This window comes from Cinclus cinclus, chromosome 21 (genome assembly GCF_963662255.1).
Source record: "Cinclus cinclus chromosome 21, bCinCin1.1, whole genome shotgun sequence".
NCBI classification, from domain to species: domain Eukaryota; kingdom Metazoa; phylum Chordata; class Aves; order Passeriformes; family Cinclidae; genus Cinclus; species Cinclus cinclus.
Window position 1 is genome coordinate 4,670,958 of NC_085066.1, and position 144,179 is coordinate 4,815,136.

General features: G+C 39.6%; 2 protein-coding genes across 3 annotated transcripts; both read left to right on the forward strand.

The window, feature by feature from the left end:
* Nucleotides 1-9,031: 9,031 nt before the first annotated feature.
* On the forward strand, nucleotides 9,032-69,144 carry NCKAP1 (NCK associated protein 1). Of its 2 annotated transcripts, XM_062506678.1 has the most exons (32): nucleotides 9,032-9,151; nucleotides 19,821-19,838; nucleotides 20,963-21,073; nucleotides 30,679-30,771; nucleotides 30,970-31,026; nucleotides 32,001-32,143; nucleotides 32,230-32,320; nucleotides 34,370-34,507; nucleotides 35,175-35,223; nucleotides 35,695-35,851; nucleotides 36,418-36,474; nucleotides 37,004-37,100; nucleotides 37,328-37,434; nucleotides 38,527-38,659; nucleotides 39,928-40,009; nucleotides 40,406-40,464; nucleotides 41,090-41,235; nucleotides 41,790-41,922; nucleotides 43,565-43,684; nucleotides 43,941-44,080; nucleotides 45,245-45,376; nucleotides 47,678-47,896; nucleotides 48,245-48,375; nucleotides 48,784-48,881; nucleotides 53,080-53,173; nucleotides 54,377-54,459; nucleotides 54,939-55,019; nucleotides 58,557-58,650; nucleotides 60,179-60,295; nucleotides 64,040-64,149; nucleotides 67,034-67,123; nucleotides 67,610-69,144. In XM_062506678.1, the coding sequence occupies exons 1-32, from the start codon at nucleotides 9,044-9,046 to the stop codon at nucleotides 67,724-67,726; spliced, it is 3,405 nt and encodes a 1,134-aa protein (XP_062362662.1). In that variant the 5' UTR covers nucleotides 9,032-9,043; the 3' UTR covers nucleotides 67,727-69,144. The 2 variants fall into 2 exon arrangements, with proteins under 2 accessions (XP_062362662.1, XP_062362661.1); XM_062506677.1 differs by lacking the exon at nucleotides 19,821-19,838.
* A 12,736-nt stretch (nucleotides 69,145-81,880) lies between these two features.
* FRZB (frizzled related protein) lies at nucleotides 81,881-100,644 on the forward strand. The gene is made up of 6 exons (XM_062506670.1): nucleotides 81,881-82,472; nucleotides 91,187-91,234; nucleotides 95,606-95,671; nucleotides 97,876-98,080; nucleotides 98,317-98,380; nucleotides 99,672-100,644. Exons 1-6 carry the CDS (start codon nucleotides 82,013-82,015, stop codon nucleotides 99,771-99,773), a joined length of 945 nt encoding a protein of 314 aa, XP_062362654.1. The 5' UTR covers nucleotides 81,881-82,012; the 3' UTR covers nucleotides 99,774-100,644.
* Nucleotides 100,645-144,179: the final 43,535 nt, after the last annotated feature.

Here is a 144,179-nt window from a genome sequence, read left to right on the forward strand (position 1 = left end):
AGTTAACAAGAGACTATTTTTGACATGAACACTATTAAGGGAAAATATTTTTGTAGAATAGACATGATAATTTTGTGTGAGTAATGCTTGATCATTAACAATTTCATTATCAACATAAAAAAATATTGCAGGGAAAACAAAGCAAAACAAACCTGCAAGATATATATAGTGAGTTATACCTATAAGCCAAACTTTTTTCAACCAAGTTGAAAGGTATTTATGCTATTAACATCCTTAAAAATATTCAAAATTAAAAACCCCTAAACATTACAGCAACAACTTCAACAACAAAACCCTAAACATTGTATCACTGAAGAAATGTATATGCAAAGTTCTAAATGCAGTGGAATTAATCTGTGTAAGGAAATCCACTAGTAATGTTTGGTATAGATCTTCTGATTAATGGTTATATTACCTGTTAGAAATCCTTAAAATTGTGTTTTCATTATTTCACATTCTGCTTTATAACTCTTAACACTATTACTTAAGTTGAAAAAATAAATTTTAAATACACAAAATACAAGTTGTTTGACTCATCTATACAAGCAAATTCTTTGATATCTAGTCCACTGCTTCTGCAAAGGAAGCCATGGGCTGTTTACTTAGAGAGCAAATCATTAGGAAATAAGAACTTTCAAAGTATTAATGCTTCCTCTAGGAAAATTACTGTACCAGGTTCCCCCAAAAACAAAATTGTCTGCATTTTATTTCAAAGAACAACTCAAACTAGGCTATTTAAACAGCTGAAGTTAAGATTCAGATTGATCCCATATGTTTTTATTGAGTGATGTGTTTGATGGCCACACATAATTTTTAATTGTGGTAATCTTAATAACGACTGAACTTCAGTCCTTAGCTACAGTTATTTGAAATAGAAGCACTCCTTAGTGTTCACAGGCTCATCCTGTCCTACCTTTCATCACACACAGGATTTCACAAGCACACTGGGTTAGACTTCTGTCATATAGTCTATCTCTGGTCTAAATTGTATATTTCTGTGCTGTGTGAAACAACTGGGGGTTTTATGCCCTCAAAAATTTCCTATTTCTTTGCCAAATGGAAAAAAAAATTACAGATGGAAATGTGGAAGGTAACTGTAGTGATTTTTCAATCTTTTCCCCAGTTTGATCGTAGGTGTGACAATTTGGGTGGTACTCATGCCATTCTTCTCCTCTAGCTTGCTTTTTGACACACATTTTATCTACAAAAATCTACCACTGCACTGTTCTGACACATGTAAACCCCTACCTTTCAAAGATCCCCACTGACTGGTAAATGTGATTCCTAGAAGCAGTGGGGGAAACCCCTTCATTCTTCGGATATTCCTTGATTCAAATTTTCCTCCCTTAAATGTAAGGTAAGTTTAAAGCAGGGATAATTTTTTTTTTAGGCTTTGCTGGATGGATTGTAAAAGCTCTTGTATTTAAAGAGGGACATGCTATTCCACTGGGTTCTCATGTGAGAAGAGGGGAGGAAGGGAGAAGACAAAGTAACCTCTAAGAGGTTATTTTTGTACATTTACAACTGTAGCCACTGGTGCTACCCCATTTATCTAGGACAGAAGTGTAGCACAGGCTGAAGAAAGTAGATCAGAGCACCAGAGTTTGTACCTGCCTGCTGAAAAAGGCTCTGTAGGTACACGAAGATTGTTAAATTTGTAGCTTCAATTAGAAGCCCTACAGTTTTCCTGTGTGCTGGAACACCATAATAGGGCTTTGCCATCAGTATTCTGTGTATAAATGCACAACATTTTGAATACATCCCAGTTTAAAGAAGTCAGAGGTTATTCTTTGCAAACCAAGTGCTTGTGTACAATTCAGTGGGCAGTTAGCATAGGCTAGCTCATATTCGTGACAAGTATTTGAAGGCCATTAAGCATTTCCGTTGATATTTAGAGGCCTCATAGACATCTTGGAGACCACTGTTGGGTGATCTTAACTCTTCAGCCTGTGAGGAAACTGTGAATAAAATGCCCTTACAGGTGGACTCCTAATCCAGCACTCTTTCTGGTTTCAGTATTTGCCAGCTGATTTTTAAAGCTGGCCACCTAATGCCTGCTTAGAAAGCTAATTTAAGGTCTACAACTATGTCAATTTAAGAACTTAGTTGTGTAGCTCATTGTGACAACCCTCCTAAATTTTGTTTCACAGACAGTGGGAAAAGTCTAATCCATTTTCTCAATGGTTTCTGCAGGAGTTAATTGTAATTCTAACTCTGAAACTAAACAGTTGGATCCTGATTCCTCTTCTGCTCTAGAAGTAAGCAGTGCCTCAGGCTGGAATAGGCCAAATCTTAGCCCACCAATGCCCCCTAAGATTATTCTGTTTAGCCATGCTGATAACTCACATGTAAACAAATTTCTTCTTGCAGTCCCAGACTTCTATAGCCAGCAGGCTGACATTTGATTAGCCAGTTAAGCATCATGGGTTAGTCATGGACCTGGGACATGGTGAGAAACCTGACTCTCAAATCTTGGTAACAACCTGCTTTTCTACTGATCCATACTCATTTCCATAGTGTTGGGCTAGTCATCCATACTCATTTCCATAGTGTTGGGCTAGTCATCCTGGAGCAGAGTTGTCACACTTGTCCCTCCAGTATGAGCAGGAGTGCTCATGCATTCTGAAGCTGGCAGGTGTCTGCACTTGATGAGAGAATACCTGCTATGGTATTCATCATCTGTTTCAAAATGACTTTGCACACCTCTTTTATGTTGTCCCTCTGTTACATTTATGTTTTTTTAAGTTCAAAGGTCTGGTATCTCTGAGTGACTGCTGTGTTCATATACAGCCTCAGCTAGGAGGATGCCAACACACACACATAAATGACCAAGGAACTGGCACATGTATGAGCTTGCATTTTAATGGGAGAATAGATTAAAATAATGGCCAAATACGTTTAAAGGAAGGAAAGAAGAGAACATGGTAAATTGCAGTCATGCTGGCTTTATGATGAATTAAATAATAAAAAAGGTTTGGATTAATCCAGAAAATTATAGATTGAAATATAATGAATCTGTCAGATTGGTTTAGTGTCAATGATAGGTCTTTAGAACCTGTTGCTTCTTTACACAAGATTAAAAGTCTGTCTGATAAAGGCAATTGTGTTTTTCAATGCTACTTATGATTTTAGGGTCTTTCAACAATATTATAGTCTTTGTATGGTAAACTATTCAGCTTGTGTGCCTTTACAAGCAAGTTCAATAATGTAATAAATACTTATGTATTATTAACAAATAGATACTAAGACATGACCCAAATAATTTGGGTTATGTTGACCATTTAAAAATTCTGTTAAAATTACAGTTTGTCTTCCTGTTTTGAAGTTTTTCTACCTGAAAAGGAAATACTGAACAAGACAAGTCTGTAAAAATTGTTTCTTGACTTCTGTTGGCCAAAGGGGAAGAAGTCATGCAGTGGGCTGTGCTAGTTTGCTCATGGAGAATGCAGCTAATGACTGCCATTTCCCTGAAAATCCCAGCCAGCACATGGCCCTCTCACATGAAAATGTAAGCCAGAAGTTGAACTAAGGAAAAAAAGACAGGAAAGGGAAAAAAAACCCCATAAATACTACTACAGAGATGTAAGTTATAAGTGTAGCAAAGACTTAGGTAGCAATGTAACCTACTCTGCAGTAGTAAATTTCCCACTACAGGTTTTAAAATGGCAGTGCTAGAAAAGTATAAATCTCTGTGTACTGTGTAACACAGTACAATCAGTGTTTGTTCACCGAACCTAGTTAGCAGAAAAGAAAATAAAAAAATACATTGCCCAAAGTCTAACTACAAACATAAGGTCAAACTACAGACATGAAGTCTAACTACAAACATGAAGTCTAACTGCAAATGTAAAAACTAACTACAGCCATCCAGTAAAATAAACAAAAAGTAAAATAAAAAAGCTAAAAATTGTGTAACAAGTATGTAAAAGTTCATCAAAACACCAAAAAAAGTTCATCCTCACAACCACCAAAAAACAAAATAAACCCCTAACACACCACACATACACAAAAACACAACAAAAAATATACATAACACAAAAAATTAAAAAATATATAAATCAAAACTACCAAGTAAAAAGTCGTGTGCCATTAGTAAAACAAAATCTCCCCGACCACCCAACACTGTTTTACTATAACTTACTCAATAAATTATATTAAATCTAATTAAATTTGTTTCTATCAATTCCTGTAACTCACTTACAGTGTTTGGCCTGGAGAAGAGAAGGTTGCACAGAGACCTTGTAGCAGCCTTCCAGTGTCTGAAGGTTCTACAGGGAAGCTGGAAAAACGACTCCGCCTCAGGAACTGTAGTGATAGGACAAGAGGAAATGGGTTCAAACTAGAATAAAGGAAATTTAGATTAGATACATAAGAAATTCTGCAGTGGGAGGGTGGTGGGGCACTGGAACAGGCTGCCCAAAGAAGCTGTGGATGCCCCATCACTAGAGTGTCATGGCCAGGCTGGATGGAGCTCTGAGCAACCTCGTCTAGTGGAAGGTGTTTCCTGCCCATGGCAGAGGTTTGAAACATGATAATCTTTAAGGTCCCTTCCAACCCAAATAGTTTTATGATTTTCATTACTGTCTGAAAGCCCCATAGTGATTAGCAAAATAAACTCTGTACTGAACAGAGAATTGATTTTAAAAGGACCAAAGCTGAGCTTGACCTAAATCTGAAGTGCTGTTTCAAACTTACCCTAAACTTGTACTTCCAGAATAAATACAGAAAGCTGTTTAAATCTTAATTGTTAATAAATCGTTGAGCAAATAGAAGTTATGTGTTTTCAAAATAATTCTTAGCCTTTCTCTTTTGTTCACTTAATTTTGCCACACCTGTAAGAGCTGGGCTGTTACTGACAAAACTGGTATTTCCATGTTATTGTTATGCTTGCTGCTAGATTGGTGAACGTAGATTGAGTGGTGCAGACATTTTTATAATCTAACATGCAATAAATCTTCCTGCTGGAAAATATACCTGCACTCCTGAAGTTACTACATAAAGTTGCAGCAAAAAGTAGTATGACAACATGGGCTTAATACTGTTGCCACTAAAATTGATGACAAAACTGTGGAGTGTTTAAGTGCATACATTGATATTGACCAAGGTCATTGTGAAAAGTGTTAAATGTGTAACCACATTACAGTGATAATTCAGATCATCTATCTAGTATTAGTTCTGTATGACTGCATAGTATTAAAAATTCTTTGTGTCAGAAATTATTTTTGACTGGTATTGATCCTTTCCCTATTCCAATATTTGGTATGTTTTCAAGAAATGCAGCTGACTTGGCAGTATTTACATTAAAAACAAAAACTGTAGTAACCCAAGGTGCTCCTTACAATAAGATCTTGTAAACAGGCTGATGAATAATGTGAGAGTTTAAAAACAGGGTTCTACTACAAAGGGGAGAGTCAGTCATTTTTCTGCACCTTAGCCTGTTACCTGTGCAGCATGGAGAGGTCTCACAGTAAAAACTATGTAACAAGTCACAGAGAGTTTGAGAGTTTTCCAGTGAGCTCTGTTAAGCACAAGCCTTATCAAACTGAGTAGCTCTGGCTCTAATATGATCTGTAGTTTTTCTGCTAATTCCAGTGGAAGAAATATTAGGATGTTGGATCATAGATGTTTCAATACAACACACAAAACTCACGATGTATTGGCTCAGTGATGTCATTCCACTTGCTTCGCTATATATAAATTACAAATTCTGTGATTGTTACTGTTTGAAACTTCTAGAACACCTAATATGGCTAAAATTAGTTGAATATGAAATTAAAAATAGGATGCTTTTGTGTCTGCTGTAGGTGTGTAGGTGAGAAACAAAAAAGTAGTACTATTTGTTCTTGAATGGCTTTAAGCTGAAGGAGGATAAGTTTATATCAGATATTAGAGGGAAATTCTTTACTGTGGAAGTGGTGAGGCACAGGAACAGGCTGTTCAGAAAAGCTGTGGATTCCCCATCCCTGGAAGTGCTCAAAGCCAGGTTGAACAGAGTTCCTGGTCTAGTGAAAGGTATCCCTGCCCATGGCAGGGGTTTGGAATGAGATGATCTTTAAAGTCCCTTCCAACCCAAACCATTCTATGATTCTTATTTTGCAGTGTAACTACATGAGAAACATCTTTGTTTCAATTAGAAATATTACATTTGATACTTTAAAAATAAATTATAATGGAAGGCAGATGCTTTGTGTAAAATAATACTATAGATATTATTAATTAAATCACATTTAATCACATAGCATTTATGCTTTATAAATTTAAATAGCAATTTGAATATTTCTGATGCTTTCCATAGACTCCAGTAATGGAAAATCAGATCTAACAGGTTTAACCTAATTAATCATAACAACATTGTTGCTAGGTACTCCTGACATTTGGACACAAAGCAAAGAAATGAAATCATCTGATAAAGGCCAATGAATGAATCAATAGCAGACTTGATATTAGAACTCTAAGTTCTTGCTTCCTAGTTTTATTCTGAGTCATAGATTGTCTTGTAATTGCTAAAGTAAAGAGAGAGGTCAGTTACAATTTAACTATATTCAGGCTTCTCATATTCATTCCTATGCTTTCTAAAATAGATTAGTTTAAAATCTCTGAAAGACAGAGACTTTCTGATTTCTAATGCAAAAATAAGAACTGAAAATTAAATACAAATATTAATATGCAAAAAAAGACACAGATGGTGTTGCCATTATAAAAGAAAGGTCAGATTTGAAGGTTAATTCTTAAGCCTGTCTCTTATCCCCTAGACTGGGGATCCCTGCATCCCAGCTGGTTGTGCTGGCCTCTCAGTGATGAAATCATCTCCCTAAGACATTACAATACGGGATGGTCTCCTGGAGATTTGTTGTTGACATTCACAGCACAGAAATCTCACCATTCCATAAAAATATGCTTTTAATTCCTGTGGCTTCAAGTGAAAAGAAACAAAACAAAACAAAAAAAGCAATGTGACTCATCTAGTTGGTGATATGGTGTTTCTCTGAATTTGCTGTACCTTGGTCTAAAGCAGCAGCAGCTCAGGGGGATGGTGACAGCCTCATGAGTGGGGTGGAAGGGCTGCACCTCCGTGGGTATCCCTGGGTTCTTCCCACTTCCCAGGGGAGGTGTGATGCTCTGCTGCTGATGGAAGTGCCCTCAGAAAACAAGGGTCACCAGCAGTGACAGTGTGTCAGTATTACTCTGTGCAGTGTTCTGCTAGGCCCCAGTTCTTAATTTCAGTTCGTTAAGTAAAATAATCATAGAATCATCAAGGTTGGAATAGACCTTTAATATGATCCAGTCCAGCTGTCAATCCAGCACTGTAATCCCTAAACCACCCAGTGCCAGATCCAGATGCCTCTTAAACATCTCCAGGGGTGGTGATCCCACCACCTCCCTGAGTAACCTGTTCCAATGCCTGACCACCTAAACAGTGAAAAAAGTTTTCTCATGTCTAATCTAAATATCCCCTGTCTCATCTTAAGGCCATTTCCTCTCATCCTCTCATTGTCATGGCGGAAGGGACTGGTCCCCACCTCATTTCATCATATTGTCAGGGAGTTCTAGAGGGTGTTTGTGTTTCCCTGGAATCTCTTCTCCTCCAGACTAAACAACTCCAGCTCCATCAGCTTCTCCTCATCGGAACATGAGCAAGAAACTTCACCAGCTTCCTTGCCCTTCCCTGGACAAGTTTCAGCTTCTCTTTACTGAGTTGAGGGGCCCAGAACTGGACACAGTGCTTGACATGTGGCCTCACCAGTACCAAGTACAGAGGCATGTTAACTTCCCTGGTCCTGCTGGCCACCCTGTTTCTGACACAGGCCAGGTGCCACTGGCTTTCTTATTCACCTGGGCTGGATCAGGTTCACCAAAAACTAGCACAGGTTAAGCTGCTGTTGACCAGCACTCCTCAGTGCTTTTCCACTGAGCAGATTTCCAGCCACTCTGCCCCCAGTCTGTAGAGCTACATGGAGTTATTGTGGTCAAACTTTAGGACTTATATTGTTTAAGTAAAAAAAAAAAAAAAAATGGAGTTGATTAAATAAAAAAGTAAAGTCGATTAAGTAAAAAAAATGGGTCTTACATAGACTGTTTTGATTTGGAAGGGACTGTGAAGACAATCTCATTCCAACTCCATGCCAGGGACAGGGACAGCTTCCAGTAGAGCAGGCTGCTCAAAGCTCCATCCGGGAATGGGGCACGCATAACTTTCTGCGCTGCAAACCTTGAAGAAAAGCGGACGTTTTGAAGCACAGATGAAACCCCCTCACACCGGGGCACAGACAAAACCCCCTCACACCGGGGCAGACAAAACCCCCTCACACCGAGGCACACGGTAAACCCCCTCACACCGAGGCACACGGTAAACCCCCTCACACCGGGGCACACGCTAAACCCCCTCACACCGAGGCACACGGTAAACCCCCTCACACCGGGGCACAGACAAAACCCCCTCACACCGGGGCACACGCTAAACCCCCTCACACCGAGGCACACGCTAAACCCTCTCACACCGAGACACAGACAAAACCCCCTCACACCGAGGCACAGACAAAACCCCCTCATACCGGGGCACACGCTAAACCCCCTCACACCGAGGCACAGACAAAACCCCCTCACACCGGGACACACGCTAAACCCCCTCACACTGGGGCAGACAAAACCCCCTCACACCGGGGCACACGCTAAACCCCCTCACACCAGGGCACACGCTAAACCCCCTCACACCGAGGCACAGACAAAACCCCCTCATACCGGGGCACACGCTAAACCCCCTCACACCGAGGCACAGACAAAACCCCCTCATACCGGGGCACACGCTAAACCCCCTCACACCTCGCTCCTCGCCCCCACACCTGCCGGCCCCCGGCAGAGCTCAGTCCCCGGCGCTTCCGCCGCCCGCCCGCCGGGGGCGCCCGAGCGCCGCCCCACGTGACCGTGCCCACGCCCCGCGGAGGCACCGAGCGCCGGGCCGGGCGGACAGGGAGAGCCGGGCCGGGCCGGGCCAGGCCGGCGGCCGCGGGGTTGTGAGCGGCGGTGGGGACACCGTAGGGCCAGGATGTCGCGGTCCGTTCTGCAGCCCAGCCAGCAGAAGCTGGCGGAGAAGCTCACCATCCTTAACGACCGCGGCGTCGGCATGCTCACCCGGCTCTACAACATCAAGAAGGTGCGGGGGGCCCCGGAGGAGAGGAGGGGGGTGGGTGAACGGGGAACCGCCCCGGTGCGATCCTCAGCGCCGCTCGGGCCGGCGCTCCGCTGGGCTTGCGGCTGTGCCGGCTGCGCTGCGGCCTAGCGGCGGGGCCCGGGAGGCTGGGCGGGAGCCGCCGCCCGGCCCGGCAAGGGGGGGCCGGGGCTTTCGTGCGGCCGCCGCATCGATACCGGCAGGGAAGGATGAAGGAACGGAGGAGGCCGGGCCGGTGTTGGCGGCGCCCGCAGGAGCGGGGCCTGGTCCCGGCGCAGCCCCCGGAGCCGCTGCCGTGCGTGACTCACACGAGTGGGCAGCGCCGCGGGGCTTTTGCCGCGCCGAAACCTGTCGCTGCCGAACGGGAAAAAGGGGTTTGGGGTAAAATTAGTGAGTTTAATCTCGATAAGTTCGGCGCGCGCGGTTGCTTAGCAGCTCTCGGCGTGAGATGGAGCGGGTGCTCGGAGCTGGCGTGGGTGCTGGAGCAGCTCCCCGGCTTTCGGAGGAAGGTGGATCGATGTTGGCCTGGCTGAGGTGGCTCGGCGGTGCAGGAAGCTGTAGGTCTGGGTGTTGAGACAAGGATGGGTCACGCCTTCGCGAGCGGATAGTTCCTCTTCTGGAGGTAATCGTTGTGCTTTTCTGTAGGAAAGAATGTAGTTCGTGGCCACAGAAGTATAAAATTATTTCGGTTGGAAAGGGACCTTTGAAGATATCTAATTCCAGCCCCTGCGCTGGGTGCTTGTATTCTTCCCAGCTTCATTTTCCTAATGAGCAATACATCGTCTGAAGGCATATGGCCCTTCAACCCACCTCCAGTAGTGAATACTAGTTAGGATTTTATTGCTTTGCCTTGAACGTGATTATTTGAGAGGTTTTATTGTTTCAAGGAAAATGCTAGTTATTGCCTTAGAGCAGCGAGTGCACCTTTGTGGGTTCAGCACGTTAAAATTTCAGTGCTGTTCCCTTGCTGGATTCAGGTATAATGGCAAAGGGAGTTGGAGATTTCTAGGTGCCTGCTTGGTCCTCTGACTTCTGGACCCACGCTTCTGTCAGGAATGACCCTGCCTGACTGATCCGAGGTAAAAAATGTGTTTTGTCCAAGTTTTTTTGCTCATATGGGAGACCAGAAGAAGTAAGGACTACCAAGTGCAATGTGGATTTTATTAAGGTGGTTTTTTTTGGGGAAAGAAAAAAAACCAAAACAAATAAGGTGAATGAAATATTTAAAAGTCAGTGTTCATCCAGAGCCACTTCACTATTTGTGCACTTGAGTTTTTCGGCAAATCTTCTTCACTGACATATACAAGGCATTCTAACTTGATGATTGCAAATTCCTGTCTTTCTGAAAGGTTCCTTTTAGTCTGTGGTTTTGTATATTGAAAAGTCACTTCAGTTTAATAATTGTAACAAATTGAAACAAATTGTAACAAAGTCACTCCTAACAAACAGAAATTCACAGTTTATGGGGAAAACCATCAAAAGGAGGAAGTTGTGTGTGTGCTTGTTGCACTTTGAGAGAAATATCCCAGGTGAAAAATGAGCAAGGGGAATTCCTCCTGAGCACAGCCCTGCTTTGCAGGGCAGGAAACAGAACTGAAGAAATTAAACCTTGTCTTGAGAGCTCTGCCTTAGCCATTGTGAGTCAGGGCTCTGTTTTCATTCCCAGTGTTCTGATACAGGGACATTTACTCCTGTTAAATGGTCCAGTGCCTACAGACGTGTTTCTACTTGGCACGTTTGGATGGCAGAGTCTTGAGCCTGTTGGCCCATATGGTGGAAGCCTCTGCTGTTACTCATGTCTAGGAAGTGATGCAGGTGGACAGGCTCTCTGTAGGGGAGCATCAGCACTGGGAGTGACACCACTTTCTACTGCAAATGCCAGGAACTGAGTCCAAAATTGCTAGATCTTGCATAAAGAGAGGGAGTAGGTGTGATCAAGTGGCTTGATTATTGTGTCATGTGTAGTTTTGCAAATATGGAGATGTCCCAGGCACAACTCTTGTGTATTCATACAGTGATTTATGAATTCAAATAGTAGTTTTCTTCAGCTGCAGTTATTGCTGCTTGACAGGGGGAACTGGCTAGCTCAGATGGTGAGCCCAGAAGTCTTGGGATTGATTATTGTATTTTATTGTGAGTCTCTCTTCAGCCCAGCTGCAGCATTACTGACTGCTTGGAACACTTTAGTTTTGTTTATTTCTCTTTTTTTCCCCTCTCTTTAAGCTGTCAATTCCAAAGCTGCTGTTTAAGATTGTGTCATAGCTACCTCTGTTGAAGATGATAGTGAAATTCAAGCTACTAGAAAACCACACACGATATGTGGGTTTGCGGTTAAAGGGAATGGTTAAGACTTCTTTTAATAAGAGGAAGTGAGAGGTTGATATGTATGAACCAGCGGTAGAGATTGCTGTGGATGCTGTCTAGAGAGCAGATTTTCAAGGATTAAGAATTTTCTTAACTCTTAGAAACAAAGCAGGAAAATTTTACTTCCCAAAGAATCACAGTTGTTGTTAAAAGCAGTTAGAAACAATGATGCTTTTTATTTCCTCTTCCTCTACAGATTTCAGTTTTGTTGCTGTTGTGTTGATAATAGCTCATAGTTTCCTGTTTACTAACCTTCTGTGCCACTGTTGTCTTTTGAAACAGTTAAATGTTTGTTGTTTTTAAAACAGAGCATCTGACTGTATAGGTTTTTTTGCCTCTGAGAGTGACATGGAGATTAGGAAAAGTGAAGCTACTAAAGTAATAATGGGTGATGAGACAGAACTTATATTTCCACCCTGGAAGGAGGTGGGTGTTTTGTTGCTTTTGTTATTTTGAAGGATGGCTTTTTGCTTGCTGCTTTCAGCTGTCTTTTGCATTGGGACCACTATTGGTAGTGAGCTTGGAACTCTTAAATCTTGAGGTTTCTGTCTTGGTTTGCTCCTTCTGTTTTTAAAGAATTTATCCACGGTTATCTAGGTTATTGTCTACCCTGTAACTCTTGTCATTAGTTGTCTATAACTACACCTCTATAAATCAAAGACAGCAGGGTTTTTTCCATGCCATCCTGGCTCAGGTGAAGCTTGGATTTCATGGTTACCTTCCAGAGAAGACCAAGTCTTGTGTTGGTAAGCTTTGTGTAAATGCTGCCATTACTGTCAACTGTTTTGTTCGAGAGTGGTGGCAGCAGAGAATAATATTTTTTGTGGGCCTGTCTTTTGTTTGTTTATAAAGCCCTTGGATACGGGGATGTGTTTACAGTAAGAGATTTGATCTTGAAATACCTGAAATAGACATTTAGCCACAGCAAATCAAGGGGGTCTGATTTTGATGAGTGTTGAAATGATACTACACTCAACAGAACTGCACGGGATGGAAGTTAAGGTTTTGAATTATTTAGAATATATGTTAATCAAACGTGATGAGTCTGTTATTTGGCTTGAATTGTTTTGCTAGCAGTGTTCTGTTGTTCTTCACAATATAGATTTTATGTTTTGTTCACAAGATGTTTTTTAAATGTCATTAACAAAACAGATTCTTTTGAGTTTCCCAACTCGATTGCATAGTATCTGAGAAATGAGAATTTTGAACCATTTCTTAGATATGAACTGCATAATCTAGCTAAGTCATAGACAGGGAACTTAGTAACTGTTTGCAGAGGCTTTAGCTAATTTTATATTTTCTTTAAAGATGTAATAGTGAGATAGTGGATTTTTACCTATATTGAAGATTTTACTACTTAAATTTAAAAGTTGTAAAAGCTAGTTGATTGTTTTATTAGTATAACCAGTTGACAGAGTGTGCAGTTTTTCTCTGGCACTTGAGCAGCTCTTCAGGAAACAGTGGAAGAGATTTTAGGTGATTGGAAGACCATGGGGAAGTTTCCAATCTGCAGAGCTCTGAAGCTTGGAATGGTGTAGGATTAGATCACCCTTTGGACACAGAGCTCTGTGCTGGAGTGCAGACCTTTGAGCAGAGAGGAAAAGCTCCTCAGTAATTTAGTTTTGAATTGTAAGGTTGGTGTTGAACAGACAGTGTCAGGTAATGCCTTCAGGTCACTGGGAAGTGTCTCAGGGTGGGGCAGTATTGCTTCCATAGATGTCAGCAGTTCTTTAAAGGTTAAAATGGCTGTATGTGTTTGTGACCTTGGAGGAATGGCTTATAATACTGTCTTATTGACAAGCAGAAGAGGGAGCCCCAAACAAACTCACAGTGCTGGCAGTTAAAAAAATTCCTTTGCTCAGGAAGCAAACCCTATCTGGTGATATCATATAATACTTTATTTTTTAAACTCAAATTACAGAAAATTTGTAAAGAAACAGACTTTGTAATAAAATAAAAATGTCCCATGATAACTTCTAAAATATACAGAGTGGATTTTTCCTTTTGCATCAAGAATAGATGCCCTGAATTATTTTGCTCTCTTTCTTGGCTTACAAATACAAGTTACCTTGCCCCTGGCAATCACTGTTCATTTTCTGTTAACACAAAGCTAAATCCAGTTTTAAAGTTGCAAGAGATTTTTAAAGTTTCATGCAGAGGAGATACACCTAAAAAGTAATAACAGTTCCAATTTGAGGTTAAGAATAGACAAGGCTTTCCCATTGCCTTGCTTCTTTTTATTAAGATGTTATTTTATAAACTACATAGAGGAAAAGTTTTGTGGCAATGAAACTTCTCTTCATTTTTTAAATCCTTTGTTTCACTTGCCCCGTATTTGATTAATAGAACCAAGTCCTTAAACAGGTGCTACAAACAAACACAGGAGTTCAGTGTGAATTTATCATTGTGCAGTGTCAAACTCAGGATATTTCATTCATTCACGAGGTGATGGGTCACTTTAGTATGAACAGCTTAGAAGATACTTTGCATGTTGACTTTAGCAAGGCTGCTGACATGACCTCACCTGATTGTTCTCATGGACAATCTAAGGAAATTCAGTCTGGATGAAATTGTGATGATGAAAGCAGATGGATCACCATAATAGGGAGTGATTGTGAAGATCCCATTGTCAGATGAGATCAACAGGGTCTTTTTGGGGTGTGTGTTGCCTCTGATTCCAGTCAGTCTTTGTTTCAATAGCCTAGGTGATGCCTTCAGTGTGCTTAATAAATTTATACGTAGGAAACTGGGACAAGCTACAGAATCTAATTGAAATTCAGCTTGATCTTAGAAGTTGTAGGTATGGTCTAACAGGCTTGGAGGTGGCTGAGCAAGAATGATTGTAAGTTGTTTTGTGCTTAGTGGAATTTAAAGGACAAAATGAGAAGTAATGAGATATCAAGTCTGGAGAAAATAGCTGGAAAAGATTAGGGACATCCCAGGGCAAACAAGAACCAGGTAAATTTTACTGTAAAAAATCAGGGATGACATAGGGTCATATAAATGTGTGAGCAAGAAAATCTGAAGGAGAATTAAGAAATCCTTTTGTTCTACATCTCCTTCATTGAGATTCATGGAAAATATATCTGATTGACCACTCTTTTCAAGGAAGATGTGGACAAAATGGAGAAAGTTCAGTGCAGAATAATAAGGACAAATGGTGCAGAAAATTGCACCCATTAAAAAATGAAAATATTTTTTCAAGTCGGCTTATAAGTACAGATTTATAAATATTTAGGACTGCAGTAGAGAGATGGGGAATAGTTTGTGCCATCCAGTATGACCACCAGAGATCAAGAAGTGATGGATTAAATTAAATATTGGAAAACTGAATTTAATATTTGAAAAGACTCTGAGAATGTTTTTGTATGTAGCCTGTTCAAGAGCTGTAAGGAAAGATTTGGCAGACATATCCCACAAGTGAAACAGATACAGCTGATCCTGCCTTGGAACAGAAGTAGGTAGGCAATTTCATGTTTTCCTTTCTAGCCTTTTCTTCTGATTTCACATGAATTTACATTTTAGTTAGTTGAATTTTGGATCCTAGTGATACACTAGGATTTAAAGTAAAGTGTATACTTGGGGCCAACACACACCAAATAATGAGTAAACACAGGGAGGATGTCTTGCTTAAATCTAGAAAACACTGGACTGACTGTAACACCTTTGATTGTAATTTTTAATTGATATGAAGGTACTTTATCTTTCAAATTTGGAACCCTACTAAATAAAAAGTGCAACAGCTGTTAAATTTCCAATAATTTTGTGCTGTATTTTGGATATGTCCAAAGCCTTTAGAGACTCTTCTAAAAGTAGTTACATAAAGAATTTTTCTGCTTCCAGATCTTGGTTGATACTATTAGTATAATTTGTGTCAAGATACAGATTTTTACCTTTCATCAAGTATCATTTATGTAACTACAAACATAAGTAATATAATTTACTTAGTGTAAGGTTACCCTAGTTAAGCTGGTGTAGGACAGTTAAATTTTAGCCATCAAAAGTATTAAACTATAATTTGTCCGTGTGTGACCAACTAATTCTTGCATCTTGTTGGGTAGACTTTAAAAGGGACAAGGCTTTATTCACAAAACTTATCTGGGACCAGCCTGTTTAATAATGGACTTAGGCTTCCACAACCTAAAATACAGGCAAGTAGTTGTGGTAGGCTTAATCAGAGATATTGAAGCTATTCAAAGCAGCTCTTTATTGTTTATTCACCTCTCCTTCTCAGCAGTTCTGCTTTTTCAGAGTTAGAGATTATGAGTTCATAATTGTTTAAAATGTGTGGCAGAAATGGAGTATATAATATCTTTTATCCTACAAAAATATAATTAATGGTGAAAATGTCTCTTTGAATGTTTCTTTGACTTTTATATTTAGTATAATTTGCAGGATGTGCAGCTGGAAACCAGGCATGCAAACTTAGATGTCTTAGCATAAAGTCTTTAATGCCAGCAGCTCTCACAAGGGAAGAACAGTTCTACAAAACAGGTTTTTTTTGTGTGTGTTTGTTTTTGTTTTTTTTTTTTTTTCTGGCCTATCAAGAGAACGTGCTGTAGTAAACTGTAAATGGGACATACAGGAGCTTTTCCTTCTTTTTGAGTTCTGAGGCATCGTGAAAGTATTTCTATTTACTAATCCAAGTTATTAACTTGGGGAATGGCATAATTTTTACTGTCATTGAAAGTCCATCAATTTCCCTGTTAAATTCACAGAGTTTTTAAATGCAGATTCATTTATAAATGAAAATTAAAGATGAAGTGATTTGTTGACTGAGATTATTTCAGTATATGTTGTCACAGTCAAGTGGAACTGTGCTTAGCAGTGTTTTATCTCAACTCTGCAGCAACAGCAAATCAAGATCTCTTGAAGTAATAAACACATTAAATTGCTGCAAAGTATGGTTTATGATAATTTGCTGATGTAGGAGGTTTGGGGGATGAAAATACCAAATTTTTAATTCAAATGGCTTTTTTTGTCGTTTATTGGGAGACAGCCCTGCTGCTAATTTGGAGTAGGTTGGGTTTAGCAACAACAACAAAAAATAAATGATAGGTCTTTCCATAATACAGTAAATATTTAGGTTTTATTTTTTTTTTACCATGATAAGCCATGTTGTTCATGTGATAATTCCCAGTGTTCTTATTCAAGGGTGCATTACAGTTTGGTGTGAATGAATGAAATTCAGGGATTTTAAATGCAAGTTTGGGGCACTACTGACAGTGACTGTACCTGAACATAAACTTCTGTTTATTCATGCCACTTCAGCTGCACATGTATAGTAATTTTGTTGCTTGATGTTTTTTTCTTCTCCTTCAACATCCTCTGCCCTCAAATAGGAAGTAAAATCTTAAGGTTAGATTTTTACAGTGAGAGCTGTAGCAGTATTGGGGCAAAAGGTCTCTTTGCTGTATATTAATGTTGGTGTATTCTGGGCCAAAGGCAGTAGAACTGGATTCTGTTTTCCTGTTTAGAGGCCACTTATCTTCAATGTAGGTCTTAAGCAGATTTTTGTACTTGACTGCCTCTGAATGAGTATAACATAGAAAGTATTCTGGATGTGTAGTACTCTTAATTTTCAAAGTGAAATTAGTATAGAAGAACCTAATATCATCAAGTGAGGAAGAGCATCTGAGTTTTGCTTAATAATATAATCCTTTACCTCACTAGGGTAGGTAGGAAAATGTTGCTTTAATTCATAAACATAAGGCCTAGTGAAGCATGTGCAAACAGTGCATGTAGTCTGATTTCTCTGAAACTTGGTCACTGTGCTTGTGACAGCAAATCAGTCTTGTGAATACTGAACTTCTTAGCTATAGAAATAATTTTGTTCTTGTTGGTGTTTGTACATGATGACTTTACTTAGTTGAGAGCTTATCACAGCAGAGTACCATTCCAAAGATTTGTGGAAAGAAATGCTGTGTACCTTGAAGGAAATCCAGCATTTGAGTCCATTAATGTTTTTTTAATTATGCAGATTAATTTCTAACCATAACTTTGCATGATCCTTTTCAGCATAGCTGCTTATCAGCTGTTTAGCAATATGCAAAGGAACTCAGAGCTGACTGCTGGGAGATTCCTTGAATATAGTATTTTGGGGCTGAAGCAGCAGGAATTCCATAGCTTCAGAACTGTATTCTGTGTATGCTGCACTAGTAAGAACATCTTTAATCGGTGAATTTCTTTTTAATGCTCAAAATTATGGTAATTCTGGATTGTGGGGTTCTTCCTAATAAGAAATTAATTGAGGAATAGTTATTGCAACTCACATGGGGGGGTACAAAGTGATATCTGAGGCTGAGAAAGGGCTACTGGTTTTGTCTGGTGCTCAGAATTCTGTGTGAATACTGGAGGGCTGTATATGGACAAATGGCCTTTGTATGTTCTACCACAATATTCCTACCCATTACAGTACTCACAAAGTATTTTGTATTGACTAATACAACTATTAAATGCAAAAACTACATTTCTTATCTCAGTTCAAAGGTTATTACCCTCGATGTCTTTGTTGTTTTTAGAATAAAATTCTCTTCATGTATCTTACCACACTTTTCATACTTGTGCAAAAGTGCTAGGATTGGGGTTTCTATGTTCATTCTTCTATGCTTTATAGAGTAAACTATAGCAAGTTTGAAGTCTCTTCACCATTTTGGGAGAAGTTTAACTTATGGAGACTGTTTTACCTGTGATGCTGAATGCAGGTGACTGTGTGGATGAAAACTATTGATGCAACAACAACAACCAGTAATCTGTTCATACCAGTTCTTAGAAAGGAGCTGAGCTGTGGTGGTACATGGAAGAGTGAAGCAAAAAGCATTTACCCACTCATTCAATGACATCTCTTGTTCTCTTTCAATTCAGTCTATCTAGGTAGGCTTGTGCAGCTTTCTAGAAGCTGGAATTGTGCTGTGTGTGAGGGATGCTTTTAGCATCTTGCAGAAATTTTCTTATTTATTGATCAGTCTAGTGTAGTTTATTAGAGTGGGAAGAGCTGCAATTGCTTCAGGCATGATGTCAGCTAACAAACAATGGGAAGAAGCAAAGAAGGAGCATATTCACATGTACTGAGAGGTTTGCCAGTTAGATTGAGGACAGCACTTGTCTTTTCCCGAGTTCCTGAGCCACAGGAGGATGTGCATGTTGATGTTTTCAGATCTCCGTTTCCTTGTGAGTGTGTGTGTAAGGGCTTGGGTAGAACATAAGTTTTAGTAAACATTTTGGAGAGCTGATTTTATAGGAAGGAAAACATCTGTTTCTAGGAAAAATGAGCGTATGTGGAAAGAGTGTTTGAATTCAGACTGAAAAATTTATGAAGTCAACAGTGGCAGATTTCTTGTCTCTTATATAGCAGTAACCATATTGGAATTTAACAAGGCAGTAACAGTACACAGGGCATGAATATATGTTGGTTAACTTGTTTTCTTAGTAATCCATCTAGCAGAGAAAGTTACATGTTTTGTGGCAAGAACAACAAATTGAAATAATTTGACAAAAGTTCTGACACCCATGACACAGAGTTAATTAAAACTTCATCGTTTTGAAGCTCTATGTTTAATATTTAATGCCTTCTTACAGTATAGTTTGTACTTCTGAATTGTATAGACTTTAAGGTGTGTATAGAATAGCTTTTTATGGCATGTGTGGCTTGCTGCTTTAAGGAGATTGAAGCAACAATTTAATATCTAACATACTGTGGATGTTGCTGAATTTATCTTCATTTTAAATTCCTCTTGTATTGTAGATATGATACTGTAATGAAGTTTAGTGCCTTTGTGGGAAATCTAGCAAATATAAGCATTTTGATATTAGAATAGTACATGAGTATACATCATGATGGTCATGTACTACTGGTAGGTGTTTTAGAAACTTTCAATAATGACTCTTTGTTTTGTTTTTTTTTCTTGGCTACCGTTTCTTTTTCAGGTATGTAAAACTTCACTGAGTTTCTCTCCTTTTTTCCCCCCTGTAGTTGCATGTGATGTTTGTTAACTTTTCCCTCTCTCTACCTGAACTTAGTTTGGAAGTACTATTAGTAGTTACATGTCTCAGTATATTCCCAGTGCTTTGCACACTAGTAAAATCCTAATAAGTAAGTGTAAAGTTGTTTGTGAGTATTAGAATAATCAACATCCAGTAGAAAGTGTGCTGACTAGAGTAACAGATGGTTGTAATGTTCTCTTGGATGTAGGTAATAGTGTATTAGTTCACGTAAATGTAATACTTTAGAATTGTAGAGTCATTTGTTTATATGTAATTTTTCTCTCTTTTTATTACACTGCTTTCCCAGCAAGGACAAGTTTGGAAGGTTTGCAAAGCTTTTCACCTTCCCTTTGCCCGCTTGCCCGCTTTCAGAATCGGTCTCATACTCCATGACTTCTGTCTCTACAGTCCACAACTCGGTCATAGAAATCAATGTGGAAAAGTTTTTAAATGAGCTGTCATTCGAGTTCACTCTGTTGCGTAGAAACGCCTAGCATGTAATTTAGTTTTGCATGAGACGTGAAACTCCTTTGCGAACTCCTCTGAGGAAAAACTAAAACTAAGTGAATATTTGAGAGAAATACAGTTTGAGCGCATATTGTGTCATGTAAGTAATGCTGCTTTTAGTCTGTTACTCCAAATGAAATGGTATGGCAAGGCTCTCTAGTCAGAGTAGCAGAGTAGTGTCTGACAGCATGCACTGTAGCTGGCAACAGGAGGTGCTTCCTCAGGTGTCTGTCCAGAGAGGCTGCTCTGATCCGTCTACGTAAGTTAAGAGACCTAGCACTTAGCTGTGACTTCACATCAAAATTTACTGAGACTTTTTGATTGCTGCTTTTAAAGCTCAGACTGTGCTGCTGTAGGAATAAGGAACGTGAGTAAAGCTTCAGTTCCCAGTTTAAGGAAATAGACTGTGCTAGGCAAATATTGGTTCAATTGTGGGATGGAAAATTGTCTTGCAGTTAGCAACTGGGAAAAAAAATAAATGCAGATTGCTGGTGGGGTGTTTAGTTTTGTTTCACAAAGGATAGTTTAATCATTTAATGTGCCCAGCACTGTCCTCCACAGATGATGACATGATCGAGTTTTCTAACAGTTTGTTAAATCCAGATGAATACAATACTACCTCAAACCATTAATAGTGTTAAAAGGAAACTTTTTTTCTCCTTCTTTTAGGACTGAGTTTTTTCCCTCACTGCTGTTCTGCACTAACTGCTTTGATACTTCCATGCATCTTTTTCAGTAGAAGAGCATCACTGTACTGTTTCCCATTGCATATTTCAGCTGTGACAGTCCCTGCACTTTGCCTTTCATTTTATCACCTGCTCACTAAAAGCAAACAAACAAAAAGAGGAATCTTTCTAATTTGTCTTCAGATTTGCAACTATCACTTAGCTTTACATGGATGATTATGTTTCTACTTCATTTTGTATTGTATTTTTTTTATAGGCATGTGGTGACCCCAAAGCCAAACCATCCTACCTTATTGACAAAAACCTGGAATCTGCTGTCAAATTCATAGTCAGGAAGTTTCCAGCAGTAGAAACACGTAACAACAATGTAAGTAATCAAATGGCTGCATAACTGTATTTCTCACTACCCTTTCAGCACAATCTGTTTCATTATAAAGCTGATGCTGACAGTTGCAGTTGGAATATAGATGTTAATTCAAATATCTGACGGGATACTTGAGAAGGAACTATCTTTAAGGAGAGAATATTATACTGTAATTCTGGCTGGGTCTGGTTAGGATAGGACTCTTTATGGTATTCTTTTTGGCTGCTTTCTATATTCCATTTAAAAAAAATTGTCAATGGGGAAAAATTGTTGGAAAAGTAATGTCTTAGTTTAATAGGAGAAATTCCTGGTGAGCAGACTGATTGCAGAAGATGGAAGTTGCATAACTTTATTTGTGGTGTGTCCTAACCAGCAGATCAGTAAAAAACACCTGGCTGCAAGGTGGGAAGAAGTGTTTACTTTGCAGGTACCCTTGCCTATGGATTCAGTCCCTCTAGGAATAAAGAATGCTTACTAAAGCAGGAGAAGATGTCCAAAAACATGGAAATAGAATTGTTTCCTCCTCATATAGTGAGATCAGTCACAGAAGTAAATTATGTTTTACCTTTGAGTGACTCAGTATTGCTGAATTTGACTTTGGAGCCATTTTTTTAGGTAATTATTAGGCTAGAAGCAGGCATTTTGGCAGGTGATGTACACTTGTTTTCCTTATTCAGTTTGAAGGAAAAGGGCCCTTAAAATGTTTGTTTTATCTGCTTATATTTCTTTCCAAAGGTGGAAAGTGGAAGTAGGTGTTGGGTTTGCATGTTCCCTGCATGCAAGTGTGTGCCTGTGTGCTTGGGAGGTTTAGGCTTGCCTTAAGCACTCAGGTTTCTGCAGAATGGTAGTGATGATAGCAGTGAGATAATTAGTTTCTTTTACATTACCATCTCAAATTTGTATGTAATGTCTCCAATAATACCAATGGGGAAAAAACACAAAGAAACCAGCAAAAATCTTTCCCTTATGGAGGAAACAATTTCATTAACAATGTGCTTTTTAATTTTAAAACTTGTACATTCTTTGTACTCTTTAATATTGCTCATCTTTGTGTTGAATTTGATTGTGCTAGTAACAAATATAGAAGTTCTTAATCAAATTTACATAAAAATAATAAATTCGTTAAACCACGTTTGGTAAATGCTTCCATACTCTCTAAGCTTGTGTGGCAGATCAACTATTAAAAAATAATGTACATATAATTTACTTACTGCAGTTGCATGTATGCTTTAAATGTCTTCCAGTTGTTGATTATAAATTTGGAACTTAAGTAATGATAGATACTTAAGGATTTGGTGCTGTGAAGTTTATGGAAAGAGATCAAAGAAAACTTGCTATATTTTCCCAATCACAGTTTTTAAAATAGGACACACTCATAAATGTTTTGTCATTGCCGTGTGTTTATTTACTATGAGCCAGCCAGGCCTGTGTTCATGAAGCAGGGTTGACAAAAGCCTACCCTCCTTATGTATGAGCACACTTTAAAGCAGCATTTTGAGCTCTAGCAATAGGCAGCTGGGGTTTCTGTCCTGTAGTCAGAGCTGATGGCATTTCACTTCGTTATTTACAGGTGTTTCTTTTCCCAAAAAAAAGAAAAGTGTGATCAGAGATTTAAAAGGGCAAGTAGCTAATTGGAACAGAGACACATTGATTAAAGAAATCTCACAAAGGATTACTGCAGTGGAAATAGCTAAGAAATCATAAGTTGTGTTTCCTTCTTGCAGTGAAAATTCCAGGACAGCCTTTCAGGAAGGGGTTTTGGATGTTGTATGTTCGAGTGCAGCACTTGCCACTGCCTAGCCCTGTGTACCTATGCTTTTAACATGTCAGTGGTGGTGGTGCTGAAAAAACTTGCATTCAGTTTTAGAAAATAGGTAGTGCCAGCTTTTCCAATTTTTTTTAACCCATTTTAGCTGGTTTTTTTCCTTAGGTATTGTCATCTGCAGTGTTTTGTGTTTTAGAAATGAGTAACATGTTTTTATAAGAGTTTGAGTAGTGTTTGCTGTAACCAGATGATCTTGAAAAGCATGAATTTTCATACTGTTGAAACAAGTAGTTCTATTTGCCATTGATATCTTTTACATCTATTCGTGGAAAAACAAAGTTCCTGGTTCTGTTCCTCCTTCAGTGTTTGACATGCTGAGTCATCAGAGCAATGTCTGACAGTTGCTGATTTTCAGTATTGTACTGAGAGTGAAAGTTTGTGGGCAGCTCAAACAGTGATGTGGCTGATGAATCCTTGCTGACCAGGCTGGAAAATTAAATGGAGCAGTTCATCTTCCAAAGGATTAATTATAGATAAACCTACACCTTATCAATTCATAACTCTCTGTCCCATTGTCCAAGGGTGGTCCCTGTGATGTCTTAGACTTGCTCTTTCTTTTGTACTGTGAATCACATAGTCTTGAAATTGTGCAGTTTGAAGACCAGGCTCTTAAAGAGTTAATTAAATAGGCCACCAGGGTAGTGTTGCTGCACACGGTGTGAAATAACCTGCAAAGGAAGAAATGTATATAAGCAAAAACTTGAAGGATTCAGAAAGTGAGAAACAAACAAGATAGATAGAGTCCTGTTTGAAAGGGAAGTTTCTTCTGTGTTTGGAGGAGCTTTACTATTTATAATTTTTTTTTATTTATAAATAAATGTGTTTATTTATTTTTAAATTGACTAAATCTTTGTTTTGGAAAAGCCTTCTAAGCTGCAGATGGCTTCCAAAAACTTTATAGCACCATTGTTGGTGGTTAAGTCTGTGGTCTGATTGTGCTTGTATTTACTCAGAATTTCCTGACCTAGCTTCAGAAGGGAAGTTCCAAAATAAGGGATGCAGAAGCAACCTGATTTTTCTGATGGCTCTTGAGACTTCATTATCTTATAAGGGTGTACAGGCAAGGTTCTTGTAACAGAGAAGTCAGAAGAGAGCATACTGAACTCAAAAAATGTTGTAGGACCTAAAAGTTGTTCTGTTCTCAGTCAATGCTAATACTTACTGCCTCTTAAAACCAGAATAAAATACTTCACAATGGGGAACTGGAGATGTAGAGAGAAAGGACAAAAATTTTTTTTAGATTGTCAGTAGGGTTTGATAAATCTGCTGCTGGCACAGGTAAAGCTCCATGTTTTTTGTGTGATTAAGTTGTAGCCCCCCTTCTGCTTTCCCAAGCACCACATATGACAAGTAGTGAGAATATCTGCCTTCTTTCTTGAACATGGTTTTTTTAGTTTGTTCCTCAGCAATTTCCTTGTAGAAAACCTTACATTTTCACATGTCTCCTGGAAAAATTGAGGTTCAGTCATTGCTTAGCACAAAGTAGACCAGTGGAGCATCACTTTGAAGTTTCTAAGTGTATGGTTAGTGAGGGAAAGATCTGTTTTCTAGATAATGCTAGTCTTCATCATCTAGTAGGTATAGTCTCAGTATTGTTCATATCAATTTGATCTGTGCTTTGTATTAACTGATTTTCTGCTGTATTGTGTCTGTAGGGACTGGAAATAAAATTGCTTGGAAGCAATTGTGAGCATTTCCAGTCTACCAGGGTTAGGATCTATAGTTTTTTAATTACTTCACTCTACTTTTTGAATTTTTGTCTATTCTCTTTTAGATTCCAGTGTGTGTTTGGTTTGCCTCTTGTCTTTCACAGTTTCACTGCATAATGAGCTGGTTACATAGCAAATTAGATGCATGTGGGAGAGGTGTTGTGGGCACAGTGTGTCTGAACCTCCTTGGCTAAAGCTTATTACAAGTCATTAATGCATCCTTTTTTTAAATGCTTTGTTCTATTAAAAAAGCTAAACTCCACACTTTATAACCAGTCTTGATTTTTAATTTGTGATAGGTACTTCCAGTAATTAGTCTTTTTTAAAACACTTAATACAAATAATAACCTGATGTTCAAAGTTTTTTTCTTTTGGCCCTTGCAAGTGGTACAGTACATCAAGGAAAATGTCATTTGTTTGCTTGTTTCTAATGAAGCATTTAGTACTGTAATTTTCATAGCACTAGTGAAGATAATTTAGAAACTGTCATCTCTGGAAAAAATAACTTTGGGGTCTCAGCTCTGCTGCCTCATGTATTGGTAATCCCTTTTTACTGGGCATTTATTTTTGAGGAAATTATATGGTGATTAAAGCTATCACAGCTGTTTGTGTAAGTCTAACTTAGATTATACCCATATTCAATAAATGTTAATATTCTTCTCCACCATTCTGGGGTCTGAGGTCTCTTGCTTAGGGGACTTTTCTGAAAACTTCCAGCTTGCTTAAACAAAAAACTCCCAACTCCTCAAATTCCACCATAAAACTCAACTGGCTTTTTCCATGAAGATTAAAACCTTTTCCAGGTAAGGGGGTGCCATTCACAGCTGCTTTTTCAGATCTGTTCTTGCTCAGGGAGCTAACAGTGGTAAAGGACCACAAAAGAGAGAAATTTTCCAGAGGTCACTGAGGCAGCAGTTTAGGTTATGGGTGTTCCCCCTGCATGAGTAAAGTCAGATGATGAGCAATTAATTATTCTCTGTTCAGCTTTGTATGAACAGTTAAGGTGTCTTATGCCTGAGAATAGATTATACTAATGATAGTTTGTTTCACAAGAAAATGCAAAATATCTACAAATAATAACATTTTGTCTATGTTTTTACTAAAAAGTCATTCAAAATTGAAATTGCTTAGCTAATGATACTCTGATACTACCATACTTACTCTTCTGGTTTTGTATGCAGTAGCATGTCTGGTGTCTCCAGTTCTTACAGGTGTAAGACTGACTTAAAATTACATATCCTACATAATATAATATAATATATGAAGTTTTTCAGTCTGTCATTTGTAAGTGAGCATTTTTTTCATAGCAGTTCTAAGAGGTCATGTGAAATCCTGAAATCTCTTCAAAATGTTTCACCAAATAGAGTTCTCATAATGTAACTTTTTTTTTCCAAAGTAGTAAGTGCTGTCAGCTACAAAGTTTATATTCTTGGTTTGACCTTTGACTGGGCCTGAATTTGAGAGAGAATAGCATCCAAATGTTGTAATTTTTATCATTATATATAATAAATCATTGTAGAACACTGATGTAAATCATGCAAGTCCATAAAGTCACTTGCCAAGGTAAATCAATCTTGCTCATAGTGTGTGCAATACCTGCAGAGGAGCAAATCTGTGTGACACTTTACCTTCTTCTTCATCACATAAAACTGTCTTTGCTCTAATGACTGACAGTTAAAGAGCTTGGTTAAAAAACCAAGAGAATAAATAAAAGCCCCACTGAGATGGCATTCAGAAAATTGTATGAGCTGTAAAATTATTGGGAAAATTGTAAATGAAGGTGAGAGAATGGGGAAACTTTCTTACAGCTGAGAGGTAGAGCAGTTTTTGAAGAGAAGCCTCCCTGCTCCAGTTGTCTGCCATTATTCATTCCCTGGGAATGGTAACAGTTATGGAGCATCACAGGTGGCTGTTTTCTTTTCAAAACTGTTAACTAAGTGTAGAAACTTGAAAATGAACTAAAGTAGGTCTTGTGGTAGACATACATTAGTTAGTAAACATGTTAAATATTCTATTTTATCTTTTATATGCAGCACAATACTTCAGAACCTGCTTTTAATTGGAAATAAGAAAACCAAGGACACATCCATCACTCTAGAGTTAATTTACAGAATTTAAAACTTATTTTCATTTTATTAGATGCTAGTGTCTTTCTCTGCTGTTCTGCTATGGATTATGTAGACACAGAACTTTGTTCAAATTAATTGAGTTTTTCAAATGTTCATCTAAAGACTCTATAGGTGACAAGCATAGTGAGTATAATAAATGACTGGCAATGATGATTGACCTCTCTCCAGAAATTTAACAGTCAGAATTTATAACACTGCTTTTTGGGGCTTATATTCCAGCTGGAAAGATTGAGCTGTTGGTAATTTTGCTGAGGGCATGGTAATATCTATGGATATTACCATGGATTGTAGAAAATAAATGCAAGTGTTTAATGATCAGACTTGCAGGGAAAATATCACACTGATATAAGAAGCAGAAAATTTACCTTCCTACTGTCTATTTCCAGATCATGAAATAAGACATTTATTCACATACTGCTGCTGTCAGTCAAACATGATAAAAAATTGCAGGACCTTTGTTTTACACACATAAGACTCTTTGAACAACCTCTTCTAGTTGTGTCATATTTCTTGTGAGCCATTGCAATTAATTGTTATTTATTCACATGATTAGTATGCCAGGGTTACATCATTTCTCCTTTGTCTGAGCCACTGTGTTCGTATAAGCTTTAAGTGACACTGTCTTGCACTTTCTGATTTTTTTTGTTTTGCTTCTTTTAATGTACTTTCTCTGTTTATATAATTGGCTGTGTAAGGATCTTTGGGATTTAACATAAAGAAGTAAAGGCATGAGTTAAAGATCAGTTCCTTCTCCTGTAGGTAATGTATTCACAAAGTGTTAGCTTCACTCTTTCTTATTTATAAATAATATTCAAACATGATCAGAGATGTGGTGTTTTGTTAATATATAAAAGAAATAATGTCGAATAAATTATTTGAGAGTTTTTTTGATTCTCCCATATTATGCTGATTTTTTTTTTTACAGGTTTTCATAGGTCTTAAATCTAGTTCATCTCATTTAACAGAAATAATGTTGGTATCATTTGTACTTCAAATTCTCTAAGAATAAATAAACCACTTACAGCTAACTAGTCTACAAGGCATAGTCAGCTATAGTAAAAATAATCTTTTGATGTTTAAGGAATTATTTCTTCTTATCCGATTTTAGGATATAGCTACTTTTGTTGATTATTGGAAATTTTCAATAATGAATTGCAGGCTAAAGAAAAAAGCCTCATCTAAGTAAAAATCAATATAGCCCCAGCAACTTCTAAACAGATGTTAGGAAATTAGTAATGGAAATTTTTAATGCTGTGGTTGTGCAAAGGGCTACACCCACATTCTTGAATGATAAAAGCAAATAAACATCCAAGACACTGCATGCTTGTAAACTGTTATTCCAAACATCACTGATCAGGCTGTGCTCTACAGATTGACCTTTTTATCCCATGCTGATATAACAGTCAGTTTGTGTTTTATTTTGGTACTACTATTTTAAATAAAAGTTTGCTGATCCCTTCAACACTCAGCGTGCAAAGAATGATTATCTTAACTCTCTAGGAAAGTTTTAGAATCACTTAAGTGTAAGTATTTCTGGGAATATAGGTAATAAGATAAGAATGCACAGCAGTGATTCCACAATCCTTAGCTGAGTGTGGCAAATCCTTCCCTATACTCTGTACAGCTTCACAGAATTTCTGAAAATGTCTTTCTTTTGTGATCATAGTTTCCAGCACCATCTCCCTTTTTTCCCTATCTCCCCATTTCACATATTGTGGCTGGAAATTCAATGTCCTGCAGGAATGGACATTCAGTTGCTATTTGTTATACCAAAAATAGGTGTAGTGTACAGCAACCTATAATCTCCTTTAGCATTGCAGCTTGCTTACTATGAGTCAGGATTGCAGTGGGAAAAGTGATAAGGGGGTGTGGAGTAGTAGTGAATTCTGGTTTTGTTTTTTCTCTGCGCTAGAAATAATCTTACTTGTGGATCACACCCTGTCGTCTCTTCCTGAAAATTCTTGAAAGGACATTTTAGATTCATATGGTTCACACTTTTATTAGTTGTACAGAAAGAAACTCTAATTTTTGCTTTGTCTTCTACAAAGTGGCAAGAAATTCTTTAAGTGCTAGGGCTAAGGTGCGAAATGAAATCCACACATCTTAACTGAGTTTTCATTGTGTAAGAACTGTTGACTGATGAAGCAGTCCTCAAAGTACCAAGCAGACTTTTCCTCTGGAGTGGTTCCAAGTGTAGGCACAAGATGGTTTGAAGGTGTACTGAAGCTGCACAGACTTACTGGAGCTCTGGATGATGCTAGTGTGTGATGATGCTGCATGCTTCATTTTCTGAGCTCAAGGCAGTTGAAGTTAAAGCTATATACTGGGAAAAAGTATAGCTTTAATCCTCATGCTAAGGATCAAAATACAAGTCATGGGATTTGAAAACAGATTTTTGTACAGCAGCAGATTGAATGGGAATAAGCCATTTCCTGGTGCAGGAGATGTATCAGGACAAGTTATAAAATAAACACATGTAGTAGCACCTCTTTCAATTAAGCCTTGGCTAATGCCTGTGTGAAAGAGACTTAAATAATACATGGGCAGGCATTCAAAGTCCAATCCTTTACAATAGTTTAAGAGTAGGCAGGAGTATTTTATAATGTAGCCATTCTGATTTGCTCATAACTGTATTCCTGTCTTCTGTGGCAATAATGAAAGTGTTACGGCTCAAGACTACTAAAAAAAAAATCATTATCACCTCTAAAAATTCAGAGGAGAAAAGCAAAACTTATTTTAAATATGATACCTAGTTATGATCCAGGCAGTTTGATTTATGAATTTAGAGGAATTTTGATGCTTTATATAAAACTGAGAATACAGAGTACAGCTTTATAGAAGAGAGTGCAAAAAAGCTGAAGAAGCATACTCAATTCTTAACTTCTCATGAAAATAAACTAATTGATTTGAAACAACTTTTTAATCTGTCTTGTAATTCATTGCTCTTGTTGAGAAAAAGATGTTATTTAACTTGATCATCTCTAATTTAGAGTCTTGCAGATTTTTGGAGGGCACTTTTTTCCTATTGTGACTGCTTTAACTCCATTCCTGTATCAGGAAGCAGATGTAATTTGTAGCTGGATATTGCCAGTTAAATATTTGGATGTTTGCAGTGCTCTGAGAACTGTCATACACAGATAAACAGAATGGCTGTTCATTAACAGATTTTTTTTTTTTGTGTTCTTAATTGTATAATGATCAGTCAGATTCCTTCAGAAAATCGTTTAAAAAATGATATTTCATTGTTTGTTTAAAATATATTAAAAAATAAATTCATGTGAATTTTTTTACCTTTGTATTCACGTTTGCCTCTTCCATTTTATCCACAAGTGTCTAATGCTAGTGTTTTGCTTCTTTTATGTTTCTTTATTTTGTTGCTTTTGTTTGAATGTATTATTGTGTTTATATGGAACTGGTCAAAGAACCGTTACTGTATTTTATGTTTGTATCTACATTTTATTTTGCATGCTTAACGTGGCTTTGCCTGGATATTCTTTTTGGTAAGTTCAGAATTTAAAAGCACAATGTTTTTCTGTAGTAAAGTTTGTAACCTGCCACCTTATTTTCCTCCACCTCAAGTAACATAATTATTTTGGTTTTGGCATACTGATTTGTGCTCATGTACTGTTCTGCTTTTGCAAATTATACATATGATAACACTTTTCCTAACTACCATTTTCATCTCTAGCTGAGCTAAACAACATGACTCTGGTACTAATGTGTACTAATGTAACCTTTATCTTCAAAATATAGTTGGCAGCTGTTAAAATGATCAGTGCTGAGAACTCTGTGTGTATTTGACACACACAGAACCTCAGCCTTAGAAAACCATTACAGCTTCTTTGCATAGCCTGGTGGTTACTCTGCGCTTCACAGGTGTTACTTTTCAGCAGTTCTTCTCAAGATCTTCTAAGAACTGTGTGCATGTTTATGTTTCTCTTTTAGCAACAGCTTGCTCAGCTCCAGAAAGAAAAATCAGAGATTTTGAAGAACCTGGCATTATACTACTTCACGTTTGTTGATGTTATGGAATTTAAGGTAAAGTAGTACAAATGTGTAAGTTGTTCTGTCACATTAGGTTTCTGTAATTTTATTCATGAAATAACACTGTATAATGAAATTGCTGAAGTTGAAGCTCTGTTCTTTGAACAGAAAAGAAAAATGAAGCTCTGTCAGTTATTGTAGTAATATGATTTAATTAAATCTTTTTAAGCTAAATTTTCCTTTGTTTTTAAGGACCATGTCTGTGAGCTGCTAAACACTATTGATGTTTGCCAAGTCTTCTTTGATATTGTAAGTTTCTTGGTTTAATCTTTCAAAAATGCTTCTATTCAGAGTCATGTGGGGAGAAGGACTTTTGTTAGTCCAAGAAACATCACATCTCTAGTTATAAATGCAATAGAAATAAAAACAATGTAGGGTTCACATTTCTAACTTTTATGATAAATAGACCTTTCTCAGTAGGTTTCTTATGGACAGTAGTAACAGTATGGTTACCAGACATAAATTTTTTTCAGTAATTTTTTATTTATTGCCTCTGCAAGTTAATTCATAGTCATCTGTATGTTTATACCTTGTGAGACTCACAAGACAAGACTATTACTGGTGTCCACCTAAGCTTATGTGAGGAGGTCACTTTTGGAGTTGACTAAAGCAACTACAAAAGCCATCTATTTAAAACAAAACCACCCCCCTAAAACAAACAAACAAAAAACAACAACGGGGAAAAAAAAAACCCAAACCAACAAACAAACAGGAAAAAAGCCCCCAAAAGAAAACCTCAAATACCTTTTCCTGTTGCTTTTAACTTTCTTAATGTCACTGTGTTAGTTTTTGTCATTATTCTAAATTTGGCCAACTTAGATTCATAATATGAAAAAGGAAGAGATATGTATTCTGTGGAATGATGTTACAAGGCCAGTGGGATAGGTGCTAGTCTTTTACATTAGGGTCCTGTTGAAATACAGTTCATAGGCATGGCACTGCTGACTGCTTAGTAAACAAGAAAATTTTTCCTATCTATCAGGTAATCTGTGACACTTTAGCCTGGAAGGATTTATTTGGATGGTTTGCTTTCATTAGTGCAAGCAGTTATGGAAATCTGAATAAATATATTAAGGGTGTACAGAGTTGTATGCCACCAGGACAGGAACTTTGTTACAGTGAATATTTGAAAATGCTGAAAATCAGGGGAAATGTAAGGAAAAATGTTTTATGCTTGTCTGTAAAAGCTTTTTAAATTATAATTTACTGGTTTTCATTTCTAGACTGTAAACTTTGATTTAACAAAGAATTACCTAGATTTGATTATAACCTACACAACACTAATGATACTGCTGTCCCGAATTGAAGAAAGGAAGGCTATTATTGGATTGTATAACTATGCTCATGAAATGACACATGGAGCGAGGTAAAAAATTAATTGTATAAAAGATGTGTATAATGCTAGTGATAGTAATAGCTACACCTCAGTGAATTGTTTGTTGTTGCTTCTAGTGACAGAGAATATCCACGCCTTGGCCAGATGATTGTGGATTATGAAAATCCTTTAAAGAAAATGATGGAGGAATTTGTACCTCACAGTAAAGTATGTAACCCTTGTTCACAGGCATGCAGTAACCTTAACTGGGGGAAACAGAGATAAAAGTAAATATGCAAGAGTTTGTTTTGTTGAAGTCGTTTTGGTATAAATTTACATGAAATTTCTGCTTGCATTGAATGTCTAGGGCTGGGGATTTGTACCCTATTAAAAAGCACGACCTACAGAAATGCAGGAATGATAAGACCCATTAGTAAGGTGCCATTTTATTCACTAAGAATTAGAAATTAATTAAAGATCAGCTGTGGATCATCTGAGAATAGCTACTTCTGTGTTTTGTGTAGACCTGTAGCTTGAAATTAAAGAGATTCACAATGTTTCTCTGAAGTTGGTTGTTTTGCTGGATTGCTGTCCTAGATGAATGTGATTTTCTGTATTGTAACCTGAGGGTTGTTTTGGATTGTCCTTAAACTGGGAATCCTGGAGATGACCACTGCCTCTTTAACAGTAGCTCCTGTACTCAAAAGCTCACACTCTGCTGAGCTGCCTTCACTGAGTTAAAGGAGCTCAATTCCTTTAGTCCTTTCTGTACAGGTGTTTCTAAGTTTCTGTTCTTACACAATTGGTTATGTTGCAGTTCCATGATGTTTTATCTAGGCTGTATTTTCATGCAAGAACACCTTGGAAAAGTTATAGAAGCCTCACCATAGTCAAAATATATTCTGTTTTATCACTTCCCATTTGTTCACTAGGTTTGCTGTTCTGTCAGAGGAAACTAGATTTCTCTGATCAGGGCTTACCAACTATTACAAAGAAATTACTTTCTAGGTGCTTGCAAATTACTTGCTGAACAATTGCAACTTACTTTGGAATCTTTGGCAGTAGCTTAAGTTAAATTCTAAGTTATTAGAGTCTAAACTTTTTAAGGTTTGGTTATTTCTTTAGCTGTTTTGAAGTTTAGGTGCTGGTTGTGTTTTCCTTCTCTAGTTTTCTTGAGATTTTTCTCTATTTCCTTAAACTTTTCAGTATTGTCACTAGAAGCTCAGAGTTTTCCAGCTACTTTCCTAAGTTCTCTGAAGTGAAATAGTTTCCAGTACTTCCAACTTGTCTGTAATCTTACTGTTGTTAACTTTCCACGATTCCTGTCTTGTTAATACTTACTTAGCTGAGGGTAGTCTTTTGTGGTGCACATTTTAGCAAAGATGCTTTACTTCTCAGTATTATCTTTGTTTATGGTCTGGTATTTAATAGTGGATCAGTCCTTTCCATTGAAGCGTTTGTAAAGATGCCTTTCAGTGTGATTTTTTTTTTTTTTTTGCTCTTGTGCTTATTCTGTGCCAGAAGTATGAATTGGGGTCAGGGATCTTTTTCAGGTGCCATACTACAGAAACATATTCTTGGGTGTGCTCTCATGGAGCTGCACACTTAGGTTGTCATTCTGTAATCCCACTGCTTTGCAGCAAACCAGGTAGTTGTTATTTAGTCCTTTACATTAGCTTCAACAGATAACTTGTTCTTTTTGGTTTTTTTTTTAGTTTTTTTTTTTTTGGCTGAGTGACCTCTGCTCTCAGTCTGCCCAGATCTGGCTCCCTGAGGATTCATTCAAGCACCAGTATTGGTACAAAAGTCAGGGAAAAGACTTAGGATACACTTCCCTGGATAAGCTTAATTTGGTACAGAGATATTCCTGTAGACATTATCTGCTCAAAACGATTATAGTGTGCTACCATAGGGAATGGCATACTAAGGGAAGTGGCAGTACATACAACAACTGGGATGCTTGAATAAATAATGAACAACTTCCAGTTGTGTGTGAGAGGACTTCTGTGCCCTATTTTTTTTTTTTGTGTCCCTTATTCTGAACTCAGAATTTTGTAACTAACTAAAAATAATAGAGATCAAACTCTCTTGCTTCTTTGCATCCCTCTTCTAGCCTGGAATAATCTTTTATATGTTAAATAAACTAGATGCAATGGGCTTTAACCTTACATATAATTTCAAAACCTGCTCACTAAAATGTTTTGATGACTGTTAGTAATAATGCTGAGGAAACAGCTGTACTGATGAAATAGTACTAATCATTAGCCTTCTTTCTAGTCCCTTTCAGATGCTCTGATTTCACTCCAGATGGTCTATCCTCGACGAAATCTCTCAGCTGACCAGTGGAGAAATGCACAACTACTGAGCCTCATCAGTGCCCCCAGTACAATGCTTAATCCTGCACAGTCTGACACAGTATGGTCTTTTAATTTACATTCTATGATAGAGTTAAGTAAGGTTTTCTGTAAAATAGTTGTCTGTTGGATTACCTCTACATGAATTTAATCAGGGAAGGAAATACACTGATTAGTACAGGGGAAAAGTTCTCTCATTAAGTAAAATTTCTGTTACATTAACTCATGCCTTCAGTTTCGCTATTTTGTTGACCAGAAGATGAAAGTCAGCTATGTTAACTTCTGCAGTTGTGGAGGGGAGGAATCCTGTGTACCCTCTCAGGTGTCTGCAAGCCAGGAGACTGGAAATCAGAAATGGTCTTCCCTTTAAAATTTGTGTTTGCACTTTTGTCTCAGTTGTGATATGAATGGTTCTCTTCCTGGAAAAAACTGAAGCTTTAACAGCTGTCAAGTCATGATTAGTATCCATCACAAGCTTTTAATTCTCAAATATTGTTAAATACAATGCTTATTGAAATAAATATTTGTCAAAATTTGTTCGAGGTGTTGGAGGGTATGGAAGCTCACTTAATAACTCTAACCTTCAGTTTCTGAAGTGCTGAAACACTGAATCACTGACAGTGGTCAGCAACCTTCTATGATTCTTCAGCATTTAAGGCCTTGTTTGTCCCTTTTTGCTAAGAAGTACTTATAACTAGTGAGCTACAAATTACTATTTTTTTTAACAGATGCCATGTGAATACCTATCTCTGGATGCAATGGAAAAATGGATAATATGTGAGTAAAATATCCTGAAATGGCTCATGGTTGTATTAATAAAACAGGTTAACATTTAAAAGACTACTTGCTTTCTTTACTGTGTAATAGCTGTTGTATTCAAGTAAGATTCTAGAGAGCTTGATTGAATTTCATTTGTACTAACATGCAGTGTAGCTAAAATTCAGCATGTGCTGTTGGAAGAGTGTGTCATCAGTTTGTTCCAGACTTTGACTGGAAGTGAGGGCTTCAGTAATTCTGATGAAAATAGTTAAGTAGTGTCAGCATGAAGTAATTAATTTCACAAAAAAATATTGCAAAAATACCTTAATTAGAAGTGAGGAGGTATTTTTTATATATTAGAAAATGTTATCCTCTAAAGAATTCAATAATGATCTATGCAAACTATTTAAGACAAAATAATCATCTCACTGTTCTCTTACTGTCTTTGTGCATCTGATTTGTGACATACATCAATGTGAACTTTTGAAGTTGGATTTATTTTGTGCCATGGAATCCTAAATAGTGATGCTACAGCTTTGAATCTTTGGAAACTTGCACTTCAAAGCAGCTCTTGCTTGGCTCTGTTTCGAGACGAAGTGTTCCATATTCACAAAGCTGCAGAGGATTTGTTTGTAAACATAAGAGGGTAAGTTTTTGTTCTTCTTTCACAATCTCTGCTAAAAACACCATATTTCTTGAAGAACTGTCTCAAACAGGTTACTTCTGATTCACATAAGTTCTGCTTAGGTACACAAATATTTTTGCTTGGTATCTTGACTGTTTCTTTAATGCATAAGTTTTAGGGGCATGATTTCATAACCACCACACCTTTTTTTATCTCAGTTCTGAAAGCCTGGTGAGTCAGTCTCTAAAAAGGCAAGTCTAATGATTGATGATCTCACCCACAAATCTTGATCTACTGAAGGGAAATGATGTTACGAATGTGGAGTTTGCTTGAAAAATTGCATCTTGCTGCCACTGTTTTTGCAGTACATTATACGAAAACTCAAATAAAATTGAGACCTCTACCAGCAAGCGCCAGGAGCACTTCAGTAGAAAGTATTTTTGGTTATCTAGTTCTGGCATTTAGCTCTCCTCAGGAGCTGGTTTTCTGCTGTATCCTAACATTGTAGCTCTTCTCAAGTCCCACTCAGCTCTTTCTAAAATGTGCTGCTGATTTTTGTACCATATCTGATTGGTTTTTACTTGCAGCTACAACAAGCGTATTAATGACATCAGAGAGTGCAAAGAAGCTGCTGTTTCACATGCGTAAGTGTCTTAAGAAGTTTTTCTGACAGATGTTAGGATTGATGTTCTTAAAACAAAATCATAAAGATTGTACAAATAGAATTTGTCAAATGCTGAATTAGTCATGCATTTTCAAATGAGATCATTTACTGATTGTTGTTTTAAATCTGGATTTGCTTAATGTTATTACTGATTTAACTTCCCAAGTTTTAGATTATTTCTCAAGTTATCAGAATGGAAGCATTTAGTTTATTCATTAGTTATGTTTTGTCTGATTACAAAATGTTAATGCAGATTAAATTAAAATGTGTTAATGTAGTCAAGTGCACATCACAGAGAGGGGACAGAGAACGTGGGGTTTAAATTTATTGATGCTTCCAGAATATATAGTGTTGGGGATGAGGGTGCCAATTTTCTGAACCACATTCTTCAAAATCCTGAACTTTTGAAGTTGATATAGTATAATCTGCTTATGTCTGGTCTTAAATGCTTTTGAAAATCAAGTCTTCTGTGCCTAGCACAGTGGATAATGCATGTTCTTTTGATGCAGGGGTTCAATGCACAGAGAGAGACGCAAGTTTTTACGTTCTGCACTCAAAGAACTAGCCACTGTCTTGTCTGATCAGCCAGGCCTGCTGGGTCCCAAGGTAACTGACAGCTCTTATGGTTTGCATTTGTGCAAAAACCAGGGTATTTCTCAATGCTAAATCCAATATTTATTTTCTTTGGGGGGGAAAAAAAATACTCTTCACTCTGAGAAAACCTACTTATTTTCTTTACTTCTTGAGTTTTAGAGACTAGTTGCTTCTCGAGTGCACCAGCTGTTCAGCTGTTGTGTATATTGATAAGCTTGTGAACAATTTTTGTTTTTCAGGCACTTTTTGTATTTATGGCATTATCCTTTGCTCGTGATGAAATTATTTGGCTTCTTCGTCATGCAGATAACATGCCAAAGAAGAGTGCAGATGATTTCATAGATAAGTATGTTCATTTTTAATGTAATACCCTTCATTAAATTCATTCAAAATTTCACAGACAAAATAAACTTGAAGGCAATGGAATCTCAGAAGAGGTTGGCTATGTGGAGCAGCTGGGAATGCTCAGAAAATTTTTATGTGGGAATATTAAGTGTCCCATCAAAACAGAAAACTAGCAATACTGTCCTAGGAATTAGAGCACATCAATGAAAATTCATTTATATAATAATAATAATAATAATATTTTGTCTTTTTAACTTTGAATAGGCAAAATTAAAGCTTTTTAATGTCTTCACTGATTTTGCATTGATCAAATCAATGAAAGGGGCAAGAATACTTTGAAAAACCTTTATTTGTTGGTTCGTAGAATGTCTCATGTAGCAAAACTGTCTTTTAAATCAGCTAAGCTTTATTTATGCAATATAGCATTAGTGGCACCATAAACAGATGTTAAAAATGAGAAATATGATTACAACATCTTACAAATGTAGATGGGAGGCTTCTCAATATTATTGGACACAAGATTGAATTGGAAGACTGCAGGATTTTAACCAAGTAATAATCATAAGGCGATTTATAGAGCTGGAGTGAGTAAATCTTGAAATCTTTCCACTGGATTTAGGTGCTAAGGAAAGATGGAGGTTCCAGAGCTTCTCTGAAACAACCTATGCAAGTATTTAACCATCCTAATGGCTTGGGGAAAAAAAAAAAACAAAAAACAAAAAACAAACAAACAAAAAAAACCCTTGTATTTTTCAGGTTTAACCACTTTTTCAGAAAAACATTTTTTCGAATTCAGCTGTACAGAAGGGCTTCTTATTCAGAAAATGAACTGAATAGTTATACAAACCTTTGAGGATTAATATGGTGGTATCTTGCTAACTTATATCCTGTTGAGTGGATTTGACCTTGCAGAGAAAATTACCTATGCTCCTTTTGCAACATTAACAAATATTTTCGTACAGAAATAAACTATTGATAATTGTTTTCAAAGCAAAGTGTAGGAGTAAATCCCCTTGAGAAGCATTCCACTGATAGAAATTTGTTTGAATATTTTGAGTGATATTTGTAAGCTTTTCCTTGTCTTTTTGTCTAGGCACATAGCTGAGCTAATATTCTACATGGAGGAGCTCAGGGCACACGTACGAAAATACGGACCAGTGATGCAGAGATATTATGTCCAGTATCTCTCTGGCTTTGATGCAGTGGTCTTAAATGAGCTCGTGCAGGTATGGCAACACCATGGTTCTGAGTTCTCAAATGCAAATTTTAACAAGAGCCTTTTGTCCAAAATGCCATCATTAAAATGCATCCCAGTTTGTGGGTTTTGATGAACGTCACGGAATAAAGGAAAATAGCTTACTGTTTAATTCTGGGATTTAGAGTGGTACTCATGGTTTCTGTACAGAATCACAGAATATCCTAAGTTGGAAGGGACCCACAAGGCTCATCAAAGTCCCAACTCCTGGCCTTGCACAGTTCACCCCAACAATCTCACCCTGTGCCTGGGAGCATTGTCCAAGTGCTCCTTGAGCTCTGGCAGCCTTGGGCCTGTGACCATTCCCTGGGGATCCTGCTTAGTGCCCAGCCTCTCCCTATGGGAGAAACCTTCTCCTAATACCCAGCCTAAACCTCCCCTGATGCAGCTTCGTACCATTATGAGTGATATGAATACTGAAGTATACAAATTCATACATTAATACTATGAAACACTGTTATGTTTGGAGTTATGATTGAAGCAGGTACTGTCACTGGAGGAGTGTAGAAACCTTTTCTTATTTAGCCCAACCAAGAAATGATAAACTTTCTGTAGTGCTTTGGTTTTATTCCCTAGTGACCCCATTAGATAGAACACAAACTGAAACAAGGAGAAAAAAATAGACATGAATTTTAGTTGCCATTAATTCATAATAGCTGTCAAGCACCAGATTAGACAGTGATTGAGTAGTAATTTGGATTTTTTCAGCCTTTGGGTTTCAATGTCAGTTATTGCTGGACTTATGAGAAACTTCTGCATTGCATTACTTAACAGAAGTGTGGTCCTATTAATGGCTAAAACTAAAAATATTTGTTGCATTATGTAAAATTTGAATGTTTAGTAAAATAAACTTGAATTTTTAATAAAAAATATTTGAGAGACAGGTTTTTTGGAGGTGAAGTGATGCTGATGTGGGCTCCATTGTATCCTGCTGCAGCAAAGTTTTCTTTGCAGACAGGACAGAAAATGCAGTATAGCTGTGTTTAATGACAGATTTTCCCATTTTGAGCTGATATTGATTTGCAAGCAATCTTTTCTAGGTATTTGTCATCAATCAATGAATTAAAAAGTGAAAGCTATTGAGTAGCACTGTTTGAAATATTCCATTGATTAAATTACCACTTGTAGGTTTGTGAACATTTCAGAGTATAACTGATAAATGGGGCGTGGATATTGACATTGTTTCATAAACCAAGTTTAAAGTAATAATAATAACAATAGCAACAACATTTATTTTAGAATCTTTCAGTGTGCCCAGAGGATGAATCAATCATCATGTCCTCATTTGTAAACACAATGACTTCACTAAGTGTGAAACAAGGTAAGTTTAAATGATCTTGGAAGATTGGTAACAGACTGGCAGATTTCTCTGAAATGAGTTTCTTTCATACAATCAGTAGAAGATGAACTGCATTTGTTCCCTTGTTTCTCTTTCATTTCTGTATCTGCTTGTTGTGGTGTGTCCCTATTCCAGAGGATGCTATTGGGTAGTAATCCTACCTTTTAATATAGAAAACGTATCACACATACTTTCATCTTGATATTTTAATTCCTTTTACTGCAACTGTATTGGATTAAAATTCTTTCATAAAAACATGAGATTCATTACCCAAATAATTCTTTACTACTTTGGGGTTTTTAGAAAGTCTGATATAGTATATCTGAATATATTATCATTTTCTATGGATTTTCTGTTCTATGTTTTTCCCTGATGCAGTTGAAGATGGAGAGGTATTTGACTTCAGAGGAATGAGGTTAGATTGGTTTAGATTGCAGGTAAGAACTGGTAAATACACAACTTTCATTAACTTAAAACCAAAATGTTTCATAGATTACTCTCACACTGCAAGTGGGTGACAGGCTATCTAAAAATAACCTACTCTTAAAATCAAACAAATACCTTAACAGATAATGTGCTATGTAATGATATAACTTTATCTGCTTTGGGTACTTTTTGCATCCCTTGGGATGTTTATAACAGTTCAGAAATAGAATGTGTTGAGGCTGAGTTGTTTGGTGGGTGTGCAGAGTGTGATTCAGTGTGCCTACACTGGTAAGGGAGAGCTTACAAATGTGTAAGCTTATATACTAATAAATCCCAACACATTTGTTCTGCAGTTTATCTGTGAATTAGTGCCATATCCAGTGGTTGTTTAGAGATGTCCCTGAAAGGCAGTTTGCTTTTTTAAAGCTGTAGTGGAAACAGAAGAATCCCTTCATGGTCTTTAATTATGCAGGTGTCCTGTGCATAGTGCAAACAGTATTTAACATTGCTGTTGAGCAACAGCAGTGGAATTTGCACAAAAGCAAATTAAAAGCAGATATGTCATACAAGGCAGCAGATATGTCTGTTATTATGTATGTATTAAAATATAACATACAGATTGTGTTGTCTTTCCAGGCCTACACCAGCGTTTCCAAAGCTTCGCTTGGTCTTGCAGACCACAGAGAACTAGGAAAAATGATGAACACAATCATTTTCCACACAAAAATGGTAGATTCTTTGGTGGAGATGTTGGTTGAAACCTCAGATCTTTCCATCTTTTGGTATGCTACTAACTTGACTGTGAAAGTTTTTTTTGCTTGTTTGTTTGTTGTTTTTTTAATTCTTTTTTATTTGTCCTTGCAAGTGTCATTTTTAAATAGCATACTTTGTAGGGAGATAGGCCAGTGGAAGAATTTATTGGAATTTCTGGTTTCTAGCAGAATGAGTTTGGAAAAGGTATTGATGAGCATCTGTCAGAGATCTTCACCAAGCAGTCATATAATTGATCAGGAATCATTTGCAGATTTTTTCCTTAATACTTTTTGGCTAAAAGTACAAGTTTTCACAGTCCCTATGTGAAAAATGTCAGAATAAAAATATGATAATGATAATAATAATAATAATAATAATAATAATAATAATAATAATAATGCAAAATAGATTTGCAAACAGAATGCATTAGAGGTGAATGCAGAAAACAAACAAAAATTATGAAAGCAGTTTTTGCTACACAAAACATGTTTATGGTCATGTTTGTTTTGTGTGAAGTAAACCTTACTTGCAGAAAAATATATATATTTAAATGTCTCATTAATAACTGATGAATTCTGTTCAGTTTTTATAGTCGTGCTTTTGAGAAGATGTTCCAGCAGTGTTTGGAGCTTCCCTCTCAATCAAGATACTCAATTGCATTCCCACTGCTTTGTACTCACTTTATGAGCTGTACCCATGAACTATGCCCTGAAGAGGTAATTTTGACATTTTAGATATTTTCATCTCTTATTCAATGTAGAGTGAACTAGAGCTGAACACTGCAAGAAGTTGTTTGTTATGGCAATTTAATATTCGAGGGAGGAGAGTGCTAAAAATGTAAAAATGGAGGTAAAACAAGTAGATATCTTGTTACATGAGTCTTCATGCATAAATCTCTTAAGTCCTTTTCTCAAGTGAGAAAGCATTTTGGTCTTTGCTTTAAAGAGGGATTAGCTAGGGTGCAAATATTTTCAGACTTTTCAGGCTTATATACTAATAAATCCCATATGCCTGTTAAAACTTAGAAGCAACAGTTTTCCTGTTAAATGGTTCATAAACTCATAGTTTGGAGAAGGAAATAGGAAGTTGGGGGTTCTGTATGGCTTGTTACATTTCTTCAGTAAGAAAACAAAAAATAAATGATACACAGGATAATGCAAGCATTTGCTTTGGTCAGAACTGGGTAATGGAAACCTTGTTGGTTAGAGTTGGAATTTAAAAAATACTTTGTTGCTTGAAGAAATGGACTCTTTGTTAAAGGAAGCAGATTGAATCTGAGGAAATTCTTTCTATTTTTGTTGTAAGAGCATAAATCCTTTAGTACATTTCCTGTCTGTTCATTGACTTTGGAATTAGTCTGGGAGTCAACTTTGCCATTTTTATGTAGTGCTCATGAAAATGTTGTTTTCATTCCTAGCAGTGCTCATCTGAAACAATTAGTTGAATAAGATTTATTGTAATATACACAATATGGGGTTTTCTTGTTTAAACATAAAATTCTTTTCTGCTAAACTTCATTACAATATACATCTATATAGGTATTTTCCTTGTATGCTTTGCTTTAAATAGCTGCTAATACTATTTATGCTAGACAAGCATTATAAAGTTTCGAGGAGTGCTTATCCTTTCAGGACAAGAGACATCTTTGAGAACAATTATAGTAACAGTAAGAAATCAGTAGCCAAAGCCCACTGTTCAGTAGTTACTATGCATTCAGCTGCAGCAAGCACATTTTGTCACAGCCAGCAGAGCTTGAAATTCAATATCTGAATTGTATGCCTTGGTAACCATTATCATTTTGGAAAAATAATCTTTGCTGTGCTGTGTACAGTGTGTCATAGTGTGGCTGACAGAAAGTAAAGATCAGTGGTGAAAGGAGGATTTCAGCAAGACAGAGTGTGCTTATGCAGATCTAGTGACAAAGGAACAGAATCCAGAAATTAATGCAGCAGGGCTTTATTTTTGACTTTTTCAGTGATGTGAAGAACACTGCTTTCTCTATAGCTTGAGCTGCATGCTCTTTTCCCCCTAGACTTAGTGTTGGCACATATTAATGAAGAGGACATTCACAGAGATCTTGGAATATTGGACACATTTAAGTTAGATTTGGTCCAAAACTAAATGTGAAAACCTCTTTCTTAAAAAAAATTTTTGCCTCTTTTTACAAAAAATATTTTTAATGGTGACATGGAATATTTCATGGTTGCTTCCAAAAAGGAAAAAATAGCCTAGAGTCAAGATTACTGAGGACTAATTAATTTATTATTTCCCATATCCTAGTTATGTGATTAGTGAACTCTTCTCTGTAGGACTGGTGGGAAAGAGAAAATCCTGCTTACTTTTCTCCTTTCTTCACAGCGACATCATATTGGAGATCGTAGTCTTTCCTTGTGCAACATGTTCTTGGATGAAATGGCTAAGCAGGCTCGAAATCTTATCACAGACATTTGCACAGAGCAATGTACACTGAGTGATCAGGTGAGCATGGTTGTGTCTGTTTTAATTCTCCTTTGAGATTTTCTCTGTTCAGCTTTCTGGATGTTTTCTGTTCAAATACTTTTTTTTTTTTCCACCTCTGTATTTGGGTAAACTTTCCGTTTATAAAATTGAAGGTGATTTGAGCAAGAATTTTTAATACTAGAATTTTGTCAGGAAGGAGGTGTTATTTGTGGCATGAAGTGTGCTAAAAAAAATGTATTTTAATTTGGAGGTGCTATTTCTTTTTGTTTACTAGTTGTTGCCAAAACATTGTGCCAAAACTATCAGTCAAGCAGTGAACAAGAAGTCCAAAAAACAGACTGGAAAGAAAGGAGAACCTGAAAGGGAGAAACCAGGAGTAGAAAGCATGAGGAAAAACAGATTGGTTGTGACAAAGTAAGCTGCATCTTCTGTTCTTTTCACCTTGAATCCCAGTCAAAATGTGTTCTACCTATTGAATGTGTCTTGCTTAATTTGTTTGAATAAATTTATTTGGCTGTGAATTTGACAGCTTTGCAGTTTGTGAGCTTATGATGCTTCTGTGGTTTGTATGGAAACTGAATTTTGTTACATAGGTAATAGGAATGTTTGTCACTTGAATTTATCCCCTTGGCTTTTTCCTTTCCTGAGCAGAAAGAATCCCTGTACTTGTAGCTAGGCTTCCTGAATAGTTGTATTAACTATGGGCATGTGAGTCCAAGGAGTGGATGGCATCTTCCATCCTACCTTGCTTTAGCACTCTTAAGGACAGGCTGGACAGGAAGATCTTGCTGCTGTAAGGCTGGTGGCTGACATGGAGTTTGTGGCTCCAGTGCCTGAACCAGGTGGGAAAACTTTCCTTCTTAGTGGCAGCAGAAAAATTGAAAGCACCAGTAAATTATTAATGAAACCAAAAAACTCACCTGGAATAGGTAAGATGAAAGGTTAATAAATGCAGCTTGGGATTTAAGAGATGATAGGGTATGAATGGCTATAAGACATGTGTAAAGAGAGATCTGAGATCAGGATGGTAGAGTGATAAAAGTATGAAAAGGAAAAAGCTAAAAATAGGAAAGTGTGTGATTGGGAGTGCCTAAATTCACACACTGCTAAAGGGGGGGAAGTGGTTTTACTACAGTTGCAACAACCAAACAGCAGAGAACTGTAAAGTTTAGAGAACTTGATGGAAAAGAAGTTAAAGATTTGTTCCCCCAATATTTTTAGGTTTTCCTGCTGGGAAAACATTATTTGTATTGCTTAGTTCAGTTAGGGAAAAATCACTTAGTTTCTTTTTTTGGGGGTAGTAAAAAAATACATATATCTATATCTATATATATATATATTAAAAAATATATCTTGCATCACTGTATGCAATGCATATCAGTATGTAGTTGTAGGATGTGTTCTTGGCCAAAATACTGATTTTTAAATATGCTAGAAAAGTGTCTTAAAGCACAAAATAATGAAGAGTTAGACCTGTACCTGCTTTTGAGGCATTATCCATTCAGTATGTGCCTTCCATGATAATGTACACTTCTGTTGCATTAAATATTTTTCTTACTTTCTTGTCTATTCTTAAAGCCTGGACAAACTGCATACTGCACTTTCTGAGCTCTGCTTCTCAATCAATTACGTACCAAACATGGTGGTTTGGGAACACACATTTACCCCAAGAGAATATTTGACATCTCACCTGGAAATCCGCTTTACCAAGTAAGAAATATTGTAGAGTTAGAAGCATTGATGCACAAGATAAGCCTTTGCTAGTTTTTGTTGGAAATATTGTGTACTTACTACACTAAACTAGGTTTAAAAGGTGGGTTGTGAAAACTGTGAGTAGAATCCCAGCTAAATGATTATTAAGCTACATGTGCAGATATACACAATAGTCAATTCCTGTTTCAAAATAAAATATGTTGAAATCCATATAATCTATTTAACGGCCAGATCCTGCATTCCCAATCCTATGGATTTTGTAGGAGCCTGGTGATGGCTGTTTTTAGGCATGTGTGAAGACATACATTCCCACCATTCTTTTGCACAGTGCTGGAGTGTTTTCAAGTATTCGAGTTCACTGCCTTGCTGAAAGGAGTCAAGAAGTCTAAAAATCAGAAGTCAAGATCTGACAAAGCCAACTTGACAATATGTGCAGTTGTTTTTTTTTTTTTTTTTTTAAGTGTTGCTGTTTGATCTTCCTGTCTGTTCTTACCTTGATCTTCCCATAATTTTTTTTCAGAAATAGGCAAATGGCAACTTTTGGAGAGGACTTCATATGAAACCAGACAGCTATCCTACTGTTTTATACCAAAGATTACTGGTTATATATTTCAAGCAGGGTACAAGGCTTAATCAGTTTAATCATCAAGACATAATATTAGGTCACTGGAGCATTCCATCAGTAAGATAAGGTGGAATAAAAATGAAGAAAACTTGATGACATTTTAAGAAGTCAGCTCTTCAGGTGTATGAACTTAGACTGGTGCTGGTCACTTGTGCTTATTATTTTAATTTGGGGGAATGAATTTGTGGGTTGGGGCTGCAGCAATAGGCATATTATTTTCAGAGACTGCTTTCCTTTTTCTTGCCTCATGAAAGACATAAAACTTGTTAGCTGAGCAGAATAGATATTCAAGTTATAATTATTTTTCAGACCTTCAAGTGGCCATTTCTTTCAGAGGCTTGCAGTGTATTCCTTAAAAGACAGTGTTAGTGTTTCACTGTTAGGGATTTTTTTTTTACTGTTTTAAGCTCCTCTGTGTTACATGTAATTGGACTGGAGCTTATTATTATGCCACTTAATCTTGTTACTGTATCTATTTTGAATTTATTTTAAAATAAGAGACTGCCTCAGAGGCAAACTATTGAAAATATTTATTTACATATGTCCAAGCAACAACAAAAATGTTACTCTAAATAACATGATGTTCTCCTGCAGAATAACTCATCCCATTCACTTGTGATGAAGGTTGTTATCTATGGATTTATTTTTTTAAATATTACTTAAAAACTTAGCTCCTAAAGTCTGAGAGAGTTATAAACTTAAAATAAGCACTGCCAAAGGTATTTGTTTGCTAAGACTTCTTTTAAGGATCCCCTGATACAGTTTTTTTGAGGACCTGGTTCCAGTGACTGGGTGAGGTCCCTGTCCTGTATGTTAAAATGGAATATACAGTCCTTTGTACAGTTCTGCTCTAGCTTGAAAACTAGCCTATGAACATCTGTTATTGGAAGCCTGGTTTTATTTATAGTGAGAACTTGAACAAATTAAAATATGTTCCTGCCATTTCTTGGCTCCTTGATTAAAGATAGAAATCACTGTGTTAGCTAAAGGGAGATTAATTTTTCATAACAGGATTTCTCTTTATTTATGTATGTATTTGATATATTTTTCAATTCATACTACATTATAGCTATGTGGTTTTTTAAAAGATTTCAAGCTGTAACAGCAGCTTTGGTCAAATAATTTTTTGTATTAACATGCTCTGAACACTTCAATACATGTTTGCTTTTGCATTTCCCAGAAATTCAGCATTTTAAAAGACTTCAGCATTAATTTGTTTGCTGAAGTAGTTGTTACATAAGCTTTGCAGAGTGTGGACTGCTTATATATATGGAGAAAAAAGCTTTATTTAAAAAGTGCTTGTTGAGTATTCTTAGTCTCATGAAATTTTTACTGGAACCACGGATAGAGTTGTCTTTGGAATCCAAAATGGTTTTTAAAAGTGCTAATGTACTATGTGCATTGATCAGGGTTTTATACTTGCGGATTTGAGAAGTATTCAAATAAAATTAATATTTTCCATGCTTGAAAATGTTTCAGGCCTGGTTGGATGGAGCTTTTGAGCAACCTGGTCTTGTGGAAGATATCTCTGCCCATGGCAGGAACTAGCTGATCTTTAAGGTCCCTTCTATGATTCTATCAAAACCTCTGGATATAAAATCACCTTTATAGATGCATCTTTGTTGAATTTTTCTAAGAAATTAGTTTGTTTCCAATCCTTTTGTTTCTAAAAGGTCAATTGTTGGAATGACTATGTATAATCAAGCAACACAAGAGATTGCAAAGCCATCGGAGCTGTTGACCAGTGTAAGAGCCTACATGACAGTCCTCCAGTCAATAGAAAATTATGTACAGATTGACATTACACGAGTGTTTAACAATGTTCTGCTTCAGCAAACCCAGCATTTAGATAGTCATGGTGAGCCAACCATCACCAGTCTGTACACAAATTGGTAAGTAGTATATGAATGCTTGTTACAAATTTTTTAGGGATTTCTTTTTGTTGCTGTTTTTAATGAAAAATCTGGAATTGGAGAAGTGGAGTTATTTTAAATTTTCTTAAGTTTCCAACATCACGTGTATACTTCTCTCTGTACCTAAAAGCAGCTTGAAGTTTGCAAACTTCTTACTCTTTTTATAGGGACAATATATAGAGTAAAATGCAGACATGAGTTGGACTATGAAAATAAACCTTTAGTGTATGGGCTTTGCTGTCCCTTGTCATACAACTGTACTTCATCTGTAGAGAGTATCCATGAACATGTGCCTTTTCATCTGAAACATTTCCCCTTTCTGATAAGGTATTTGGAAACTTTGCTACGGCAAGTCAGCAATGGTCACATAGCCTATTTCCCTGCTATGAAGGCATTTGTGAATTTGCCCACAGAAAATGAATTGACATTTAATGCTGAGGAATACTCTGATATATCAGGTAAACTTTGATACTTCTGCTCCATATTTGTCAAGGACAGTTATTGTATTGCTTGAGTAATTGGAACAACAGCAACTCTCAGAGCAACTGTTGCTGAAATAGCAGCTAACTCTTAGAGTTCACAATTGTTAGTCTTCAGTAGTATTTTAGTTCTATTCATGTTGCCTCTTGTCTCCCTTTTCCTATTTTTGGTCCAAGTAGCATTGCATTTAAGCTAAAGAAATGAGTATATTATGTGTTGGTAACTACTGCTTCAGTTTGCTACCATGCAAATTCTTGTATTTTAAATTATATTTTGGGGTAAAATACTTTTGCAGTTACAACACTAGATACATGCTAGATACACGATGGACTGCAAATAAATGAGGATGAAGTATTTTAAGTGTAAGAGGTTCTTTTGTTTCTCAGAAATGAGAGCCCTTTCTGAACTTTTGGGACCATATGGCATGAAGTTCTTAAGTGAAAGTCTGATGTGGCACATCTCTTCACAAGTTGCTGAGCTTAAGGTAACTGTGGAAATTGATGGGTGGGAAGGCAGTAGTTTTCTGTTTAAGCTTCCTTTAGGATATTTAATACCTGTGTTTCTGCTTGCCATCTTTTTTTAAATGACTGCATCAAGAAAACTGATAAAACTGTGAATCTTACTCTTCTTTTGTAGCAAGTTTGCACAGGTAGTATGTGTGTATCCCACATGCTTCAACACTGAATGTGCAGGATTTCAGGCAGACTGTTCATTTTTGTGTTAGATTCTCTAAGTTAGAAGTCAACTCTGTCATCATTGGGAAAAGAAATGTTTTTCAAGATCTCAGGTGTTTGTGAAGCCCTTACCCAAGACTGTTGATTCTCCAAATGTTGCAGGATAATCTCAAATCTATTTGAGTAATCTCTAAGGGTTTATTTCTTAACCATGTCTGTATGCATCTATTGTTTAGTTTCCATGGATGGAAGACTTCAGGTCCTTTTTTATTTGTTAGTTTTCCTAATTTCTACATATGTCTTTCCCTCTGGATCAACAGTAACCATTTATTATAAATGTCTGTGTTTTGATAAGTAAACCTCACATCTACTGTACTACAAACAAATAATAAAGTTGATGCAGTGAAAAAAAATGGAAATGGGGGCATCTCAAGGAAGTTCATTTCATGCATATTCAAAAGAGCAAACAGTGACAAGGGAACCACTTGGTACCTGTGTAATACCTTCTGGAAAGAAGTTTTAATAAATTTAATAATACATACTAGTTTCTCTGGATAGTCATACTATTAAAATGGCACTAATTTGCCTAGATTTTTTTATATTGACTTGTTCTTTTAGTGTCATTCCCAAATTTAATTCCAAGTTGTTATTGCATCTCATAATTTTCAGTGTATTTAACCACTGATTATTAAACTAAGGAATTTTTTGCAACTATTTTTGAAGAAGTACATGAGTACCTAAGAGATATAAGGAACTTCCTTTCTTTCTTCAATAACAATTTATTAGCATACCAGACCTTTAGAAATGTGTGAGTTTAATAGATCCTGTGTTACCCTTTCAAGTATCTTGTTTTCTTTGTAAACACCTTAATTGCAGTGCTGCTGAAGGGCTGAGGTGTATGATAAAAAGGTTTGAAGCCCTTTATTCACTGTCACATCTTAAGAAAAGGGGCTGCTTATGCTTTCCAAGCTGAACTAAGAGCATGCAGCGACCCTGACCTGAGTGCCCAGCCAGCCAGGGTTATTAATTCCTTATGCCCATACCAATTTTTGAGTTAGAGCATGAGGCTTTCTGGGTGAGAATGGTGTGGTTTAAGTTCTCACTGTGCACATTTCAAGTGAAGGTCAAAGGCCTTTGCCAAGTGTTTGTTGCTCTACTGTTTGTGCACTTACTGAGGAGTCATCATATTTCCTCAAAATCAGCACAATTTATGTTGTAAGTGCGTGCATTTTTATAAAAGCAGCTTGAAATTGTCTGAAATTTGTTGTTTTCTGATACTGCTGAGGGTAAGCAGAGCATGATGCAGATCCACATGTGCATGACCAAATTTTGGAGGATAAAACAAAGTAATAAAATGTTCATCTCTTTCGCTGGCATAGCCTGAGAACCATCTGTGTTTGGGGGAAGAAAGCAACAAGAGGAGAGAATGGGGAATTTTTTAAAAGTAGGGTGCAACATGCTTGCTTTGCTTCCTGCAAAGTTGGACCTGGTGTCAGTTTGATATCTGAGGTTTAAGACTGGGGCAAGAAGGGAAAGATTGCCTCATTTAAGCCACTATTTGAAAACTGTATTCCAGCCTAGTCCTTTTAATCTTAAATTAATATACTGGTGATTCTCTGTGAAGCTGAAAACTTGACTGAGTAACAATGTGTGCAGGGGCCTTCAGTCTTGCATTCTGGAGAGCTTTGAGGGATTTAAAGTAAAATGCCAAGTTCTGATACATCAGATGGTTTAAAATTACCCATCTTGATTTCAGTGCAAACCAGTCTTGCTTTGGCTTTCAACATAGAAGTATGTCACGTCCATGCACATGTGCACTCTACTGATAGTAACTGAAGGGTTTGGGCTGGAAGTGTTGCCTATAGAGAAAAAACTCTTGCAACGGTGTTAAAATGGTAAAGTAAAAAGCAGACCTTTATTGGAAGCCTCCTGGTATCCCAATGGTGATGGGATCACCACTGGATTTCTATAATTTTATAAGGTTAATTAGGATATCTTACAGGTATTTTCAGTAGGAGATTCAGTTGCCCCACACCACCTCTGGGTCAACCCCTTAGAGTTTGTTCAAGGGCTTCTTTGCCCCACTTCTTGTTATGACTTCTCAGATTCTGGTTGGAAAACCAAAAATGTTGTTCTTGTAGGCCTTCTTCCTGACAATATGACTAAACAGTATTTTAAGAAATGTATTATATGGCTAGCTTATTGTTCTAAAATCAAAGGGAAAAGCGTAGGAAAAGTACTGGATTTACAACCATATATTAGCAATCTACAAAGCTACAAATGTATGAAAAATATATAAAAAGCTTAGGCATCAGAAGGGAAGGGACCTTTAAGATTCGTGGTTAGTTTGCTGCATTTTGTTTAGCTTATTTCTTCCCTTGCTTTTCACTGAAAATAAGAAAGTAGGGGGAGTGGGTAGGTTATGGATAGACTCAAGATTATGGGAATAACATGATCATGATATAGTACAGTTGTTGGACAGGTCTGCTTTGCACAGGCTACTTACCACAAACTGGGAGTAAACACACATCACCATTTATTTCATAGAAGCATTATAGATTGTGTTGGTTTTTTTCTCCTCCTCTGGTCACAGGAATATTTACTTGAAAATTTAATCTGCCTGATTGCCAGATGTTTTGCCCTATTCTCAGTGTGAGTTGAAGCAAAATAAAACTATTAAAGCAGCTAGCAAAACTGTCAAAGGTTAGATCTTCATGAATCCTTAGCAGTAGGTTCCTGCAGCTATGCCTCTTAGTTTTTATGAAATATATATAATCATGTTCCACACTTAGTGGCCTACATGTTTGGTGAATATTAATTTTTCCTGCTGCCTCTTCTGGAAATTAGGATGGATTGCAATGCACCTACTTGAAAAATAAAACTATTAATAATCACTTTGGAAGACCACCCAACCACAATTCAGAATATTTTTGTTTCTCCCTCTATCCTTCAGTTCTTTTTTACATTGATTTCATTTAGTATTCAAAACATTAATTGAAGTGTTCTTTAAACAGAAGGAAAAACACTTAATGTTCAATGTTCAAGAGAACACAAGATCTACATTTTCTTAGCTGTTGATTGTCCTCTACATAAAGAGAGAGAATAATCACTTTTCTCTTTTGGAAGTAGGGTAATTAGCATTAAGACTGCAAAAATATTTTTATAAGAATAACCCACCTATTTTTTTCTTTAAGAGAGTTTAAAAATGCAGCTTGGCACAGCCACAGTTTCTCAGCTAGCAGGAAATTTGGATCTGACATTTTAGAGATGTGATTATGCAATCTCTATAATGGAAATTTTAATCTGATAAATATTTGGAGAATGATTTTAGGAAAGTTATTACACCTACTCTGATTTTACAAGTTGCATATATGAGAGCTATTAAAAAGTAGAAACAGACACATTTTCTTTTCTTTTGGCCAAACTGAAATGGAAACTACTGCACTTGAGTTTGTTTCAGGCTAAGGTGTTGGAACTTGGAGGTATGTCTTTGCTTTTTCATATTATGGTGGAAGAAAATTTCAAGTAAACTGTGCCAAGGTTTAACAATGTGATTTCCACTCTTGATTCCATTTTTCAATTTTACCAACATTAAATTTCTGCATAATTAGTGAAAGCAGCAATCCAAAAGAACTGATTACTTTGTGAATTTATGTTTTTTTTTGTAATATGTATACTTTTCTTCTAAAAAGCACAAGGACCTGTTGTCTGATTATTTTTTTTATGGAGTTACATTCCTTTGCTTTAAGATGTGGTCCATGTTGCTCAGTACAAAACCCATGTTCTAAGGGTTATCTAATCCTCTGGTTTTTGATTCAGAGCTTGGTTTTCTGTATAGCAGTGACTGATGATAATATTGATGTTGTAGTCCCATTAAGAACACGGTGGACACATCTGTATTCCGTGGGGTTAGTTGCTTTTCTGCCAAGCTGAAATGTCCTAAACCAGGCATTCATCCAGTTAACATGTTGAAATCTATAGCTGACATGAATCTTTGCTTCTTTTTAGAAACTTGTGGTGGAGAACGTTGAAGTTCTAACACAAATGAGGACCAGCTTTGACAAGCCAGACCAGATGGCAGCACTTTTTAAAAGATTATCATGTGGGTATCTAACAAGATAGAGAGTTGATTTTTATATTTGTCTTTGTGAAGAAAATGGGGAAAATTAATTTTTCTGCATTGAATATCCATAAGCAGTAAAATGTACATGAGCTCATATAAACTGATGGATCATTTGAAACTTTTCAGTCTTCTTATGTACCAAGTGAGATTTCAGTGTCATTCAGTGCACAGGCACTATATTAGTGATGAGTTTTGAGCACCATTTCAGGCATGATAATACATGGCTGTAGCAGCAGTAATATGGAAGCCTAGTACATAGCTTTAGAATGTGAAACAAAAAATAATTACAATAAAGAGACTTTTTATCCTCAAAAAGCACAGAAGCAGTGCTAGCATCCACAGTGTCAGCTGTGTATATTAGGTTTCATTCCAGGAAGTGGTAAATGTGATAGACTGCTGTTGGAACCCTAAAGCCTGGAAGTTTTGAGCTTTCTGTGCTGTCAGACACTGATCCCCAAAAGAGCACTGCTTTTGACTTGAGAAACCTTAGAGAAGGCTTCCAACACTGAGTGATGAAGTTGGAATCAGTGATGTGTAGTTTGAATAGAAGTGTGTAATATCACATGGTGAAGGGTTTTGAATTTAAAGTTTTGAAATGTAAGTATAAAACAAGAAAAAAGTTCTAAGGTGTTTGCTTCTTCTTTCTTGTTCCTTCTTCGTCTTGGTTTCAAGTAGTATTTTCTGGTTAAATAAAAAATGCCACGTTGTGAGTCACAAGTGTTTAGTCTTTAACTCAAAAGTAAAAATAATTTAGCTGTTAATTTTTAATTTAACAATTAAGCTTTAAAAAAAAAAACAAAATACAGCTTCATATTTTTTTTTTTGCTTTTAGCTTGTTAACTAGAAGTACTGTAAAACTCACTATACTATAAATAAAAATTAATAAACAACCAAGTCCAAACACAAAACTTCATGCTTCAATCCCAGCTCTAACTAAAAACAAAACCAAACCAAACAAACCAAAAAAATCCCCAAAGCAACTCTAATGGTCTTCTACTGAAAATCCCATTGTGGATTCAGCTATAAAAACCTGCTTTAGCACTGGGGGTTTTTTGGCTCTTTTAAAGAATAGCTTTGTTTCAGTACCTTGTTGTTTTCAATATTTTGTTATATGTTTTGTTTCTCTTATTTGAAGAATTGATCTTATAAACATCAACATTTCGTTCATTGTTCTCTTTTCAGCTGTTGACAGTGTTTTGAAGAGGATGACAATTATTGGTGTTATCTTGTCTTTTCGGTCGTTGGCACAGGAAGCACTCAGAGACGTAAGAAAAGAACTGAATATATTCTGAATTATTTTCATTGTCTTTAACTTAATGGAATGATAGGATATTTGAAGCTTAACTGTTCAGGAATGCTAGCTCTTAAAAGGTTGATGATGTGTGTAAAATGGCAATACTCAGTTGGAACTGAACTTCACATTGCAACTTGGGATGAAGGAATCTATTTTTTGAGTACATGTTTTCTGTGTTTACTCGTTTTAAAAGCTTTTATTTCACTTCTTTATTGCAAACGTTTATTAGGCTTTAACATCTTAAATCTACAACAAATACAAATGCATAAAATAAAAATGCATTAAAAAGAAAATAAGCCCAGTAAAATAATGGTAATACCTTCTAATTATCTAACTGATGATTATAATTATAATAACTACAATAATTATAATATCTAAGTTATAATTATCTAACTGATAATTAACATGGAAAGTATTTTTTCTCAATTTGTATGTATTTGTGTCTCTTAGGTCTTATCCTACCACATTCCTTTCCTTGTAAGTTCCATTGAGGACTTCAAAGATCACATTCCAAGAGAGACTGACATGAAGGTAATATTTGTAATTTGTAATATTTGTCATATTTAAACTTTGAAAGAGTGATAGAGTCGTTTTGGAGCTTAGTAATCGTGGATCTACAGACTCCTAATGTTCTGTGGAAAAAATCACAACCAACTGATAGAATAAGCACTCTATCTGCCTGTGGTCACATTTGAGAACTTCCATAGACTTAAGAACAAGATTTATCAAGGGTTAAAACATGACAAGGGGAAGAGTGCTGAGCTGCTTCACACCATGAGCAGTACAACTGGTAAAACTAAATATTTCAAGGGCTCTGTGTATGTAGTTGGAGCTCTCTGCATATAACAGCAGCTTAAATAAGGCACCTTTCTTCTGAATGAGGGTATGTTTCCATCCAAAACCCCTTGTTGGCACATCACATGGATTCTGGACGTGTATGCACTGTAGCTGAAGTCTATCAGGGTTTTTAGAGTCTGTGAATATTTCAGCTGCTTAATGGTATTGCAGCAGTTTAATTTGCAGAGAAGGGATATAAAATGTAGATCTCTTTGACTTTTCCAGAAACAACTTTTAGGGAACTGCTCTTCAGCAAAGTATGGTTTTTAAGGGTCAGAATATATTGTTATCCCTGAAGTTCACATTTTGCTGTTAACTCTTGAGGAAAGTAGCTAAGTTCTGTGTATGAAAATTCATTAAATAACATTAACATCCTCTTCCTTTTAAAAGTTGGGAGTCCATCATTGTGAACTTCATGATTTCAAAAGACACAGTTCAACAGTTATATTCTGGCTCATTTTCAGTTAAAATTACTGAAATTTTACATGTATGCTATTTCATTCCAAAATATAATCACATGCTCTTTGAAACTTGCAATGCTAATAAACCAGCCATGAATGTCTGATGTCCCAGAAAACATTGAAATTCATACCACAACAGCAGAATTCTGTGGAAATGCTGTGGAAAATTAACTTCAAGTGTTAGCTCATGATAAAAATTGTATCAAAACGATGCAAATTACCTTTGCAGTTCTCAAGAAAAGCCTTTCTAAAATTCCCACCTGTAGTTGTGGAGAAATCATTGATTACCAGAGCATCATGTTTAATACCTTACTGAACTTGAGGTATCAACATCCACAAGAGATGAGATGGGAAGTTCACTGCTTACTTTGCTTGATCTTTTCAGAAAGCATCCTACACCCTCTGGTATCAAAGAAGTGCTGAAAAGTAAGGTGGGATAAAGGCTACAACAGTAATCATTGAAGACAGTATTTAACCATTCATGTTTTTAAGTTGATGATAACAGATCCTTTGAAACAGTTTAGTGGATCTCCAGAAACATCACTGAATTCATTAGTATCAGCAGATAACAGAAAGTGTAGTAATTGCTGCTTCTTCTCTGGAAGTCAGCAAAGTAATTTACAGTCACTGGAATAATTGCATGGGAAAAAAAAAACCCAATAATAATTTATTTTAAAAATAAAAAACGCTGCTGAGGGCTGCTGTCTCTGGCTCTTGCCACATAGCACTACCTATTTGCCTTCTGCTTCACATATTTGGCTGTTGGCCTTCTCTATCTCTGCTGTAGTTCTCCTGTGATTCTTAAATATACCTATTTTGTGTATTGGTGTGTGTTTGTTTTTTTTTTTTTAGTTGTAAGTGTCTGAAATAAATTCTGACTGCTCTGGGTGTATTCTACTCAGCTGTACATGTGATACCAACTGTAGGATGTCATGTGTGATGGTGTGGTGTGACTTGTTGGAGAGTTCATAGCATGTTGGAGGACTGTACATGGAAGAGCCAGACCTCTGTAATCTTGTCCATAGTGCCTGTTGTGAATACTGGAACTCTTGTCATGTAGTCCCCCACAAGTCTGCCAGAGTTGGTCTTGAAACATCTTGTTGGAGGAGCCAGGAATTTTCTGTGGGTCTGCTAACAAATGTCTGGGGACAATTAGCAGCTCGTTCTCTGAGCTTCCTCCTGGCCCTGTCATGCAACTGAGCAACTGGAGGTAACAAAGTCTTCTTTTGGGACAATAAAACAAACATTTTTTTTCTGAAAGGCATTTTAAGAGACAGATATTTACAAGGTTTTTTACAATGGATTGGAACAGATGCCCTATTGGGCATATTTTAGGACATAATAACATAATAATTTCCTATGTACTGAATTTACCAAGTAAAGTATAAATAGTTTTAAAGCTGTTGATGAAATTAATACTCATTTTGAAACATTATTTTTATTCTACTATTTCCAAAACTTATGATACAGGGTGACTGTTAAAATGGGGGTCTCCTTTTAGTTGGATATTTTTAATATTAAATTCTTCAGCTGTCTATATAGGCTTTTAGAGACAGGCTTACATTTGTTCCAGTGTGCATAGAGTGACAGGATGAGGGGGAATGGCTTTAAGATGACAGAGAGTGGGTTAAGATCAGATATTAGGAAAAAATTCTGGACTGTGAGGGTGGGGAGGTCCTGGAACAGGTTGCCCAGAGAAGCTGTGCCTTCCCCTAAGGAGTTCAAGGCCAGGTTGAACAGGGCTTGGGGCAACCTGGGATAGTGGAAGGTGTCCCTGACTATAGCAGGGAGTGGAGTGGATGTGGCTTTAAGGTCCCTTCTAATGCTGACCATTCTGGGATTCTTTTGAGCCTGTTGGCTATGAACAGCTCCCTGTCCATATGCTCTGTAATTCTCTTCATGTAGGACTGTGCAAACAGCACTGTATGCTTTTCATACCAAAGCTCCCCCTCAGGTAGCCAGGCTGGGGCACACAAGGATGGTCTGCACAATATTCACTACATGGAGCTGCTCAACTATACATGAGAATTTATGGGCAAAGTGTAAAACTTCCCAAATACTAATGGCAGTAAGACACTGCTAGTGTTTCCTGTATTCATTTGTATTTGATGTAGACCTGCTTTTGCAGAGAGTCATCTAAACTTAGTTGAAATAGTAAATGGAAAGAGAAAACAAGTGTTGAATGCTTGTTAATGGTAACAAAAGAGACATCCTGGGATGGACTGGGAAATGGAATGCATTTCAAAAATGTTCTTAGTTCCTACAAGTGCTGTGGCCACTTAGACTGTAATCTTTGGTGCCTGGAGTCAATGAACACTGAATCTGTATAACATTTACATCTTGTAAGATTTCTCCATTACTCTGCATTTCACCAGATTGTGACTTTTGACTTTTGTTTAAAAATGCTGTATGTGTAGATGTTAGGTGATGCTTTAGATCTGGTAGAGAAGATAGATCAGTTTCTTTTGAGCATTAAAGAAAGATGTAGAAACAGCTAATTGGAAGTCAGGGTGTTGCTTTGGAGGTAATATGGTAAATTATATGAGTTCTGTGTGTCTTGACACAACACAATTACCATGTGGACCACAAAGTACAGACACAGCTGCTCAGTGGAGGTTAGAAACAAACAAAATCTACAGACCCTGTCTAATATTTGCCAAATCTCTGAAATTCCTTAGTGCCTCAAACTCATTTTAAACATCAGAGCAAAAACTGTGCTTCATCATCTTTACATGAAAGCATTCTCTGTTGTCTTTCTTCTGGTCCTCAGGTGGCAATGAATGTATATGAACTGTCATCAGCTGCTGGATTGCCTTGTGAGATTGATCCTGCTTTGGTTGTAGCACTGTCTTCCCAAAAGTCAGGTAAGAAGTTCTAACTTGAAAAATACACATGTTAAAAAAAGAAGTGTTTAAACTGCTGGGAGGAAACTTTTCTATTGACTCCTTTGTATTCCTTCAATAGACTTCATAAATGGCAAAAGAGGATGAATGACTTGTGCCTACTGTTTATTGGTGTTAGCTTGAGAATTTTTTCAAATATGAATAAATGGATGTGCTATAAAAGGATAACAGGTAGAGGTAGAAGGAATTTAATGGTGAGCACTGCTGTAATTTAAGAACAATGACAGTAAGAGTGTCTTGTGAACAACATGATCAGTTCTGTTGCACAGATGTGTAACAAATCTGTCACCTGAGTAAGCATTAAGAGCTGAATGCATCTTATGAATTTCATAAGATTTTGTTGCCAGTGTGTCCTACAAGTGTTAACATGAAGTTTACAAGGGAAAACAGTAAAATAAACATGTTAGAGAATTAACATGTATCGTGTTTCTTCTTTATTTCTTTAAGGCACTGCTGTCTAAGCTTTTTAGTTTTGTTTACTCTGGCATGTTCAAAGACATGAATTAAGACTCCTAAGTGTTTTTTTATGGTCTTCAGCTTTTTTCCTATCTTCCTTATTAATTATTTTTCCCCCTGAATGTTGTGGATAGTTAATGTTAGAATGAGACCATGAATATTTTAAATGCTACCTAAGTTGTTTTTTCTCACTTCAATAGTAGTTCTTTTGAGAGGAGAAAATACAGAGGGGCATTTCAATATTAGAATTTAAGTCCCAAGCACAATTTCTTTGTGCACTTAGGAAAAACCAACCCAAAGTGTATTTGTTCTATCTACATTAGGTGTATAAAATACCAAAGTATATTTTTGTGAGGTATCTAAAATGGCATTTTAAATAGATTATTTTCATTGTGGTACAGCTGTGAAATGTTTTAAGGTAGGTCAACAAAGAGAATTTCTGTATATTCTCATAATAGTTTATGATCTTGTATTTTGATTGTTACCTTTGGAGTTTGAAATATTTTGTTTTTATTCAGTTTTCATAAAGATAAATTCTGTACATCACCAATTGTTGACTTTTTTAACTGACCTTAGGCTAATGTGTGATGATGCTGCTATTTCTGTAAGCACAAGGTTTTAGTGTGACTTGACATGAGTGCACCATCACCTTCTGCTCATTTGCCAAAGGGAGAGTGCAAGAGAAGCTCTCCTTACCTTAGAGCAGTAACTGGATTTATACCAGCATGGAAAGATTACCCTTCTGCTCATCATATTAAAGACTTAGTAATTAAACTGTTAGAAGTAATAGCATAGCAGTGGCTTCTTTTTGTTCTCCTAGATAACAGATTGGAGATTTTGCAGCTCTACTCTGTTTCTTTTGGCAGGACTGACATTAATATTCCTCTTTTCATAATACAAACATTGACTTTGTTGGATTTTGCTTTAAATTTCAATTTAGTCAAACATTTTACATTCTAATCTACCTACAACTGAAAGGAAATATTTCAAGATTACTTCTTTAATTAAAGAACTTTATTATTTTTGTTTTTAGAAAACATTAGTCCAGAAGAAGAATATAAAATTGCTTGCCTTCTGATGGTCTTCGTGGCTGTCTCCTTGCCTACTTTGGCTAGCAATGTGATGTCTCAGTACAGCCCTGCCATCGAAGGTAATGTCAGCTCAGTATTTGCTGGGAATGCTGTCCTCACAATAGTTCTGGTAGTGACTGCTTGAATACATTTGCCTTTGGTATTTAATTATATTTTATAGTGAACAAATTTAAAAATCTGTCAGCATTAATTCAGGCAAGTTCTTCTGAAAGTACTTTAAAAAGCATTTATTTAACTTGTCTGAGATAACTTTTTATGAAAAATTAGTTTGGTGCTTGAAATTTTCAGAACAGTTCAGACACTGCAGGGGGCAATCTTGTCCTAATGTGGAGTCGTTCAAGCACACATTCAGCATTAATTGGTGTGACACTTACTACCTAATATAATATATTCTAGTAAGTATTAATGTTTTATTAATCTTTACATTGGCCTTGGGCCAGTCATACAGGGTGTCCTTTCTATATTTAATATGCTGTTCATATTGCCAAGCATAAAGTTTTGAAAAGAGAATCTGGAAGGTGTAAGTGGTGAACAGAATTATTTCCTACACAATAGTTCTTATTTAAAAAAAAAATAAATCTTTGCCTAAACAAAGTTCTTTGCATGCAATCCACAGTTTTCTTTTTCTTTTTAAGTTGAAAAAAGACAGTACTGTTCCAACACATACAAAAATCACCTTTCAGCTGTTCAAGCTATTTCCTTTGTAATGTGTAACATGACTGATGTAAAAGGCCTTGTTTTTACTGTATCCATTTACTGGCATGCATGTTTTCTCTGATTAGTTTTAAATTTACATTATTTTTAATTTACTCAAAATTGTAACTCACGAAGTAAGTGTAAACTGGCTTCTGAATATTTCAAGTACCAGGAAAATATCAGCAATTTAAAAAACTTCCTGTATCACTTAAAGTAGTATGCAATTTTTAGAGACCCAGGATTGTTGTTTTACATGGGATTAATCAGCCTTTTCTTCAGTTTTGAATTATTAGGCATCTATTGATTCTAGTTTCATTTTAAAACAGATGATGTAGACTTCTCCAGTTGTGGAAAATGTTAGATAAATCTGATATATGAGTAGAACTTGAATATTTATTTGGAAATTAAAGAGTTTTCAAGTTAAAAGCTTTTTCTGCTGAATGGGGAGAACAGTCTGTAACCTGCAGATTTGTTTTCTTTACTCATGCTGTCATAGTATTTCTGTTGCTCTTTGCAAGCTTTTTCCAAGTCATGATACTTGAATAAAAATCTTGGAACATAGGTGAGAGCAGGGAATATCTAATGTGATTAGTGAGGTGCACAGATAGAAACTTCCTTGTTTGAAGACAGTCAGGTTGACTGTCTTTACTCAGTCCAAATGAACTTGTTTATGTGTATGTAAGATCCCATCTCTTAAAGATTACCTAGTTAAGAGTTTTGTAGAAGAAATCCTCTGGAAGCATTTCCTGCTACCAGTTTCTCCTTCAAAGGATCTTACCAGCTCTAGAGTCTCAAAACCTGTATGGCTTGGCAGGGGGCAGTACTAAAAGTTTTACTGGTGATTATATTTTTGCATTTACTGTCTGCAAATTAAGAGTGTGTCAGGCTAGCTGGAATTTCTCCAGCAGGTTAAAGATCAGGTGGGTTTGCTTTCCTCAAACTTCCTCTCTTCCCAAGACCCTCTTAGTCATCATGTTTTTAGCAGGCTGAAACAACAGATAATTCTTCTGTTGAAGATAAGCAGATAATCTTCTGCCTATTTTATATCATGTAGCTTAAATATTCCAGTTTGTGTGATTTCATTTGCATTAAATAACTCTGAAGATGAAGTCAGGCAAAGCCTTGTTTCAAAGTGAGCTCTTAAAATACAGTTCATAAATGACATGAAACTGTGTCTGGGGAGATAATTTTCCTCTTGAACTCAAATAAGCCCATATTAGGAGTTGCTACTGGTTCTGTGAGATGTGGCCTTGTGTATTACATGACTTTTTACTGAGTGGGCTCTTTTATTGAGAGGAAAAGCTAGCAAAAGGTATACATAAAATATGCTCGCTCTACAAAAATAACTGAACAAACAGAATAGACAGAATGTCATTCCTGGCTTTCTTGCATAATACTACTTTTTCTTGTGTTCTATCCTTATTGTAGAACATCTGGCTTGAAACACTTAATATAAATGGTATTTCCAGAATGTGAACTTAATAAATTCTGCTTTATGAAGTAAATTCCCTGGATAAATCCTGAATTAATCCATCAACGAGTCACAGATTTGAAGGAGTTTCAGCTTTCTAATCTGGCAAGAGATATCTCCCAAATACAGACAAGTGCTTGGACAGCTGTAGCAATGTCTGTATTCCTCTGTCTGCTTCAAGATCAAATCTGTTTCTTCCACTAGTTCCAGATAAAGGCTCAAAGTCTAACAGACCTTTACTTTTGCTTCCAGTACAGAATCTGAGCTGCTAGTGAAACACCAGCCTAGAGGTCTAATTTGTCAACTAGAGGGTAGAATAAAATACTAGTCTGCAAGAGCCCTAGTTCTTTTCTAAATACTTGAAACCTGTTGTGAGTTGGAAGACAACAGTTCCATTGCATCAATTCCCTTGTTGATGCTTTTTCTACAGCCTGAGACATAAAAATGAAGTCTCTCAAATAAAATGAGCCTCTTCAAAGACAAATACATATTTTAATCAGAATTAAGCAGATTTTCTTGACTGATGTTCATTCACATAAAAATAGGAGACAAAGTTGGAGTACCCAATCTGGGGGCCCTGCTGATGGAGATCCTCAGGGATCTTCACTGGGACCTACTAGTCAATATATTCACAGACCACCTGGATGAGGGGGGCTGAAGAGTGAGGTGAGAAAATTTATATGTCTTGTGATGTTGTTGAGGGTATTAGAAGAGTGAAGAGCTGCAGAGGTATGATACTGAGTAAACTGGGCAATAAAATGACAGCTAAAAGTGATTTTAAGTAACAACAGTGATATGCATGGAGAAAAAATGGATTTTTCTCATGTGGAGTGATGGGGTCCAGCTGACCTCACTATTCAAGCATGAACTTGGAGGAATGGTAAATGACTGTATGAAAAGATGAGCTCATTGCTCACCAATGGTCAAAAATATATTGAGGATCAGCGTGCTTCCATGCTTGAATACTTGTTAACTCCTTCAAAGACCACCTCTTTTTCATATGCTCATGCTTGCCTAAGATACTTGCCCAAGTGTATATTAATTTTGTTGTAAAGTGGTTCATTTGACTTAATTTGCCTGGAAGAAATATCTCGTTTACTGAGTAGCAGTTCTTCTGCTCTCTGTGAAAACTGATGTCATTTAACCACCTTCCAGGGCTCTGAAGCCTGGGTGAATTTTAGGCAAGATGTTACATATGAAAATCAGCAATGGAACAACTTTGTTCTTGAGTACCTGTTGATCTCTTTGAGGAATACTGTCTCAAAGGGCACAAGATGTTCATTTACACAGAGGGAGAAATTCATTGTCAATTAGCTTGTGAAAATCCTGTATGTTTGGCCTAGTCAAGTGTTAAAACTCTCAAGTTTTGTAGAAACCGAATAAACTTCCAATATATTCCTTATTTTAAGAGCTCCAGGTAGTTTCTCAGGTTGTTGTGACTATTAGGAATTGGAAGGGAGAGCTGTACTTCTGGTGACTTTTCTGATAGCAAGTTCAGTGTGGCAGAGTACCTCGCATCCATTGCTTAAGATGCTAAAAGTTCTTCCATTGTCACAAGTCTCTTTAGTCTTTGGTGATATTTTCCAAAGAATACTGTCTTTTGGTGCTGATGTGATTTGAGTATGTTTTTGTTTAGGGCATTGCAACAATATTCATTGCTTGGCAAAAGCTATCAATCAGATTGCTGCAGCTTTATTCACCATCCACAAGGGAAGCATTGAAGACCGTCTTAAAGAATTTTTGGCTGTATGTATAACTTTATTTCTACTTGTTAAAATGTACTGTTGATTTGGGATGCAGTGCAACTGATTTCACAGAAATCTGCTTTTGATGCACAAGAGAGAAGAATATTTTCTACGTGCTTCTGTATACGAGTCTATACACAGATTGAATTTTGCATTAGTTCTTTATAAAGACTTGTGTGTTGGAAAGTTAGAGGAGCAAATCATTCTAAGTGTCTTTTTTTTTTTCAGTACAATATTTAGTATTTTAGCACATAGCATTTCTCCCATTGTGTGGCCTGTGACTGGGAAAAAAATGTGCAATGCATATAAAAATCAAAATTCTGTCTAGCTGACTTTTTCCCCTGATGTGGTGGGTACTTGAGTTAGTTACCTTCTTTGGAAAAAATAAGATAAACTCCAGAGTGGCTTTTGTGTTGTACCTTTTGACATGCCTGCCCTTCTTAAACATGAACAGCCAGGTAGCAGGGTGTTACAGGGGTAGTTGGGAAGAGAAAATTTTTAATGCCTCAGAGTAGATTGACGATGAAAGCTACTGAAATCTTTAGTGATGTTTAGGAAAAAAAAATAAAAAGTTTATAGGTTATAGTGACGTGTTTTAAATACATTTTGATGTGGTACTTGAGTAGAAATAAAATTTTTTAAATTTTTCTTAATTAGCCAGTAGTTCAAGGAAACTAAAGGCAAAAGCAGCAGCATCACTTTAATTTTTAAAAATCACAACTGATCTTGAGTGGGTTTTGATTTTCCCGTTTGGCATTAAAATGTATGGAGAAAAAGCCCCTCCTTCTTTATTTTAGGTAACTTTCTGTAACTAGAAGTTCACAGAAACAAGGTTTTTTTTCCTTAAAAGAACCTTTCACTTGTGGAAATTCATTGCATTTTGTAAAACAGAGAAAACACCCATGGCCATTGACCTTGTCTAATGCAACTGCTGGATGTAAAACATGAAAGAGAAATGGTTGTATCAAGTTGCATACATTTGACAAATGAAGAAAACCAGTATAGTTTCATGTGATAAAAACAGTTTTGGTATGAGATTTGCATTCTTTCAGTGTTTATGGACTGCTTTCAGACCACTGCTTTTACTGCACAGACTATGACTTGATGGTTCAGATATTTTGTTAATCTTTGTTTTTTAACTTACTGTTAAAAAACTTACTGACTTTCAGTACTTTCAGACTTACTGTTAGTCTGAAAGAAAAACATCTCTTGAGAAGAAAATTACTGCTGAAGATGATCTGCTTTCCTGTCCAAGTTAATGAAATATGAAAAAAACTTAGGAGGGTCTTTAATTCTGATGAGTATGTACTATGTATCTTTTGAAGTACACATATTGACTTAATATTAAACATTTATTCATGACGGCTTTTTCAAGAAGAATGTTGAGTTAGATTTTTAAAGTTAGTATATTTTAATTTAAAATTCTTTTCTGGTAAAGATGTGGTTTAGTCATGTTGCCATTGCTTGGTGTGAGGGCCGAAATGATGATTGTACATCTGAAAGTTGGAAGGTGTGTTTTTTTTTTTTGTTTTTTTCAAATTTCTACAAAGCATGACAACATGGTGTCAAGGCATCTACAAATTAACTATTTTACTGTATTCTGTAATCCTGAACTTGTAAATACCCAAGTCCAAGTTAGAAGCTTCTAGGATATCTTCTAAAACTAGGATAATAGGGTTGCTTAAGGTGCTGCCTTTTTCAACCTAGAAAAGAAACAACACACACTCTTGAGACAATATTAGAATGGGAAGTAATATAAAAGTGGATCTTTATTGGAGCTCCAAGGGCAGTTATGGAAGAATGTCCACAAAAGCCTACCCACACAGGGTGAATACAGTTTATGTAAGTTTAGCAAATGAGCATAATTGATAAAAAACATCAATTAGGAGGAAAAGTGGTGATGCAATTCCCTTTCCCCCCCTTCCCCCCCACAGGTCAAGCCCCTTCTCTGGAGCCTTTCCCTTAGTACCAGCTGTCCTTTGTTTATGAAAATCTATCTCCAAGAGTTGTTGTCAACCTCAGTAGCCAGGAAGAACCACGATAGCACAGGGGCCTTGTACCCCCCTGGGGCTTGGAGCTCTGGAATATGTTTTGTCTTTCTGCCTGGAGAAAGGGCACGGAAAAGTAGCTATAATACAGTAATAGGTTGCAGAGCTCCAAACGTATGTGTAAAAAATACAGAGAATATATAAAAGAAAAATAGACAAAAATCAATAGGCATAATTTCCCTCCTTTTTAGAGACTAGCAACACTCTGTGTTGTCTATTCTCTATTCCATATTTAATCATACCACTGTTTTGCACTGCTATCCACTGGTTAAAATACAGATGCTAACTATAACTACAGCTACTGTGAATATTTTTTTTATCCAGGCCCAGTTTGGTAACCATTAATTGAGTGTATACTGAAGGTATATTTATAAAATATTGTTCATTGACAGTTAAGGTGACATTTCTTCAAAACTTCTGCTGTTGCAAAATGGGTAAAATTTCAAACAATAAAAATTTTAATCACCTTAAACCTTACAAAAATGCAGTAAGTTGAAATGTATATTGGGAAGGACAGAAGTGAGGTCTTGATCCCCTGGGAGTTCTGTCATTGATTTCAGGAGACTTCATAATTGTAGACCAATGATGACAACAAAAAGTTCTCTGCAATAAATTAATTCACTTTTTATATTAAAATAATGTGTCATTTATTAAACAGGCACATTAAATAAGGCACATTGAAACTAAAGCCCAGTGATGGTTCATGTGCTCAGGATTACTTCCTTACCTTTGTCATTATTAGTACAATGCAGAGTCCATTGGCTTTTTGTAACAAAATAGCAGAAGCTCATCAATGCTTTGTTTTATTTATTGCTTTGAAATACTCATTTTACATAGCTTGCATCATCCAGTCTACTGAAGATTGGCCAGGAGACTGACAAAACTACTACAAGAAACCGAGAATCTGTTTACCTGCTACTAGACATGGTGAGCATTTGTGTGTTTTATTTGTAGCTCACAAACCAGTGGAAATCATCTTTATGTTGTTCCTGGCATTCTAATGTCAATATTTTTTTTTTCCATTCCCCCAACATGCACATATTATTGCCATCATCCTTTATTGCTTAGAGCATTGTATCACATTGTTCAGATAATTTTCATTGTTCACTCAGTGCATACTGTATGTTTAAGAAGCAGTGTTCAGTGTGTAGGAGAAACTCTTCTCTGCTCAGAGGATTTCCTCTCAGTATTCAGTGTCCTTTGGAAGATGACTATTTATGTTGGAAAGCAAAATACTTGCTTTGAGAAGCAGTGAGTTTAAATGTAGGGAGAAACACGACTATAAACTTGGTACAATTTATTTTCACTGTGAAATATGTGAGTGGTAGTGTGATGCAGACTGGAAGGATCCACATGAAATAGATTATCAGTAGAAGGTGCTCTGCAAAACCTCGTGTTTCTGGTATTTTTCAGATTGTGCAGGAGTCTCCATTCCTGACAATGGATCTCTTGGAGTCTTGTTTCCCTTACGTCTTGCTGAGAAATGCATACCATGCTGTCTACAAACAAAGTGTTACATCCTCTGCCTAAGTGTCTACTTACTGGAGATAAGACATAGCACGCATCTGTGTGGCCTCAGTTTTATCTGTAAACTGTGGAGCTATTTTACTCTATGGCCTGATGAACAGTTTTGTGAATTATAAACTTTTTCCATAACGTTGTATTCCTAAACAGTGGTTTCTTAATATGGTTGTACTACAATATAAGCTTGGTTGATTTTAGGTTGCACACTTATGGAAATTATTTTTCTCATTTCTTCCTTTATTTTTTTTTTAACTTTAGAGTACAGTTATGTTTTAAAAATACTACTTCTGCTTTATGTTTTTTTGATATTGATCATGCAAAACAAAAATTGCTTGTTTATTTCCAAGAAGAAAAATGTATGTAGTGGTTATTTTAGATAGAGTAGCTTTCATCTGTGTGTAAATTATTTCAAATAGGGAGAGTTATAAACTTGTACCTATTGTTCTTATTGAAAACAAATATTGGATGTGCATTTCTGTGAAGTAATTACAGCATTTCTAGTTTTATTTTGAAACGTTCACCAATCTACATACTATGACACTCTCTAACATTAAAAATGTTATAGGACTGCTTATCCTACAGACAGTGATCCTCTCCCAATACTCTTAAACAACTGCAAGTGGTGGTGTTTGTATAAAGCATAGTGGAAATTTTTTTTAAACTAACTTCTGTGGTGCCCTGTTGGCATTAACACTACCATTGTACCCTGCTGTATAATAAACATTCTTACACATTTATCATATATTGATAAAATGTTAGCCCTTAACCACTTTTTATATGTTTTAAATTTTTGAAATTCAAGTGTACCTTCCATAACATACAATAAACACTAGACTGTATTATCTGTAGGTGAATTATTTTTAATATAAATGTTATCCTAGTATTTTAAGCTTTAACTGTGCTGTTGTGCATTGATTTACATCTCACAGTTCATTAAATATCAATCCTTAGAGCTTTTATGTGAAGACTTCTTTTAATCCTTCACCTTTTGCGCTAGTGAATCTTGTAAAAAGTTGGAAGAAGGAATTAAAAACAATGTTAAAAATGCCAGTTTAGTGCCATTATCCTTTAAATCTTATTTTTACATAATAAAGCAAGAAAAGCATTTATGTAGTTTGTAGTGATCCCAGTTGTACCCATAGAAATAAGCATATTGTTAAAGTATGAAACTTGAAATAATCCTAAAACAGGCGAATGTTGCTAAAACCGTAACATCAGACGTGACTGAGACAGATGTATAATAGTCCCTTTTTTATCAGTCATGCAAATTGGCCTTGCAGGATAGCATGGGCTCATTTAGCCTGAAAGCTGACCAGATGGTTGTGCTCTGTAATCCCTGATGTATAAAAGCTGTGTGTTCCTCAACAGGCTCTGGACATTGTATAGAGCCCCTGTTCTTGGTGCAACTTCTGTGCATGCTGGTAACATTTTCAGTTATGAAAGAGCTGTTGTGTGCTCAGTTACAATAGCTTCCTCTGTCCAGAGGAAAAAAGTACTGGAATAACATTGTCCTAAGGAAGTAAGACAATACATCTATATTTTTCCTAATTATGCATTTGATGTTATAACTATGGAAGTGTTTTTTAATTGATAAGTTAGTACCATAATGAAGAAGTTTGTTCATAAAGTAATTAGGTTGAATGCAAGATTTGCGAGTTCTACTCTGTAATATTTATAGTCTAATACATTCAAATGTTCTGATTTCAATTAAGATTTTGATTATGATGTTGCCTTTTGTGGGGAAAAAATGCCTATTTTCAAGATGGATTCTTGAAAACTCAAGTTTCAGAAATAACTTATTTTGTGCCTTTAATATTTTTAAATACAAAACAATTGTATATGTCCATTTGCCTCAAATCCCAGATTTCCACTGTAGTGGTTCTGTGGTGTTAGTAAACCAAATGTAGAAAACAGGTAATCACTGACAAAAAGGTAATGAGTGTGGTATCTCTTCAAGAAGCTGTTTGGGACAGAGCTGGGTTAGATTTAGGCATGAACCTTTCAGCTGTGGTAGTTTCTGTGGGATTCCTTACCTGTGGTGTCTGGCACACAAATCCCTGAGGTGATGCCTTTTAACTGCACTACTACTTCTTAACTGCTTCCTGCAAGAACTTGGGCAAGCTCAAAACAAACCACACAAGGGAGAAGTTGCAGAAGAATCATACGGACTCATCCATGTGTTGGTTGGACTTGAGCAGGGTTGGAAGGGTTTCCTTGTTTTGTTCTTGCTGTATTTCTGTTGTCCCTGGTTTCAGCTGAGCTGCCACAGAGCTATTTAGGGTTCAGTCTGCTCATGGGAAGCAGAGCACGTCAGGCTTGGTCCATCAAGGCAACGTGTGTCCATGCACTGCACAAACTGTCAAAAGCCTGGTGAACCAAGTTAGTTGGGAAAGAAGATAGAGAAGGAATTTTTCCTCTGGAGCCTGCAAGACCATGTCCACCACTTGGTAAGTTCAACACTTGCCACTGTATATCGAGTCATCTCAGGTGGCCTTTTACAAACAAAATGTGTTTGTAATTCCTGGAGCACGAAGCACAGATGGCTGGGCTGAGTTGGCCCCATATGGAGCCAGTTTGGATCAAATGTCTAATTCATGGGGGAGGGTTTTGCCTCATGTGAGAAACAGTGCAGAAGAAGAATGTCCTGTTGCTGCCCACAGAACTATTTTTATAATTTATAAAGATCTGTCTGCCAGAAGATTACCATTGAAAGCAAGACCTACTCCTAAACCTTCTTTTTTTTTTTTTTTTTTTTTTTGGTGTGGTAATTTGTTTTCTATGTAGGAAAAGGAGCTGGTAACACTTGGACTGTACCACTTTTTATACACTGGAGAAAGGCATTCTCCCCAGAAAATGTTGGAACAAGGCCAGTGATTTGAAGAAAGATAAGAACCTTCTTCCGCAGGTCGTCATGGGCTCATATGACTTCAGAACTTATTCATTCCAGATTCAACAATTTTGGACCATAAGTAAAATATGCTTGGTCTCTAAACTATTTTTTTTCCAAAAGCTTCCCTGGTTCTGAGATTCAGCATTGTGATTCATATTGAAAAGTGAGCCCTGAGTTACTAGTAACTTATAAATTCTTAAGGCTCAGGTATGTCTGAAATAAAGCTGTAATTTTTATTATAATTTTTTTGTGAATTGCTCCCTCTGGCTGAATGAAACTCAAAGCTAGGAGTTTAGGTGTAGCAGGTCATCCTGTTCAGTCAAAGATTTTTTTAGACATAGGCTTCAAATCGGTCTCACATCCAAATTCAGGCATCCTTTAACACCATAGTGCATTTTGGATACAATAGAAGTAATTTATTGAAGTTATATTCACTACTAAATGGGGCTGATAAACTAAGGACTGGAAGAATACAGGGAACTGCTTCCATTTCAGTCCTTGTGGTAGCCCTGGAACATGGACACAGCTGGCTGTACATAGCAAGGTAATTGAAATGGCAGCTACAAACATACATGAATTGGTTTAAGGGACAGGAATGGTTTTCAGTGTTGTGAAATAACCAGTTTTCAAAAATACTGAAGTTCTACTTGTATTCTTCTGTAAGTACAATTTTAAAAATAATTTTCATGATAAAGCTAAATCTTCCCCTGAACTGACAAAACTTTTTTTACTTGGATTGACCACTCCTTGTATGCTTTTGCTATTTGTCATGTTACAAGTCTGTAAATATTTGTACTAACTCATAACAAAATCTAAATGTCCCCCTGACCTCTGTCCAAACCCATATTCATTTGCTATTAGTCATCCTTTTTCTAGCACTCCTGGGTCAAAACGACCTGTTCACTGGATATAGTGTCAGTGTGTCTGACACAATTCAGGAAGAGAAATTGTGGGTATTAAATTCAGAATGAAAATCCTCTAATGAGCTTTTCATGAAGTAAGGGTATTTTGAATTTCTCATGTAGGCTTTAAGGTTGTTGCTCTGCTCATGATCATAGTAATCTTATAAAGTCTTCTCACAAAAAGTGAAAGGTAAGCACTAAAATTTATACTGACACCTGTGTGAAGAGAGATGTGAGCTGCAAAGCTGTTCCAGCTGTTTCAATCCCAGTTAAAACTCATAAATCCAGTTCATTTCCCACTAATCACATACTTTCCTGTCTTGTTAGTACTCACATCATGTGTCTACCAAGTTATGGGAGAGACCATATTGCAGGTTACCTGAAAACTCTCCTTGTCCTCTCTGCCCTTGTCATTAGCCTTTGGGTCTGGCTGAATTTGAGGGAATCTCCCTGGGCAGCCAGTGCAGGGAACAGACAGCAGTATTACTACTTAATACAAATTCAACTACCTTTTTAGCAATAGCAAGGACACAATCTCAGCAGCAATGAAACCATTCCTTGCATAGTCACACAAAGGAAAGAGAAGTATCACAACAAATGCATTGTAAACTGTCAATTATGGTAATACAGAAGAGGACTGAAAAGGGAAGTAAGAGGAGAAAATGCTTATCATAGAGCCATCAGAGAAGTTGGGAAAGACATTGCTCAGTGATTCTGATTTAATTTTGTGACTCTGAAGTCACTGGACATTTTGTGGATCAAATCTATATTGTATCTCACGGACTTCAGAATTGCAATTAAAAATTCCAGCTGATTTATCCTCTTTTTTTTCCCTACTGCACATGAAGCAAACTTATCCAGCCTTATGACTGTTTGCAAATAAAGGATCCTTGCAAGTGTAAAACTTTGAGGTGTCTGACCATGAGCTTGTGTTTGCCAAGACTGAGTCAGCAGGACTGGATAGGACTATCTTTCTCATGCTTGTTTGTCATGAAACACTGAGGGTGGTATGTGCTGTTTGGATTTAGTTCCATGTATGTCTGACTGGAAGATGTCAGGAATGATGTTGAATGTTGCAGCCACATCAGGTAAGTCAAAGAGTTCATCTCAGCAGTTTCTTATTTTGCATAACAGATCATTTCAAAGGGCTTAGAAATGGGCTGAAATGCCTTGCTTAGAAATGCTGTGGCACTTGCTTTAGAGGTAACTTTATTAGGGGAGCAATTGCACTGCTCTTTCCATAACAATGTTTGAGTGCTAAGAAAATACATGAACTTTTACCTAGCAAACAAACTAGCAAGGAGAAAGTTAAAATGCATTTGAATTTAATGCGAATTGTTTGCTAGCTAATCAATGGTGCCCCAGCACTGGTTGGAGGTGGTTGCAGTCCTTTGCTAAGGGGCATTGGGATCAGAGTTCATTTGTTTCAAATCTCTCTCCTGATGGTAAAGTGAACACTGTCTCATGGATTTTGCTGGCAGAGATGACACTTAGCATAGTTGCCATATGTATCACATGCCTCTTGAGGAGGATCCTGGAGCATTTAAAAGCATCATCACATCAGAGCTTCTCAAAATCCCAGTTGCTAGCAGAAGATGCAAGCAGCAAAAGAGTAATTGCATATCAATATTGTAATATTTTGCAGGTAAGAGATGGGGGCGAAGAATTGTGAGTTAAGGGCACAGCCTCTGGCATAACACTGAGGTGCCTGGACCCCAGCTTCTGAGTACATGCTGTTAAGGTCCCCACAACACCAGCGTGCAGAGGAGAGGGAAATTAAAGGCAGTGGTAACCTCTGAGGGCCATTTTAAAACTATCCTGGTTGAACCAAGTGGGATTGGGGCTGTGAGGATAGTTTGCACAAGCATTGGAGCTGAGATGCAAAGCAGATAAAACCCCTGATGCTTTCTTCCTAAGGAAAGCTCCCAGTAAAATAATCCCATGGTACTGGAAAATGGCTTTTTCTAAACTTGTGTTCTAATGATTCCAGCATGGTGACTGACTGCCCTGCAAACAGAGGATTGGTTCATTGGGTATTTCATCCTTAGTGAGCAGGTAAAATACACAAGCTTTTCTAAGTCACAAAGCATTGATAAAGTTTATTTCTGCCCAGTTAAACTGGCAAATATTTGTGTATATGCATGTGAGCTACGTTGCTACAAAAGGATTTGTGTTTCCAATTTTAGTAAGCAAGCCTGTGGCTTCAGGGAGGGGGGTAAACGCAGCATTGTTGTAAGAACAAAGGTTCTATAAAGGTGGGGGCAAAAAAACCCAAACAACACACCCTACCCAGAGAAAAGCTTGTTGGAAGGTTAGTTTTGTGGATCTTGTGAAAGCAGTACTAGGGGAGGGACAGCAGAATGGCCACACTTAAAACCTATAAATAATTCCTAGAAAAATGCCACTAGCTTTTTCCCTAGGTATTAGTTGAGCTATGGAAGTTTGTTGAGTAGAGAACTAAAGCAACTTGAAAACATTTAGTTCTCAAGACTGTCACCCTATTATTTAACCTTTTTAAAAGAAATTCTTAGTTAAAAAATCTTAATATCATCAGGATATAACTGGAGAAAAATAAGCATAATAATTTACTGGCTCTGGGGGGTTTTTTTTGGTTTTTTTTTTTTTTTTTTTTTTTTTTTTTTTTTTGTTTTTTTGTTTTTGTTTGTTTTTTCCTACCACAACTCAAATATGTGTGGAATACAGAACATAAAGTCCAGAGTTCCCAAAATATCCCCCAAATCACTGTTTTGAGGGGGCTAGGGCTTTCAGCAGAGCCTGGTGCATACTTCAAAGGGACTGTAAACCATTAGACATGCTGTGGACTGCTGCAAGGGTCTAAAAGATCTGGTGGGCAAGGAACGGCTTCTGCAGAACAATAAGATTTTTTCTAAGAGATTGGGCACTTATTTTAGACTAGACTGTGGATTATGTTAATGTATAATGGCTTCACACTAAAACATTGTGTGGATTTATGCTCACAGACCACCCGCTCTTCCTTAATTTTGGGGTATCTTTCTCTTTTCTCATTTCATTGCTATCTCTCAGAAGTGAAAATAAACTGGCAAAGCATGGCACAGCAGCAGCTGCAGCCTCACCAACTCTCCTCAGTTTTAAAGCTTTTCAGTAAATCAGAGATGGGATGAGAAGCTAAGTTGTGAAGTTAAAAATAAGCACCCAGGAGCTACTCATGTGAAAAGCACTGTCAGCTGTGCAAGGGTCTGACAGAGCACCAGGCAAGTGAGGCATACAGGTAAGGCAAGTGGGAACCTTAATCTGGGAAAATTAAGAACCTCTCTGTGTGGGATAGCTTTTTAATGTGGAGTTGTTTTTACAGGGCTAGATTTCATAGTTCTCAGCCTGCTGCAGCATCTGCTGTTTGTATGGCTCAGCAAGTGTGTTAGAAGCTCTCAGGAAAGGTGATTCTTCTCCCAGATTTGCTGAGGTTTCCACAGTGAATCCTTAAAGATCCCAGTGGCTAAAAACATGAGTAAAAATACACAGAAACTGGGCTGGCTTCTAATTACTTGATCCTTTGTGCATCAAACCCAATGGGCTCCCACTGAAATTAGCAGTGAGTCTGAGTTTCAGCACCTGGTGATACTAGGCTGGAATTGCAAAACTCAGCTGTGCAGGGCTTATTTTTAGGCATGAGTGTGATTTGGTACTTAATACTGCTGGGCCCTGCTAATAAATCTGGGTAAGCAGCAGCCGAGGCAGGCTCAGACCATGCAACAGGGGAGGCTGTAAATGTGAAATAGTAAATTTATGGTTTAACGAAATTAAATTTGGAGTGGTTATGGCCTTTCAGCTACGCCTCTCAAGTTATTTCTGCAGGGGCCAGACTAGAAATGCTGTGTAATGTGTAGAGTGTTATAGACCTCTGTGGGTTTGGGTTTTTTTTTTTTTTTTTTTTTTTTTTTGTCTTAAACACTCCATCTGGAAGCAATTATAACTTGGAGAGGGTTCAGTGGATACAGTTGTGTCTCTGTCGTGGCCCACAGTGGGAGAGAAGGATGTATTTTTTATTATCTGCATGGTCATTGTAGTAGGGTATAGCAATTTGTCACATTAGAGTAACAAATTAAACGCATATTGCAATCGAATGTTCTGTACATAATGCTACCACGGACGCTATCTCACAGTCATAAACACCTGAGCAGGAGTTTAAACCAAAAACAAAACCAAAAAAACCCACCTGTATGATGGCAAGCAAAGCAGCCAAGCATCCTCCTTTGTGTCCCCTCCCATGCAGCAGCAGGACAACCAGTGGAGCAACAACTCCCTTCAGGACACTAATTACATGTCAATCAGTACTGTTAAGTGATTCTAGATGGTTCATCTTTGTCCTGGGGAATTGGTGTATTAACACAGACCGATGAGGAACAGTGGAATTAAGTGAAAATGCAGCTACTTTGCTCTGAAACACAGGCAAATGCTTTCCCAGTTTGAAGTCTAGCAGCTCAGGTACTGAGCAACTAACTGTGCTTTCATTGCCTCAGAATTTAAAGATGTGCACTCCCAAAGGAAAAAAATGGCAGTTGCATCCCTTGCTTTAAGTGACTGCACTCTTGGTGCTAAAGCAAGGGGTCAGGAAAGCTGTTGACATTGTAATTCAACTACACAAGGAGCAGGAGCATTTCTGTTCCACTAGAATCTCTTGGCTCACATTTGCAGAATATTTTACATTGAAAATGAACTGGGAGGATTTGGGGGAAGGTTACTAATACATCAGGAGGTCCAGCTTTCTGTCTTCTGCTGTAAATCCCTTCAGCATGGCTTAGTGCTTTGAGAAACACATACAACTTGCAATAAATCTGGCAGCGATTTCACACAGAAACACTAATCCAATTTCCAATGTCCAGGTGGAAAATCAGCATTGCAGGTAGCAAATTTCAGTATTGAGAAGCTGTAAACCCTGACATGGCAAAAAAAAAAAAAATCTGGGAAAAATCCTAAGCAGCGAAAACAATCACTCTGCAAAATGAGACTGTGGGAGAGATATGTGAGTATGTGTCTCTGTAGATACACTTAAAGCCTGTAAAACAAAATTGGCATAATGTTGTCTTTGAAATGCAGGTCAGTTAGGCTTCTTGGTGTTTAAAGATAAAGCAGCACATTTTCCTAGTCATACTACTAATTTTACCCATACCATGGATGCAAAACACTGGATAAATAGTTGGGGGCTTTTTTGGTTTTTTTTTCTGGGAGTTCAGGAACACTGGCAATTCGAGCAAATATTACTATGAGAAAAAAATCTAGAAGGCATGCAGACCCCAAGAGCAAGGGATAGTTAATAATGATCTGTCTAATAAAAACAGCCCCAAATATTACAGTCTGAAAGACTGCATTAAAATAATATTTTCTTCTTTGCTACTTCCACACCATCCATAGAGAAGCCTGAAGGATGATTAGAATAAGTTAATAGTCCCCTGTGTTTTATCTACCTGAGGGAGTTGTAACAAGACACTGGCTGAAACAGGAAATATACAATAAATCCCATTTTTATGACTCTCTAAATCAATGATTTTATGGTTTTAGTAACAGGCATGTAAGAATTATTTTAGGGTTAAGTTTTCAGTGAGTTGCATGGTTGTTTTTGGTTTGTAGTTTTGTGTTTATTTTTCTAAGGCAGTGTATATAAGCAAATTAAATCATATGTAATCCTGAGATTGCCAAAGAAAGATTCAGGACAACAAAAACCTGTTCTAAAGTAGTATTTTTCTCAGCCAATTTTATTTTGGGGAATGTCCTAAATAGATACAGTCATGCCTGCACCCTTTTTTTTTTTTTTTTTCAGTTGGAATGGGCAGGTCATTCCATAAACCAAGACCATAAAGAACCAGTCTTGGTTTATAAACAGCAGCCCACTGGGTCCTTGGGCAGCCTGAACCAGTGGGATGGTGGGAACCACCCCCAAGCACAGAGTGAGCTTGTGTGTTCTCTCAACACAGCCACAGGTGACTGATCTGAAGGGTCAAACCTGATGTTTATTATCTGTCACCTGGAGCTTCCAGCCTAATACAGGCTGTTCCCTCCAGTGCTAATGAAGTTTATGGTATCTAAAACACAAATGTGCCTGCACAAAGGCCACTACATCTTCAGGGCAGTTGTGAGCCCAGGAAATATAACACTCTTGCTCTGCATTTTTTCCTGATCTCTGATTTTCCCTTTCTGAAATTCATAGAACTATACAATGGCTTCGGTTGGAAGGGTCCTTAAATATAATCTCATTCCACCACCCCACCATGGGCAGGGACACCTTCCACTATCCCAGGTTGCTCCAAGTCCCTCCAACCTGGCCTTGGACACTTCCAGGGATGGGGCAGCCACAGCTTCTCTGGGCAACCTGTGCCAGGGCCTCAGCACCCTCACAGGTGAGAATTCTTCCAATATCAGCCTAAACCAGCTCTCTTTCAGTTTGAAGCCATTCTCTTTTGTCCTGTCACTTCTAGTTTGTTTTAGACACATATTCATTTCTCAACCACTTGTAGACTATGGAATTAAATGCATCCACAGTATCTACTTAGTAACTCTTCTCTTAGAAATGTAAATACAGATTTGTTGATCTGCTGAACTCTGCCCCAAGCCAGGGTAGGTGGGAAATGTATTGAGCTGGTTCTTCATCCTCCCTGTGCCTCCTCTGGCCTTGCAGAGGTGAGATCCTGGGGTGTGTATATGGGGATGGTTCTTGTCTCTAAAGGGAGACTATAACACTTCAGGATAGAACTGATGCTAACAAATACACTTGGGGCTGCCTTGACTATAACGTGTTCATCTTGACCAAACCTATATGTGTTAGTATTACAAAGACAGCTTCAGATTTCAGTTTTGTTTTTTTAATGAGGTCATATTTCTATATTTCTCTTCAGTAATGTAGTTGTTTCAGCTTAAATGTGAAATGCATGTATTTCTGTATTTCAAGCCATGAAGTTTTCCTAATGGGCAGTTCTAACAGTGAAGCTGGACATCAAAGCATCTCAGAAACCCAGAATCTCTTGCTTCTTAAGCCTGTTGTTGTTTATCTGCCTCCTGCAAGAGAAAAAGAAGGTGGGGGGGGGAAGGGAGGGAGAAGAGTAGGTACTATGTAAAGGAAAAAAAAAGAAATAAATTAATGCCAGGTGTCTGGAAGCAGTTCCTTACTTAACTTCCTTTTGGGGAAAGGTGCAACAACAAAACCCATAATCCCTTAATCCCTTTTCATCTTCTCTGTAGCCTTCCTCATCCTGCTCTGTTTCTATATCCCCAAGTACAGTTGGTTGGCCATCCCCAGAGATGTGAGGGTTATCCTGCCACCTCCTGCTGAAATCCATCCTCATGGTACTCCAAGGCAACCAAGTTGGGTTTTTTATATGGGGTTATGGATGAGGAAATTGGGCCCTAGGCACTGTGCACTGTTGGAGGTTACCATGATTCTTGTGGGGAATAATAATAATAATAAAACAACCAACACCTTTTTCTGTAATTTTTGTATGAGTGAGTTACTCCAGAGGCAAATCCCTGCCTTAGGCCTCAACCCCACAGAGTTCTTGTTTATTCTAGGAAATGACTTTGTGTGATACTATGGGCAGTTTTATTATTCTTTAAATTTATAGGTTGGTACCAACCCCTCCAAAGTCTACCACGAAACTCGGGCATGCAATGCTGATCTCAGTCTGCTGCCTGGGCATACTTTTACTAAGAAATTCTTGCTGGTCATGCATGACAGAAAGCTGATAGAATGATGATACCATAATTTGACTAAGCCCTTTTGGAGCTGTTCAAGATAAGGAATTCAATTGTTGTCACAACCCAGTCCCAGAGTTTTAGCACTGCCCTTGTTCATGGGAGCTGTAGAAAGAGATTTTTTTTTTCTTCATAAATCTCCAGAAAGTGGTGGGAGAGAAGGAGGTGAAATTCCTGACAGCACTGTGGTAGCACCCAGAGAAAAAGCTACTTTGTATTTTGAGACTAGTGGAAAATTTCATATACCACAGCACGTGCTTTCTCAGCCAACATACAAACTCCCTAGTCACCATTTTCAGTGGGTATACCTATTATAGTTCCAATTAGCAATATTAGTGTTGTGCAGCAACTGCATGAGAAGGCAGAGAGTAGGTTGGTAGTTTGCTCTTTTCCTCTAGCCATTTAATTTTCCTGCTAGTGTAACTCTACCTGCAGAGCAGAGCATTGCAGCTGCATTTTGATAGCATGAAACCACAGCCCTCCACTTCACTGTCTCTTTTTCTGTTTTACCAGACTCCTGGTCTGTTTAAAAAGGTGTCAAGACTGGCCATAGTGCTTCTGTATAACAGAAAATAACTTGGCAAACACAGAGGGTGTAAATGTTTAGCTGAAATAGCAATGATTCAGGTCAGTAATCAGATTGCCTAGTTGCAGCCAGAGGTGAATTTTTACCACCTTGTATAAGCTGATTTATAGTGGAAGCATTAAGAGGTAATGAATGCAGACAACCCTGTGGGCCAGCAGCCCATACTCAACCAGGCACCAGCAGCTTCCCAGAGCAGGGCAGTGGGCAAACACTGCCAGCTGAATGCATGGGAGCTATCTTCACACCAGCACTGCAAGATGTGAAGCCAGGTTGCATAGGAATGTGTTTTAATGTTTGTGATCTCGTGGGGTTGCCAGCACTTGCTGTTCTGAAAGGATTCTCAGGAATTTTACTGTTTAAATAAAGAAGTACAAGGTCTTCTCATGTAGGTCATATAGACTTTGGGCTAAAAAATTAAACTTTTGTACTTGATAGCATTATTGCAGGGATAGGAATATTCACTATTATCAGTGCTTTTTCCTGCAAAGCAAAGGAAATATTTTTAAAGCTGTTTTGTGTAATTATCAATCTGAAAAAATATCCCAGAAATAAGAGATGGGAGAATTTCATATTGAAGTAGAAAGGTATGCTCACTCATGTGAATGAGTACTTTGCATTGCTCTGGCTCACTTCCCAGGACTCATTCTCAGGGATGCATGGCTCTCACACTCACCACTCTCAGGTAAAGTCCTGATGTATTCAGCTCCCAACCAGCTGGGTAAGGTTTTTATTACACCACATGCTTTTTTAAAACATGTGTTCTTTTACACTGCTAGGGAAAACTCAAGCCTGAGGCTTTGCTATGACTGAATTTGAAGAGCTAGGAAGATGAGTACAAAACAGTTGTTTCTCAAATTTCCCCTGCAGATGAGCAAGTTTCCCTTTGCTTGCCTTCGTGGCTATCTTGTAAGCCTGGATGCAGGTGCAGGGTCAGGGGCAGCCTGACTGATGGCTCCTAAGGCTGTCACATGCACATGTGTGTGAACATTTCTGCCTCCCTTTGAGGCCCAAATTTTCTTCTGGGAGTGCAGGGAACAAGGGCTTGCTCCTTGAAATTAGCACCTGTGGAGAAGGGCAAATGAAAGGTACCTCTACTCCACTGACCATATTATAAGTCCTTGTTTGCTTGGCACGTGCCTTTGTTGGAACCAGGACTGAGTTAAGCTTAGTTAAAGGGATCAAGGTTTCATCTGCAGTCATAAAACTAAAAATTGCAGAAAAGCCTTTCTAGGCTTAGGACCCTGTGTTTGTGAGTCTGTATCCATGGTTGCTTTCACAGCTTGTTCACATTTTTGGTCTGGTTTCTGAGTGTTGGCTTGTGGTAGGTGTGTTTCCACTCACAGGTTTGATTTAGGGGCAGAACTGGAATAATAAATGCGTGATCGAGCACTTGCTCGTACGTTTGTAACTGGAAAGAATTTGTTCAGCTAATAAATGTCAGCTTGTTTTCTCTGTGCAACCTGGTCAAGTGGAAGGCGTCCCTGTCCACGGCAGGGGCTTGGAACTAGATGATCTTTAAGGTCCTTTCCGACTCAAACTGTTCTGTGATTCTATGATTATATCAAGGTGCTTTTTTCAAATCAAGTCAGAACTCCCTTTATTGCGGTAACACTGTTTTGCAAAGTCTCTTAAACAGTATCTGGCCTCCTCAATTTTATTTTTTTTTTACTCTCCTGAAAAGAAAGCATCCCCAGCTGCTCACCCCAATCTCCCTCATTTTTAAGCCTTCTCGACATTATTACTCTCTTGTAAAACTACTCCCCCATCGCTATGTGCTTTCCGTGCGCACCTCTTGCTAAAAAAAAAAAAAAAATTAAAAAATAGGGCTTTGCTAAAAACTATATGAATGTATCTCCGAGCGCTTGGTCTGAAATCATGTTCAGTAGGTAAAACCAGTAAGGTTTTTACTTCGGGGAGAATTAAAGCTCTCGCTCGCCTTCCGGCGAGGACGAGGCAAATTTCTCTCTCAGATTCCCCCCCTTGCCTTGCGCAGGGCTCTCCTTTGTTCGGGGCCGGGCTGCGGGACGGAGAGAGGCGGGACCCCGCGGGGGCAGCGCGGAGGGGCCGAGCCGAGCCCGGCCGAGCCCAGCCGAGCCGAGCCGAGCCGAGCCGAGCCCAACCGGGGCGGGCGGAGCCGCCCCCGCGCCGCTCTCTGCCCGCTCGGCCCCTGGCTCACCGTCGGGGCGGGCGGCATGTGGCGGGGGCTGCCGGTGCTGGTGCTGGCCCTGGCCGGGCTGCTGCTGCTGGGGCGGCCGCCGGCGGGGCAGGGGGCGGCCTGCGAGCCCGTGCGCATCCCGCTCTGCAAGCCGCTGCCCTGGAACGTGACCAAGATGCCGAACCACCTGCACCACAGCACGCAGGCCAACGCCGTGCTGGCCATGGAGCAGTTCGAGGGGCTGCTGGGCACCAACTGCAGCCCCGACCTCCTCTTCTTCCTCTGCGCCATGTACGCGCCCATCTGCACCATCGACTTCCAGCACGAGCCCATCAAGCCCTGCAAGTCCGTCTGCGAGCGCGCCCGCGCCGGCTGCGAGCCCGTGCTGGTCCGCTACAGCCACGCCTGGCCCGACAGCCTGGCCTGCGACGAGCTGCCGGTGTACGACCGCGGGGTGTGCATCTCCCCGGAGGCCATCGTCACCGCCGAGGGCGCGGGTGAGTGCGCGGGGACCGGCACCGGCACCGGGACCGGGACCGGCACCGGGACAATGGGGGCGGGAGGGGAGCGCAGCCCAGCCGGCCCGGGAGCGCTCTCGGGTTCTCTGTGCTTTGCCCTCCGCTCTTCTGTCTTTTCTCTGCCTTTAGCAGCCGCGTCGCTGCTGGAAAAGTTTTGCTGTGTGTGACAAGTGACAGCCCCGCCGCCGATCTGTGAGTGTGGGAGCTGCAGCCCTCGTTCCACACGAACGGGGAGCGTTTCCATTCCGCTCTCCGCTGATCCAGCGGCAGCGTTTGCTGGCAGAGAATACAGAGCCGCCCAAGTGAGGGGCTCTCCCCCCCCCCCCATCTCTGCTCATCCTGGGCCGCTCCCTGCCAAAGCAGGTTGCTCCCCTCCCACACTTTCCCACTGGGGAAAGATCTGTGCCCAGAGGAGCCCCAGACAGGAGCTGGGGGACCGGCGTGTCCCCACTCACTTCCCATGCCCGTGGTGGCACATGCACAGCTGGAGGGGTGAAAACATGCTCATCTCAGTGGTTAGCACTGAAGGCACAGGTTTCAGCACAGGTTCCCCAGCGGGTCCCTGGGCTCTAGACTTACAGCTAGGTGAGGAGAGTAGTGAAGTGCAGCCTTCATTGTCTTTGGTTCCCAACATCCCTGGAGCGATCAAATGCTGCCTCCTGCACCCGTGTCAACTCCAGAGCAGCGCTGGTGGTGGCTGACCCCTGTGCCCTCACCGGGGCTGTTGGAGCTGCTCATCTTTCTCACTGCATCCTGTTTCTCCAGCTGAGCTCCCTGTGATCCCACAGGATGGCTGGTGCTGCCTGCAGTACTGTCAGAGGCGGGAGCATCTCTGTGCAGTCAGGTGAGGACTACTGACTGTTCAGGCCACCGCCGAGCCACCAGCCTGCTGTGGCTCAGGGATCCTGCAATTGTCACAGCTGCCTTTGGGTTGGAGGAGTTGGCAGGACACCGCTCCAATGTGATGAACTGAGCACCACAGAAATATTGAATACAGGGAGCTATTGAACAGGAAATTAAAGCAAACTAGTGGATGTTATCACGAGTGAGCTCTGGCCTTTTACAAAGTGACTACAGTGCCTGTGTATTTTCAGGAAAGTATTTTCTGCTGGTGGAGCCAGGCTACCATTTTCTTTGATGCAATGCTTCAGTTCTGGTGGCTCTGCCAGACTTCTCCATCAGAGGAGCTGGCGAGCAGTACTGGGGTGGGAAAGCAGACCAGAAGGGTCAGAGCAGAGCAGCACCCGTGCACCCCACGAGCTTGTGCTGCTGCCTGTCTCCTTCAGTGTCTACAGCTGCAGTGCTGGATTAGGGGAGCTCACTGATGGGCAGTGGATCTCACCTTTCTGTCCTCCCTCAGCAGCAGCCTGGGAATGAAAGGGGGATTTTTCGTGCTGTGCTCAGCACAGTATTTTACTGTGCTTCTGTCCCACTGCCAGTAATGCCAAACGCTGTAATTCCTGTTTTCTTCTCCTAACAAAATATCACGCTTCAGTTTCCTGACCGTGCTCCCCAGCTCAGCCTTCCCAGGTAAGCTGCTCTCTCCATCTCCATTTATTTACAGGCCAGACAAATCCTACTCTATCTCTGACATTATTCTCTTACCCTCTGCACCTCTTGAAACCTCCATACCTTGCCATCTCCAGTCATTACTGCTGTTTCTAACTGCTTCTGTCTTGCCTTTTCCTTCTTCTTTCCCCAGCCCACGAGCACAACCATCTATTTTTGCCATCAGCTGCTGCTGTCTGGAACCTGCAGTCCTGCTGGGGTAGTTTTGGGGAGACATGGTTTTAAATACCAAGCACCTTTCCCTGCAGCATTGAGGTGCTTTCAAAACCACCTTAAAAATGGCTCCAGCATGAGCAAGGTTTGGCAGGTCTGCAGCAGTTTGAAAGCAATCACATTCAAATCTGGAGGGAGGAAGTTTGGCTGAAATCGCCCCCGAGTTACCTATTTCTGAGGACCTCAGCAGTACAATAACCTCTTTGAGGGATTCCAGGGCCAGATCCATGAAAACTCTCTTTCAGTGAATGAGAACCTGATGACATTCTCATTTCTGGGCTGAATATTTTGAACTGATGCATTATGCACCAGACTGAAAGAATCCTTCTTGAGGGAATAAAACTGTTCTTTTAGAAAGCAGAGGGAAGGATTCCTGTTCTAGGGAGAGGTAAGGTGAACACTTTCAAATCCAGTTCTCCAAATAAAAAATTGCAGCTCAGTAGAAGACACGAGTAACCAACTGTCTGATGAGTAGTGTGCAGAATACCTGCTCTTCATTGCTTTTATTTATCTCCTAAGCATTCTAGCCCTTTCTGTTGTCTGTAAACTACATCTAATAGAGCAGGCAGAAATATAATCCATTGTTTCATGGCTTTCTGTTGTAGAAGAGGCTTTTTCTATTCTTTGAAGTGAAATCTTGTTTTTGTTCTCACTCTTTTGCTACCTTTAACAGGGTTCTACTGTTTCCTGTCCTCTTGAGTTTTCTGCATTATTGCTGGTGAGCATTAGAACATTTGTCTTGTCCCTTCTGTAAGGGAGCAGCCTTAAGGATGATGTAGGCAGTGTTTGTCCTTGTCAGAGCAGGGACTGGGTTCACAAGCCCAATTTCCATCAATTACATTCCCTGCATCCCAGTAGCCTGTGACTGTTACAAAATATGGAGAAGCTGTGGTTGGTAAAACCTGTGATGAATCTCAGTAAGAAGTTCACTTTCAGCTGTTGAACCAAAGTCCACCACAGATGTCTTCTGGGACCTCTTTCCATTTGAGTTCAGGTGGTGAGAAAGATCGAGATGCTCCCTGTCGCAGGAGCAAGAGGCTGCTGGCATGGTGAAGGGGTGAAGCAGCTGCTGCAATGTCTGTGATGGAGAAAGCTGACAGCAGTGCTGTGTTTTGGGCTCAGTTAGAGGAATAGCCCACCCCCTGGGTTTGTGCTAGTCTCCAAAACCTAAGTGGGAGTGCTGATTGGGAGGTCTTAAGTTCCTCAAGTTACAGAGACTAGCTTAAAACAAGTGTCATGTGGGAAGTGTATGTTTCTCAATTTTTCATTCTCTTTGAGAAACCTCCGGGTTCCTTTACAGCCAGAAAGCAGAGGGATGCTGCAGGCATGGTGTGGGTGTTCTGGAGGCAAGTCTGGTGCTGAATATTTGGGCTTTTTGTGGAGGATCCAACAAATCATCATCCAGGATGGAGGATGGAAGAGCATCTTGACAGTACATTAACACCCCAGATATCAGATTACTGCATGCTAATGTTGTTTGAAGTCTCCTATGGCATTTATCCCACATCCCTGTCCTGTGCTTTTTGGAGGTGAAAGTGGTTCTGCTTGCAGAAGTAGTACAAGGTGTCTTACATCTCTGGGAGGTCCTGTTCACTTGCTCCACATATTTCAGTCCTCACGTGCACATGCTTATTCTTCCTCCAGTCTATCAGATTATCTGCTTCCCTCATCCAGGACCCTGTCAAACCTTCTTAGGTCTGTGAAGCAACAGGAACTGCTGAGAGACAAAACTCTCTCAAATCTACAATTTCAGAGGCAGGACCTGTGTTTTTTGCAGGTAATAAATGGCTAGTGTTGGCATTGGGATGCTGACTAAAAAAGCATCTTTGACATATGTCCTTGGCTGCTGCTGCCTAGCAGAGTGTTTATGTCTCAAGTGAAATGTTTATTCTGTTTTGAAGAGGGAATTAGCAACAAAACCAGAGCAGTGTGATGGGTACTGTGGGTATGGGAAGACAGATTTGTCAGGCAGGCTGTCTCACCATATCTTATTTAGATAAGAATATAGCTTGAAGGCATGTTGGCCTGTTAATAAGATGTTGGGGAAAAGGGAAGCCACATCACAAGGTATCAACCATGTGCAGTTAACACCCAAACTATCATAAGATGTCTAAGGAGAACTGTGAAGTGATTTTTAGAAAAACACCATCTCTTAAACACTAAAGAAAATTATAGATTATTCATATGATGGACATCTGTTTTCTTAAATCATATGTGAAGCCATGATTTCTCCATGTTGCCTAAGTCCTCTATGTCTGTCTGGATGATTTAATAGTAACCAAGTATGTAAATTTGGCATTGCAGGCTTAAAAGACAAGTGAATGAGCCATTTCTCATACTTGTTTCTGATATATTTTTGACTTAATTTCCAAAACAGTGGTTTCCAAGTTCCAGATCCAATTTGTTCTGGCTCAGTCTTTGCCTAGCTCTACTTAGAGCAGTTGATGTGCATGATGTTGCTGGGGGAGTGTTACAAACTGTGTTGAGGATGAGCAGTCATGCCCAGGTTATCATTTATAAAGTTGGGATTTGTTTAGGTCTTTTCTCAAAACTTGGGAGCAGCCTCATTTCTCAGTTAATTAACAAAATTGCTACAAGTTTCAAGCCTGAAACGGGACAGGAGGAGTTAATAAGAGAGTGTAAATCATAGTAATGAAGATACCACCAATGGTATTAGGTGCTTACTCCAGTTCAGCTGCCTTTGTAGGCTGAGTCCCCTGGATTTTACAGTCTAAGCATTTAGTCAATACCTGGGCCATTAAATGTCATCAAAACCTGGTGGGGTTTGTTATGAGGAGTATATTATGTGGAACAGCCACGTTGCTGGCTGCTCTACAACTTGGAGTTTGAGTTCTTTGTATTGAATGTTTAACTAGCATCAATTTTCCTGTCACTTGGCTTTTTCGTGCATGTTTTTGCAACCAACTTATCAAAGATCCTCGCTGTATTAAGAGCTGAAGTAAATGACAACGAATCCATGAATTGTGGAAGGGTATCTTAATTAATGGGGTTCACAGATACCTCAATCTAAAGAAGGTACCCAAGCAGCTGCCACTGGCTGTGGTTTAATTCTTCAGAGCACAGTGCTTGGAGTGGCTTCAGTAATAGCTAGACCATATTCTTTAACCATGATGAAACCAGGATTGTGTTACTTTTGGCCTTCCTCTGCCTTTTAACATTTTTATTTATTTATTTAAACAGCGATATAGGAAAGGTGTTTGCTCAAAAGTAGGTATTACCAAATTGTTTCTCTTTTTCAAACCTCTCGTCCAAATCTGTGGTTGCAGGCAGTGTTATTTTGTACACTTACTGTGTAAGTGGCTTTTATTTAGTTCTCATTGTTAGTGCTTTGGTTTGTTTTTTTAAATATAGGATCCCTCTGAAAAGCAATTAAGATGGCATATTGGAAAAAACAGTTTAGATTTTGTCCCCGGCTCCTAAATAAAATTTAATAGGAAACTTTTGGACTGGACCTCTGGGTAGCATTCCCCTCTTTGGCAATCCTGTTACTCATCACTGACAGGTGTTTATTTCAGAAAGATTGCTTTGCATAGACAAAACTTGGCAGAGGGTTTGCCCATGAAGAGAAATGGAGCAATAGGAAGAAGTCAGTTGTTTGGGGTTTTTTAAATAGCTTTTTTTTCCCCTCCCTCTGTCTGTGTTACAGCTGAAGGTCTCAGCACTCCTGAGCATCTCCTGGTGGAGAGAGGCCTCTGTCCATCAGGCTGCTAGGGACAGATTTCACAGGGGCTGGGTGGATGGGTGGCCTGGACCCTCTTGCAATCTCCTCCTGGTAGGTAAGCAGGGACCAGACTGTATGAGCTTACCTGGGGAAGGTAAGAGCAATGAGAAGGCTTTCCTGAGAGATGTCATCCAGTGGCAGAGGTCTCCAGTCCCCTCCATAAGCCCACACTCCTGTCCATCTGTAGAAACCAGTTATCCCTGAATAGGCATGAGTGCATTGGAAAGGATAAACATCAAGGAAAGGTCAGTACTTGCCTGGCTCAAGCCCTCCCAAGTCCAGAAATGAACTGTGAACTGATGTGTGGGTACCTGTTCACCCCTCCTCTGCTCACCCGTGGACACCACGTTCTGACCACAAAGCTGCACTGCTGCCTTTGTGCAGGCACAGAAACAGGAGATGGGTGTGCAGACACAGAAACTTCCATTGATGGGTGCTTTGCACACACCTGAATCACTCTGGCTGCACACACAGCTACTTCCTTGGGGGTTACTGGGTTGGGGTAGGACAGGTGACCTGGCAGTGCAGGATTAGGAGATGGTGTTGTAATTTGCTTTAAAATAAGTTGTGTACCTGAGAGTGTGTGGGGATATCTGGCCTAAAGCAGGTTATTTCCATGCTTGTTGGCAGGACCAGGTTTGTGCTGCTGTGTCAAGTGCTCACCTCCTTGTGTTGGTGTGAGCTCAAAGGACAGTTCCTCAGCCAGCACCCATGAGCATCACACCCCACAGGGGCCAGGGAAGGCTCTGAACCCTTTACTGGGCTCTGGTTTATCTTAAGCTGTCTTTTCAGTGTGGGTTGGGCTAGGTTTTCTGAAGCACCATGAAGTCATACCTGTTTGGATCTTGGTTTAGGTAGGGACAGTGCACTTCAGGGCTTTTTTCCTTCTGTGGATGGAAGATGGTAAACACTCAATCTGATACTTCTCTCGTCTTCTCCATGATGAAGATTTTTTCTGTCCCCAGTAACAATTTTGATGGAATGGGGAATGTGCTTTGAAGGTATGAACAAACTGTCCCTGAAATACCTATTTTGGCAGGAATTTTAACTTGCTGGGCCAGGTGAAAAACCAGAGGAGGTGAATTGATCATATGCAGCTGGCCTTCAAGAAAACCTGAGAATGTGGCCAAGGCAACTGAGTGAGAGGGGCAGTGAATCTGGAGAGCTTTCTCCCAGGGGTTGGGGATGCTCAGAGTGGTGAAACATCAGTCTTAGGTACACAGGGAGAGGCTTATTTGGCCACCTCTCTGTGGCTGGTGGCTGGAGGGTTTTTTGCAGACTTTTCTTCTGTAGTTAGAGCAGATGGGAGGAATATCAGCCCATAGACCTGAGTGCTCTCTATGCTTTTACCACATCAGAAGGAATTGTAGATTGAAAGCTGTAGCTAGGCTGAATGAACAAGACAATAGATAATTGGCCCAGAAGAAGAAGAAGAATAAGTGTGGTTATCCTTTTGTTCACCTTTTGCAAGAGGGAAGCCATTTCAATTCCTCTTTCATTACATCCTGGAACACTAGAATGCTTTTGGTACAATATAAAATGCATTCTTAATGCACTGAGAATAACTCAGGTGAATAATCAAAATCAAACATATAAGTGAAGAACCATCTTGTATAGTTTGACTTGTTCCAAGGCAGCATGGTGAAGATTCAGAGGTACTGTGGAATTATTTGATTGCAAAGATTGGATTGGCTCCATTAAAATGTTTTTGTTTTTGTTTTTTTTTCCTATAAACTAAGATCCTGTGGTAGTTTGGAACTTTCTTTGCAAGAAAATGAATGTGATGTTTCATTAGCAATAAGATACTGAATATAAAAGAGCATCTGTTCAATCTTTCTATGTGATTTTCTATACCCTTTGCTCTTTATGCTGACTAGAATAATCATTCCTGAAGTCTCAAAATTTTTTAATTGCTATGTGAGGGAATTAGTTGCTTTTCAGTTTTACTCTTGCCCTAAGTGTGATTTAGTTGCATCCTCATTTATGTAAATGAAAATTCATATTGCTATGAGTAGAACAAGTATTCATTAAGTGGAGATTTTTTTTTTAAAGAAGGATGGCAAAATTAGAATGTTAACTAAGTGATATTTTTCTTGTAAACAGGTATTTACAGAATTTGTGATTAAATAGTGATCCTGGCCCTTAAAATTTAATCCACACATGTAAAGTCATTGTGAATGCTGAGTATCATGAGTGTCTTGGGCTGTTTTACAGCAAATGCAGCTCAGGCTGCAAAAGAGGAACTTCTGTTACATTGGTTCTACTAAAGGCAGTGGCCTTGCCCCCAGGATTATGTAAGAATCTAAGAAAGATGATTGCAGGATTCCAGATTCCAGAACTGGGAGAGCAGCATAAATGATTTAAGTGTGCAAAATTACAGGTGGGTTTTTTCTTTGGAAGCTCATTTGTTTTTCCATTTTATGTGCCATTCTGATGAAATATCCTGCTGCTCTCCCAGTTCTTGGTCCTCTTGCATTTATTTTGTCCTTAGCTCATTCAAGATTATATATATTAACATAACTTGTTTTTCATGATGAAATATATGTATAAACCCATTAAATTATGTGATTGAATAAATAGGTTTGAAATGATGCATTTTACTAATGTGGGATACGCTCCAGTTATGAATGTGTCTGAAACCAGTTCTTTGGGCATAGTGCCTCTTTAAACTTTTGTTCCTTATCTATCCTTCACAGTAATCTGTGTTTTTAAACTGAGGGGAAGGTCCAAAACATTTATTTTGGCATTTACTTCAGCAGTGTGATTATGGTTGGTTGATTTGATTTCCTCAGTAACCAAAAAAATCCCCCAAAAGTAATTTCTCCTTCATCATCTAATTAAATGCAAACACTACATGCGTTTTCTGTAGGTGATCAAAATTCATGGCATAAATGTCAACCCATGTCTGAAACCTGCCAGTCTGTAGTAATGGAAATGGGATATTTAGTCTGCTTCAGCATTTAACATGCTGGATTCAGGTGAAATTTGGGTAAGACATTGTGTCAATTTTAGTGGGCTGACCTCTAGAATATTACAAAATGTTTATTAGTAAAGTTATTAAGTTTCCATGTCCTAAATGTTAGAGAAAACGTTGTAATGTATGTGTAGTGAAATAATCCAATATTAAAAATACTAACATTTCTTTACGTATTTTACAAATCCATGCCAGATTTCCCTATGGATTCTAATAATGGCAACTGTAGAGGTGCCAGCATTGGTAAGTACATTTTTATAAAACTGTATATATATAATAAGTTGTAGACTTTCAAATCGTTGAAATATTTAATTAAGCAAGAGGGGTAATAAGCAATAAATACCTAGATACTTTGTCTTGACTGAGAGTACTGTAGGTTGTGTTTTTTGCATTCCATGTGCAGGTGGGATTTGGGGCTATTCAGCCTCAAAATGTCCATCAAAGCAAGAGGGCTGTGCTGATTTTATTCAAAGTTTTGTCTTGAACAGAGAGAGTAATCATTAAATTGATTTTTTTTCCCCTGGGCAAAACCAGTGAAGATAATGGTTCATTCTGACCTTAAAGTTTTCAAATTAAATTCAATGCCCTTTGTAGATAATGGCAATACTTGTGTTAGCCTGAGGAGATTGGGGGTGGCACCTTATTCCAGCAAGTCTCCTGTTGCTTTTTATTTCTGTTTTGGTTTTACTGGAACTGAATAAAAGTGAATAAAACCCCCTGAGCATTACCACCACTTTGCCAATGCAAAGCAGCAAAGCCCAGGATAGTATATAATAATTATAGGAATGTGAATCTTTTGCCTCAAGCAAGCTAATGAGTGTAGATTTCCTTGAATTTTATTATGATTTCATCCAAAGTTCTCCTCTTAGTTCTTTGTCAAGAAATTGAGACTCGGAAGCCTCCATTGGCATCCATGTCTTTTCCTTCTGCAGAGGTGCTGATGAGCTACAGTGTGCACTGATGTTCACTTCAAGAACATAAACACCTTAGCATGGTTGTTGAACCTGTCATTAGATACCTATATATATATCATTTCAGCACTAAGCTCTGTGACCAAATTGCAAAAAGTAATGCCCAGTTTATAATACAGTTTAAAAATTTAATCAGTAGGTCCCAATGTGAAAGCAGCTACATTTGTGCAAAATGTCCTTTAAATCACAATGCATACCCTCTAGAAACCCAGGTACATTTAAAAAAACACATAAAAGCAAGCCCCTTAACAAGCTTTGCTTTAAATTGTCTTGAGCATGGGACCATGTCTGGAAGACTTGCTAAAGAAATTTGTTACTAGTGTTAGTATCTTTATTGTTTGAAGCCATTTTCAGTTGTGTGTCATGGAGAAAGCAGGGAATTCATGCTCCATGCAGACTGTGCTGTATGCTCTCAGTGTCACCTTATATCAAAACTGTGAAGCATTTCTTTACTGCTGCCTGTCCATAGGCATGGAGAAGGCTTGTAATTCCAGTGAGTGACCCTGCAGTGGAAGAGGAAAGTTTCAGTCATAATTGTTACATATTGTTGTGATGCCTTTCAATGGTGAAAGCAAAACCAGACCTAAAAAAAAAATCCCACCTAGAAAATAGGGTAAGGATGCACAGAAAAATTGCTGATGCAGTATCTGCTGATATCACTGCCTTTTACTGTACATGCATCAAAATGCTGATATCATTTCCTTTTACTGTACATGCATCAAATTGCTGATATAATTTCCTTTTGCTGTACATACAGGATTTCTTGTTCAATGTGCTACATCTGTTTGAGCTGACAAACACAGTTGGACCACCTAAAAGTCCACGTTTCAAAATGGCTCTGTTTATGTGTTGAGTAAAGTAAATCTGTAGTTTTGCCATTGTAAATAAAAGCTTTTTTGTTTGTTTGTTTGTTTGTTTTGCAAGTAGCGAATTGATGTATTTTTTAAAAAAGTCCCATTATCAGCTCTGTGGTTTCTGCATCTTACTGCTTGTGCTGCTGTGCATGGTCACAGGGAACAGTACTCATGGGTTATCCCTGTTTGAGACACCTTTTTTCCATGGCAGTGTCTGCTGGCAAAACCTCCCCTTCAAGTCTCCATGGGGTTTTTTTGGGAGACCATTTTTTACCTCTGTTGGCAGTGAACTGCATTGTTTTCTGCTTCATCCCATGCTCCTCAAGTCTCTTAGAAAATTTTCTGGTGGTTTTTTTTTTTCATCCTTTGTTTATCTGGGAGTTACTTGCCAGGTTTGAGTGCTTGTACAGGTCAGTATTACAGCCAGGTTTTTGATCATGGCACGTATATTTTAAACGACACACATATTTCTTGGTAGCAATCCATGAGGAAAACTATTCTCCTTTGTAGTCCATGTCTTTTGGCATTTACAGAGTGAAGTTTTGAAAGACAGAGATTTTGAGCAGTTGGTAATCCTATATTTTACTTGAGAAGAAATCTTAATGGCTATCTGTGATCTCAGTCAAAACCAGTGGGAGCCTCTGCTGCTTGTCTCTGCTTGAGACTTAACCACTCTTGTGGTCTCAGAGCTCTTCTGGTAATTCTGGCAGCTCCTGAGGAGGCTGTCAGGTAGGATGGGATTTTCCATCAGCATCAGGCAATGCAGTGAATTTTTACAGCCACCTTTTGAGGGTGTTCCTGCTCCCTGAGGGAAGGTCAACATTGCCTACCTTTGAAAATCACTGTACCAGGAATTGGGAGAGAGGAATTGGTTCTGGCTCTAGCTTTGTTATAAAGATGACTTTTGTGTTAGTTTCTGCATCTCTGAATAGTAATTAGGAATAATGCAGCATTTTGTACAGTTCTTTTAAATGTAAATTTAAAAAGCATGAGGGTGACTAGGAGGTTCTTCTGTAAGAACACAGGCAGGTCTGTAATTTAGATACAGAACTAGACTAATAAAATATATTCTGAAATTAATCAAATAAGCCAGTGCTGCCTTCAAACTGAAGGAAATGTGAGACTGTGTTCATCTTGCATTGTAATCTATTTTATTTTACCTGGGACACAGTGCAAAGTACTGTAGAGCAGGAGATTATAGTGTAATGTAAGTTGCTGGATTTATGTTGTTGAGCTTGAGTGCTGAGGTGCCTGTGATGAGCCTGGGTCACAGGAGCAGATCTTTTATGCCCTGTATCAAGGCAGCTTGTAAAAGGAGCTTTAACTTGGCCTACAGTATCCATGAGCTCACAAAGGCAGAAGGGAAGCCAAAAATCACTTCCCTTTTCTCCTTTTGTTATTTTAACACAAACACATAGAAAAGTTGGTCTGTAGGACTGTATATATAGATTCCTGAGGATGTGTTTGAAATTCAAGGAAATAATATACTTTACTTTTGAAATGTTTTCCTCTTTCCTTTTTTTTTTTTGTATTTTCAACTACAAAAATACTTCCAATTGAAAATAAATAATGATTTGAGAAGTTGGTAACTGTATGATTCCATCACCTTTTAAATTTTTTTAAGATGCAGGAATCTTATATAGCACATAAAATAAAAATGTTATAATAAAAATAAAAAGTTCTTTTTCAGACCCTTCATGTTGAATTCAACTAAATCACTAGCTTGTAGGCATTGATATTTGGAGTGATGGTATATAGAAATAAGCTGCATTAAATCTACTTCCATTTATGCCAAATCATTCAATTTATGTCAAAATACATGGCCATGCACGTGTAGTACTGGGATCTGCTGTTTGAAATTACTCCACCAAACCACACTAGTGTCAAATAAATTAATATTTGCAGTAGAACAGCCAGCCTTGAAATACCAGTGGTGTTGATGAACACCACTGTGGGTCTGGAGCTTCAGCATTGGCATACTCTGGGCATTAATGAAAAATGTTTTTACCTCTGTTAGAGTTCCCAGCTGTCTGGCATGTGCACCTTTGGAAATGCTGCTCTGACAGTGCTCATTTGTGTTGTTCTTTGAAGGCAACAAGGGCTAACAGTTTCTCTGTTTTCACCAAATTTGGGCTTCTGGGTCATAATAGAATTGTGTAAAATTTACATAATTCCTAATGGTGAATTGGATGGACCTCTCAGCAGCCTGATCTAGTTGAAGATGTCCCTGGATGACCTTTAAAGGTCCCTTCCAATGCCAGCTATTCTATGAATGCCTGCTAGCCAGAATATCCCAGTTTGCTAAACTAACCTGAGATACCAAGTATTCAAAAAATACTCACTCATGCACTGCCCTAGTATTTTCTTTCTGTGTCTCTATTACGGTTTGCACGATAAAAGGAACAGAAAGGAGGGAATTCCTTAAGTCTAGTACAGAAGAGAGAACAGCATTGCAAGGGTGGAATTAACAGCACCTGTGAACACAGGATGGAACCTTGAATTGGCTTAAAATGATGATTTTGTCACTTCAGACTCAAAGTCTGTGTGTCTTTGTTGTTGTGTTACGGTTTGGGTTTGGTTTTTCTTTTGAATTTCAGTATGTCATGTTTTGTCCTAAAAAACATTTAAGGTCTCACGGACAATTCCACATCTCCCAGCAGAATAGGCCAGGAATGCCCCGTGGTTTCAGTGAAATTTTAGTTAGGTGTGTGAGCTCGAGGTTTTGGGAAGATTTGTCACTGAACACATGCTCTTTTTTTCTTTCTAAACAAAGCTTTCTGTTTCTGTAGACCGCTGCAAGTGCAAACCTGTAAAAGCCACCCAGAAGACTTACCTACGTAACAACTACAACTATGGTGAGAACAGCTGCACCCAGCTCCCAGCTGCTTTGAGGCTGCAGGAAAGGGGAAAAGTGTCATTAAAAAAGCCTAAAAAGTTCACAGTTACTGGTGGTAACCCAATATTACAGGGGGAAGGTGTAGTCTGAAACATTTCCAATTTAAAAGGATGAAGGGGATTAGCTTGATGTGTTGGTACAAGAGTGTTTTTGTTGAGTTATTTCAGTTTTGGTGCAGGCATTTGGGGTTCATGTATTTCTCTAGTGTGAACAGCCATGCAACAATAATGATATTGTGGGCTGCTGTGCCTCAGCTGTCTCTGTGATTTCCAACATACTCAGCTTTTGAGAAGGGGATGTTTTTAATGGCTTTCATGCCCACTAGCTCTCCATGAGATCTGACAGGTTTTTTTTTGTCTTGTGGCGTGTGGCAGCCAGCAATGAGCAGCTTGCCAGCTGTGTTGTGCTGTCAGTAACACCTGTAAAAGTGCACACAGCCATATCACAGCTGCAGGCTCATATTTTTCTTCATACTGTTGGTTTCAAGCAAGTTAGGCCAATGAAGCCACTGAATAAATGTCACAGGAACTGAACAATTGGGCTCTTCCTGATTGCAAAAAACAGGCTTTTCTAAGCAGTTAGACCTTTAGGAGTTACACACAGTTTTAAATAATAACAAACATAATCCAACCAACCACCATACACCACGATGTGAATATGTAATGGTTCTGTAAATTGTTTTTCTACCTCTAATTCAGCTGAGTCCCTTTTCCATAGTCCTTTTCTGCTTAGCCAAAGTCGCAGGCCTGAGCCATGATTTTACAAAGGTAACAAGGCCCTTATTTTATAAGGCCTTGCCTATATGCAACACTTCCTTTTTTTCCCCATTAATCAGGCAAAGAGCCTTAAGTTCAGTGAATTTTAAGGCTTTATTTAAATGGTAGCAATTGTATAATATTTATTAGGATTATGCATATATAAAACCAGAGTCAGACAACCGTCTTTTAAAAATAGTTGCTGTTAAAAGCTAAAAAATTCTAACTGTATCCAAATACTTTCGTGGTCACTAGTCAGTTTTTTGTTGTTTTGGTGGATTTGTTTATAAAAATTCAGAGTGACTCTTCTCTAGTCAGAAACTGCATATGGCAGAGTCATTGAGCATGCCCCTGTCAATTTTCTCAAGCTTTTGAAATTAAGTAGGTTTCAAAAGGCATTTGAAATATCTCCAAACTAAAGCAATAATTTACTTTGAGATCTTGAAAGGTTTTGAGAAAGGGGATCATTTAGAGTAGATTGTGCATACCAGATGCACAAGTTAGTGTTTGTTGGCAACTGTATTTAATGTGCCTGCAATACATGCTGGTTAAGGGTTGTTATGGGTAGTGAATGTGAAGTGAGGAGATGTGTAAGTCCATGGTTTTCTTTCTTCTGTATTACCTTTTTCTCATAGGAGACATTTGGAATTTGGGGTATCTCCTATTTGTAGTGTGGAAAGGGATTCTTGTTTGCAGGCTGTGAATGATGTGGCATTCTCTAGAGCATGCCTCTGGGTTGGCTTTGGATTTGCATGTGGTCACCAGGAGAGAATGAAAAGCTTTGCCTTTGAAAGGCAGCCTTTCCTCCTGTGCAACTTAAGGCAAAAAGAAAGGGCAAGAGAGGGAACAATTATAGAGGTCATTGGGTCAAGATCAGGAGCATTTGAAGTTCATAAAGAGCAGAGCAGATTAGTGCTGGGTCACTGGAGAGGATAAAAAAGGTAAAGGGCCTGTCATCCAGCAGAAGTAGTGATATGAGAAGTTTTAATGCACATTCACTTTTTGTGTAAAGGTCAGAGTGATAAAGTTTGCTCAACTGTACTGCACGTAGTCAGAGAGGGAACAGACACTGCTCAAAGCAGAGGGAGAGCATGCAAGAAATAGATCTAATGTATTTAATGTGGAAAGGGTGAAGAAGAAAGGAGGGAAGGAAGTCCAAGGCTAACTTAAACAGCACGTAAATCGGGCTGGTACATAACTCCTGCTCCTGACCATATTATTAAGAGACACAGTGAGCTACCTGGACCTCCTTGGTGGAGGGTGAAATAATGAAGGGAAGGGATGGAGGCAGAGACATTGCAGGAGTTCAGCTAAGTTTCTGATAATGAGGTCACCAAGAACATCTTGGGAGTGACCTGCGTCAGCTATTATGTTAATTCTAACAACATTCTTTCTGACTTCTTCCCAGTCATTCGGGCTAAAGTGAAGGAGGTGAAGACTAAATGTCACGATGTCACTGCAGTAGTGGAAGTAAAGGAGATCCTGAAATCTTCCCTGGTGAACATTCCCAAGGACACTGTAAACCTTCACACGAATTCTGGCTGCCTGTGCCCACTGCTCAGTGCCAATGAAGAGTACATCATCATGGGCTACGAGGACAAGGAGCGCTCCAGGTGACTCTTCCTGTGTTATCCTTGCAAACAACAACGTTTGTCTTTCCTCTTCCCCTGTCATGAAGCTGAAGGTCAGAGCCAAAAGGAAGGAAAGCTTGGTGTGTGTGTGTCTGTGCATCTCCTTCATGGAGGTGTTGAGGGAGGGCAGGGCTCTCTGCAGGCACAGAGGTCTCAGTTTTGTGTGGGTTGGGTTGCGCAGCCTCTTGATGGAGTAACTGGGTGTCTCTGTTGTGTAGGTTACTCTTGGTGGAAGGCTCCATAGCTGAGAAGTGGAAGGAACGCCTTGGTAAAAAAATAAAGGTAAGAAAACACCTCACCATAAGTCAAGGGTTGTGGGTGCCATAAAACATCTACCTTTCTTTTCAAAATAAGGGAAGAAAATGTGTATGCTGCCTCCAGTTAATTAATATCACGTATCAAAAACTTAACTTGGTGTGTTGTTTGCTGTATTACTTAGAATTGGATGCTGAGTAAATTAAAGGGATACGTTGAATTACCCCAAAGCATCCTAGTGTAGCAGCAGTCAAAACCTCTGTCTCAAAAAAGCAAATAGTAGTGAGTTTTTTAAATCTGTAGGCAAGCTCTGTGTTCCACAACACGTGCCTGCTTAGCTGGAAAGTTCTGCAAGGATTACCTTTTTATGTTTTGATGCATTGCAGAGTATCAATGGTTTTGACATTGTTAGGAGTGTCACTTAACACAGAATACTCTTATTTTGACACAATTTCTCAGCCATTCCTTTGCCATAATTGTTGTGCCTGTGCAAACCAGTCTTCCACTCAGCACTTTCTTCATCAGTGTAAGGGTCACTCGCAGGAAAATACTGTTGTGTTTATAAAAGTGAGATTTTCTGTGCACATTTCTCACATCAGTGGAGATTACAGGAGTGAAAAGATGCAGGGATCTTGTTTCAAGACGTTGTTTGATTTGGCAGAATCCTAGGAAATCATGTTGTTGCCATGGGCTGACTTCTGCTCAGTTTCAGTTCTTGGGTGGTAACCTCATTTGTTGGAATTTTTCTGTGGGACACTCATTTAGTTCCTTGTTGTCTGTAACCTGCTGCCTCTGCCCTTGCACCCAGCCTGGGGGTGTTGAGAACTCTGCCATGTCACCACTGACTTATCATCATCATCTTCCTTCCCAAGGGCATCAACAGTTGAACCAGCTATATTTATTATGTCTTTTATTTTCTTTTTGCTGTGATTTCTGTTGCCAGCGCAAAGAAAAGTAAATAAATAATAATAATAATAGGGGTTTTTTTAATTAACAAAAATCCCTTGACTGTTTTTTCATTTTGCTTTTCCTAGACTGCATGAGCAGCTTCATTTAAATGTTATTATTTTGAAGGTGAGTCCCCATTGTGCTGAAGCTGTTGTGCCTTGTATCAGACCCTTCACAGCCCCACAAGAAAGCCAGGAAAAGTCTCCTTATTTAAACAACTCTTCCCACCAAGCTCTCATCTCACCCTTGAGCTGGGTGACGCGGCGGGAACGCCAGTTTGACTTTTCTGTTTTTGCTGCTGGTTGTGGTTCTGTAAGCTCTCCTGGGTCCTGGAGCCTCTCCTGACGTTTCTCTGCCTTTCCATCCGCAGCGCTGGGATCAGAAGCTGCGGCACCTGGGGAAGGGGAAGGGAGAGCCCGGACACGGCGACTCGGCTCCGAAGGGCGGCGGTGCCCGGCAGGCACGCAGTTAGATGTGGGGACATGCAGGGGACTGTCTAGCAAGACTTCACTGTTGGAGCAGCCAAGGAGAAATTGCACTATTGCACGTTATATTCTATTGTTTACTATGGAATAATGTTGTAGCTTTTATTAGTTTTTGTTCTCCCTCTTGTTTTCCGCCTTTTTCTTTCTGGATGTGTGCAAGTTCTGGAAATGTATTTTTTTTTTTTTTTTTCTGTTACTGAGAACTGTAGAAAACTGCCCTTATGAGATGAAGAAAGACAAGGATATACTCAATTTTCCTTTTTATCTCCTGAATCTTTTTTGGGAGAAAATTCTGATGCAAGCAGGAATGAAATCTGGCAAAGGCCATTGCTTAAAGTCATGACTCACACTGGCTTTCCCTGTTCACTCTTTATTAATCACTCTTTGCTCTGTTTGGATAGGTTGTTATCTGGGTTTAAGTGTAACAATTTTTATTCTGAAATATAATTACGAAACACATAAAATTTTTTTCTTAAGAGAACTGTTTGAATCAGTATAGCTTTAATAAGTTTTCTTACAGGTAAACAACTTGTATAAGGCAGAGTCTAACTTTAAATATTTCCTGCAACAAACACAATGTGCATCTACACAGGTAACCTGGGTTTTCCAGTGCTTTGGATCTTGAAGGAAAGATTGTTTAGTTCTGTAACCATAATTTATAGCATGCTTCTTCTCTTATAATGGCAGTTTTTTCCCCCTTTTCTCAGCTGAATTATAGGAGTAGACAGACTCACCAGGCCTGCTTCTCAGTACAGGTCTGCAGTTTAGCCTTTTGATTTTGTGGTGTTATTCTTAAATCTTTGCCTACATAAACAAGTGTTCAATGCTCAGTAACATATGTCCAATAAAAGAATTGTAGTTGCCAACACAGACCTTACCTGACTTCTGAACCAACATCATATTGCTGATACTACTCTTGAAAATATAAAAACAAACCAAAAAATAACCCCCTTAATTTTTGTGCTTTAATAGAATTCTTTGCAGATGGTGCCAACACATTTGAAATTACTTTTTGTTTTACTACTCTCCCATGCTTAAAAGAAATTAAAATGGGGTCATCAAAGAACAATCCTTTTTGGCATAGTCTGCAGAGGGGAACTGGCTCTACTTACAAAGAGCAAATGACTGTTGTGTTCTAGCTGTCAGTACTGTCTTTAGTACACTAGGGCTGCCTTTCAGTAAGAAAACTGTGTTGGGTTGTTGGGTTCTTTGAAAATATGATGATGATAAATAGGACAGAAGTATTTGGGAATATCATAATAATGCTGTTTTAAGATTTCAATTAATAACCAGCAGTCTTGGGAAAGGTTTTCCATTTGGCTAGATACCAAGAAAGTTGAAAAAGAACAACATCCTGCAACAATCAAAATTTTATTTATAATTAAAAATAAGGGGATAATTTAGGGGAAAGATTGGTTCTGAAAGCTGGCAGAAAGTTACTAATCCTCCAGGTATTAAATCCTCAGTATTTTCTCAGAATCAGACAGATCACAGAATTATTTAGGTTGGAAAAGACCTCCAGGATCATCAGGTCTGAGCTTTGATTGATCCTTCACCATGTCAACTGTACCAGAGCACTGAGTGCCATGTCCAGTCTTTTCTTGAAGACCCCCAGGGATGGTGACTTTAACAAGTGTTTCTACTGAGTTCATAAATAACTGAGCAATTTTTAAAGCTGTGAATAGCCTGTTAAATAATGTTAAAACCCTCATTCTTTACCCCAAAGCACCACTGAAGTCACATAGATGAGTGCTGGAATTGCAGGGTCCACACTCCTGCTGTCGTGTTCTGCTATGCAAAGAATTGTGAAATCATAAAACCCTGTTAAAAATGTAGAAAATCCCCAGACAGTTGGGAGTTTACCCTCTGCTAGCCACCACTTCTGAATATAGTCTCTCCCATACCATTTCTCTGTAATTAACAGCCACCCTTATTTAATCCAGTTGTAACCCAATACTGACATTAGTCCCATTAAAAATCACCAGAGCAGAGTACAGTACTGCACTTTAAAACCTCAGTAAGAGAAAAATGAGCAGCATTTTTAACAGTCACACATGTCATGATGTTACACTGAAAATATTTCCCTAACTGGAAGCCACCAGATTGCTGTTTTACCAGAGGAATTAAGCATTTTTCATTAGCACATGAAAAATGAGGGTGGCATGATGGGCTCCTCGGAAGAGGAAATTTTTGCAATCCCTTAATTAACTGAGGAGTCTTTTATGTACTCTGGCACTGCTTTTACCCCATTGCAGTTATTTTGGTGACTGAACCTCTGCAGCACCACCCAGACTCACTTCTGCTGGTACAAATGACATCCAGGGACAAGCTAGACTACTCCACTGGTGTTTTAAAGTGCCTTTATTTAAGTTATAGTCGTATTAATTTAACATAGTTGTACATTATTTTCTTGCTTCTTCCCCAGGAAATCAGTTTCTGCCCTTTTTGTGCACGTTTTGATGTGATTCTACGTTAAACCTTCAAAAATGCACTATTATGGCCCATTCTTCTGTGAAAGCACAGAGCTCTCAGCACAGTGCTTTCAAAGACAGCCACTTGGGATGTGACTTTGCTTCAATTTGTAATGTTTTTTTTAGTTCCTCCAGTTTTATTAATTCATGTAAGCACAAAGTCAGGTATGTCCTAAAAGTTTGGTTTGTCCAAAGTCACGTTGCTCAGCTGCAGAGGAAATGGAGTGTCAACTACAGAGTTTGCCTGATGGAAGAGCCCCCAGGAACCATCACAGTGGTACAGCAAGGGAAAAATGCAGTGTTCCCATTTGAAAACATCCCTGTGATGCATTTGGGACATTGTAGCTTGGTGCTTCCATTCTCATCCACGCCGTTGTGTGGTTTTCCAGACATGCTGCCAGCACTGGCAGCTCTGCCTGTGGTGGTCACAGTAAGTACAGCAAGGTCAGCATCATCACTGCATCAGCAAATCCTGTGAAGCATGTTGTCAATCCTATTTGATTGTTGGGGTTTGGATTTTTTTTCTCTGTTTAAGTACTCGGTGAATATCAGTTAATGTGAGAAGGGAAATCAGCTGCACAAAAGCCAAGAAAACCAAAGTTCTGAGTTGTCATGTTTACTACTGTGCTCCTGTCCTCACTCTCAAAGTCTTTGGAAAAAAGTTAAGGTTTGTTATTTTACATCTTGCCTAATTAGGTTTCTGTTTGAGATTCCATGTGTCAGGAAAATTAATTCATGATGTCAGAGGTTTATGTCCAAAAAGGAAGCAGAGGAGTCCTGTAACTTTATTTGAACAAGGGAGAGGCCATGGGGCATTTCCTATGGGGTCTCTTGAATTGCTGGGGGATGCAGCCTCCTTTTTATCCCAATTTCCCAGCATTTCCCTCTCTCTTTCCCCCACTGGCTGAGGTACTTGAGAGGTACAGACTTCCTGAATCACCTGACACAAGCTCACCTTTTCTTTGTACCTCTTTTTTTTTTTTCTCTTAACTCCAGGAATTCAGCACAGCTTTGGGTGACAATCTGTGTCAGTTAGTGGAATTCCTCTGGAATTTGTGATCCCTCCCATTGCTTCTTTCACCTATCAGTATCTGGCTTTATCTACCAGCAAGCCCACAGTTCATTTGTAAAGACACATCCCTTTCATTCCTTTCAGCTGAACATCCCATGCAGTTTAGAACTGGAGACTGTGATGTGAAAATGTGGTGCTCTTTAAATCTTCCCTAAATTGAGTGGAGCTTTGCCTTATGTTCCCAAGTCCTGCACTCTAAGTGGGTCAGTGTGTGCTAACAGGTAGTGTTTTCTTCAATTAATTTGTTTGTAAAAGTTCTGCTTCCCATCCAGCATCTACTTAATTCCTCTCTTAAAGTGAGGTACTCCTACTTCATCTTTCAATCCCTATGGCTAAAGCCAAAGAAAAAATAAAGCTGTTGTGAGGATGAAGACAAGGAAAGGTGTACAAACTGGGAGCAAACCTACCTTTGTCACTGCAGAGAGAACAGAACCTGACCTGAGGTGTCACCAGGGACAAGAAGCAGCTCTTTCTGTCATATCCTGTGCTGCTCAGTGCAATGCTGGTAAGTGATTCTGCAGTTCATGCAGGGCTCTGCCCTCCCTTGAGTCTGACTCTGTCACTTGTTTCAAGAAAAAAATACCTTGAATTGCTTTAGAGCACTAGCTGCTCTGATGGTGTGTCCCTTTTAAATGACTTTCCATATGCTGGAGGGAAGGCTGATTTCACTCTCTTTCCCAAGATCTTATTGAACAGAATAGAGACAGTATATGGCTTTTAATTTTGCCCTTTTATCTGCAGTGAAACTATTTGAGGGCATGGTCAGTCCATTAATTTTGTAAAAAAATTTGTAGCTATGACAAAGGTGCTCTGTAGTCACTCAGAGTCTTTCCTTGTTTCATTTCAGAACTGGTTTGTTTGGAGGCAGCACTAAAATCCTATAAAAAGAGAGCAAACAGAACAGCATGTGATAGCCAGCTTGTTAATGGTGTATAATGTGGTTATTTTACTGGGTGATGCACATGATGCACATCCCTACACATGCTCATGATACCAAGCATCATGGGATGTATAGAAGGGTTGATTAAAACCATGCCTTTCCCATATCTGGGTTAGATTAGTCCTGAGAGAAAATAGGCAGCTTAAAATCTCTGTGAATGATTAGCCTGACAAGTTGTTTCTCTGGTGCAGCTCAGTAGATGAGGAGGCAGGAGGAATAAACACCAAAATTGCTTATTCACAGGCAGTGTCCTAAATTTCTGGCAGGGGTTCACTCATGGCTTTAATAAATCTGCTCTGGACATGTTAGCCTTGAAAATATAACAGAGCTTGATTTCAGCCTAGAAATTATTATTTTGGAGTATATTTCCTCCCATTGAATGCAATAATTATCATAGTCTGTAGGGTGAGAGCAACTTGCACATTTTGAGAAGAGCACAGTTCAGTCAATCAGGATTGCAGCACTAAACTGGAATCAGGGTTTTCTTTTTTTTTTTGTAACAGTCTAGCATACAGAGTCTGAGAGAAGCATCAGTTCAGCATAGTATTGTAGATGGGATGAAATATCTACCCTGAGTGACACCCTAGACTTGCTTCCCCATTGCCTGGCACAGCAGCATAATGTGTAATTAAAAAAAAAAGTGTTGTCTGTCAGACAGCCCAACAACTCCCTGTCCTGCAGGAGAAATCTCAGTAAACCATTCTGTCATGCATGGAGGGCTATTTGCATTGCCTCTAGAACATGGTACAGGATATTGGATTGTTACTCACTTTGGACAGATGCATTCCTGAATGGTTTCTGTGCCACAGCTTTGGGGATGGTGACACAAAAACACAGCACAGCCAGAAAATTGGTTCAGCATCACTGGCAGCACCACTAGCACGGAGGTCAGCTGCAAAAGTGCTGGGGCTTGACATCTTTGTCAAAATATTCTCTGTGTTTTGTGGAAAGAGAGGGAAAAAGCATAGCTTTTTTTTTTCCCTGTAGGGTTGTTGGGTGAGATGTATTTGGCTGCCCCTCTGACCTGCCACACTGGGGATTGCAAGTCCCCTCTCCTGAGCACGGGGTTATTTAGTGCCTGTTCTTCCCACGCTTCTCAGCCTCTGGAAAGCACCTGCCTGTGTTCCAAACCTGGAGCTGCCTCACTCAAGGCTGCCTGGACATTTCCTACACCTCAGCTTTTCAGGAGAAATGTGTGTAGATGCAGAATTAGCTGAAGCCACTTTAGGAGCAGCAGCTGTTTTGGTGGGCAGCTTCTCTTTGGTTACAAAGTGGGGCAGGTGAGGACATAGGAAATCTTGAGTCTAAGTTGTGGTGTGAAACCCATGGGAAAGACTCCACATCAGCACTGCTGCAATCCAGGTCCAAAGTGAGTAACAATCCAATATCCTGTACCATGTTCTAGAGGCAATGCAAATAGCCCTCCATGCATGACAGAATGGTTTATTGAGATTTCTCCTGCAGGACAGGGAGTTGTTGGGCTGTCTGACAGACAGCACTTTTTTTTTTTTTTTTTTTTTTTTTTAATTACAATTATGCATCCTTTGCAGAGCAGCTTACCTGTGGAGCCCAGATAAGCCTTGTCATGCAGGGGAGATTTCTGGCTCTGAACTAAACCTCCCCTGGCCAGGAGGATGCTCTGGGCCAGCAGCTGCCCCTCACCTGCTTCAGGGCTTGGAAGGTTTAAGGAGTGATAATGAAAGGAGGTGGGGAAGGGATAGAAAAGGAGTTTCAGGACAAGAGCTGCAGAAAGAAATGACTTGTGACTCTGCTCTTGTGTCCCTTTGGCAGGCAGTGTGTTGTGAACAGTACAGATATGTTACTGTATAACTAAAGGCAGCATCAGACTGTCACAGGTGAATAGGGGAACTGAATGCATGTGTCATCAGCAGATCTAATATTAGGAGTTGCTGAATTTTGAGTGCTGGACACTGCAAATCTGACCTTCCTGTGCAGTTGTCTGAAGGCTTGAAATAGGTCAGAAGATTTTGATCACTTTATCCTATATGATCCATTTGGAAAATTGATTGTCTTTGTCCTCCATATGGACCTGTTTCTGTCCCAGCTGGTGTGGCTCCTTCTGGCCCTCTCTTTACTTTGCTGGGGTAGGAAAACCTGCACCACCTTTTTTTTTTTTTTTATCCCAGGCTGAGTATCTGAAAATGGACATTGGCCACCAGGTTTCACATGCATAATTCCAACATTTTCCAGCATTTCCCTCTGGGAGATTGTTTGTCTGAGTGACAGGATAACCAGGCTCTTCCATCCCATGCACCGGTCTCCACTGCCCCAGGCACTTCCCACAGAGGCTCCCTTTTGCCAGTGTGGTTTTCCTGCTGCCCCTGGCCCCATGGAACCTGTACCACTTGCACTCTCACTCTGACATGCCACCTGGCATTTCCTGAGGGCTTCCTTTCTGACACAGGCATCCCTCCTGTTCCAAGCTGGACGCTGGTTTGCTTTTTTTGCCTTGCAGCTCTCCCTCTCTGCTTTCTTGTGGCTTTCTGCTCTGCTGTGCCCTGTGTGTTTCCTGGCTGCTTATCTCCTTTTCTTCCGCTCATTGTTCCCATTCCTGCAGCCAGAGCCAAGCCTGCTGCCACCAGCTGATGGCTACCAGGGACATTTGCTTCCTCCCACTGCCTCACATCCCCTTTCAAGGGGCTCTGTGCAGATCAGTTACAGGGAAATTTAGCCAGTCTGTGGAGAACTTAAACTGAAATGCCCAAGAGTTCTTGGTACGTTGTTGACACCGTGGCAGCCTCGTGATTTAACGTAACATTTCTCACACCAGCCCAGAGTGCCAAGAAATTCAAGTGCTGGAGCTGCTGAGACAAAGGTCTGGCTTTTCCATGCCTGTGTGGGTGGATGAAGTATTCCTCCCTAGCTTTGCCCCGAATTGACTGTGTCTGAAACCAGAACTGAACAAAACAACTCCAGCCCCCAAACAGCTGAGATTTAATACTTCAGGCTGTGCAACTGTGCACTTCCTAAATGTTTTGGTGCAGAATTACGGATTGGAAATGGAAAGCTGAGTCTTATTAGAAGTATTGAGCAGCCTTAAATGCCTTGGTTTGAGGAAACTTTTGGCTGACACCGAAATGTTAAGTACTGGGTAACCCATTGCCCAGCGTGGACAGTTTCTTCTGGAGCACAAAACACAACACAGGATGTTCTAAACACACTACTTGAGGAAAAGCAGGGAAAAAAAAAAACCAGTTAGTGTTTTCCAGCTGCATTTCAGTCCATGATTTTAGTGCATTTTTATTTGTGAGAGGCTGAAAAGCAGTGGGAGTCTGGGAGGGAAGTAGAGGCTTGGAAAGAGTGCAGGCTGAAAAGGGATGGGAGACCAAAGAAGTGGGAAAGACTGGAGGGCAAAAGAGTGGAGGCTGAAATTTGGGGAGAGGCTAAATGTGGGACAGCAATGAAATATTTTTGTGGAATGGAGCCTGAGAGTGTAATGATGAGTGGAGGAATAAGGAGAAACCATTAAAGAGAGTGGAGGTTTAATATAAAGGTGAGGCCCTAAAGGGGTAGAGGGACAAAGAAGAATGGGAGACTGAAAAAGAACAGTAAGCTCAGTGTAGAAGGTAGAGGGTAAAAAAAAAGTGTGGAAATGGAGTAAACAGGAAAGCTAAAAAAAAAAAAGTGGAGGCTAGAAAGGAAGTACAGTAACAAAGCAAACTGGAGAGAAAAAACCAGTAGAGGCTGCAGAAAACACATGAAAAAAGGTCAGTGAGAAGAAAAAATGAGTCAAGAAAAAACAGAGGCAGGAAAGGGGTAGAGGGCCAAGAAAGGGTGGGAGAGAAGAAGAAATGCAGAAGCTGAAAGGACAGGGGGACACAATTACATGGGAAGCAAAAAAAACCCCAAAGTACAGACAAAAAATGTGGAAGGTTAAAAGCCAAGGGAGTGTCTGAGGAGAGGGAGGAAGAGTGGGGCAAAAAGAAGTGGGAGGCTTCAAAGAAGGGGGAAACTTGAGACTGGGGCCAGAAAAATGTAAAGACTGGAATGGGGAGGAAGGCTGAATAAAGGGTAGAGGCCAGGAAAAAAGTGAAGTCTGTGAAGTGGTGGGAGATTAAAATGGAGTGGGAGGGTGGAAAGGTCTGGAAAGGGATGATAAGTTGGAGTGAAACATTAGGAGATAAAAAAGTGGAAGCTGATATGTGGTGGAAAGCCAAAGAGGAGTGAGAGGTCTGGAGAAAAGTTTAGTCCAGAAAACAGTGGAGGTCAAATTTTATGGGAGATAGAAAAGTTGTGGGTGGCTGGAGCATAAATGGAAGCCAGGAAAAACTTGAGGCTAAAAAGGAGTGGACTGTAATATCTTGACCATACTGCAAATTCTTAATTAAACAGCAAATTGTTGTGAATGGTGAGGATTACTCAGTGTGAGAAGTATTTCCCATGCCTCTGCCATGATAAGAGAGCCATTGAAATACTACTTTTCCATTTTTTCGGGCTGTCTTAACAATTACAAGCAAGGTTTTTAAAAGCAATGTTCTGCCTGTGGGTTTGGGTGCTCTGCATTTCCCTGCCTTGAGAGCCTGTAAAACAGAAGGGTATGGAAAAGTCCTACTCTTGTTTTGCATTCTGGACCTCCAGAATGTGGCCCACTGTCTGCACCCTTCTTGGAGAAGGTCTGGTGACCTCAATGAGCAGCAAGAGTTGAGCTGTGTGACCAGGACTCTTTACATCAACTCCCAGGCCATAAAAATTCTCTCAAACCTAGATATTAAAAATTGTAATCTTCCTGAAGCATAGGCTTTCTTTAGGTTACCTGTCTACTTTTTTTTAGCATGTCAAATGGTTGTTTCACATCCATTTTCATGCTGAGAGACAAAGAATGTGCTTGTCAATAATTCTTAAAAAAAAAATTAAAAACAAACAAACAAACAAACAAAAGCTTCTAGCTGTAACTGTCTCCAAAGTATCATGGCTAATTAAAGCTATGCCCAAAAGTGAAGGCAGGACTCCAGCTGCTGGGACCAGTGTAACATCAAATGCCACCAGCTGTGGCCCATTACTGGTTCTGGTAGTCAGGGGAGGAAAAGGAGTAATTAGAGGAGTTTGGTAAAATGAAATCATAATGACAATAGTTTCTGAAACACAAAAACTATTGTCTTACTTTGGGATATACTGATTTAGTTTCTGTTTGTTTGTCTTTTTATGGTGTGTTTGTGCTTTCATCAGGGTAAAGAACTGCAGGAATGAGAGTCCTCTGCTAGAGAAACAATATTTTATCAACCTTACAAATGTAAATCCCTGAAAGTTACCCAGAAATAAGTGCCAGTCCTAGTCTCATAAAAAGGCAGAAGGTTTGGTTCGCAGTTGTGTGATGTCTTGATTTTTCTGTGTTAAAATCATTTAGTTCTGTGATTCTTAGTTCTGGTGGGAGCTGTGTTCAGTGTCAAAGGATCTGTGTGTGAGCTCCAGAGCTGGGCCACCTTAACAGGGTCAGTTGAAGATTTTGCTCTAATTTCATGCCACTCCTTACTTCTGTGACTGAATTACTGAATATGCTGAATTTGCATTTGAAAATTAGTTCTTGTACCTTTTCCAAGCCAAATCTCTGCTTAGGGCAGGGATCTTCAGGTTAGTAATACAAGCAGATATCCTGCATGGAGCAGAAGATATTCCCTAGAGTATACAGGTCTCCCTGATTCCCCTCAGCCTCAGAGCAGTGAAGGACAATTTTCCTCTGGCTCATTTAAACAAGGTTCTCTATGTGCCCTTCTCTGAGTGCAAATACTGTTTTTTTCAGCAAATGCCACATAAAATTGCAAAGTGTACCCTTAGGAACTTTCAAACCCAGCTCTGCATTAACACTTACCAACAAAATCACAGTGCAGTCCTGGTTTTAACTTTGCAGAGATTATTTTGGGGAGTTTTAGCTGTTACTGCAACAGTGGACCTTTGTTTCCAGATGTTGTTTTGGGTGGGAATCTTAGAAAGAATATAAAATTCTCCTAGGAATGTGTTGATGGTAGAGAATTGTGCTGAAATTTTTCATGTAGGAGTTTGATTTTAGTAGATTGCTGGTTGTGTAAGTCTTCTTGTAAGAGGAGCAATGAGTTTTAAGCTGCAGGATGCAAAAAAAAGGGATGTTAATTTAGCATGAATTGATGAAAACTGGATGCTTTGTAAGGTGCAGAATAAGGGATAAAGTTGAGGTTGTCTGTGCAATGAAAATGGTACAAATAATTAGTGCAAAGTGGTTGAAGGAGGATGATGTTTTCCTGGTGTATTTCCCAGTACATCAGATGATTATAATTTTGAACTTCAAAAAAATTCAAGGCTATTTGAAATAATTTTAGAAAAATTTGGTCTTTGGCCATAGCTTCTCTTAATAACAAATTCTTTTCTCCCCCCAGAGAAAACTTGAGTAAAGGTGGATCAACAGGGATAGGTAGCATTGAAACTGGTAAATTAATAGGAGGATTTATTTTGGGACCTGGTAGGCATTAAATTCTCTAACATGCTTGGTATTGCATTCCCACAACTTGTACCACCACTGTGCTCCAGAGGATGCAGTTTAAGGTGTTTAAGGCTCATATTACTTAGGTGAGTTTCAGATCAGGGTCTAAAGGAACAAAATAAATGTCAGGAGCTCTTGTTATGATCATAGCTTAGTTAATAACTGCCCTCTTTAATTTTGAAGTACTACATCCTAGTGATGTGATGGCAGGACTGTGATAAAATATACTGTTGGAAAAAGTAAAGTGGGTAAGAGGCCAAGCAAAAATGGATGATAATGACTATCTTTGGTAAAATAAAAAAAAACCCTTTAAGTTCACACTTATGTCTGTAAAGGCTAAAAAAACATCTTCAGGCAGTCTGTAAGCTCTTTAAAATTCAGAGCAGAGTAGGAAATGATGGTATGAGTTAGTTAAGAATGCCATGGGTCATATGGGTCTGTTTCATAGGCCTTGGTGCCCAGAGCTGAGAATCAAATTTTATCTGTTTAATGTGAAGTGTCAATAACACCCATTATTTAGTGGAAGAGAGGGGATAACACAAGGTCTCCAATTTAATCCAAAGCCACCTTGTTAACTTTTCTCAGGATACCAAATGTCTGTGTTGCACAATGTGAACTACAAGGTAAGTTTCATATGAGCCAAGTAAAATGAAGTTTTATAATATACTGTTAGTATATATTCTTCCTTTATCTTCTTGATTACAGTTGTCAGTTGTTCATGATATTCATGGAATAGTGGGGTTGAGTTTTCCAGGATGATTTTTGAAGTACAAGGCTTTTTTAATGTTGTGGGGTTTTTCTGTGTGTTTTTGTTTGGTTGGCTTGTTTTAAATAAAGTTTGTCGTACTGGGAATATTATGACTCTTAGATGTATAGAAAGGACAAGGGTTTATCCTTTCTTTACTCCCAGAAACATCCATGGATTTCTCCTTTTCAAAAATTGTTGACAGGATAAAAGAAATGCAACTTTTAAACAAATTGAGTAATATATTGGTTATGAATGCATTTAAATGATTAATTCTGTCTTAATTCTATCATCTTCAGTGGGGAAATAAGCATATAAAGCAGAAGTGCATCACATTTTCCAAGGTCTTATGAGATGCTGTTTATCTTGCTTTGTTTAGTTGTATTTTAAAAGATTACCGGGGCCTTGAAGTAATTTGTGTGGAGGCTCTCTCTGACTCAAAGTGGTTTTGAAGACAAGTTGGTCTTTGTGCTTATAGCATGTCAGAGAGCACTTGTTAAGAAAACTTATCTACTTTTTGTCACAGAGATTAAAAATACACTAACTGTGCATTCCCAAACGACCTCGTTAAAAGATCTGCCCTTTAGATATGAGGGGAAGACTGTGGGTTATGCTACAAATTAAGGGCTTAGTCGGGTGGCAGTTTTTGAGGGAGAACACCTTTGTGTTTCCTTTTACACATCTGAATGGCTGCCTGTTCCTACATGTGTGATTCATTCTCCAGAGAAGATGGCAGAGCTGTATTATTTGACTAACTCAATGGGAGTACAGCCAAATCTTCTTGCTTGAGTCATCCAAATGGTAATATTTCATCAGGCCTACAGACCTCTGGATTGCAACATGCAGGGCTGGAAAGAGGTAGGGGAGGGAGGAGAAAAACCCAGGCTGAGTGTTCTTCACCCTAATGTCCTTGCTAGGAGCCTATTCCCAGGGGCTTTTCCCTGCCTTGCTGTTTGTCCTGGGGGAAAAGGTTGCAAAAGGGATTTGTCCCAACATTGGAAAGGGGAATTTTTCCTGTCTTGAAGAAATTTTATTGGCTAACAGAAGTGTTTCCTACTCAGCTCTAGAATTGTAACACTGCTGATGCGTTATTTATGGGGACAGAGCAAACCACAAAATATTCTTTCTGAAAGAAATTATGAGTTCAGTAGAGTGGATCACTGTTTCAGAGCAACAGTCCTTTGAAACTTGAGGTTAATTTTTAATTTATTGTTTTCATTGTCATTAAGTTTGTGCAATAAATGGATTAACTTTTAAAATTTCACTTTCTTGATTTTACCATGAGAACAGGAGTTGACTGGAAGCCAAGAATTTTTAAACAGTTCAGTGAAATGGGAAATTTCAAACCCCAAAAGCTTCTCATTCCTCATTCCTTTCATACTTTCAAAAATAATGCTGATAGGTCCCCAGTGGCAGCTTGTAAAGAATGCAGAAACCCCACTCTTGAGTACCAAAATAGGATGACTTCAGAAATTTGCAAACACCTTGCCTAGAAAAGCACATTATTTTTCCATGGTGCTCCATGAGGTTGGCTCAGGAAAGTGTCCAAAATGGCAGTTCTGACCTCTTTCATGCTTAATTTTCCTGTTACCTAGTTTAATAGAAGTGTTAAGGTGGTGGTGTCCAAACAGAAATGCAGGACCTCTTCATGTATGGGCATGAGAAGATCTAGGGTGATTTTGGCTTGTTTACCTGCAGGAGGTAGAGTATGTGAGGGACTAAATACCAGCACATAGTAAATGCTGCTAAGGGAGCGGAGCCTGCAAGAAACCACAATTTGTAGATTATTACTCTATGTATTTCACAGAATCAGAGAATGTGCCACATTGGAAGGGACCCACAAGGATCACTGAGTCCAATATCTGGCCCTGCACAGGACCACTCCCAAGTGTCACACTGGATGCCTGAGAGTGTTGTCCAAATGGTTTTTGAGCTCTGTCAGGGTTGGTGCTGTGACCACGTCTCTGGGCAGCCTCTTCCAGTGCCCAGCCACCCTCTGGGAGAAGAACCTTTTCCTAATATCCAACCTAAAGCTCCCCTGACACAACTTCAGGCCGTTCCTTTGGCTCCTGTTGCTGTCACCGCAGACATCAGTGTCTGCTGCTCCTCTTCCCCTCATGAGGAAGTTGCAGACCCTGGTGAGGTCTCCCCTCAGTCTCCTCCAGGCTGAGGAGACCAAGTGCTCCTCATACACTCCTCTTAAGGCTTCAATAAGTGCCCTCAAGGTACTTTGTGACCCTCCCTTGGACGTTCTCCTGTAGCTTAGTGTCTTTCACATGTTGTGCTGGGGGATGCAAAGCTGCACACAATATTCACACAAAGGTGAGGTGCCCCAGTGCAGAGCAGAGCAGGACAATCTCTTCCATCCCCAGTGCTGGACCTGATGTCCTTAGGACAGAGTTGGCCCTTCTGGCTGCCAGGGCACTGCTGTCTCATCTTCAACTTTCTTTCAACCAGGACCCCCAGGTCGTGTCCTGTGGTGCTGCTTCCCAGCATCAAATGCCCCAGTCTGTTCATACATCCAGGGTTGCCCCATCCCAGGTACAGAATCTGGCACTTTCCTTTCTTGAACTTCATCTGGTTGGTGATGGCCCAGTTCTCTAATCTGTAGAAGTCTCTCTGCAGGGCTCCCTGCCTTTGAGGGAGTCCAAAGCTCCTCCCAGTTTTGTTTTGTCTGTGAACTTGCTTAGTATCCCTTCCAGTCCTGTTTCCAAGGCATTTATGAAGGTGTTGGAGAGCACAGGGCTGAGGATGGAGCACTGCAGAACCCCAGTAGTGACAGGTTGCCAGTCTGATGTCACCCTATCCACCATCACCCTTTGTTCCTGACCCATGAGCCAGCTGCTCATCCATCCCTTGAATGCATCTCATCCATCCAGCTGAATGATGGACATTTTATCCAGAAGGATCCTGGCAGAGACAGAGAGCTTTATGTAAAATCCAAAAAAGATTACATCAACTGGCTTCCCTTGATCCACCAGGTGGGTTACCTTGTCATAACAGGAAATCAAGTTTGATAAGCAGCTTCTCATGAAGGTGTGCTGGCTGTGACAAATGACTGCATTGTCTTTCAGGTGTTTTTCAATACCTCCCAGAATAATCTTCTTTAGAAGGCACTGATTTGATATCTATCACACTCCAGAAAGGGCTCTAGATCTCATTTGCTGTAGGCAGTGCTGTAGAGTGAGGGTAGAGCAAACAGGTTGCTTTCTAATAGCATCTGGACAATTTTTTCTCCTTTTTTTTTTTTTCATCATGCTTACTGAAATTCCATGTGTGTATGGGTCATTTAATTTTGTAGCAAAACCCTTACAATTGCAAAAAACCTCTTTTGGGAAATATGAGAGGGACTAAGCAATGCCTCCTAAATAAGTATCTGTTTCTCATGCCCATCTATCCCTCTTTTCATCATCCCTCTGCCTCTAAACATAAAGTTTTATCTTCTGCAAAAAGCTATAGCTCATCAAAATGCTGCAGTTTAACTGCCTCTGAAGCAAACAGTGAATTAATTAAAATACATTTGTGAATATCTTTATATGGCAAGTGAAATTGAAAGAAATAATTTCTTCCAGACCAAGGGTAACACAGAAAAACATTTTTCTTGTGTTTCTGACATTCTTTGCAAGCCTTGGAGCTTCCCTCTCCCCCAAAAGTAAAGCAAACACACAAAACTGGATTGATCTTCTGAAGCAGTGGAGCGATGGGGTTCACCACTATGATTTGATGTAAGTGATTCCATTCAATGCACTGGAGAGCTTTGAAAGCAGCACAGCTTCCCTCCTGCTTTATCCAAAAATACAGCCTGAGACAACGTTGTGATGGCTCAAGGGCATCAGCAGTTAATGGAGCTTTATTGGATTTTATCTCTAGTGCTGAGGAATGACATGTGGCAAGAGGAATTTGACACTGAGCAGTTGCTGAAGATCTACAGCTTTCCTTATTTATCCAGGCAAGAAAGTCGTATTTTTAAAAATATGACTATTGCTTGGAATTCCAGCTATTTAAATGGTGATAGAAGATATAATGGGCACATTAATACTTTAAAGATAACTTAAGATGAAATTATGCAGACAAATAACAGGAGCTAAGGAGGATGAGGAAAACCAGTATTTCCAGTCTAAGACTTCCCTCCAGCATTTTCCAGATGAATTCTGCAATGAGCTGCTGGAATAGCTTCACCCTCAAAGCATGATACAGATACATGAAAAAAAAAAAGAAATATACCGAGCACAGGCTATTTAGAATTTTGCTTGAAATATTTACTTCTAAAAGTCTGTTGTTACTGTTTCAAATTTCGTTCACTTGCTTGCCTGTAGCTGCACCTACAATTGAAAGTGATGGATCTAAATGAAGGGACATAGGTATGAATATGTTATGACATGCAATGAGCAACTTTGTCGTAGCTTTCAATGTGAATATTTCCTGACTTTCCACAAACCTGATTCTCTTTCAAGTACTCTGTCTTCTAGCTAAGTGCTTCCAGGATCAGAGACTGGTTCTCTCTGCATATGCAGGTGCAGCCACTCCACTGTCCATCCCAACCCATTCCAATAGTTTATCTATTGCAAACAAATGCAAAATTCTGAATGTATAAGTGGTAGTTTTCTTGTTTGTTCTAGTGCAAGATTGTTTCAATAAATTGAAACACTGAAATAATTATTCATTGGGGTTTGGGGATGTTTGCATGGTTGGTTTTCTGTAAAGTCCAACAGGACTCTGAAGGGTGGATGTATATATCTTCTTAATGTGACTCTCTTGGTCTAATTCTTGTCCTGTGAAGGATGTCAGGTACTGAGTCTGAGGAAGATACATTTTACAAAATCTTCTGTCTTGCATTTTAATGCTCTTCTCTCAGCCCTGGTTGTCCCTCGCGTCCCCTTCCTCCTGAGCAGGTGTTCTCACAATGACAGACATTATCACAATTGCACTTTCTAGAGGAGCCCCAAATGTGAAGCTAATCCAGCAGGTCAGAGGATGGTTTCAGGCAATCACTGATGTTACTAGCCCTAACAGGAAAAAAAATCTAGGTAAATTCATGAGATCACCTTTGCTCTTTAACTATCTGGTTTATGAGTAGGTGTGAGAGATGTAGAGAACATTACAATGAGTCAGTAGGAACTTTGTCTTGCCACAGGTTAGTCACGGAATCACAGAATGCTTTGGGATGGAAGGGACCTTAATTATCACCTCATTCCACAACCCCTGCCATGGCCAGGGACAACTTCCACTAGACAAGGTTGACCAAAACCCCACCCATCCTGGCTTTGAACACTTCCAATTAGGAGTGAAGAAGACTATACTTGTCCAAAGAAAACACTGAACTTTTTTTTTTTACTGCTGCTGTACAAATTTCACATTACTGTCGGTCTCTGCAAACTTCACTTCTCACTGATGTGCTTTGAATACCTTCTTCACTCCATGCTTATGTGGTTCTCCCTCTTCTACCTGTGCTTTGAGGATGTCATCTCCAGATCCTGCCTTGCCAGCTGATCATCCCCCGCTAGGACCAGAGCACTGCTTGGTACAAATGGAAATTTACTGCTACTGTTATTACACTTGCCAGTGCTGTGTAAATATTTACTGTGTTTACTAAAGCTGCTTAACTATTAGAAAAAATTCTCTGCAGGTGGTGCTCAGGAAATTAACTGACCAGTGTGTTATCTGCAATCACCTCCTCTAGCTTCCACCCTTCAGCTATTCGCTAAGGGTGGGAGCAACTTGCAGCTCTAAGGGAGATTTGCACAGAGAGCCAAGTCACAGAGAATATATCTTCTTCTGTTTTGTGACATCTCAAGACGCTGTTTTCCTGAGCTTTATTTCTAGTATATTATTTATGATGTGTAAGAAGTAATAAAAAGACTGACGCTGCTCAGGTGCACTTGGTGTGTAAGGAAATGTAATCTTAAATATTTAATGTAGCTGTTTAACAACCAAATTCGTATTCATGTGGCGCCATCTGTCACCAAGTCTCTGCAGCTGCACAGGACAAGGGCATTTTATTTTTATTGAAGTAAGATAACTCTTGGCAGCACTTAAAAATAACTTCTTTAGGGGGAAAGAAAAAAGAGAAGAAAAAGGTTTCTTAGCTCTTATTTTACCGAGTATTTTATAATGCTGCACCCAACTGTGTGAACAGTGAGTTTGGTGAAACTTATCTGTGCATGTGCATGGAAACCAGACTGAAGCTGGGCGATGGGGGCTCAGCAAAGAAATCTGAGACTTATTTTGCCTTGCTCGGGATATGGGAACTCTTGACTTTGTCTTACCGGTCTCAGGCTGAGATGGAGATGGGTAACACATACCAAGTATCTTCATGGCTTCAGTATAGTGCCCCAGTGTCCACAGAACAAAAGACCCTTTTGGCATGAGTGCAACAAAGGCTTTCCTGCTCCTTGTACCTTTCTGATCTGCATGTTTAGCAGCCTCAGGTTTGTGGTTATTTTTCTAAGTTTTAATCCTCTTGAGTGTTGGGCCGTGAGCACGTGTCTTGTATTTGGGGAGGTGGCCTCATATAGGAGCACAACTCTTACCTGCAGGTATGTGTCTCCTGACTTTCAGGTGGCTCAGATCAATTCCCAGTGATTTTCCAACCAAGAAACTACATGAGGCTTGTTGTCTGCCAGGTGCTCCTAATTGCATGCTTAGTAAATGATTGGCATGGAGAATTCATGGGTGAAGCATTAACTCGTGGCTGTTAGTAATTTGGTGAATACAGCTAGCAGTTCCAAATATTGTATCTCCTGATTCTTCAGATGAAATGTTTTAATCAAATCCTGTGCAGCAGAATAATCCAGTTGTGTTTTTTTCCGAAGCTCTTCAGGTAATTTTGCCTGTGTAGTCATTGTCTACCAGAAGTCATGTGAATTTGCGGTTGTATTGGCTTGAATTCAAAATCGGAGCACAACTGGCAATTTTTATCTTGTTTTGTTTCCCTCACACTTAAAGACATAAAGAAAATAGATGAACCTGGCTTTTTTGGTTTTGCTCGGCCTGGTTTTCTCATAGCAGGGGGGGCACAGAGGTGACTTCTGTGAGAAGCTGCTGGAAGCTTCCACCATGTCCAGCAGAGCCAGTCCCTGATGGCTCTGAAGATTGAGCTGCTGCTGGCCTAAACTGGGCCAATTACTAATGGTGACACCTCTGGGAGAACAGATTTAAGAACAAAGAAGAAAAAGTTATGGCATGGTTGTAGTTGCAGCCAGAGAAGAGTGGAGTGAGAACATGTGAGAAGAACAACTCTGCAGACACCAAGGTGAGTGCAGAAGGAGGGCAGGAGGTGCTCCAGGCACCAGAGCTGAGACACTTGTGCAGCCTGTGGTGAGACCACAGTAAAGGAGCTGTAGCCCAGCAGCCCATGGGGATCCATGGGGATGCAGAGATCCACCCACAGCCCAGGGGGATCCATGGGGATCCATGGGGATGCAGAGATCCACCCACAGCCCATGGGGATCCATGGGGGATGCAGAGATCCACCCACAGCCCATGGGGATCCATGGGGGATACAGAGATCCACCCACAGCCCAGGGGAATCCATGGGGATCCATGGGGATGCAGAGATCCACCCACAGCCCAGGGGGATCCATGGGGATCCATGGGGGATACAGAGATGCACCCACAGCCCAGGGGGATCCATGGGGATGCAGAGATCCACCCACAGCCCAGGGGGATCCATGGGGATGCAGAGATCCACCCACAGCCCAGGGGGATCCATGGGGGATACAGAGATCCACCCACAGCCCAGGGGGATCCATGGGGGTGCAGAGATCCACCCACAGCCCAGGGGGATCCATGGGGATGCAGAGATCCACCCACAGCCCAGGGGGATCCATGGGGATCCATGGGGATGCAGAGATGCACCCACAGCCCATGGGGATCCATGGGGATCCATGGGGATGCAGAGATCCACCCACAGCCCAGGGGGATCCATGGGGATCCATGGGGATGCAGAGATCCACCCACAGCCCAGGGGGATCCATGGGGATGCAGAGATCCACCCACAGCCCAGGGGGATCCATGGGGATGCAGAGATCCACCCACAGCCCAGGGGGATCCATGGGGATCCATGGGGATCCATGGGGATGCAGAGATGCACCCACAGGCTGTGGAGGAGCCCCACACCAGGGCAGGGGATGCCTGAGAGGAGGCTGTGACCCTGTGAGAGACCCTTGGAGAGAGGAGCCCTCTCTGGAGTAGCCTGTCTCTGAAGGACTGCATTCCATGGGAGAATGGCCCACACTGCAGCATTTATGTTATTGGTAAACAAGAACTAGAATTGAAAAAAACGGATTAGAAACCAGTAGTAACCATTATGATCCCTTTATTACCACAGGCTGCTTTTTTTCCTGTCCAGCTGAATGAATGTCTTGGTTTAAGACAATTTAAGGGGGACACTCTACAATGAGTTACCTCCCCTCGGTTTGAAGCTTTCCACCAATAAGAGGAAATGAATATGATTAGATATAAGTGGAAAAAAAAAGTTTATTAAAAAACTGAAATAGCCACAGGCAAAAAAAGTCAGTAAATAATAATTGGTTACAGAGTTAAACAGACTGTACTAAGTTTAAGCACAGATAGATATTGAATATAATTAACATTTTGGGTTCCTCAGGACAATGCACCATTAAACACAATGAAGAATTTCCTACCTTTGCTGCTGAGGGGTGACTGGTGGCCCTTGCAGTGGTTTGGGCACCCTGCCTTGGCTGCTCACTTGAAGTTCTGTCCTTCAGCAGAAGGATGTCCTCCCACAACCTCACATCAGGCTGTGATTTTTCTTTTCCCTTTGGAAAAGGGCTTCTGAACATGTGTGCTGAGATTTATTATTCAGACATCCACAGAATAAGAATGAATTAAATCCCCACATCACCAAACAATGTGCTGTTTGGGATTTAATGATTTCTCTCCCCTCCATGCACCAAGTGGATACTATATAGCTTAAATTATGTATAAGTCTATTACAGAATAATTAGTGCTAAATACATTTGCATACACAGAGCATAATAAATTATGTATCTTGCCTTAATATTTCATGAAGAAGTGCCATGGCATGTATTGATTTCATTTAGACCTGAGTTCAAGAGAGCATTTAAACATATTTCTATTTTTAAATCCAAGAATCATCGTAATAGGACTGTTCAGGTGCTTTCAGTTAGATTTGTACTTAACAACCATGCTGGATTTGAGCCATGATGATGATCAGATTAATATTTTGAACCAGTGCCCAAGGAAGCCAATGGGAGCCATTTAATCAATTTTACTAAGCTCTTGCAGTAAGATTTATTTTTTAATATATTTGTATGCATATATATATACACATATATTTAATGAAGGAAATAGAAGGTAGACCTTTAATGAGAAATTGGAATCTAACTGAGCCTGGAATCACCTTATATACTCATGAATTTCTGTAGCAATCTGAGAAATCAAGGCAAGCTATCTCAAAATGCCACTGGCAGCCACTCATTCATTCCTCCAATGCCCAGGACATGCCACACTGAAGGCTGAACACTCCCCTGCCCATGTGAGTGAGCCAGCATCCTTTGGGTAACAGGAACTCATTTTTACCTAATGAAATTAATTGGATTAATTTTCTGTCCTGAAATATACGCGGGCGGAAAAAAGGTTTTATGGACAAAATGGTCAAAAGCACTTCCATAGCACAAGAACTTAAATCTTGCTGGCAGACTTGGAGCTCTGACTGAACTGGGGGGAGCAGGGTTGGGCTAGCCTGGACTACCTAAGGAGATAGAACTTCCAGTTGTTTTTATGCAAATAATGTCCATGCTGCTGGTCAATTGGCTTTTTTAAGTTTTGGGCACTTTTCTTATCCTGAATCTGCAGCTTTCAGCTACCTGCTTGGTCTTCTCTAAGACAACTGTTGACATGCATTAACTGAGAGGTTGGAAAAGACCAATATATCTGATTGAGGAAACAGTTGCATTAAATAGAACATTTAATTTGGTTCTAATGGTAACACTCAGGAAACTGTACTTTCTAGAATGAGTCTGCCATACAAACATACACACAGATTATTTTCTTGTTTTTGTAGGAAAAATCAGGTAAAAACACCTGTGATTCTACCTTGAGCCTTGCATTTCTTCTCCTGAGCTTATCCAATATTTCTCTTGGGACAATGTGGCTACAAGTAATACCATCATCTACAGGAAGACACAAAAGAAACCCAAGCATAACCTAAAAGCCTAGTGAACTAATTTCCACTAAATTACCTTTTCCTTTCTTGCCCTTTTTTCCTCTCTTTCTCCCTCCAGGACATAGGCAAAGCTGGTGGTTTTGTCTTTAATATTTGTAAACTACAAGGTGACTGAGCTTTTCATCAGCAAGTAGAAATAATGGTTGTTTCCTTATGAAAACATCCTTTTTGAACTGGGTCTTATAAAAGTAAATTAAATAGCCTGAGTTTTATCACTTTATTGTTAGTACCATTATTTATTAATAGCATGGTGTTTGTAGTCTGTATGTTGGCTCACACATTCATATAGATGCAAATATTGAGCCATTCTATGTAAAAAAAATCACCTCTCATGGATCTTTAACACTACTGTACTTTGCTTCCATAAAGTATTCTTGCAGTGAACTGAGAAAATCAGTCCAGACCTTACCTATGGTAGAAAAGTCCGGGAGTTGATTGTTTTTTCTGGCTGCTGTAAGAACCAAGTTACGTTGGAGTGATTTCTTGTGTGTTAGGAAAAGAGTAATTTTCAAATTGTGGCCATCAAATTCTGAACCCCCATGGGTCCCAAACATTTTGCCTCAAACTGTCCTCATAATGCTCAGCTATAATTTTTGAATCCAGAATCAAACTAGTGAGATTACAGTAAATTTTTTTTATTTTTTTTTTCCCAATTGGATAGGCCATATGCATGGGATTTAAATGATGATATAGCAATGTTTAATCCATTTCCGCTTCCACAGTCTTGTTATTTCCTAAGAAAACTCATATAGTGTCATTTATTGTCTCATCTGAAAATGGCAGAAAGCTTAAATGAATTATTTTTCACTTACCTGGAAGGTTTAAAATTTGTAGAGTTCACAGAGTAGCAAACAGTTAGTGGGTTACCAAATAAAGATACAACTTTCTTCAATTTGATTCTGTAGATTAAAAGATTTTGGTTTAGATTTTAAGGATTTATTTCATATGTCAGTATCTGTTAAATATCCTGCAGAAGAAAATCTGAGAAGATATCCATTTCCAGATACAGTATTTTTTATCTGTGGCAAAATATAAAGACCTGCAAGCAAGCCAATATTTAATTGCATTATCTAATGGCATCAAAATTTAGTTATAGCTTTCTTTAATAAAATAAATTTGGAGTCTTAGATGATAACTCTGAAATTAGATCACGTCACACCTTATGGCTGTCAGTTCCCTTTGTGAGATGAGCCAAGAGTCTTCCACATTCATCACAAAAATGCCTTTTTGCTTCTGCTCAGAGGCTTTGAGTAGAAAAGACGTTTTGAGAAACGGCTAAACTTGATGCCCTGTTTAAATTACAATATTTCTTTATGGTCTTCTTCCTAACAAAAGAATTACTGTGGCTGTTTTAGACCAGCAGATGGGTAATACAATGGAAAGAAGCACAGAATGCTTTGGGAAAGAGTATGAGAACAGAGAGAACGTAGAGAGGTGCTGCTCATGGCACTCCAGGCTCAGAGATGGCAGGGAGCGAGCGGTCTGACCTGTGCCTTCAGCAGGTACCAGTGCCCACGGATTTGTCTCTGCCTCCTTTCAGTCCATGGTAGCTTTGCACCTTCACAGAGTCCTCTGCTAGTGAGTTCTGCAGATCAGCTGCCTCTGTTCCAATAAAGGTACCTCCTACTAGGCATAAAACAGCCTGAGGCTATGTAGATCCTGTGTAAATCCTGACTGAAAGCAGGGAGAGCTGCCCTGTCATTGACAATAGTGCCAGCTCCTAAATGGAGGCTTAAAACTTGAGCTTTAGCTTTTTTCCTATAATTAGAAGGTGTGCTTTCACACAGCAAGAATTAACAATGAAATTAATGCCTGAGAAGGTGAAAGGAACAAAAACGAACTCTAGAAAGTGTGAAATACAGTGTCAGATCAGAATCCTGTTTCTGCATCTGCCACCAAGTTTCTGTGCAACCCTGATGTGCTCATCTGAAAGGAGACAGAAATGAGCAGAAATGACCAAGAAATGAGCTCCCAGCAGGTGGGCACAGGCTGCCTGACACACTTTTGTCTTTGGCCTCACAGCAGCTCTGGAGGGTAAGATGTGCCCCCCTGCTTCCAGCCTGGCATCTCAGTACTGATTATGCCTCTCCAGCCAGCCATTTCCTAGGACACTAGTGTGGCATTGATTCATAAATGTCTGCAAGTGTTTTTTAAGAGCAGAGTGAAGATGCTTTAGAAGAGAGGCACGCTTGCCTGTTGGGCAGCAGCACTCGAATATCTCAGTGCTGCAGTTATATTTGATGGTGCATGTACTTTGCTTCAGGAAAGCTGCCAAATGGCATTTTAGTCCTACGTCAGAGCTCTATGTAATGAAAAATAAAGTGATTTTCCATGCTTTTGGCCACCAAAGTGCCTGCAGGTCTTTACACAGCTTTACCAGGCTGGGATCAAACATGGCTCAGACCAAAAAGCACCATTGCGACTGATGTTGTTTGTGCTTAGAGTCAGGGCTTTATCAAGTGGCTCAGATTAGGGTGAAAGTAACCACTATCCAGCCAGTTTCCCAGAACTAAATGATAGAATTACAGTCTGATCCTCAGCTCAGGAACCTTGGAAGGGGCAGCTTTCTCCTAAACATTAATTTTAATGGAGAGGTTTTATTAATTCTTTGTCATGATTCCTTTTTAGCCTCCAAGCCAGGTGTGGCAGTCCTAGGACCAGCTGTTTTAGCTGTGTTTGAGTGTTAGAAAAACTTACCCAGATATATTTATTTAATCTTGCTGATGCTCCTCCACTTTTCTTTCTGCAGCAAATGGAAGGCCATGAATTTCCTGCTATGCAGATAATTTTTCTAGGTTTGCTTCTCAGTCACAATGAGTGTAGACCTGTTGTCCTAACCTCACAGGCAGATTTTGAGTTCTTTTGGCATTTATCTGAAGCACAATGAGGGCCATAGAGGTCCTCCCAAGTTTCAAAGTATTACTTTCCTTCTGAATTTTCACATTTCTGCAGGATAGCTTGCCCTTGCCACATCATCTGGACTGCCCAACTGTTGCTTAGCTACAAATAAGAGCCCAAACCATAAGCAGAGAGGGCACATATTCAAATATGACAAGAACCAAAGGATGCTCATCAGTGCACATGCAGGAATATTACTTGTCCTGAATTCTGAGGTTTTAGTGACCATGACTGTTAGCTTTAGGTTACACAGCTCTGGTTGCTAGTAATTTGGCTTTTGCTGGAGCTGGCTTGTTTGCAAGCTGCAGGCAGAGACACTGATTTTAAGGAAGGTGTGTGCTTGGGAGAAATTGCTAAATGAAAGTCCTTGAAAGAGGGGAATAGGATAGGAGAGGAGCTCCTTGGGGATTTCTGTAAGGAAAACTGTGATTGTCAGAGTTAGGTCCTAGTTGCTGGGGTCAGGTTATGCATGCAGCATCAATGTGAAGTGCAGAACTAGCCATAGCTGCTGTGTATTATTACTGATTTGTATCCACAGAGCAATACCTTTCAACTCTTTCCTGGCAGTTTGTGTAAGGGACTTAATTTATAATGTCATGAACTGGAATCGCATTTTTGCAGCCTCATGAAAATGAGTGACACCAATTGCCCAGGTCACATCTTTGGTTCCCACAACAGCTATATGAAAGTTACTGTGCTGTTCTTCCAGCAACATCAATTAATAGTCTGGAGGTGAGTGCTCAGCTCAACAGCTGAATTTAGTAATAATTCATCCGCATGCAAGAGAAGGTTTCTCTGCACCTCCAGCAACATCTAGTAGGACTCATACTTCAGCTTTGTGGTGACTGTAGCTGGGGCTTGTATGGAGAGGTAGCCTGGGGAATGATTTTCTTGAGGTTCAGCTGCCTTCAGGGTGAGTCATCAAGAGGAAACAGAGATAAGAGCCATCAGTGGTCAGTGCTGGACCATCCCCAGAGCAGTCTCAAAGAGAGGTTGGAATGGCTTTGTGCTCAAGAGCTTCATTGGAGTAACTGGTTGTGTTGCTCCATAGATCAAAAGCAACCAAGTTCCTGCCTACACCTCCAGCTTGGGAAGGGACCTGTGAGGAGGGCAAGGATTGCAGTTTTAGTTTTCTTTTTATCTTGTCTCCAAGGATTGCTCTCTGTGTTTGCATTGCAGATGTGAGGTTGAGGAGACACCATAGCTGACCGTAGAAAGAGTCAACATTTTTTCCCATGTTTTAAGACACAGAAATGTCATGAGCAAAACCTGATCACCTAAGAGGAGAGGAGTTCACTAGAAAATATTGTGTGATGAATTTCTGGTTCATATATGGTGACACAGTGCTGCTGGGAAAACATGCACCAAGGACAATTTCACATTGTTACAATTTCTTGTTAACAGTTTAAGCATATATATAAATAATGAGGAACAAAACCCTCCTGTGAAAGAGCTAGTGTTTTTGACCCCTAAACTCAAAAGCAAGAAAAGCTGTTGGTGAAATACATGGTGATATGTTCCCTTTAGAACAGCAGGGCAAAACCCCAAAACTTGTGATCGAGTGGGTCAATGTTGTGTTGTTGCCTAATAAGATACTGCACTAATGTATTGAAATTCAGCTCACAGAGACTGGTGCCACATAGATGTGCAGTTTATGGGGTTGTTCTAACACCAAGAAGAGTCAAAATTTGGAACACTGCCCAGTTTTTTTACTTGGTTTCTAGTGTATTTGCTTGCCTGTCACTTGTAAACCTGTTTTGCCTCTCACTTAGCAGTGGAGTTGTGCCCAGATAAAGGTATTACTTGAACACCAGCTAAATATTAGTTTCATAATGCACACCCATTGCTTGGTCCCAGGGTATCACTCAAAGCAAATTATTCTGCTGTGTTACACTGTCTGTTGATCACTCCTTTTTGCCTTTTATCCTTGTTGTTGTTCTTCCTGTCTTGCAGAAAGCCAAAGTGCCTGGCCATTAGGAAACTGAATTATTAAAACCTCATATTGATTTTTCTTGACTGTATAGCTGATGTTATCATTCAAGGACCTTGCCTTGAGCTACGCAGAAGGGGTTTTGCAAAACACTTGACAGCTCTCCTCACTCCTTTTCTTCATTACCTTCCATCTCTTTCCTACCCCATCATTTCCAAGAGGAGGAGGTTCTGAAAACCATTATGCAGAGTCATTTCATTTCACTGTCAGGCTCCCTTTGCTAGCAGCCACACAAATGATGGGATTCTTCTTTCTTTTCTCTCTGGAGATACACAAACAGATCAGTTCGTTTGCTAAAAGCCTGGGCACACCATGGTATCCATGGCAACACACCAGCCTGCGCAAGCATCTGCAGACGCTTCAAAAATCAGAAATACCAAGTGATGACAAGGAGTTGCTTCATACAATGGATGTTTATAGGTGTCACAACCATCTGAAACACTTCCTTTTCCACCCATCAGCTCCTTGATTATAATGTGCTTTACATTTTTCTCACAGCTCCTTTGTCAGAATCCAAGATTCAAGGCAGACGTAATCCTTCTTTCAACGTTTATTTGCTTTGGGGTTTTTTTTTGCATTTAGATCACTGGCTGAGGTACCTTATGGGAATAAGCACCCGAAGCAACACTGTTAACTTTCCTCTCTGAACTGAGTTGGAGTACAGGTTTTTCAAATGATAAAATTGTAATTGAAAAATAAGTGGTCTATGTCAATCCAACTAGCAGAAGAAGTTGTGTGAGTGCTAGGCTGAGTGGTGAATTGACCCATCATGTTGCACAAATTACTGGTTAACTATAGCAATGACAGATTTAATAAGATGAATCAACCATTTTTTGGAAATATTTTTATTTAAGTTTATCCATCTGCTGGCGTGGCAGAGACTATGCTAGTGTGTTTACAGGCACTGGTCTTCACTGAAGCTGTGTTTGTTCAGATCTGTTTTCAGGAGATAACATTCAGGTGCTCAGGCTGCATTGCAGCTGAGCTGGTTGCAGAACATGTATCAGTTCACTTGACCAAGACTGCAAAAACATCTGTAATTCAGGATGGGTAACTCATGTGGGCACTGGTAGACACTGTTAAGAGTCTTATGCTGGTAATGGCCCTGGCTAAGGAAGAGTTTTATAATACAGGAAACCAAGAGGCAGTCTTCAGGCATTCAGGACCACCTTCCTCAGCTCAGGGAAGTATTGCTGCTCCATTAAGATGTGGTGAGTGTGCTTATCCATCAGGCTAGGGCCATTCTCAAACCTAAACTGGACAAGTGTGTTTGTTGCTCACGCAAAGGTTGAGTACAAGCCTGAGTTTGAAGTTTGGTAATGGGAAAGAGCTCAAGTAAATGCGTGCTTAACCTCCAGCCACCATTGTGGTGGGAAAATAGCTCCTCATTTTGTCTGTAATGTTTCCCTTCTCTTAAGAAGTAACATCAGTATTTTATTCATAGAAAGGTGAAAAGAAATGCAAAGCCCAAACCCAAGATGAACTATGTTACCCTAAATTGTGTTGTTAACTTGATTAGGCTAATCTGTTTTCAACTGATGATTTAAGCTTTAGGCTAGTAAAATGCAGTAACATCTACCTGTTTGAATGTAACAAGAGGATCATATTAAGAAGCATTATCAAAATTCCACCTTAATAAAACAAACTATCAGTGCATCAGAGCACTGATGAGCTTCCATGTGCAAGCATCTCACAGATTCTAAGATCTTTAATCCTCAGTAGCTACTCTTAGAACAATTCAGACTTTCCCCTAGAACAGGAAATTTAATCTCAAAAATAGTATATTCCTTGTATTCCGACCAGTTTGACTATTTATTTTGAAAGGCAAGTTTTCCATGTAGTTTTGCTTAGAGAGCCAATGTGCAAAGAGATTTCACTACATCAAACTTACTGTGTGTTCTGTTCATCTTCTGTTTGCTTCTGTTTGGTCCTGTAAGTAGGCAGGTTTTTTTTTTTTTTGGTTTGTTTGTTTTGGTTTGGTTTTGTATTTTTTTTAATATTTTATTTGAAGACCTGGTAAGGCTGAATGGTGCCTTATTTTTATTTCTCCAGTTCTCAAGATAGATAAGATAAAGAAGACAATGCTTGTAGTAGTGAGAAGCTAGAGATGGCAGAACAAGTAACCCAACCTGAAACTTACTCACAATCATCATTCTTTAACTAGAAAAGTCAAGAGCAATAAAACTTATTTTCTTAGAGAGTTTGGGTATTTTTTCTTCTAGTTCAGATGGAAATTAAATAGATGAACTATTGTTCTGTGCCCCAGCAAATTGGTTAAAGCAGCAAAAGTTGTTTTAGGTTAAAAACTTTCTACAGCTGAAATGCACAGGGATCAGTACTCCCCTCACTTCATTTTGAATACATTAAAAAAATGTTCTGTGAGATGTCACAACAAGTCTGGCACCCAGCTTTCTTCTCTTCAGGAGAGGAATCAGACCCATATCCAAAATTTCACAGAGCTTCAAGAGCTGAGAGGAAAAAGTAGCTGGATTAGGTAAATGACAGGGGAAGAAGTTCTGCACATAACCATTAGCCCTGTAAGGGACCACTATTGTCCATTTTTCACATTGATTCATTGGGGACTCTTTCCTTTCAATCCCAGAAGTGAGAAATGAAAGTGTCTGCTGTAATGGCATTCTCTACTGCAATTCTTATCTCCTTGCAGCTTGGTGGCCCAAGTATTTTGTACCCTCTCTCTGCTTTCAAATTATTCTACTTCTAATGCAGAGACTGACTTTTGACATCAAAAGCATTTAGCAAATTAGAATGTAGCTCTCCCTGAAGCTAATTCTTCCATCATAATTCACATGGGTACTTAAGAGTCCCTTGCACAAAAATACCAAAGATAACTAAATCGACAAAGGCAGCATTGCTCTTGTACAGGTCCTTCCACTGGGACAGATCTCACCTTTGCTTAAAGCTTTCCTGTAGCACCTGAGACATCTGCATTTACAAACAGGTAATATCTCCAAATAATCTTTGAATGGTAAATGTAATCAAGTGGGAGATGATAGGCAGAAAAAGGAAGGAAATGTTGTACATGTAAATGTTACTATATGAGCTGACGAGATACAGTTGAGTTTCTAGTCAGAAACAGAAAAAAAAAATGAACATAGTTTTTCATGCAAAGCCAGGGATCAGTCCATTCTATTTTCTGTGGAAGCTTTTATTTTGCTTAGTCGCTGATAAGCATTTGAAGGAGCTCTTCAGCTCTCTTTCCCCCCACTATTGCCTCTGTTGGGCACTAGAGGGACCCTAGAGTTTTCCAACCCATGAAAACATCGCAGCCAAAATGCCGAGGAGGGAGTCCTGTCTTTCCCGGTCACCTTAACCTAGGTATTTCCAAGGAGGAAGGAGAGGGAAAAACTGCTCAGCGTGCCCCCAGACTGCAAATGTGCCCCTGAAAGTGATGTGCAAGGGGACCGTAGCCATACTTCTTTGTTTCATTAACCTCACTGGTGCTCGCAGCTCTTCCCATCATCAATAAAGAAGAGCTGACTTTGTCTTGACTGCTCTGATTGCCCAGCTAATGTGGTGACATTGGCGCCAAGGCTTGAGTCATTGTGTTTTTGGAAATTAAATGTTTCCTTCCCTAGTCTGAAGTGATGCCAAATACCTAAGTTGCCACTACTGCATCCCAATAAACCCTCAGAGAAGCAATGGGGAATTGTTACTTAACTAAACGGTAAGAGACAAATTTCTTTTAAAACAGCACTCCCCAGACACAATTTCAAAGTAATCTGTTCTAAAGACAGCTATAGGTCATGACATTCCTTTTTCTTTTAGTAGGCAGGCAAAAATCCTCTGTATTCCATACAGAGATCCATAATTCAGTGTCTCAAAGATTTACTACAAAGCTCATGGTTTATGAGGTGATGCAAAATTTTGTTTCCCTTTATACAAAAAATCTTTCCCTACTATCGCTTAGTGGAATGATGCTTTTTGATCTCTGCATGCATATTTCCAACAAAAATATGTGCATGCATTTTAATATCTGTAACATAACTTAAAACATTTTTTTCTGTCTTAAAACATCTAGTGTCAACACTGCTGCTGAATATTTAATGTGAAGTATAGTGTAATTTGACTAGATAATTATCTCATGGAAAATGGTGACTGCCATTTTTTCTGTGCTCATTTTTCATCATCTTTGATGATTGTTTAAAGGAGAGAATGACTAACTTCTGAGACACCTTCTCTCTCTCTCTCCCTCTCTCTCTGCAGGCTGCTGCTGAAAAACACAGGCTGCTGCTGTACTGCATTTGAGCTAGAGGCACTGATTCTCTGGCACACATGCAATACTCTGAGCATGTCTCTGGTTAGTTACACCACCCCTCTCATCTCTAGGAATGTTTATGGACAGTGCATAGTGTATTGTGTCTTTCCATTAAGACAGCTTTTCATTTTTTCTATGATACCCATTGCAGTATTTGTTTCCAATGAAAGTATAGGCTGTCCTTTCTCTCCCAACCCCCCCCCCCCATTTTTTCTATTTTTTTTTTAATATTGTAAGCTTTAAATTAATCTAATTTCCATTTGGATGAAGTTTAAATTTTTCTCCTTGATAAGCCAACTGCTCATTCCCTGTCAGGGCTGCTTCTGATTAGACTTTATGTTAAGCCTGCATTCACATTATCTAGGTGGTGAAAGGAAGGGCAAAGCTCCTGTGCTTGTGGGGAGAACTCCATCAAGGTCTTTGTATGGATACCTAGGCCTCCAAGGAAACACACAGAAAAAAAAACAAAAACAAAAAAACCAAAACAGCAGGAGAAAGACATTGCTGGTCTTCAGGGTACTGCACACACTGGTGCATATTCCTAATGCCCTGAACCAGCATCTTTCCTCCTGGCAGCCTGGGAGAAAGACTGACTGCAGCAAATCCATTTCCTCTGAAAGCATCTCCTCTGGAAGGATGTACATCACTGATGGTGAGTAACAAGCAGAGAACATGATGCCTTTGTGACTTTGGCAAAATCCTGCTCCCTTTGCATAACACTGATTTACGGATGAAATGTGAGAAAACAGCAACGGTGTGAAGTTCTCTCAAACGGCTTGAGGAGGACTTAGGAAAAGTACTGGAAGAAATGTTTCACTCTTTTTAAATGAAAATTTCCTGATTTACAAATACGTAAAAATATTTAACAAAGTAATTTGCCCTTCCCAAGTCACTTCATTAACACTGACATACCCTTAACATAGACTATATGTAGTAGTTGCTGAGGGATGGCCATTTCTTTATGAAGAAACAGAAGCAAGGGCGGGACCTAGGCTTTCCTGAACTGCGTTTGGACCACTCAGTCTAAGACACATAAGGCCCAAATTACAGATATGAAATCTTCTAGATAACCTGCTAAACCCCATGAAGAAAAGAAATGCTCGGTATTCCTAGAAATCATGCTTGAAATCAAGCTGACCACTTAAAATTAGTGACATTTTGGAAAAAATGTAGATAACTTGCTCACAGTGATGCAGCAAAATGCAGCCAAACTGAAATGAACGTTTAAAGTTTTTCCACTGCAGTATGGGTAATAGTGTGCAATCTAGGTCCCCAAATATATTTATCTTCACGGAATCAAAATATAGTATGTTCAAAACGTTATTAGAGGCTAATACATACATGACATACTCAGAATTTTAGTCGGTATTCTGACAGACCGACTTTTGCAGCTTTTAAGAGACTAAAATTTGCTTAGGAAATAGAAGAGGTAAGAAAGGCAGCGTTTTACCCTTTCATGTCCAGCACAGATTGATTGAACTGACGTGGTTCTGGTTATAACAAGTGGGATGAGCTGATCCTGTAGCCCTACCCCACCAGTGATATTGTGGGAGGAATGACTTTGGAGCGTAGCAACTGTCATGGACATCCTGAGGGGGACGGTTCAGCTCGAGAATGTGGTAAGTGACAAAGTAATAGGATATCTTTTATTGCAATACGCCAGGAAATGGCTGGAAAGCCCGGCCCTAGGAAAGCAGTGTGGAAGTGAGCAGCAGCGCGGTGTCTGAGGGTGCTGTAAACGTGTTTTCTCACCGAGCTCACTGTTCTCTGCTCTCCATCTCCAGAAGAAAAGGAGGGATTAGACTGAGCTGGACTTGCACCGTCGGAAGATCCAAATGGAATTAGGTGAGGGGCTTTCGGGAAAGGGTTCTACCAGCAGCAGGGCCGGACGTGGACACGGACGTGGACACGGACACGGACACGGACACGGACACGGACAGGGACACACCGCCCAGAGCGGGCCCCCGGCAGGCCGTCCCGGAGCCTCGGTGTCTCTGCAATGCAGGGGCCCGGGCGGGGCGGGGCGGCACGAGGGGCCGCTCCTCCACCTCCACAGCGCGGGGGCCCTGCGGGGCCGGGGCGGGGCCGGGGGCGGGTCCCGGGGGCTCGCGGCGCGCAGGCGGCCGCGTCCCGGCGACAGCCCCGAGAGCGGCGGGGCGGGTCGGCTTGAGCCGGGGTAGCCCGCGTCCCGTGCGTGCCCGTCGGTGCCGGCAGCCGCCGTGGCGCTCAGGTAAGGGCCGTGCCGAGCCCCGTCGGGGCAGGAGGAGGGCCGGGCCGGGCCGGGCCGGGCCGGGCCGGGCCGGGCGGAGGGCAGGGAATGGGGAGGGGTGTGGTGATGAGGGGGGGCAGCCGCGCGCGCTTCCCGCCTTTGCGGCTGCCGCGAGCCCTTTTTGGGGGGCTCGTGCCGCCCCGGCCCCGCGGGTGCTTCATCCCTCCCTCCGTCCGACCTTCGGTCCTTTCTTTGAGCTCTTCAGTCCCGGATCCAGACCGGAGTTCTCCGCGGGTCGACCTCTGGGAGATAAAAATGGAGTGAGCGGGGCGGCCCCCCGGTAACGCCCGTTTTACCTTCGTGGGGGCGGCTGCCCTCATTTTACATCCCCGGGCTGTAAAACCCCTCCGTAGGATGTGAACCTCTGTCCTCCTCTGCCCCCACCCCTAAGCTTCTCTAAGGGGATCTGCGCGGCTGAACAAAGAGCGTTGTGTGAGGCGAGGGCTGTAAGCGCTGTTAATTTACATCGGGAAAGGTTGGGGAGGGGGGGGGGGGGGGGGGCGCGGCGCGGTGGCGGAAAAAAAAAAACAAATAAAAACAACACCAGAAAAATTATTCCCTGTATTGCATGGATCAGTGAGGAAACAGCCGTGCACGGGAGCCCGGCGGCGAACAATGCCTTTTTATGTAAGAGAAAACGATGTGAAATGTGGCCGGCTCAGATGGCTGCAGGTAGGAGCCGTAGGCGTGTGCTGCGCTGCGGTGCTGCACCAGCCGCCGGATAAACCGTGCTTCATCTACCCCGCGCTCATCCGAGACTCACCCCAGGCTCTCCGACCTGCCCTTTGGATGAGATGTGCTTTACGGAACACCTTGGGCAAGGAAGGGGGTGTGCCGCATGCCGGCAGAATTGCTCTCCGTGTTGAAGACAGCGACGTGGTTAATTTGCCCCGGTTAAGCAGGAACTTTCAGTTTCCTCCGAATAAAAATATTGTCTTGTGTTTTTGGTACATTTCACGATTCTTCCCGAGACAGACTTGTAGGTTTTCACTTGTTAGTGAGCATTAACATAGTCATGCAGTAGAATGGCATGTTTGCACACATATGTTTTAAGTCTTGCTTATTCTAGGTCTCTAGCATCAGTTTTCATAATTTGCCATGTCTCTGTGGTCATGTCAATAAATCATACCCTATCCTTCCCCAAAAAATCACTTGCTGTCCAGCATTTGTGCTGCTTATTGTCCAGAAAACCTGTCCCTTTTGTTTTCAGAAGGGCTCTTCCACGTGAGATTGAATCACATATTCTTTTGGTTCTGTTTCTTTCCATTTTCTCCGCAAACCTTTGTTTTTCTCTCCATGAAAGAACCCATTTCTTTTCACCTGTGCTGGTTTAGACTAGCAGGGATATCTAGACTATAGATCTCATAGCTGACAGACCCAAGAAGAAGCTCAGCTGCAGAATGTATTTATTTTCTATAGCTTCTTTAGCTTCACCCTTGTCTGGATGGCGTAATGACAGCATCTCAGCCCTTTCATCTCTTCACTTGGAAGAGAATGTGCTGAGAGGGCACAACACAGTGAAGTTGCCCCTGCATTACGTCATAGATCACAAAGAAGTGATTCATGAACAGTGAAAGACTGGGCACTTTCCCTGAGTGTGCTGCAGACTCTCTTCAGTTAGCTTAAAGGCAGTCCAGTTAAGTTTGTGGATGGTTGTTCATTTCTCCAGCTGATGTTCTGAAAGCGTGATATGTATAACAGAGCCCAAACTCACCCATGTAGCACCTAGGACTGGGAACCACCAAATTCCTCACTGTGTATTTCATTTGCAAGGTACTGATGGTGCACTCAGTAGTGGACACATATTCCCTGGAGCTCAGGCATTTACAGGTGAGCTAAAGTAACTAACTCACTGAAAATAAGCCCGATGGCTTAGTGAGGCCATTCTGCATGGTAGTGAAACATGAAGGTGAGCCCTGGCACAGGGCTCTAGGAAGAGGGATTATCTCAGTAGTGGAGCACAGTGCCATCAATTCTATCTCTTTTCATCTTTTCTTATCAGGGGACAGGATTTTGTTAATGGAGCTTTTCAGTTTGTTACACCCATATTGCACGCTTCCTGTGGGTGTTTGAGAGAAGCCAAAGAGCTGTCATCCTGAGAACTAAAAGTTTCTGTTCTTCTGTGGACAGTTTTAGCGCACTGGAGGGTAGGTCATTGTGCTTATAATGCAGTTTGTTACATAAAGCAGCATTTGCAGCCTTGATTTAGAGGTCTGATGTAATTGTTATGGTATGCTATATCATACCCACTTAGTTGTGTTCTTTGATATGTTTGGATAATAAAGAAATAGTTGTAATTTAATGACCCCTGAGGTGCTGTGCCTAGGCAGGAGCGATCTGATCACAGCAGTCCCTAAAGAAATTACTGCAGTCTGTGGGTTAAGAATTCCCTTGTTGCTAGATGTTTTTCCCAGAAGCATAACTTTCATTTTAGTCTATGTCATGTTCCTTTCTGTACAAGTTACCCTCTGCTAAACCATATACCTGAATTCACAGAGGAAACATTTGCTATGTGTGCTGACAGAGTGGGCTCTGGCCCCTCTAGCTCGGGCACTGTGCTCTCCTAACAACTGTCTGTGGAAGTTGCTAGAAATATCTAACCACAGAAACGGGCGAGTCCCATTGCAGATTCTGCTGGGCTGTTTCAGTTTGATCTCCCAATGTGGCGTGTCACGCACATGTGTTGGAGACAGGTTTGTTTTCTTAATGGGGTTGGAAGAAGAAGAAGTCAAAAATAATTTAGGTTGTGAGGACCTTATGACAGTGGCTTTCTGAAAGTCACCTTTTGGTTACTAATGTCTCTACAAAAGCACTGATGGAGGTTGTAGCACATCTGCAGCATATGAAAGATCTGAAACCTGATCTGCCGTGGTGGGACAAATGATAATCAGCTTAAGAAAGGAAAATAAAAGCTCTACTGGTGCCTAAAGCCCGAGTTCCTTGCAGATCTTTTGCCTACAGTGCAGGCAGTGGTTGTGCTGAGGACTGATCTGTTAGAACTTCTGGCTCACAGTCAAAGAAAAAAAAAATCCACCCCTTGTCTTTATTTGGGTTTCAGGAGAGGCATTTCTGGCTGCAGGACACTTGAAGTTGAACTGAAGCCTTAACTAGGAAGGGATTAGGGAGTGTTGCACTTAACATGCACACAGATAACGACCAGAAATTGGAAAAGGTGTAATAGGGGTCCCAAGGCTAGGTGACCTCCCACGGTCCTTTCTAAACTGAGTTATGTGATGATCTAGATACTTTGAATTTTGTGCTGTCTTTAAGTACGTGTGTGCACTTGATGAAGAAATAAAAGTACGCATGTGCTGATACGTAGAATTGCTCCTTAAGACTCAAGGATGCTTGTTTTGGTCCATCTGTATTTATTCAGTTCAAACACATGCTTAATTGCAATTGAAAGTCAGCTGTAAGCATGCTTAAAAGTTAAGCATGTTTTTACAGAAAAGGGAATGTTTTTTCTGAAAGGAGAAAGAGGATAAATTCATGGTATGCGGGCTCAGTATTGTAAACCCTTCGATGATATTGAGAGATGCCAAGTAGTTGTAGAGAAAGCATGGAATGTCCAGCATTCTCTAATATCATGACATGACTTATCTCTCCCCAAACACACAGGTGCACATGCTAAGGCAGAGTATGGATAGGTCTTGACATATTTAGGGTTGGTGCTTTTTCTTCCATCCTTCTGCTTTATGTACGGGTGTGCTTATTAGCAACAGTTCTGTACTGCATCTCAGTTAATAAGAAAAATCAGCATGAGACTTATTTCCATGGGGTGGAGCTGATTTAGAGGATTGGTGCTGGAAAGCAGAGATGGTTTAAACTGCCTGCTTTAGTAAAGGAAAAGGCTTTTATTTCATGGGAAGGTTTAATAGCAGATTTTGCTACTGAGCTATACAGGGGTGTTTTAGATGGACGTTCAATGTGACATTTGTAATTGCTTTCTAGGTATTGAAGAACTGATGTATCCATGGGGTTAATTTGGATTGTTGTGGCCACATGGGTTACTGTACTAGCTGTTAAGAGGATTTGAGGTCTTGATTGACCCATTTTACTTTAACACTAATTGTTTGCTGTTGTATTAAGGAGAAAAGATGAGCTAATCCATGTGGTTTTACACTCACTGCTGTTTTTCCCTACAGCAGTCTCGCAGATGAAACTGATCTTTGTTCTTTTGCCTTGACTGGGAAGGTGGTGGAAAGGGATAACAGACATCAGCTTCAGAGTGTCAGTGCTTGTACTCAGTATCCTGTATCTTTGTTAGGGTGACAGTTTGAAAGGAATTATGGTGAAAAGTTGTGGCTTGTTCAGTTCTCTGTTTTCTGCAGTCTGTGAGACAGGTTAGTTCTGGCTGATAGGCTTGATCAGTGTTAGAAAATGCTGTTTCTCTTTTAGCATTTTTAAAGTGCACATTTTTCTAACTTTCTGTGATGTAATGAGACTATTAATTGCACCACAGAAACATTTATTTATTTTTAGCACATGATGCTTCCAGATAAAATACATATATGTTTCATATAGTATAAGGGAGACAATGGCCTTATTACAACCAGCAGTGTTAAGTGGTGAAAATCAGAATACTGCGATGTATGCATTGAATCTGTACCTGACTTCCATCATCTGGAAAGAGACAATGCCATTTGCAGCTCTGTTTTCTGATTATTGAAAATCTGGGGTACTTTTTTGCCATCAGGGAAATAATCAGCTTACACTTGACAGTTCTTAAGTTGTGGATTTGTAGGTAGGATTAAGGTCCTCTAGCAAATTTTGCCCCTTCATTTAGACTTGGCACTCATGGGTACGAGGAGCTGAGGAATTTTTCTTGTTTTGTGTCAAGCCCCCAGCAAGAAGTAGGAAGATTTCTTTTAGTACTTCTAGTAGCTCTAAGACAATTAGACTGCATAGCTTCCGACGAGTTGAGTATATGAAAAGTTACTTTTCTCTCTGTGAAACTTGTCATTTTATTCCCTGAGTTTTAAACTACATTTCATTAGCAGTTTGCAAAATTAGCTGTATTTAAAGTATATGCAATCTATGGATAAACAACACAAAGCCCCCCAAAGAAACCAAACCCAGTAGTCCAATCATGCCAGTTAACTTGGCAGCATTTAATGATAGGGTTAATTGAATCAATAAGTCCTATGTTTTCACTTTGTTTTCTGGAGAGAATAGTAGGGGCTGGTTTCTGGTTTAGAACTAGGAGCTGTCAGTTCTATCTTTAGGAACATAGATGATCTCTTAGAACAACTGCTTGGCTATACAAAACTTGCCACTTTTCCTGAGGTTCTGATCTTGGATGAACAAAGCTAGGAAATGTCTCGGAATGAAAACATATTGTGAAGGTTCTCAACACAGTTTGGGATGTGCTTTTGAAAACTCAGGCATTGATCCAAATTTGATCCCGAGATGAACAGTAGAAAATGCTGTAGACATTCAGAAGTGACTGTGTGCTTCTCTACTGGGCCAGAATCCTGTATCTGCTGGCTGTGAGCAAAGATGGATTGGCCTCCTTCCCTACGTGTCTCAACCATGGTGTTGTCCAGGCTGTGCCTGGAGGAGCCTCAGCTGAGTTTGAGGTACAGCTGAGTTTCTCTCTTTTTGTTCTCCTCACTTTGTGTAGATGGTATCTGACTAGCTGTGCAGCAAGTGCAATTGCAAGGTGCCAGACATTAAGTGCAAGGACACTTCTCTCTGGGAAGGCTCAGAGTCTCAGAGGGACTGTGAGTAAAGCATTTTTTCTGTGTCTGCTATGAAATGGGCTGAAAGTGTGTGTTCAAAACCCGCTGACTTTAAGGAGGGTTCAAGCATGGATTTGAATTCTGGTCAGCTTGTTTCAGCTAACCCCATCTTCTCATGCCAAGTTACTCTGTTTTCCACAGCAGCCCCTCTGTGACCACCAGGTCTGAGCAGATAGATCTGATCCTGTCACGGGGACTTAGTTCAGACCCAAGGCCATAGGTTGTGCCAGAGCCTCCTGTTAACAGTTGCTAATGTTAACATGCTTTTGCTGTCCTCTAGCTGATTGTTGAACAAAGAGACCCCCAGAGTCTGTTAATGCCCCTACTCTTGCAGGTTCTTGCAGCTGCTTCTGTGTGATGTCTAAGGTGTGCCTGGGCATCTCTTCCTCTTCTGACCAAGTGGTATCGCTCAGACAGCAAAGCTTCTCCTTTTGTTTTGAAGTACTATGACTGGCTTGATGACCAGCAGCTGTATGTTCATATGTAGGTTTGTGCTGACAGAAGACTCCTGCTGACACATCCCTGGCTGCTGGTGCCCGCTGTGCTCTCAGGTGTTGGGCTGCTCCTCTTGCAGGCTGTGTTACAGGGTGTGCCGGGCAGGCAGGCTGCTGCCCTGCCTGTTTGCAGCAAGACTCTACTCACACGCGTAGGCATTTCTCTGCCTTGAGTATGCTGAAACTAATACTAGTGTTTATTTCCATCAGCAATTAGAAGATTGTTCGAGGAGGCCGAGCTAAAAAACAAACCCAAGGGCTCCAAAAGGAGACATGCAGGGGTGTAGCTGGATGATTTGCAGAGGAGAACAGACTTTGCTCAAGGGGTCGTGTGGACAGTCGGTCATTCATATCCCATCCTTCTTGTCAGCCTGTAGCTTGGGGTGGGAGGGCATCAGAGATGGATGCAGATGTGATGGCCCTAAGCTGCTCTGATACTGTATCCTCCTTCAGTGCTCCCCTGCTACCTGTATTACAAAATACATAGTGCAGGGAGGTAGCCACAAGAATAGAAGGGATATTTCTGAAATAAAGCTTCCCAAGAGAAAAAGCCCCCTGGTAAGAGTAGGCAGCTGCACCCTTCCCCCCATCTTGGACACTTCTTTTACCTCTTAAGTATCAATCATTATCATGTCTTGGGCAACAAATAGGACAGAAGTCCCTGAGAGAAAGAAAAAAAAAATCATAACCTTCAACAAGAGTAATTTAAAAAAAATGCAAACAAACCCCTGTGTGTGTGTGGAATGCTTAATAACCTGATTAATTCTGAAGAGCCAAGGATGGAGTGTGGTAAATAAGATTTCATTCTGTGTTGTTCTGCAAAGTTAAGCTTTTCAGGCTGTAGAGAGCTGTTTGTGCTTCTGAATAAAACTCAGCAGAATATTGAATCTAAGCATTTCTTATTAGGCAGTGCTGTCTGTTACAGCATATAATAAATTTATGTTTAAACTTTTAATAAAAAGTATTGTGTATTATTGAAAATTATTATATCTAGTTTTATACTCCACAGTTCGCCAGAAATAGCAGAAGTGATTTATAGATAACATTTATAGGCTTTTAGTTTAGATAGTTTTTAATGGTGTGGTAGTGTTGCTTAAAACATTAGCAGTATTTTGAATGGAGTATTAAAAATTGTTCTAAATGTACCTTTCAGTACGAATAGTTGAGAATGTTTTTTGTGGAATGCATTTTGGAAAAAAAAGTCCCAACTGTATATGCTTAGAATGACCTCTGGTACACTGACCAAAAAAGCTGAATTAATTTAAGGGTTTTTTTTCCCCCTTTGCTTGTTTTGGTCCACTGTATGCTTGCATTGTCGCTTTTGATGCTTTGAAACCTTTTTATGAACTTGATTCAACTTCTTGTTTTTTAGCACTAATGTATTTGTATACTGCTATTTATGAGAGATTAGTCTTGACTGTAGTTAATTTATTTTTTAAAAGATGTTGACAGTGACAATATTTAATTGGTGGAAAGCATGTATCTCTCAGAGCAGCAGATAAAAATGCTACTGGCTGTTTTAAGGCAGATACTTTTTTTTTTTTTTTTTTTTTTTTTTTGGGGTGGTGTTATAAAATTTTCTGTTTTATTCCGGTGATGGGAATACAGCAGCTTGGTGAATGTGCAAGCTGTACTTAAAGTAACTTGTTTACCCTTTAAGTATTTTAGGACTGAATTCTTTTACCACCTGTACAAGCAGGAGGAGGGAATAAATACTTGAAACAAAATATTGGGCAAAGCTAATGTATTCCATACTTCAGGACATGAAGCCATGTTTATTTACTACCAGGGTAAGTCAGAAAGACTTCCTTACAGACACTGTACTGCAGGTTTGGCATTATGGGGCATTACTCTGAAATACCTCTGTTGTTGGCAGCAGGGGATTACTGCTCTGCCAAACTCATGTGGATTTAATACTGAAGTTTCAGTTACTCAGAAGATTTGAGGTTTTTTTTTTTTCCTTATTTGTTTTATATACTGATAGAAGCTGTAATATTTTTTTCTGAAGAGGATGGAATTTTCCTCTGCATTTTAAATTATTGCAAGGATCAGTCTCAATGATGCTGCTTATTCCAGTGTGCAGTGGAATAAGTGAATTATCTGTATCCTGGGATGTGGCGAGAATGAATATTTTACATGTACTGTGTGTTTGTGTTTTCTGTAGCAGTGTTTTGGTACCTTTTTCTTGCTTGGCTAAGGGAGAGGGAAGGTAAGTGAAAAATGAGCTTTCCTCCAGTGAGAAAGTTATCTATAGGCACTTTAAAAAGGCAGGAAAAAAGAGATCAGAGAAATGTGCTGTATTTTCACTTGAAAAACTTGCTATGGAGACTTGTTTCAGCTATTAGAGGTAGGTTCAGAGCTGACAGGTCAGTAGGAAGAGAATTTGCTTGTTCCAGCAGCTGTTGAACAACAGATAAAAAAGAAGCAGCTATCTCCTTATGTTCACCTCTTTTCCTCATCCAAGCGCGACATAATTTTCTTTAGGATTCTGTTCCTTTCATGCCTTTGCAGTTGGAAAATCTGGTGGATTTATCTGCCCTACTGCTCTTACCTGCAGGCAAAGGTTGATCTAGATTGAAGTGTAGTCCTAGATTAATAAATAAGCCCTGCCCCATGTCTGTGTCACTAAGCAAATGAGTACCTCTTTGAAGAATGATTTGAGGCTTGTGAAAATAATTTCTAGCAGAAACTTGCATTTTAAAATATATTAAAATATACAGATAGTAAAATGAACAAGCAAGTAAGTGTGCCTCAAGAATAAAGGTACCATATCTCTAGTCACTTGTTAATATTTCCCCTTCTGTGATGGATTTCCTTTGTAGCTGAACTTGAAAATCCTTCACAACTGGTGCTGGGCAATTTCCCTTTCAAATGTAGGTCTGTTTGTGTTTATCTCTTTCAGTTTGTCAGCTTTCAATTTAGTCACTCATTTTGTCTTGAAACGTAGCAAGGGGTAGAGTCCCACACAGCTATGAAACCTGCTGTGTAGATGAAACTGAGAAAAAAGAACATGTGATATTCTGCTGCTGGATTTTGTTTTGAAACGAGCGACAGAGCGCTGGCAGAGCTTTTGTGTCGGGACGGTATTTGAACGAACGGTATTTGAGGCACTCATGGCACACCTGGAGACGGGAGAAAGGAAGGACACTTGTCCCACCTCCACAGTTGTATTGGCCCCTTCTGCGTCGCCATTGAGCAAAGCACGACGGTCTGACCATAGGCTTGTCGGGGCTCTGGAAGGAGAACCGGAGGATGGCCCCTTCACCCCCCGATCCTTTTGATTCTGGAGGGGACCCTGATGTTTTCCACCCCAATCCGCATGACCAGTGGGCAGCTGCTGCAGAGGGTGATGTGGATTTATTGCATGCTTTTCTGGTCGTTGACCAGCCCAGTCAGCCAGCTGGATGTAAAGGCTTGCCTTACAGTGTCACAGAAGAGCCCGCGCCGCTCTGTGCCACGCGGGGCTAGCTGGAGCGGTGCTGTGGCGAGTGGCAGGGCCGGGGCTGCCCTTGCTGGTCCCGTATTCTGCGACAATGCAGTGACAGCTGCAGCAGCGGTGGCAGGGAGGCATGCAGGGCCGCGGGGCAGCAGTGGTGCTGAGCACATGGCATACAGGGCACTGGTCCAGCAGGGTGAGCGTGGCTACCCGCATGTGGGAAGTGAGGAGCGAGCAGGAGAGCCCGGCAGCCCCACATCGCTCCTCCCTGCACACGGCAGGATTTACCCGGGGAAGGGAAGGAGATGACTGTATCCTGCTGACTGCCCGCGTTGTGCTGATTGCTTTCTGTGATGGATGCTCCTCTAATAATCCTGATTGGAAAGTTGTCCTTTCAAGAGAAATTGTACAAAACCATTAACTCTTTTCTGTACTGCGTATTTTTAGTTTCTGTCCGTAGGCAGAAACACGCCCTTTTAATTTTAAGTAATTTCCTAAGGTTCTGTCTGTTAAATCACTGTGTCCATTAGGAAGAATGGTTACCAGTTATTGAGTATTTTGATCTATCTGCCTGTTCATGGGGAAAATAAGCTCTTCTGAAGTCATGTTACCTTGTGGAGAACCTGGGCAAACTCCAATGAGTGATGTGAAGGAGATAAAATGCAAAATGCTAAGGAGTTGAAATGACACATGTAATTTACTTCCTCACTCTAGCTTTTGGATTTTGTTGGAAACAGAAAGCATTATGTAAAAACATAATACTTCAAGCTCTAGAGATGTGGGCAAACCGATGGCACACATTTTCCCCAGTTTAGGTTGACATACATTCATGTTATGATAACTTTTCCACATGTATTTTTGCTTCCACCCATGGAGGTGAACGTGCAAAAGATGTTCAGTGTCATTTTTTGCCTGCTTTCGCAGCCCTTGGAGTACCTGTCTCCTTAAAGACTGATAATGGGCCAGCCTATACATCCAGACAGATGATTTTTTTCATTTGTGGGGGGTGTGCTGTGTCACGGGTATTCCACATTTCCCTGCGGATCAAGCAGTTGTTGAACGGGCCCTTAGGACTCTCAAGTCCATACTGTTAAAACAAAAAAGGGGGAGTGTGGAGGTGGGATATACCGCCCACAAAAGACTGCAAAAAGCCTTTATTTTTAAAATTGTATTCAGAATGATCTAACCCCCATCCAACACCATTTTAGTGGACCACAGGCTCACTTAGTAAAAGCTAAAGTACTTATTAAGAATCTTGAAAGTGGGAAATGGGAAGGACCCTTTCAGTTGATAGTCTGGGGGTGAGGATATGCTTGTGTTTCCACAGGTTCCAGTCCACAGTGGGTACTGGGGTGCAAGCGTGGTCTGACTAGGCTTGG

Bases quoted from the DNA above. Each gene is read 5' to 3' on its own strand.
- NCKAP1 (XM_062506678.1), top strand. From the start codon at position 9,044: ATGTCGCGGTCCGTTCTGCAGCCCAGCCAGCAGAAGCTGGCGGAGAAG. The intron at 32,321-34,369 runs GTATGTAACCCT...CCTTCTTTCTAG, and splicing joins AATTTGTACCTCACAGTAAA to TCCCTTTCAGATGCTCTGAT. The intron at 37,435-38,526 runs GTATGTTCATTT...CTTTTTGTCTAG, and splicing joins GCAGATGATTTCATAGATAA to GCACATAGCTGAGCTAATAT.
- FRZB (XM_062506670.1), top strand. From the start codon at position 82,013: ATGTGGCGGGGGCTGCCGGTGCTGGTGCTGGCCCTGGCCGGGCTGCTG. The intron at 82,473-91,186 runs GTGAGTGCGCGG...AATCCATGCCAG, and splicing joins CGTCACCGCCGAGGGCGCGG to ATTTCCCTATGGATTCTAAT. The intron at 91,235-95,605 runs GTAAGTACATTT...CTGTTTCTGTAG, and splicing joins CTGTAGAGGTGCCAGCATTG to ACCGCTGCAAGTGCAAACCT.